This window comes from Protopterus annectens, chromosome 4.part0, assembly GCF_019279795.1.
Source record: "Protopterus annectens isolate FY-2018-M chromosome 4.part0, PAN1.0, whole genome shotgun sequence".
In the NCBI taxonomy this organism is placed as follows: domain Eukaryota; kingdom Metazoa; phylum Chordata; order Ceratodontiformes; family Protopteridae; genus Protopterus; species Protopterus annectens.
The window spans coordinates 454,741,291-454,885,469 of NC_056733.1; positions in this window are offsets into that span (position 1 = coordinate 454,741,291).

The following is a 144,179-nucleotide window of genomic DNA, read 5'->3' on the forward strand; positions in this document are numbered from 1 at the left end:
GACACACCCCTGCATGGGACACCTGCACTCCATGCTGCATTCTTTCGCTATTGCCATACACAGGTGGGGGTCACATTGTACCCATTCCCAACTGCAGGTATAAGACCGGAGAGGTACCTGTGGGTGGTGGTTGGGTGAGCTGGGTGCATGTGTGTTATGGACACTACTTGCATCTGACTCACAGATATGCTTGGTGCATTCCACTTATGCTGGCTTGTGCAGGGACATCAGCTGTTTCTCAATACATCATTCCTATGGCCTTTGTGATCTGCAAGTGTTGGCTAGACAACATCGTTATTCCATATTGCAAGCCCAGATAATGTGATGCAAACCTGTATGTACAATTCCAAGGGTGTGTCCATTTCACGGTTACACATTATACACTGTCTGTCTGGGGTACTTTCCCCTGTGTACTGCTTCTATATCTGGCACAACAGTCATGCCATGTCCATCTTTCAGATGGTGACACATATTACCTCCATACATTTACAATGGCTTACTGCTAGAATGTGTTATACTGGGGAGCATTGTGTTTGGCACTGCAGTTGTGAGGACTTGGCCCTGTCATCGGCAGTACTGGGCAATGGCCACCAGGTCAAACCTCACCATGCATATATACTGACCACTCTCACACAATATGAACACACACAGACCTAACACACGCATAGCTGCATATTGTACAAATGCTCCAATCTATAGGTTCATAGGTTCATACTAGGCTATCTGCCCAAGGGCATTTATAAGCCTAGCCAGAGTTTTGTGGCTTTCACCACCCCTTTAGTTTGGAGGATACTATGCCCATTATTTTGCTGTGCCTCTGTCAAGCAGTGACACTGAGATAATCCCTGGGGTATATCTGCGATCTCCCATCCATTGGTCAAGATTTCTCTTTAACAAAGCCAGTGAGGTGCTCTGCCTCACATGTACCGGGATTTTGTTCCACAGCATAGGGAGTCTCTGGGTGATGAATCTGTCCCTCCAGCATGTCCTATTAATAACAATGTCAAGGTTTAAGTCTCCCGCCCTTGTAGTTCTGAGGGATCTAGATTTTTTGAGGTGAAGCATGTTCATCAATTCTGGGTTGGACATGGCCTTGTATGTCAGGCACAGGTCACCTCTGAGCAGACGGTAAGCAACTGAGTAGAGCTGATGTTCCTTCAGTCGGGCAGCATGGGACATATTTTTGAGACCCTTTATCCTTTTGGTGAGGAACTTTTGGGGCCTTTCCAGTTGCTGCAGGTGTCGTGTCAGATACATTCCGAATGGGACATTGTACTCAATCATTGGCCTGATGAGTGATGAGTACAGGGGGACGATGACTTCCCTTGATCTAGATGCGAATCCCTTCATGATCAGGTGGGCAATGTAGAAGGTCTTCCTAACTACTTTGGCAACGCGAGTATCAAATGAAAGGTTACTGTCAACCTGGGTACCCAGATCCCTGATAACCTCTTCTGTGCTTAGTGGGTTGCTGCCTATATGGTAGCTAGGGGTAACCTTGTTTTTCCCGAAGGGTATGACTATGCATTTTTTGGCGTTTAACTTTAGGCCATGGTTCTGGCACCAGTTTTCCATTTCTATAAGACCCTTCTGAAGGATATCTGTGTCAGATGTGTTCTCAACTATGGTGCCCAGTTTGCTGTCATCTGCAAATTTTGTCAGCCATCATCCTCCTGTGTTTGCTTGTAATTCTGAAAAGTAGATGCCGAACAGGAGAGGGCCCAGGACTGAGCCCTGTGGGACACCACTTGTGACAGGCTTTGAGTCTGACATGGCGCCAGCAACTCTGACCCTGTGGGTTCTGTCACTTAGCCAATTTGCAACCCATCTTGTGACGTATGGGTTTACATTTAAGCTGATGAGTTTTTCAATGATACCTGAGTGGGGTATTGTGTCGAAAGCCTTTGCCAGGTCGAGGTAGGCTGTGTGGACTGCCTTTCCCTCATCAATGGCCTTGGTGACTGTTTCGAAAAAGTCCACCAGGTTTAAAAGGCATGATCTGCCCTTGACAAAGCCAAACTGGGTCGGATCCAAAGTCTGCAAGTCTCCTATGTCTTTATTTATGAGTTCCATTATGATCCTCTCCATAGCTTTGCAGATCAAGCTTGTCAAGCTGATGGGACGGTAATTTCCCGCGTCGGTGGTGGCACCTCCTTTGTGAAGTGGGACCACAGTTACCGTCGCCACTCCTTGCACGTATCCTGAGGTGAGGCTAAGATTAAACAGCTGCCCTAACTGCGGGTTTAATTCCTCATTGAGTTCGTGGAGCACACATCCGGGGACACCATCTGGCCCCATGGATGCTGTGTTTTTTGCCTTGGAGAGAGCAGTTCTCACCTGAGCATTTGAGATGTTTGGGGGGCTATAATTCTCTGGTATAGATATCTCACCATTCGGGGGGGGGGGGAGAAGTTTGCACTGAACCTTTTAGCCAGTATGTTGGCAATGTCTGTAGGTTCAGTAATTTTTACATCATTTTGAACTAATTCTATCCCAGGATAGATTCTATCTATCCTGCTACCTTGGCCACCTCTGGTCATCTGTGGTCCTCTGGTATTATACCTACACATACATGTTACTACATTTCTACATCGGATTGGGGGGGGTACACCTGACTGTTATTACATGTCTACATAGGATTTGGGGGGGGCACACCTGACTGTTACAATGTGTCTACATTGGATTGGGGTGGCACACCAGACTGTTACTACATTTCTACATAGGATTGGGGGGCACACCTGACTGTTTTTACATTTTTACATTGGATGGGGGCACACCTGACTGTTTCTACATTTCTACATAGGATTGGGGGTCACACCAGACTGTTACTACATTTCTACATAGGATTGGGGGGCACACCTGACTGTTACAATGTGTCTACATTGGATTGGGGGGCACACCAGACTGTTACTACATTTCTACATAGGATTGAGGGGTACACCTGACTGTTATAACGATTGGGGGGGCACACCTGACTGTTATTACATTTCGACATAGGACTGAGGGGGGCACACCTGACACTTGCACACATTTGCTATGACTGTACTGGTATGTCAAGTACTCCATTTCATTCTGTATTCTAACCTATCATGCTGACTAGAGGCATATCAGTGTACTACAGGTCTTAGATTTGATTGACCTACATAGCAGTTTCTGACTTCTTACCCTTCAGAATTAACATCCCATTGCCTGACTTGATGTAGTCTGTCTGTGTAGGCCTGGGGGGGGGGTTACCCATAGCCATCATTCAGAGGCCTTAGCAAAGCCTTTGTTTGTGTTTGTCTACACCTGTCCTGCTGGCTGAGACTGTTGTTGAGTATGTGAACCTCCCTGACTGGCATGCATGTGTCATATGGACACACGTGGCTCAGCACATTTCCTGCTGTGGGTTTTGTCACCATGTGTAGTACTGGCTACTATGGTGACACCAGTATTTGTTACAGATCTCACTTTGCCAATATCAGTGTCTGCTACCTGCTGGCCTCCCATTCAGCCACCCGATTCCCTTGCATGCTCACATCAATACCATAGATACAAGTAACAACACACACATACTACTCCATTTGGCAATTGGTAAGAAGAGTGACTCACCTTGTGGGTGTGCCAGTACTGAGGATGGTGCTGGAGGGTTGCCTATGTCGGATGCACATAGTACACTCCCTATATATGGTTGAGCACAGGTAGTGTCATGTTTGGCATCCCTTTTACTGTATGTGCGAGTCAGAGAGAGGTGACATTCCCTAGGCCCCTAATGTGTCAGTGTATGTGCTATGCGTTGCCTCTTTGCCAAGGCCAGGGCATACTGGACAGGCCTCCTTCTACCTACTGGGGCAGGCTCAGGGTGTTTCTTCTCTGAGTCACTCTATGCCTGTGCAGGCCTTGTCAATGATGGGGGGCTGTGTGGCCCTGCCCCGTGCTGTTACTGCTACAGCTGTTTCCACAGGATCATATTGTGTAGCATGGCACATACAATGACAATTTGAGTACATGTAACTGGTGAGTACTGCAAGGCTCCACCAGATGTGTCCAGACACCGGAACTGTGACTTGAGCATCCCAAACACATGCTCTATTATAATGCTTGCCTGTGCGTGTGCCTCATTATGGAGTTCTTGTTTGGGTATGTGTGCATTTCTGATGGGCGTCATCAGCCATGGCTCCAATGCGTAACCAGCACCCCCCACTAGGTGATCGTAAGGGATGTCCCCATTGGCAAATCTCTGGTACAGCTGCGTCAGATGCCAGATGTGGGAATTGTGATAGCTTCCAGGGCAGCCAGCACACATATTCATTATAATGCCCTGGGCATTGCACATGACCTGGCAGTTGATGGAGGGGAACCCCTTGCAGTTGATGTAGACCCTACCCCTCTCACCGGGTGGTGCTTTGATGTGGATGTGCATGCAGTCTATAGCATCCACTACCTAAGGGTATTCTGCTATTTGGGGGAAGAGATGCATATTGCTGGCCAACGCCTCACGGGTGTAGGGGAAATAGATGTGCTCACTGGCATGTGCTGACATGGCATCCAGGAACTGGTGGAGTACACTGGATGCTGACGCCTGTGAGATCCCCATGATATACATAGTTGGCCTTTGGAAGGTACCTGTGGCTAGTATTTTTAGGCCTACACATACCTTGATATCCACTGGGATGGGTTCCCCTCTGTTAGTCCTGTGTGTCAGGTATGGCCTGCACAGCTCAACAATTTGCTGAAGGAAGTCCCTGTCCACACTATAGTGCTCCACTATCTCCAGCTCATGTAGCCCCTGGTAGGTTACCCTGGGTCTGTACACTCTTCTCCATCTCCTCACTGTAGGTTGGTCGACAGCATTCTCATCCTCCCCACCCTCAGCCTCTTTCACATGTTGATGTATGATAGCTACTGCAGCCCCTATCATTTTGTTGTTTTTTTTTTTTTTTTTTTCCCCACTTGTATACACCGGTGGTGTAGAGTATGTGAGAAAAACCAGAGGGAAAGGTGTTTGCATAGTTTATAGTAGTGTTCTGGGCTGGGCTGGGCTGCTGCCTGTGTAATTGGCTGATTCTGATACATTTCACCTGCCAGCTATGCTAGTTCTCCTTGATTACCTTCCTACTACTGTTTTCCCTTCCCATTGCCTTCATGTTTAAGCCTGGAGGTGCACCACACAAACACAGTGCTCAAATGTGCACAGAGCTGCTACTTCCTGGTTTACTTTTTTTTTCCTTTAAAACCCGGTGCACGGCACGCACACCTGCTTAGGCAATGTAAAGAGTGCTAGGCAGCCTCAGACACACCTCCTTGCTTAGCTCTGCTAAGCTAAGGGCAAACCCGAGCCACAAGGCTCCAATCTGCTTACAGTGCCTGACACACCCCCTATGATGTCAGCTAACTCTTAGACTTGCACCAAGCTATTCCTGCACTTACACTGTTGGGTGCTGACTAGCATTGAGGGGAAATCTGTGATTCAGTATCATTCACCTCATTTGCATAGGATTGCCTGCTGATGCAAAGGTACAGGTCCCACACTAAGCCTCCCCCCATAGCAACCACTATTCACTGGCCATGTTGTCTTCTGCCTGCCATTGAGTATAATGGCAAAATAGTGATTTTGGTTAGAATGCTTATTTCAGGTTTTTTTTTTTTTGTCCGCGCCCGTTTGCGTGCCACTGCCTTATGTTTAAACAGCTGGAATCGGCTAAAAGAAATAAAAGTTTTTGTTTTTTTTAAACTGTTTTCCATGCCAATGGCTGTATATTTGGCCATTGGCATACTTTACATGTTATATACACCCTTTATTTGGAGCTGTCATGGCTTCATTTTGTAGTTTGTCGAAATGTACTTGGTTAGTAACCCGAGTACATTTCTACATATTACACTAGTCCTGCATGGCCAGCTGCTAGCTTCCTGGATCGCAAATTCATCTCATTTGCATGGTTTTCACCTGCAATGGGGAAATTTGCATACAGGAGCTGCATCCATGCAGGAATAGTGCAGGAGCACTCGTGCACATCCCTGCAGCTTATTCATGGATCGCACAGAGGACATATTGCCTCCAGGAGCTCCTGCACTGTTCCTGCACACCGTGCAGGGCTTGCTGAATCTGGGGGTTAATCTTTGCCAAAAGGCTATGAAGGGATACTAAAGTCTTCAGCAAGCCTGTAGGTTTAAAAAAAGAAAAATAATTAAACTAAGAATGATGCAAACTTTTCCTCTCTAAATCTCAGGTGAGACCAACTTTAAAGCAGTGTTTTTTTTGGTCAGGGAGGCATATCTTTAGAAAACAAAAAGAGGGTAAATCCTGTTCAGCCAAGCACATCTAAAATTGTACAGATATTGTAACAGGAGATGGTATAATGGAGAAAGATGAATGATATTACAGATACTAATAAATGTACTGTAAAAGAGAGAACGTGCATAGAACAACAAGGGAATGTTTATCAGGGTGTCAGTGGCGAGAAATTAAGAGATGATGTTAAACAATTAACAAGTTTCACAGTTACAAGTGTTTTAACTTTACAGTAGAAAAGATGTAAGCTGATGTGTAGGTAATGACAAATAATAAACTTGAAAGAGATACTTAGAAAGGATCCTTAGCAGATATCACAAAAAAATAAGATTGAACATCTGGAGTGTAAATATGTTACTCATGGACAGGATAAGGAAAGCAGAAAAGACAACCATCTACTAAGAAATTTGAAATATTAATTATCTTGGCTCTGCTTTAATGATGTGTAAGATTGTGCAGTGATATAGTTCACTACTATAATATGCAAAGAAAGTGTTTCTGTCAGAATATAAATAATATGGCCCATTGGAGCTCTCTGCTGTGAAAAGCCTACTGCCATGTATGTAAAAGCATACTAACATCTGCTCACATGCACACAAAGAGCACATGCAGGGTGGGCTGTTGATGCTTCCCAATGCTCATGAGCCCCCTAACACTACAAGAAATAGTACCAAACAGAATGCTTATCACCTGACTGCCTATTAAAGATTCTCAGTCACAATCTCTTAATTCAAGACCTCAGCTGCTTGTAAGGTATACAGAACATCACTCTCCAGAGCCTTGTAATAAAGCAGATTTTATTACTGAAAACATAAAGTTAACAGAATTCCCCTACTAACAAGCAACTTACATTACTGTCAGTCTTTGTAGATGCATAAAGAGGTACAAGCAAGACAACAAATTAAATATTGATCTGGTCAGCAATTACTGCTCTGACATTTAAATTAATGAATTGCTGAACATTTCCCAGAAATATGGTGCACTGTTTTATAAACTGACATAGTGTTAGACTGTATGGCAAAGATTGTGCAAAGAACTGTTTATGCGAACATCATTGATTCAATTTGCTTTTCATTTATGCTTCTATTGCTGTATAATTTGTTAATCCAAACTGCTGGTAGCACATCTTCTTGGACTAAAGCAAAGTCAATAGACCCAAATTAAATTACATCCTTATAATAAGGCAGTGGGGTCATTTTGCACATCTTTCTGCTACTAATCAGATTAATGGGCAACATGTTCCTTTGAACTATACAATTAGAGAAAAGAAAACATTTTATTACCGATCACGCCGTACCTTAATTACATAGGCCACAGATTCTCAGGTCAGAGCAAAGCATATGGTGTGAATCTTCAGTGTATTGTGTGCTATCTGCTACTGCTTCCTAAACTTGCGTGCTAATCAGACCTAGACAGTGTTTGCATAGATTGCACGTAAACAAAATTTTAAATTCCCTGCAGTAATGTTTCCTTCACCACATATTATACATGATGTTAAATATCTTACCTGAATGACACATTTTTGCTTCATTGTGGACACCCTCAGGATTGTGTGCACCAGGTTACTTTCATGTGATTTGAAATTATAGACAGTAGCTGGTTCCCTGATTTTTCTAGTGCATTACACTAGAATTTCTTTACTATACTGTAGTGCCTACAGGTGAGCTTAAACACAGACATGGGAATAATTTGGTTTAATTAGGCCTGCCTTCATAACCTCAAATGCAAATATGGACGGAGACCTTGATGCAGCGTTGCAAAGCAATAAAACAACACATTCTTAATTGCTTCCATGAAAAGTTACCAAAATAGTATAATTAAAGATTAATGCTTTTAGAATGTTTATTTTCATGCCTATTTGCTGTTGTTTGTTGATTCTAGCAGTCACTGTTACCAATAACCAACTAAGACACCATTCAACATTTAAATAACTCTGGTAAACCTTGTTTTTTTTACAGTTTGTTGAAAGTTAATAAGACATTTTCCCTATTTCTTTTTATATTCATTAAATATGCAGAACAGTCTTCTCTCTTCAAATGATAATCCCTAAGTTTCTGATGTACTATTTGCAGTGTGAACAAACCTTTGAACTACTGTTCAAGACCAGAAGTAAGCACTTTTCTGCCAGTCATAAAAGGTCTGTCTATTTCTGAAAATATCTATTTGCATAAACATATTATATATTTTATAATTTTGCCATTGAAAAATACACAGTATGTTTTATCACTTTTTTAGTCTGACAAACTGGTCCCACGACAAGATGAGATCTATGAATATGCTACACCATATACTGCTAAAGTCATTACAAATTTTGTAGAAAACCATGAAGACTGTCCCACCCAGATCAGAAATGTCCAGTACTCATATAAAACTTCTCTGCAGAATATAGACGATAAAAGTCAACTTTGCATTTATATTAACTACCTGAACTAAGTTGAATTTTTAGAACTTCTTAGAAACTGAATTAATATAAGGAAGGCTTACCCATAAGCCTGTTTATTCACAAGCTGAGTGGGGGGGTGTAGCGGTACGTCTGTTGTCCTGTTTATGAGAGCAGTGCTTGCATTTGGGCTCAGCAGCAGCTCACAGGATTACTTTCACAGGATTAGCTATGTTGCAGGATGGAGCCACCTGACAGTGACCAGACAGGTCCGAGTGCTGGCCATTTTTTTCTTTGGCAGTAGTTAAAAAAAAATGAAAATTGTGTTTAAGTACTAAATGGTGGATGGCTTTGCAGGATTTGGTTTAATTGCCTTGTCTGTAGCTAATCTATTTGGAAAGTCGAGAGAGTTAAGTTGGTGTTAGATAAGATTTTAACAGTGTTTTGGGCTAGGTTGTTTTAAGGGTTGCGCTAGTCTATAGAGTGTGCTGACATAATTTAGTATTGCTAAGTGGTTCTCTAGTAAGGAGCACATTTTTTATTGCTGCACAGGAGGGGGAAGGATTAAGTGACACACGTTTGATCTCCGGTTCACATCTTACTGCACATATTGTATAGCCATGCTAGTGTTACCAGTTCATAGACCATTGTTTTGATTTCCCTCCAAGTTGGGAAATACTGGTGTCACTAATACTGTGATGTTAAAATTCTCTGCACAGCAGTTAGAGTTTTATCCTGTACTTAGGTAGTTGCATGGTAAGCCAAATCTATGGTACCAAGTTTTTTTTTTTCAGAGATGCATTGCTTGCCTATTCTCTCTTAATATTTATAAAACTGGTGATTTGTAGAGTAATATAAGTAAAGGGAAATTGTTTGATGACAATAAATAGAATGGCAGCCCTTTTATACATCAGGAAATGCATGTTAATTCATGTCCTGTTGTCTCAGGTGGTGCAATTTTATTATCAATATTTAAAGTGTCTTTGTTGTTTCTAATTCCTTTCCAGGAGATTTGATGGTTTGGCTGACAGTCATACATAGTGGGCATTCCTTCCCTGCTACTTTCAGGCTGAGTGTTTTATGGCCAACTAATGGGAACAGAGCAGGAATATCCCTTAAAACTTGGATTTGTTTAGCTCACGTTCTGGAGCGCTGCAGCAGCAGTACACCCAGAGCTTCCAGGGAGCTTTGGCACCATCTGCTGGCCTGTTTTGCCATGTTTACCAATGTTTTTCTGAGCCTTTTGGTCACCTGGTTGTCCTTCATATTTCAATACTGTTATATTTCCTCCAGCAGACTAAGTTTCTTGCATTATGTCTCCCAGGTAGACATGTGCTATATGTTATTTTTAATTAAAGAAAACAAGAATAATACTAAAAAAATGAAAATACTTGTAAATAATTCTTAATATATACTAGTTGATATCATGGATATTATGTTAGAATTATTACAGCAAATTCCCAGCATTTTGTTTTTAGCTGATGCATAACAAGTCTGATGTAAATAATCAATATATATATATATATATATATATATATATATATATATATATATATATATTGTTGCTTGACAATCATAGGCACTGACACAAGAGCATGGATCAGTTGCCAAGAAAAGAGCCTTGCCAGTTGCAGATGATTAGCCCAAGCATGGGTCCATTCTTCCAAAGGAGACAAGGAGAAGGGCAAAAAGTGACAACCAAGCTACAGTGCAGAATATAACTGTAGAATAGTGTGTGTGTTGTACCTTTAAGAAGTGTTTCAAGGACAGCACATGCATATAAATAGCAAGCACACATTTTGAGAATGCAGCCAGAGTGAGCATGTACGAGTGTGAAAGCTAGTTTGTTTATAAATTTATCTAAGTTAAAGTTACTAAACCTCAATCCTGATCTGTTTGAGCATAATAAAGCTGCTTGAACATAGCCCATGAAGGCTCATCTATTTTATCATGACTGGATGAGCAATACCAACCTTATTGGTGGTTGCCACAGCTGACTCAGAGGGTAATGATTTGAGGAGTGTGTCAGATTTGAGTAGAATAGATGGTGGGTAGACAGATGATAAATACCTTGAGGAGTTTATCAGTTCACTGTTTGATGAGAGTAGGGCTAGAATATTTGACTTAGCCCTGGAGAGGAATTTTGGAATCATGCCTGCATTTTCTTCTAGTCAACAAGGAAGGACTTTCCCAACACCAGCCTGGCCATCTTCATTATTAACTCAACAGGCTGGAGCTGATCCCCCGGTTCCTGCAAAGGAGTCCAATTCTGCTGACCTAGAGTTCGGCATCATTCAGTTTTTGCCCCCCTTCATGACTAATTTAAACTGTTTAGGTACCACTTCCTTGGGTTCTCACATTACCATTCACATCCCAGCTAACATCAAGGAGAAAATTCACAGAAGGGACTTTGGGGACATATTTGATTTAATTGACACTGATGGCATTTGTCATATAACTGATACTGAGAATGCTGGGGTGAAAGATCTAATTGCAGTGCTAGCAGCCATGAGAAAAACCCCTCAGCCAAGTTACTGATTAGGAACTAGGACACATAGTCATTAGGCTTTGTGGTATCTATAGGCATTATCATGGAAAAGGATCCTAGCCAAGCATTGCCATTACTCACCTACTTTTTTGGCCATTAGATAGGCTTACCCTGTCAAAGGGGATCAGCTTTGTCTTTTTATGATCTGAAATTTAGGAAATTAAAGATCTCAGATAAATCTATCAGGTAAGAACAATGGCATCCTGATATAAGTGTTATGTTGGATAAATCTAATACCCCCAAGAATGAAGCGTCAAGTCAAGTGGAGGGTAAATGTTGTTGGGAGTTTAACAATGTCAAATGTTTTTGGCCTTCATTCATGTTTCTCCACTTGTGCTATTCCTGTGGGAACGGTCATCCATCCTTTAGATGCTGGGTAAAATAATCCACTCTGTATATAGCACTGTAGCTCCTTATTATGAGAATAGTGCTGCCTTGTTCCAGAATAACCCAGTCAGAGGAAAACAGATTTTTCATGACCAAAGATCCAATGCATAAGAGGCAGGACTGGCTGTCAATCATTCTCACTTCCCAGTCAAGCTAGATAAATTGGTTCGGTGAATGGCAATTTACCCCACTGTTAAAGCTGCAGTTTTTCTCATCGAAAATTTTGAAAGTAGTTTTAAAATTGGTTCTTTGACCCATTTAGATTCTAGGCCAGTTAAGAATCTTGCTCTGTCAAAGGCCATGAGGACACTGTGTCCAGACTAATTGAGAAGGAAGTGTTAGCAGGTAAAATATCAGACTCCTTCTCGCACACTTCCTGGTCTACCTTTAAAATTTCTCCTGTAGGCATGTTTCCAAAAAGAAGTTAAGGGAGTTTAGATCGATTCCCCACCATTATCATCCTGACGGTGCATTTGTCAATGATCTCACTGACAAAGATCAAGCTAAAGTGCACTCTTCTTCCCTGGAACAAGCAGCTGAAATAAGTTTGAGGTACTCAGATCCCTGGCTCTGTAAGCTAGATATCCAGGTGGCTTTTTGACTGCTGCCCTTCAGACAAGAGGACTGGTCACTGTTAGGCTTTCAGCTTAATGGTAAATTATTTTTTGACATAGCGATGCCCAATGAGTGCTCAGTAGCTTGTGCTACCTTTGAATTATTCAGCATGGCCATACATTGGTGTCGGCAGCAAAGAGTACCCTGTCAGTCAGCAGTTCATAATCTAGATGATTTTATGATAGCTGAAGAAGGTAAAGAGGGGGGGTGCTGAGGTGATGCCAACATTCATTGATTGTTGTGCTGATTTGGGGTTACTTTTGGCTGATGATCAGTTGGAGGGACTGAGTCAGGAAATGATATTTCTAGACTTAGCAAAAGATGTTACTTTAGGGTCCATCAAGCTTCTGGGAAACAAGTTGGATCAACTGATATACATAATTTTGAAATTTCATGGGTTCAGTAAGACTGGCATCAGAGACATCATGCAGCACCATGGATTATTGAACTCTCCTTGCAGGGTCATTGTCCCAGCCAAGACCTTTCTTTGAGCCATTTCTAATTTGCTAAAAGATAATAAATCCAAAGACTTTAAAGTTTGAGTATCCCATAGAATCAAGGAGGATCTATGTCTGTGTCATACATTTTTGAACCAATTTAATGGTGTGGCTATTTGTCAGTGACATTGGGTTTCATCCACTGAGCTGCATCTTTTTACAGATGCTGCAGTGGATGCTGCTATGGGTAGGTATTTTTGAGGTACTTGGTTTGCTGTCAAATGGTTTCAGTCCTGAACTGTGGAAAACAGGAATGACATTATCTTCCTTGATATTTTTTCCAATTTTGGTCTCTGCTTTGATGTGAAGGACTGGTTGCAAAATTGCAGAATTTCTTTTTGTTCTGACAGTCTTGCGGTTGTCCATGCCCTGAATAAACACTCGTCTAAATCCAAATGGGTTCACTCTGTCATTAGGCTACTGGTTTTGTTGTGTGTGAAAATTAGTTTAACTTTTCCAAATATTCATGTACCCAGTTGTACTGATGAAATAGTTGACAGTCTGTCCCATTTTCTGTTCATCTCTGCTGTTGATTTTTATCTTTTACCATTGGAGCAACTTTGCTTACATGTCCTTATGCTGGGGTTTTCCATGCATGCTTGCAAATTGCTGAACTCTTTATGCTGAGAAGATACAGTGTTTCATAATGAATTCCTTTTGATATGGCTGGGAGACTCTAAGATTTATCTGACTGGTAGGGGTCAGCAAGTCTGCTTAGACAAAGAAAGACTTCTGGGGTTTGCCCTGTTTACTGGTTTAACTTACTGCATAAGATAATCCCTGCAGCAGACCAAGTAGGTCTTGCTGTCACCTCATGGAATGGCAGACATTTTTAGTTAGTAGAGGCTAACACAGCATTAGTTAAAGCTCTTTCATGCCAAGTTATAGATTCACATGAGTACTCATCACATTCCTTTGGGACAGAGAGTAGTGAAGGAAGGGCATTCTCAAAAAAAAAAAAGAATGGGAAGGTGGTTGTCTGAGGCCTTTTCATCTTATGTTAGGCATTAATACTATGAATTTGTGTTACAGGAAAAAAGTTTATCTGGATTTTGGGATACTCCATCAAAAGAGCAGTTTTCCAAGTTTTAACTCAGCTGATTGGATATAATGGGTCTTTAGAATGCAGCCACTGGTTAATCCAGAATTTTGTTTTTTTGGGGGTTGACTTGATTTCAGTTTGGGAGGTCAAGTGCCAAGTCTAAGCACATAAAAGGTTATCCCAGGCTTTGGTTATTCATCTTGGAGGTAATGACTTAACTTTGGAACTTAGGAACCTTTTCGCAAGAATGCTGTCTAATCTTCACAGACTTTGTTCATTTTACCCTGAAATAATGCTGTTCTGGTCTTCAATTATTCTGAAACTTTGATGGCATGGAGCCAGGAGGAGTGTAGCTATCAAAATAGCCAGACATTTTATTAGCCCCACAGTAGCCAATGAAGCCACCCAAATCAGTTTCCAAGTAATCAAAGACAGAGATTTGGATAAGCCAGATATAATGTTTAACAGCTAGGATGTAGTGTGCTTGAACAATCTGGGCTTTGACTTATTTAACTTGGACATTATGTTTGCAGATAAAAAATATTTACTGTTGTGAATTTTCATATGAAATAATCTGGGAGGTCAGTTAATCCAGAGTGAGATGCCTTCTGAAGGGAAAGATACGGTGCCCATGCCATTTGGCAACCACCTTGTAGATTCCCACCTTTCTTTTCCCCAATTGTATTTCAGTGACTTCTTTGTTGTGGGCAGTGTGATTTCAGCATTGCCCTTGGACAAGGCAAATGGAGTTTGAACTGAGAGGCAAGCGCTAATGATCTTGATAATCATGTTCAAGGGAGCTTGGATTATACACTTGCACCTTAAACATGAACTGGAATAGGTTTGGTTATGCATACCAGCATAAGGGTTATGTTAAAAATTGTGTTACAATGTGGTTATGAGGTTAGTTTTTGTGACATCAGTAATGTGGTGCATTTTGATCAATAAATGGTCACAATGTCAGATTGTTGATTTCATTGGCTCAGTTTAGAGGACAAGGAAGGCTTATCTGTAAGTCTGTTTATCCACAGGCTGTGAAGGGGTGGAGTGGAAAATTCTTCATCCTATTTATGGGAGTGTCACTCACATTTGGGCACAGCCTCAGCAGTGAATCACAGGATTCTCCCTTCCTTCCCTCCTTTTCTTCATGTTTTTGTTTTTCCCAAGGGAGTGTGGCTGACAGCCACTTTGTGGCTTTCCTGCTCTCTTATCCCCCCGATTTTACTTTTTTTGTGGGTAGTGTGGTTTCAGTATTAGCCTTGGCTAAGTCAAGTGGAGTTTGGGCTAAGATGAAAGCCCTAAGGATCCTGATAATCATATCCAAGGCAGCATGAGTTATGTACCCAAACCTTAAACTTGAGCCAGAATGGGCTTGATTACAACAACCACTGTAAGGTTAAAGTTACAAATGTGTTATGATGTCATTCTGAGGTTAATTTTTGAGGCATCAGTAATTTGGTCTATTTTATTCAATAAATGGTCACAATGTCAGATTGGTGCCTTCACTGACTCAGCTTAAAGAACAAATATATTATACTGATGTTAATTATTTTATTAAAAAGTGTTCTTAGTGGTTTGTAGAACATAATGAGAATCAGCAAAGCAAACAGTAAGGACAGTAAGGATAAATGGTTCAACACGCAAAAAACACAATACACAGTCAAAAATAGCGAAGGACCAAGCCACATCAATACAAGGCACAAACCTTAATAATAGTGAGTGCTTTCCCAGCACCTTTGCTGCTTCATCAGACATTACAGAAAAAAACAAAAGACACCATTTTTAAAATACAAAACACCCAATGAAGTCACTTGGCCAATTCAGCCTTAAAGTTACAGATTATAAAGTAAATCTAGTACATTAATGGTCTATGCAAGCAACAGGAATACACAAAATAATAACATATAAAAAATAGTGACATATATAAGATGCATCATATATAAAAAAGCCAGCATATATAAAAAAACAGTATAAATAAAAATGTATATAAAAGAACGTATATAAAATCTGTCCCCAGGATTCACGAATGCTAAAACTCCATGCAGGAACAGTGTAGAAGCTCCTGCATGGAGTTCGGCTGCCGAGCGATTCAGCAAACGGCTGATCCGACATGCACGAGCCTGTCTGCACTGTTCCTGCATGGAAGACCATATGGCATGCTAATTGCCTCATTTGCTGATGAAAACGATGCTAATGAGGTGAATTAGTGATTCAGGAAGCTGCCAGGTCTCTGTGCAGAAACAGTGTCCGTGCAAAAATGTGTTCAGTTACTAAATGAACATATTTCTGCAAAAAGGAAAACGGAGGCATGACAGCTCAAATAAAAGCATGTATTCACATCTCTAGGCATGCCAATGGCCAAATATATGGCCATTGGCATGAATAAATGTTTAATTTTAATAAAAAATAATATTTTATTTTATGGCTGATCTCGGCCATTTAAGCATAGGGCAGCAGCGAGCAAATACGATCGTGCCAAAAATAAAAACAAAAATGTGAAAACCCAAGTTTAAGGGAAATCTGCATTTTGCCATTATAGTCTATGGCATGCAGAATCAAAACAATACCAGGGGACAGTGGTTGTCAAGGGGAAAGGCTCCATTTCAGTGCAGTATCTGTGGGCTGAAGCAGTGGGGTATGCAAGGGGAATGTTACTGAATCACAAAATATTCTAAGTCCAAAACCTGCACCTAACCATGTAGGTGCTAGAACAGGATCATGTAGGCAGGAGGGGCAACTAACATGAAAAGGGGGTGTGTCATGCTTGCTGTAAGCACATTGGAGTACTGTTCCCCGGGTTTGCCCTTAACTAAGCCCAGCTAAGCAAGGGGTTGTCTCACACTGCCTACATGGGTGTGTGCGGCACACACCATGTCTTAAAACAAAAAAAAAAAAAAGAAAAGAGGGAATGGCAGCATTGTGTATATGTAAGCAAAGGGGTGTGTCTGAGGCTGTATAGCATTGTTTATCTTGCCTAAACAGGTGTAAGTGGTGCGCACCGGGATTTAAACCACAAAATAAAAAATAAAAAAAATTAAAAAAAAAACAGAATGGCAAGTGGAATGAGAAAAAAAGGGAAATAGCAGAATAGAGGGACTCAAATACAAGTAATAGAGCTGGCAGGTAGAATGTATCATACTCAGCCAATCACACAGGCAGCATCTGCAGCACAACACTATAAACTATGCAAACACCATTCAGTCTGTTTTTTCCCACAAACTCTACACCACAGGTGTACCCAGATGAGGAAATTTTATCTGACAAAACTAACAAAATGTTAGGGGCTGCTGTTGCTCTCATACATCAGTCTGTGCAAGAGGCTAAGGGTGGTGAAGAAGACAATGCTGTCAACCACCCCAGACTTACGAGGAGGAGGAGAAGAGTGTTCAGGCCCAGGGTAACCTATCAGGGGCTACATGATCTGGAGATAGAGTGCTACAGGGTGGACAGGGACATACTGCAGCAAATTGTGGAGCTGTGATGGCCTCACCTCACATCCAGAACAAACAGAGGGGAACCCATCTCAGTGGATATCAAGGTATGTGTAGCTCTAAGAATACTAGCTATAGGTACTTTCCAAAGACCAACTGGGGATATCATGGGGGTCTCACAAGCATCTGCGTCCAGGATACTCCAGCAGTTCCTGGATGCCGTGTGACCACATGTTGAGGAGCACATTAAATTCCCCACCACCCATGAGGAGAGGACCCACAATATGCACCTCTTCCACCATGTAGCAGACTACCTGGAGGTACTGGGTGCCATAGACTGCATGCATATCCACATCAAAGCACCACCTGGTGACCGGGGTAGGGTCTACATAAACTGCAAGGGGTTCCACTCCATCAACTGCCAGGTCATGTATGATGCCCAGGGCATTATCATGAATGTATGTGCTGGCTGCCTTATCACGACTCCCACATCTGGCATTTCTCACAGCTCTATCTGTGGTTTGCCAGGGGGGGACATCCCATATGGCCATTTAGTGGGGGATGCTGGCTACGCACTGGAGCCGTGGATAATGACACCCATCAGAAATGTACACGCACCCACACAAGAATGCCATAATGAGGCACACACAAACCAGAATCATTATAGAGCATGTGTTTGGGATGCTCAGGTCACGGTTCCACTGCCTTGACATATCCGGTGGAGCCTTGCAGTACTCTCCAGCCACATGTGCACACATGGTCATAGCATATGCCATGCTACACAATATGATCCTGTGGAAACAGCTGTAGCAGGAACAAAATGGGGAGGAGCCACACAGCCCCCCACCATTGCCAAGGCCTCCACAGGCACAGAAGGACTTGGAGGAGGAACATCCTGAGCCTGCCCCTGTAGGCAGACAAAGGCATGCCCAGTATGCCCTGGCCTTGGCAAGGAGGCAATGCATAGCACATACACTGACACTGTAGGGACCTACAGACTGATATCTCTCTCTGACTCCCACACACAGTAAAATGGATGCCAAACATCACAACACTTATACCTTATCATGTATAAGCAGTGTACTGTGTGCATCTGACATATTCAGTCCTCACACACTGACCTTACAACTGCCATAGGCACAAGGTAAGTCAGTCTTCTTAACAATGAATGAATGGAGTAGAATGTTCTGATAGCATATCCATGGTATAGTTGTAAGCATGCAAGGGACTGGGATGGCTTACTGGGATAGCACCAGACAACTGACAGCTATGTGGGACAACAGGAAGTATATGCCCAGTACTGGCATACCCACATTATGCAGTTTCATTGTAGTTTAGAAATATGACTGCAGTATATCTGTTGAGCCAAATAACTGAGGGGGTCATAGGTCACATGCATGGATGTCAAAGTGGGGGTCCCACACTCAACCCAAGCCTCACCCAGTAGATCAGCTGTAGAAAACTATACAGAAATGTGTGGCAAAGGACACCAAATTGCGACATTCATGAAATCCCCACCTACAGACTTATAACTGTGATATCACAGCAACTCTGGCAGTGGCAGTATGGCTCTGAAAGCTAAGAAGTCCAAACCTAAACACGTGTATAGCATAAAAATCTGACCTGTGATTAATACTGTTATGCCTGTAGTCTCAAAGATAGGGCACATCACTATGCTAAATGTGACCAAAATGTTAAGCAAATATCAGCACAGCATCTGCAAATGTGTAGTGTGTACAGGTGTGCCTCTCCCACAGTCCCATAGAAATGCAATAACATGCTCCTAGCTGTAAGCAGCATACAGCTGTCACCCAGAGCGATGGCTCAATACAAACAGAAAGCAAGTGTCAGTAATGCTTAGTCCACTTACTGGTGCCATCCAAGGGATGTCCCCTGCCCTATTGCCTGAGAACATATCCTCATCAGAATGCACTGCTTTGATACAGATGGGCTGCATCTGCCACACCTGGCCTACAGACCTCTGCCAAAGGCCTATGCTTCACCCACAGTGCCCTGTTAGGGAGTGTCATGGGGTCCATAATACCAACATAACATAGACAACAAAATGCAAGGAAAGGCCATGCTGCTAAATGCTAGGAACATACCTCCCAAACTCAGAGACCCAGATATCTGGACAAAACCACAAATAATGGGGTGATAAAGGTCCAAATAGAAGGACACATGGTAAAACCTGGAATAATGATGTAACAAAGTTGATATATTGAAATAGTGTTTTAATACCATGGAATGTCTGAAAGGTATGAAGTCTGAAACTGCGATTACATGCACAATAATATCAGACTTCAACCTTGAGTGAGTTGCAGAACCAAACCTGTATGGGTAACTGACCAGATAAATGAGCCATGAATCCGCACAGTCAAGTGAAGCCCTCTACAGTCGAGAGGTATGGCTAGGAGTCTAAACATTGCAATGCACCCATTGCAGGGAGTCCCAACCCTGGAAGATGGTGACATGTCTCCACCCACAGAAGCCTCTCCCACAGTCATGGGGAAAAACACAACAAGCCTTCCTTGATCACTCATCCCATGCAACCACATGACTCCAAAATATGAGTGGTCAAGCCAAATCATGTGGGGGTATACATATATGTGAGACAGACACACACCTCCAGTCTGGTCAAACAGTCTGAGGCACACAAGACCCCCAAGTGTGGGCAACCCTTCATGCCACCCCTATGCAAACTGTAGGTAGCTACAGGCCAACATATCCGACTCAGACCCCCCAACAACACATATCTTACCCTCTACATATCTATCTGGAGTCCACCTGTCACCATGATCCTGCCTGAGCTGTATTACTCAACCATGGACTGGTAAGCAAGCCATGTCAAAACAGAAATGCACACAGATGCCCACATCCTAGTATATCAACAAGGTGCTTGACCATTTTCACAGTATCAGCAGTCAATTGTCTGTAACTGCAAATCTCAACAGGCTGGATTGTGCAAGAATGCCTATCACTGGGCCCATAATAATTGCTTGTGCATCATCCAGGCTATATTCCTCTGGTAAAATCACTGTGGTGATCTGAGGAGGTATGTCTGGAGGTACTGAAACAATAAATACATTGTCAAACATCAAATATGGCAGATAAAATGTTTGCAAAAACAAACCCTCTAACACTAGCACCCCATACAGTAATAAGATAAATAGTCACAATCACCCTATGTATGGCCTAAAGTTCCCTCATTGAAATAGGGCTGTCCCCAGATATCATGCACTAAAAGGCCGAGATGTATGGCTGTAGCACAAAAATCCCTGGACTGAAGTACAACAATTTCTGGAATGGAGTCCCACATGTACTATAGAAGGTCACACTGGGCATGCTCCTACACTTACAGAAGTGTCTGTAAGATCTTGGAAATAACAGATGTTTACCACCCAGTACACATGCCATTGCCCTACCTTATCAGTCCTGCAGATGTCAGTCACTTTAAAAGTATCTTGTGGCAGCCCTGAGCTCTATAAACTCTGTGGCATGAGTGATAACTGCATAACACTCAAGTAAAAATATAACTAGTTAGGGAGGGGTTCCATTCTCAGTCCTTGCAAATGTGAAAGAGTGTGTGTATGTGTGTGTGTGTGTGTGTGTGTGTGTGTGTGTGTGTGTGTGTGTGTGTGTGTGTGTGTGTGTGTGTGTGTGTGTATATATATATATATATATATATATATATATATATATATATATATATAGATATATATGTGTGTGTGTGTGTGTGTGTGTGTGTGTGTGTGAGTAGGTTAATGCTTTTTGGCCCATTTACACTCAGTACACTTCCCACTGATCTACTGTAGCAGTCCTGCAAATGTCAGTCACCCCGAAAGATCCCTTTGCCCAGCTCACAGCCCTGTAAGCTCTGTGTAGCACTTTGGTATAAATAACTAGTTAGGTAGGAGTTCTAATCTCAGTCCTTGCAAATGTCAAAGTATGTGTATGTATATATGTGTTTGTAGGTTAATGCTTTTGGGCCCATTCACACTCAGTACACTTCCCATTGATCTACTTTAGTAGTCCTGCAGATGTCAGTCACATTGAAAGATTCCTTTGGCCAGCTCATAGCCCTGCAAGCTCTGTGGCATGTGAGATAACTGTGTATTACTGTAGTGCAGCAAACTAGCTGGGTAGGAGTTCTAATTCCGATCCTGTCAAATGGAAAAATGTGTTTGGGCCCATTCACACTCAGTATACTTCCCATTGTTGTACTTTATCAGTACTGCAGATGTCAGTCACATTGAAAGATCCCTTTGGCCAGCTTACAGACATGTAAGCTCTGTGGCATGTGTAATAACTGCGTATTACTGTAGTGCAACTAGGTAGGAGTTCTAATCCCAGTCCTGGCAATTTGAAAAGTGTATCTGTTTGTGGGAGTGTGTGTGTGTGTATCTGTAGGTAAAAGTAATTTGTGACCATCCACAGGAAGTACATTTCAAAGTGTCATACTTTACAAGGGCTGCTGATGTCACTCACCTTAGAAGTATCCATGTATGCCCCCCTACCTATAAGCTCTATGGCGCTTGCGATAACTACATAATGCTATAGTAGCAAACTACTAAGGAATGAGCTCTAATCTCAGTCCAGCTAAATGTAAAGTTGTTTCTGTTTGTGTGAGATTGTATGTATTTGTACAAACATGATTTTGAGGCCATTCCTACTTACTACATTTCCCTTTCCCCTCCTTTAGCACTGCTGCTGATGTCACTCACCTTTATAGATACCTTTGGACCACTCTCAAACATATAGGTTTTGTGGTGCATCTGATAAATGTATAACACTGTAGTAGCTGTAACTAGATAGGCAGGTGTTTGAATCTCATTCCTGGCAGGTGGTTGTGTCATTAACATTGTGATCCATATCCATTGAGGGATCGGTTTTGCTACACTTTTGTGCAGTCCACTCAGTACACTACCAAATGTCCACTGTACAGGGCCCACTGTTGTGGTAGCTGTGGACACTCTGCAGTCCTATAATCTGTTTGCCATGTGAAATAACTATGTAACAGTATGGAGTCCAAAACAAGATATGTGGCCCTTGTAGTCCTGTGATACCATTCCACATCCAGGAATCATAGGCAAACACACTCATCTATTCACTAATCCTTATGTCACTAAGTGGTCTGCATACTGGCTCATGGGTGGAACCCATGGTGTGAAAGCAGTAGACTGCATGTCAGACTGCCAAACAGTCATCAGGGGTAACACAGGGTCTTGTCCTGGGTCCACTCTTGTTTGTTATGTATGCCTCTGACATCCAGCCCAACACAAACGAACTGTGGCTAACAATGTTTGCAGACAATTGCTAATTGGGGGCTATGTTTACATCCCCAGAATATGTATACACCCTGCATGAAGTCACCACTAACACCTCCAACTGTCATCAGAACACTGGGCTTAGTGTCAATGTCAAGAAATGTGTCCCAATCACCTGTTGAATCAATGTGTTGTCCACAAATGACCACATCATTGGTAGTCCAATGGACACAGATGACCTGATAGGAGGTCTGTGAACACAGCTTGACAGCAACCTCTCTTCTGACCACCACCTTACCATGGTATGGTATCCGTGGATGGAAAGTCCTTCCATGTGGCACATTGCATACCTAAGGGTGTGTCATCCAGGAATGAAGAGGTCAATGTCTCCCTCTACTGCACACTCATTAGGCCAATCAGCAGGTGCAATGACCCACTAGCCATGTAGCACACTAGGCACCTTCAACAACTGGGTAGGCTGCAAGTGTACCTCACATGTAGGTCCCTATGCATATCCGATATGGACAGAGGCCCAAACCCCCAAGTGTTCCAAGTCACATCTAGCTACTTACAGGCAATCCCTGCCTGACTGACAATGCCATGTCTGGCCAGCTGTGTTACAAATGCCACAGCTGGGAAACCCCAATCTGTATGCACCACATAAAAAGTGGGGTATGAGGTATAGCCTGGTAGCAGAGGGCTGTTCTCTGGAGGCCTGAACCAGGTATCCGTTACTGCACATATGTCAATGTTCTCCATTTTAAGGAGTGGTTTGAGAGAGTGCATGTTGAGATTTAAACCTGCAGCACTGAGTAGCATAATCGTCAGATTACGCTTGCTTTTATCAGTCATGGTGGTAATTTTGTCTTCAGGACATTGCATAAAAAATGCACTAAGGTGATATTTCTGTCAATATATGTTAGCAATAGTAGTGTTAACACAACAACCTTCTCAGCTTATCTACTCACGTTATGTTGTTATGTCTTTATTGTCATGCCTTTGTCCCCCCACTTTCTCTGGCTTGTTCCAGACTTATTACACTAATGGGTTGTGAGCATACAACTCCACTGCCAGGCTGTTTGCAGACTGTCCATGTGTTCACCCCATACTTTGTTTCCATTCCACAGTTTCCTTGTATTTGTCTGGGAAATATTGTTATGATCCAAGGATTTATCTCAATGAATAATGACATACATGTGAGTTCCCATCCTCATAACATTCAGGTGGTTCTGCTGATACACACCCTGTTGCTGTATAACTGTTCAGTTATGACAGCAATATTCTGATTATGTCCCTATATGTGGCCCATTTCCCACCCTTTGTACAGCCTTTGTTCACTACTGTTGCACTAACAGGTTGATAGGTATGGTTCTGAGGTATTGAAAAATGAACCAACCACAAAAACATAAGAAAAACAAACCAAGGAGCTGCAAATTGCCAAACTTTAACATGTTCTGGTACCTTGGCTTAAATGCCTTCAGAGGAATAATTCAGACACACAGTGCAGTCAAATTTATACACCTTCACAAATTAATCAATTGAATAATTAATTACATAAATAAATGATTATTTAATTAAATACATGGTTGTCGTAGAAACACAAACTTACATCACACATACAGGTTTACTTCCAAATGTAACCCTCTAGATGCCAATGTACAAAATTTTAAAATAAACCTACTTTCCATAGCTAATAATGTTTGTACAAAATTACCTCCCCCTTTGTTCCCAGGACTGGCTAGCACGCAAAAACATAAGGAATCATCCTTCCCCTTGTGTATTTTATGAAAGTGGTCAACAATGGGACTTTATTTTCTACAATTTTTAATATCTCTTATATGATCCAGAATTTGAATTTTAATCATCCTTTTCGTTTTACCAACATATCATTTCAATGGTATGCACTCACAACCCACTATGTACACCACTCCACAAGACTGACAATCAAATTTACTTTTGGCAACATAGTGTACCCCATTAATGCTAGTAACAGAAAGATTATTCACCCTGCAACACACTTTACATGTTCCACATTTAAACATCTCAGTAGGTCCTTTCACTGCAGGTCCACTTCTCCCATTCAACAGTTCTTTCAAATTAGAGTACCTGCCATATGAAAAAAATACTTTTTGGGAATAAATTGCCAACTTCATCATTAAAGCACACAATAGGCCAAAGATTTTCCACAACATCCTTAAGTGTAGAAGAAAAAGGGGATGATTTAGTGACAAAGAACAATTTGTCCTTTTCTAACTCATTATCCCCACCAAATTCATGATTTAAACAATTAAACTTACTTTTATAATTCCTTTTGCCTTCTAAGACCCTCTGGGAAGCCATCTCAATAGATGTTTCAGAATAACCCCGGGCTCGAAGCCTCTCCTTTACTGACAAAAATTCAAAAGGAACTAACTTCATATCAAAACTATGTTCAAAAATACACTTGAACTCCCCAAAAGGCAAAGCATCAAGTAAATGCAAAGGGTGAGAACTACAAGCATGTAGACAATTATTGGTTGCAATTTCAAAGGGGTGCATGCAGTAACTGTGTAACATTAGAGTTCAATACCTTAGGTAGGTAGAGGTTTAAACCTCAGTTATGCCAAATATGTGTAGAGTAAAGTATTTTGTGATGTCTCCCACCCACTACAACACTCATTGCCATATTTTACAAGGGCTGGTGATGTTCCTCACCTTAGATGTACCTTGGGACAACATCCACTCTGTAAGCTCTGTGGCACATGTGATAAAGGCGTAACACTGTAGTAGCAGTAACTAGATAGGTAGGGTTTTAATCTTAGTGCTGACAAGTGTGTATGTGTGTGTGATGACAGTATCCTGTTGGCGTGTTTGTGAAATAACAGGATATATTGGGGGGGGGGGGTTTGCTAATCCATTTTATTGATGTCTTACAATATATCCCAATGTTTACATTACAAGGCCAACAGCTGTCAAACACTGTAGGGGTAGGTGTAGACACTCTACAGCCCTAAAAGTGTTGTGCCATGTGCAATGACTATGTGACAGTATGGTATAGATAACATGATAGGCATACCTTCTAATCCTCACAGACCATACTCCACTGAGGCATCATACACACACACTTGGCTAGGCATCAATCCCTAGAGCAATAGTTTCTTGCAAACTGCCTCAGAGATAGAACCCACAGTGTGAATGCAGTGGACCCCATGTCAAACTGCTGACCAGACATGAGTTGAGCCCCATAGAGTGTGGACTCTGAGGTGCAGGCCAACACAAAGGCACCCTGGCTGACAATGTTTGCAGAAAACTGTAAGGTGAGTGCTATCATTACTCACCCATGTGATGTTGATATCATGCACAAAGGCCTGTCTGAGACCTACCACTGTTGTCAGAACCCCAGACATTACCTCAATGCCAGGAGATGTGCTGCCATCCCTTTTGAGAACACCATAGGTCACATGAAGTAATACTTTGGTGGTAGTCCACTGAACAGTGAGGTTGTTATAACAGAATGGGGAGCACAGGTTGACAGTGAGTTCTCTGTCGACCACAACAGTGACACTAACATCAGAAAGTCCTTCCATGTGTTTCATCTCCTGACCTAGGGTGTGTAATCTAGCAAGTAACAGACCATGGCCACCCTGTACCCTCCCCTCAGTAGGCCATTCAATGTGTACAGTGGCCTTTTACCACGTAACCCACTGGACACCTGCAACAACTGTAAAAAGGCTGAAATGTATCCCACAAAGATAATCCCCAGTGTTACACACATGCTGTGTATGGACAGACTGTTAATACCTCAAACGGATCCCCATACCATACTAGCTACATGGATGTGATCACTACCTGAAGTACACAGCCATGTCTCACCAACTCCAGTCAGGAATGCGATATCTGAGAGTATACCAATCTGTCCACACAACATGCACCAGAGGCCTCAACCACACTTCCACACTACAAAGAACATGCTTGTGGGACAGGTTCACAACCCATACACTGTCCATGGCATGGAATAAACATCACATACATGTGAATCAGTTCACATTACTGGCTAACTGCAATGCATGTCTGGATGAGTAGATGGGGAATAGAACACCTGCCCCTGGGGATCACTCCAGTGACTATACGCATCAGCCACACTGTGGACTATTGTCAGATGGCTTTATGGCAGGGTATTCCCTCGGCCTGGTCTTGTACAGCCTTCATGGCTATTCACCTAGAACACACCTATGAATCTATGAACCTATGGATCCCAGTACTGACCACTGTGTGTGTGTGTGTGTGTGTGTGTGTGTGTGTGTGTGTGTGTGTGTGTGTGTGTGTGTGTGTGTGTGTGTGTGTGTGTGGTATTCACAAACCTTTGGTGTGTTCCAAACAGTACACTTGCCATTGTCCACTATACAAGAGCTGCAATCAGCCACCAAGCACTTACCTGTATACACGCTTCAGCCCTATCAGCCATGTGGAATATGCAATAACTGTTATACAGACCTGTTAATTGTGTACAGCTGTACCCTGGATATGACACAGTCACTGTGTTACCACACTGCCATACCCCTTGTAGAAAAGGACTGCAGGGCTACATCCTCCTGACAGACAGACACCTAGAACACAAACAGAATACAATATGGAGACAACAGTCAGTCTGTGTTAATAACAGAAATAATGCATCATAGCTGGACAGATACACACTCTGACGTGTAACCATTAAACATGCTGGCTGACAACACTTTACACAGCATTACATTGCTAAACTGTACTAAATTCACCTTGTGCATCAGAACCATGTTAGCATGTCCCTGCGTCAATGGTATGGATGACAGGGATGTGGCACATGTATCATCATATGAACAGGGTGTGGTGTGGGTTTGCCAGAGGCCTAGACTGAGCCAACTGGTTGACATAATGTGTGTGTGGGTTGGGGGTTGTGTATTACATGGGCCATGCAGAAGTGGTGTGTATAAGTATGGATGTGCCCTAGCTGTGATGGTGGTGTGTGTGTGTGTGTGTGTGTGTGTGTGTGTGTGTGTGTGTGTGTGTGTGTGTGTGTGTGTGTGTGTGTGCGTGTGTGTGTGTGTATGGATTCTGCCATGTTACTGCCCTATACAGGGGTATGTTGGACAGCTGCGCATAGCTCAGCACTGGTAACCATTGCTCACATTCCAGTCTGATAAAATAGCAGAGTAATAACATCATTTAATAAGTGTATTTAATTTCCTGTATATAGCATGCTTCTATGTGTTCTCATTACAGTAGCAAGAGGTGTGAATATACTGTATAGAACACTTGGGTATACATGATTAGTATCACATTTTCTTTTTTTTTTTTTTTACTTTTAATACATGGTTAGTATCACATGTTATATGCACTCACACTTGCATGTTATACCAGCTACAGTGCACTGGCTGACAAAAATAATTTAAAACATATTGTATTATTAAATTAGTACTTTTAACACTGCTTTTCCATGCAAAATTAGATTGCCTGTTGTAGTACTGGAACCATGCACCCCTGCATGCAAAGTTGAGGCTCTGAATACTGCACTATCTTGTTCTTGGCGTTTGAGCTGTATGTTTTTATGTATCTCCTATTAGATATTAATATGATATTATATTAACTGTATACTACTATGTTTTTTTGGCCATGTCATTGGGACTGCTGTCATGTAGTAATGGCATACATTTCAGTTTCAGACTTCTATCCTTCAAAAAATTCATCCTAATGCATAACCTGTTGCCTATCTACTTTCCATCTTTCCTCTGTGCAGATGTGCAGATGTCAGGTGCCCACATAGTATTGTGCTGTAGGCCTGGACACTGCTGCTAGTTTCAACATATGGGACATTCCTTCATGTGGGCCTTGCCCCTTTTCCTTGCCTGTGTGAAGGACATTACAGAGGTGGTGGGCTACACATTCACAAACAGAAGGCGGGAATACTTCACAGGACAGGACATTTAGAGACAGCCCAACAACATCGGTGATATATCCGCAGAATAGTGAACAGATGCTATATCATCAGTGCTGTTATGCACATGGTGGGTTGATAGATTGACAGGGTTTGTGTGGACATGCATTTAGTGAGTGACTTCACGTCTGACAGTGATATGTCTCTGACATACCTCTCCACTGGCATCTTGTCCACAGACTGGCCACATGCTTGCCTGTTATGTTTTGTCTGTTCCCCAGACAGTTGGTGTCCTTGGAAAAGCAGTCGGGGACTCTAGGGAATGCATTCAGTAAATATTCACATCTATTTGTATTACTGACTTCATATTCCTCATAAAGGATGGCTACAACAAATCCAGTGACATCTGCAAATGTCTCAATTTATGACAGCAATATGTCCAATCTACCCCTGTGTTTGTGCCTCTGTCCCCAAATGATGTCAGGCTTTATCCAGATGTCATGCACTGTGAGGCTCAAATGTATTTAGTATCATTATTTCTTGCCTTCACTCCTTCTACCATCCCAGTGATGTAGTAGACCCACAGACATGCCAGGGAAGAGGCCATAGATATGAGTCCTGAGCCCATACATTCTGAGGTGAACTGCACATTTGAGAGGTCTGTGTATGTCTGGCCATTGTTAACAGATTGTCAGGATTGTATATACATGTCATGTGTATATGTTATTTGGGCTGTATATGGAGGGGGGTAAATGTAAGAGTAATATCTCCTTTTATATCTGACTGCATGCTGCTCCAGTTTCTGCTGGTCTGTTGGCTGTATGTGTTTGTAGGGGCAGAATTAGACATGTCCTGTACCAAGGTCAGAATTCAGACTACACTGAAAATTGGGCCAGCATATGTAGGGCTAGTGTGTGAGTGGTAAACAATGATGTATTTGTTCACAAAGTCCGTATACTCTACTGTTCACTTGACTTACCGGTATGTGGCTGTGACTGTGGTGATATTGGTTGTGGGTATGTACTCTCACACTGGTGTCTGTTTTTCAGTGCTCTTACATCCCTGTAGTGCCTGATATATTTTCAAATACATGTTTAATTACCCACAGCAGATTTGCTATTTCAATTACTTGGTGCTATTTTATTAAAAATATATGTTAGAGCACACAGGAAGGTGTTACTGCAGCAACTGTGTTAGCTTATCTATGCCAGTACTTCAGATACATCCTCATTTTCATGGCTTCCACCCACCAATTTGTCAGCCTTGGTCAGGATTCATTGCAGTAAGGGGTTCTGAGCATACCTCTCAACTAGCTGGATTGTTTCAGGATGTTCAAGTTAATTGCTTATATTTCTGGTCTATTTTACAGATTATTCTTATTTTTCTGGTAAATCACTGTGATGATATGGTAATTGTCAGTAAATGATGATGTACATTTCATTTTCATACCTCACATCCATCAGACTATGTATGCTGAAACAAACTGTGTCACTCTGTGAAGAAGAGTACAGGAGGACAATGATCTCTTCCTTGCTGGATACAAAAGCGTAATGGGATGTGCCACATAGAAGGATTTTCTGACCACAGTGGCAATGTGCTGGTCAAAAGAGACATTGCTGTCAACCTGTGTCCTCAGATCTCTTATAACACCTTCTGTGCTCAGGGGACTACCATTGATGTGGTAATTCATGGGAACAGGGTTTATCCCAAATGGGATAACAACACATTTTCTGACATTGAGCTTAAGGCCATGGCTCTGACACCAGTCATTGGTCTCAGTGAGGCCTTTCTGTAGAGTGCCAACATCACTTGGGTAGTTAATAATAGCTCCCAACTTGCAATTATCTACAAACGTTGTTAGCCAGAGTTCCTTTATGTTGGCATGTACTTCAGAGTAGTAGATACCAAACAGGAGAGTACTCAGGACAGAACCCTGTGGGACCTCACTTATGACTGCTTGGCAGTCTGACTTGCTGCCAGCTATTTTCACACTGTGAGTTCTATCTGTGAGACACTTTGCAACCCACCTAGTGATATAGGGATTGATGCCTACCATACTGGGGTTTTGCATGATTCCTGAGTGGGGAATGTTATCAAAGACTTTGACCAGATCAAGATAGGCTGTATGAGCCAGCTTGCCTTCATCCACAGCTAGGGTGACTGACTCAAAGAAGTTGACCAGGTTGATTGAGCAGGCATGTTTGTTAGGTGCATGATTATGCATTCCATAGCTTTGCATAACAGACTTGTTAGGCTGATGAGGCAATAGTTCCCAGGGTCTGTAGTCACTCCTCCTTTGTAGAGTGGGGTGACTGTAGCAGTGCACAATTTGGTAGGGAAAAAGCCTGAGGTGAGGCTGTGATTGAACAGGGCAGACAGGTGAGGTGCCTGGTCACTCTGTAATTCATGTAGAACACAGCCAGGGATATTGTCAGGTCCCATATAAGCTGTATTCTTGGCCCTGGACAGTGGTGTTTTACCCTGTGCAGCAGTAATACTGGGTGCCTGGCAGTGTACTGGTATTGTGATTGGTCCTTTGGGGAGGGGTACAGTTGGCACTGAATCTGTTGGCTAGTATACTGGCAATATATGTTGGCTCGGTCTAGGAGGTACCATTGTTCAGTAGCTCAGAGCAAATCTTAGTACTGCCATGGAGAGTCTTTACATAACTCTAGGAGCCCTTGTGGTTGTCTTTACTGTGTGCTGCAAGTCTGTTTTCACAGCTAGCTTTATAGTATTTGATGAGGGATCTCAACTTTTAATTGAGACCAATAAGGGTTTTTTTTTCCAATCTTGGGACTTCACCTTATTCCATATCAGTTTCCTCCTTCTGTTGTAGATTGTCTTTATGGCTGGAGACCACCAGATTGACTACCTTTTTTTGGAGGTGAGGGTCTTGGTTTTATTGGGTATGGCAGAATCCGTCCATTTGTGTTCATGTACATAGTGCATTGGTGTTTGATTCAGCAGTCATGCAACTAGTCTATGTTTGCATGGCTGCTGTGAGGTTAGCCATCTCTGTTTTTAGGAGGACAAAGTTAGCTTTGGAAAGGCTTTTCATGGTTGTTACCTTTGCAAGGGGATGGGAGGGATGTGGAGTTCCAAAGGTGATTAATTTGTGGTCAGATCTAACAAGGGAGGAGTTGATTCTGGTGTACAGCAACAGTTGCCCATGTTAGTAATGACCAGGTCAATGATGTTGCTACCTGTAGTGGGTGTAGAAACAAGCTGTTCTAGGCCATTGAAATTAATGAATTCCAGTGAGGTGCTATGTTTGACATGTATGGGAAGTCTATTCCATAGCATGGCCAGTCTCTGAGTTATGAACATGTTCCTCCAGCATGTTCTCTTGACTGTGGTAATGAGCCTGAGATCTCTGGAGTATGTGGTGCAGAGGGACTGGGATTTCTTTAGATTAAGCATTTCTAACAGAGCTGGGTCAGACATGGCTTTGTAAGTCAAGCAGGGTGATTTGGAACATAGAGTGTGTGTGAGTCTTGGGACATGGTTGGGGACCTATAGCAGGCTGTGACCTGAATCACTGTCTTACCCAATGTTAGCTACACCTGCAGTATCTGTGATGCATTATGTTGGGCTAACACTCTAGAGGTGTGTGCATCCTTTATGAATATGGAAATACCAACACCTTTGGAGCTTCAGTCCAAGTTCTGCAGCCTAAAGGTGTGAAATGAGTTATAGGTTGGTAGTGCAGGGGTGATATCTGCTGCTTTTAACCAGGTCTCTATTTTAACACAAATGTCAATGTTCTCAGTTTAAGGAGTGCTTCCAGTAAGCGCATTTTCAAATTTAGATTTAGACTTCTACTGTCCAGCAGCATGACGCTCAGATTGCATGTGTTTGTACCTGTTATATATTTATGTATATTCTATATATATCTATATATATCTATATCTATATATATCTATCTTTTTCTCTGTATATATATATATATATATATATATATATATATATATATATCTGTGTGTGTGTGTGTGTGTGTATTTATTTACCTTTCTATATATATGTGTATGCATATATGTAGATATATTTTAGATGTATATCTCTCTATATATATTATGTATAGATTTGCTCACATATATGCATCTCCATACATATATACATGTATATATAGAAAACCTGACTGATTCTAAAGAATTCTTTCCCTACTGTTGAATGACTTTACTAAGTGATATGTTTGAAAAAGCATCACTATTTTGTAGAGCTTACATGGTGTAATAGTGCATTCCTTTGACCCTAGTTTACAGGGCCTTGGGTTCAAGCCTTGGCAGGGCTTATTATTTTGTTGCAAGGCAGAACAGTTGCTGTTGAAGAGAGAGAGATAAGGGCAATATTTTTTTTTAAGTATATACAGTATATATATATATATATATATATATATATGTGTGTGTGTGTGTGTGTGTGTGTGTGTGTGTGTGTGTGTGTGTGTGTGTGTGTGTGTGTACATTTATTTACTTTTCTATATATTTATATGTATATGTATATATGTATATATATTTTGTATATCTATCTCTACATATAATATGTATTTATTTCTCAATATATATATGCATCTCCATACATATATATGTATATATATATATATATATATATATATATATATATATATATGTGTGTGTATATAAAACTTGATTAATTCTACAGAATCTTTTCCCTACTGTTGAATGACTCTACTGAATGATATGTTTGAAGAAGCATCAGACAACTCTACTGCTCACATGGCTTAGTGATAAATTGCTGTGGCAATGGTGTGCAGGTCCTGGGTTTAAGACTTGTAAGGGCTGATTATTTTGTTGCAGGGCAGAGCAAGGGCTGTTAGATACAGAGCAAATAAGGCACTTTTAAGTGGGTTAGCCTGGAGCTAAGCAATGCTAACTTACAGTGAACTATACTTGCACAGAATTAGCCCTAGAAGTGCTTAATCTGAGTTAGTTTCACTTAGCACTGAGCAAACACACTTACCCCCGCTTACTAATGCTTACCCCAGTGCTAATTTCATTAAAAGAAAAGAAGAAAAGGGTGATAGGGAAGTGGTAAAAAAGGGGGCACACAGAGGGAATAACATTATGAAAGATATGTTTGGGATATAGGAAGGAAGATAAATGTATGGAGATGCATATGGAGCTTTTCTCGCCAGGCCTCTACTGAAAATGGACATATATCCAGTTAGACTAGCCCAGTCAACAAATGTAAAATAAAAATAGATAAATAAAAATAAGATAGCTAGGGATGTGCAGGACGGGTGTAGGGAAGGTCCATAGCTGTCCAATTCTTCTACAGCAACAGCTGTGCATATATACAGAATTTGGAGGTAAGTTTGCACACTCAAATACCTGAGAGTGGGGTGAGGACAACAATAATGTGTTTTGAAGCCAATTAGACCAGATTGCATGTGTCCAGTGGACACGTCTGCAAAATGGATAGCTATGTATGGGACAACTTTTTTTGTGGGAACAGATTGACCTTTTTTTTAAGGTGATAGTTGGATGTTGGGGAAGGACAGCAAGTATATTTGGGGAGGTAGGTTGGGTGGGAAGACAGACTAGACAGACAAGACAGCAGACAGGGGCAGTATATGCCACATGTGGGGGGTAAATACCTTGGACGGGGAGGGGTGGTTAGGAATCAGATGCCCACAAGCCCCCAAATGGATACAGTGGGATTGAGGTCCCTACCCATGGCCAGTCACCATTGCACCTTCATGGCCTCAAAGGTGACTGTGCTGGGAGCTGTGCAGGAGGGGCAGGTTGACCCTTTAGATGCACCATGCAGCCGTTAAGCTGGTATAGCAGATCTCAGAACTCCTTTCAAAACTCGCTAAGCACCAACCCCTGGACCTGGTTTCAGGTGACAGGATCCTGTTTGGTCCCATTCCCAGGGGGAGCAAGCCTCATCCCCTGATGTGGTTCCACCCAAAAGTGGTGCAGGACCAGCAGATGAGGAGGCCCCAGGGTGGGTCTCAGACATACTGGGGCCCAGTGCCACAGCCAGTTGAGGCTGGACAGGTAGATCTACTGGGATCAGCCTTCCCAGATGTGCTACGGTGTTACAGTTTTACAGCATATGTTGGTCAATCATGAAAAAACACATTCCAGGATTAGTTATAACAGTATGCATAGGTATTTCCATTAACCCAAAAACAACAGATTTGGAACAGTTGCATAGCAAACAGAACACATGCATACATGGCAGCACAGTGGTCATTATAATGGCATGCATGTTACATTGTTAGCAACAGGCCACCAATGATAATATTTGAACAGGGAACATTAATAGAAAAACATTTCAATATTTGTAGAACAATAGGACACATACCAACAGTAGGTTTGGTGAGAAACATACCCATTGATTTATGTGTTTAGATTATTGGTGCAGATAATGTGGGGGAGAGAGACATTATTGATATATGTCCTGTATTTCAGTATTACTCTAGAATTGAAGAGATGTATGTCAGAATATATACATACACCCCAGGATTCATGAACACTCCTTGCAAGAATAAACTACTCTTGCATGGAGTGTTCTGTGTCCATCTGGAGCAGTGGCGTGTCTTGCATATTCATGAAGGCCTGCTGCTGTACTCTCTACATGGACACGATCCATGTACGAATACAGGGGGCATGTCTGAGCAGTGCATGGACACTAAACACGCCCCTTTATGATCAGAAAGTGCCGTACGGCACTTTTTAAGCCATACTGGCGTAATATTAGAGCTTTTCTCTATATTATGCCAGTATTCAGTATCCACAGACACTGACGTAAAAAATAACATTGTCAGTGTCTGCAGACACTGAAAATGAAAACGGCAAGAGGAAACAATACAAGGAGTATGTCACAGCTTCTGAGACATACCCCCTGTATTGCTAAAGTCATTCGGCACTTCTGCATGCTGCAAAAGCAGGAAATTTGTGCAAATGCACACACATACCCCTCAAATGTACAGATATTCGCAGAATGCCAGATGTCAGACTCATAAGTGTGGTCCACTCCACATATGAGATAGTTGACTGGCAGAATAGTGGAAAATCATTAAAGAGTAAAATCGAAAAATAATGACAGACAATGCTGTTTCAGACGTTGTACCCTTCAGAAAAGTCATGGCAATCCAAACCATGTTATCCTATCAACTGTCTAAGTTGGCCAGAGCAATATTTAAAATCTGTCCCTATTTCTCCCCTCATCATGTCAGGCTTTGTCCAGATGTCTTGCCCTAACAGCCAGAAAGCAATGTGCATACCGCTAAAGTAAAATAAAAATAGAACACAAAGTTAAATATTTTTTTCCTGTTCCCAATAAAGTTTAAGTATAGCTGATCAGGTGTGTGCATCATGCATCTATGCATAGCAGAATTAAATGCAACATCTGCCATCTGATTGATAACAGTAGCAGGTTTTTACACCCTGACACAGGTAGGATGATGGAATTTGATAATATACATGCTAGTTGTGATTCCATGGATGTGGTCTACCTGGCCTACTGCCAGGTATGTATGTCCTTCTCTGTTGGCAAAATGGACAGAATGTTCAGGGACCATATCAGAGAGCATGTGTACAACATTAGCAGACAGACAGAAACAAGTGCACTAGCTAAACATGTTATGCAGCATAGCACCACACAATCCTTTAGATTTATGGTGATTGAGAACACTGTGCCCAGAGAACATGGAGATAATGTTAGAAAAAGAACAGAAACATCAGAACTTAAATGGATTATTAGGATGCAGGCTACTGCAGGTAGGGGTTTGAATAAGATGATATGTATGAAACCCATTTAGCAGGCTAGAGAATTGAAGGGATAGGATGTATGTCAGAATATATACATACAAATTTTATATATGTTCTTTTATATACATTTTTATTTATGCTGTTTTTTATTTATGCTGCTTTTTTATATATGCTGCTTCTTTGATGTTACTATTTTTATATGTTATGATTTTGCGTATTACTGTTGCTTGCATAACTCATTGATGTATTAGATTAATTTTATAATCTGTAACTTTAAGGCTGAATTGGCCAAGTGACTTCATTGGCTGATTTGTATTTTAAAAATGGTGTCTTTTGTTTTTTTCTGTAAAGTCTGATGAAGCAGCAAAGGTGCTTTGAAACCACTCACTATTATTAAAGTTTATACCTTGTATTGCCGTGGCTTGGTCCTTCGCTATATTTTACTGTATAATGAGAATCAGTTCTTACAACTCCAAATTGCTTTTAATTTGAAGATTCTTTCAAGAATAAACAAGTTTTTCAGTTAAATATTCTGAGTTCCATTACAGCTGTCCTTAATCCAATGTGTTTATTTTCATTTACTGTGATACAAAAAGGCATACTAATATAAAGATAAAACTGCTATTATTCTGCATCTTCTGCTGCACCACAAAAAGTATTTACTGACAATGCAAGGATCGAGGGAAACCTGATTATCAGGCTCCTCACCACAGCATACTGCATTCATGTAAGTATTCACCTTGTCATACAGCAGTCCACCTTACTATGTATGTATTAGTAATGTAGTGCTGGTGGGTCTTATCAAAACTATCCCCGGGATTCATGAAGCTTGCGCCAGGCGCATGCATAGCGTAGGCGTTATAATGCCAAATATGGCCGCCGAGTGATTCAGGTACGATCCAATTTCACGTGCACTACCAGCGTATGCCAGATCTGCGCAGCCCCCGGTGTAGGTATGCTAATCACCCCATGTGCAGTGTCGCACCATGCAAATGAAGGCATATAGCAATTCATGAAGTGGTGCAGGCATAGCGTAAGCCCACGGAAATGTAAACCAAAAAACACGGTTTACATTTTCCCAAACAGAATATCGAAGCTATGGAAGAGGGCCAGACCCAGGTATCACAACGTTAACATATGCCAATGGTGAAATACACAGCCAATGGCATAAGAAAAGATGCACAACACGTAAATAAAAACATTTAATGTCATGTCCACAGTAACGCACAGCACAACCGCAGGGCATGTGTGCAGAAGCTGTAACATAAAGAAATAATATAAAAATGTCATAAAATTGCAAAGTAATAGAAATCAGGTTTACAGCATAATACACAATGGTAGGCATGGAACACCACAACCAAGGTGCAAGGGTTGCTAAGGGCTTGCGATAGTGTTCGGCGCGGTAACTATGAATTAGTAGTCAATCCCATGCAAATGAGGCAGATAATACTGAATCGCAAATGTCCCGCCAGATGAAGGTTGTACCATACGGCGCAGCGGTATAACACCGATGAGTGGCTCAGAGGAGATACATGACATCAGCAGAGGGGTGTGCCACCGTAGCACTAAGCACATTGGAGCATTGCAAATCTGGCCTGTCCATTGCTAAGCAAAGCTGCAGGATAGGGGTGGGGAGGAATCGTTTAGCTGAGAGCATACATGGTGGCCAAAAGCGCATGTGTACGAGGATGAAAACGTGCCCGAAACCCAGTAATCGGACGCACGTGCTGCAAACAATAGCAGAAACAGGAAGGTCAGGGGAAGAAAAGAAGGAAATGCGGAAGTAGGGTAATTGGAGTACTAATGAGCAATCAACACCAATCAACCCACGAAGGCCAATCGACGGCAGCTGACAAGTCCGCTTGCAGAAACCTGCAAAACAGGATAGGGGAGGCATTTGAATGCAAAGAAAGGAGGGGAGGTATCGGATTGCAAAGACAGGAGACCTGATACAGCAGAGCAAAGCAAACCGACAGCAGACCGGCAGTAGCACACATAACGCAAGATATGCCAGGTCCAGGAAAGTACAAATTAAAGTAGGCTGCAGGATGCACGCCAGAAAAGGGTAGGTGCAATGCGCAGAAATGTAAAGGGAAGGTCAAGAGGTAATCCACGGCAGGCAAATATAATTCAACACCAAAGGCACCACAATAGTAGTTCCGGCAGTAAAACACATAAGATAACCTGTAGCTACGATCGTACATACACACTCTATGACATCATCAGTGTTCACAGCACAATAGTATAAAGTGTGAAAGCACCCAACACACACCTGTGTATTCCCAAACACCGCACCATAGGTGTAAACACATGGGGAACTTTTAAAATGTACATGTTGGGAGCTGCCATAGCTGTGATTCATCAGCATGTGTTAGAGACTGACGGTGTTGTGGAGGATGATGCTGACAACCACTGCAGGCATCGGAGGAGAAGGAGAGTGTTCAGACCAAGGGTAACCTACCAGGGGCTACATGACCTGGAGATAGTAGGGCATTACAGGGTGGACAGGGACATCTTACAGCAAATAGTGGAGCTGTGCCGGCCACGCCTGAGAACCAGAAAAAACAGAGGGGAACCCATACCAGTGGACATGAAGGTATGTGTAAGCATGCGAATACTAGCCACAGGTACCTTTCAAAGGCCAACTGGAGATGTAATGGGTATCTCACAGGCATCAGCATCTAGGGTACTATACCAGTTCCTGGATGCCATGTTACCACATGCCAATGAGCAGATATACTTCCCCAGAACTCAGGAGGAGTTGGCCAGCAATATGCGCCACTTCCACCATTTGGCACAATATCCGGAGGTACTGGGTGCAATAGACTGCACGCACAAACAAATCAAGTCACCACCCGGTGAGCAGGGTAGGCGCTACATAAACCGCAAGGGATTCCACTCCATCAACTGCCAGGTCGTGTGCAATGCCCAAGGCATTATCATGGATGTATGTGCTGGCAGCCCTGGAAGCTACCATGACTCCCATATCTGGCATGCCTCACAGCTGTATCAGGTATTTGTCAGGGGAGACATCCCACATGGCCATCTCATGGGGCATGCTGGCTATGCACTGGAGCCATGGATGATGACTCCCATCAGAAATGCACACACACCCATGCAAGAACGCCATAATGAGGCACACGCACAAACTAGAATCATCATAGAGCGTGTGTTCGGGATGCTGAAATCACGGTTCCGGTGCTTGGATACATCTGGTGGACCCTTGCAGTACTCTCTAGGCACGTGTGCCCACATCGTCATAGTATGTGCCATGCTACATAATATGATCCTGCAGAAGCAGCTGCAGCAGGGACAAAATGGTGAAGGCCCTCATAGCCCACCGCAATTTCCAAGGCCATTACAGGCACAGAGGGATTCAGACCATGAACACACTGTGCCAGCCCCAGTAGGCAGACAGAGGCATGCCCAATATGCCTACGCCTTGGCAAAGAGGGAACGTATAGCACATACTCTGACAGTGTAGGCCCCTATGGACTGACACCTCTCCACCTGCACACACAGTAGAATGGATGGCACACAAACATGACCACCTGTAAATTGTAATGTATAGGTGGCCCAATGTGTGACTCCTACATAGGCAGCCCTCAAACACTGTAAACACAACAACCAGTGGAACACGGAATGCCAACACCTGAACAGTAAATGAGTCTTACAGCATATGGTGGTGCTGTGTGCCTGTCACGTTCCCTGCCAGATATATATATATATATATATATATATATATATATATATATATATATATGTGTGTGTACACATATGCATATATATAATACAGATAGAAAGGGCAATAGAGGGATATATGGTGATATAGATGGATTCAGCGATATCTGCAAATATAATAGATAGTTCAACGACATTCATAACATCTTGGAGGTACAAATAAATAGGATACTGCCAACCATGGAATGTGTAACATACCGCCATGCATAACCACGAGGCTGAAAGACCTATAGAACACAGTACCAGAACAGTACATCCGCGAGTAATAGTATGATGATATGAAGGGACAGTTAGTCACCACTGCCGGTGTCGCGGTCCACGTAGGTACTGTGTTCAACTGTGTCTGTGAGTGCCGTAGTCTGTGTAAGTGTGCGTCGAGGGTGCCGTGTGCATCTCTGTGTGACTGTAATGTGTGTGTGTGTCTGCAACATGTGTATGTTGGTGCCAAGTCAGAGGCAGATCACTACGGTAGGTGTGGGTATAGCTAGCCGTAGGCATACGGTTACTACCTGTCCCACAGTAAGAGGGACAGCCCCACCATGGGCAGGTGTGTCCTGACATAAAACAGTACAAAGGCCAAATGTCCGAGATGGTAGGACATAAATATGTCCCATATATAATGTAACAGTCGTATTTAATAGTTATGCCTGTATGTAAGAAACTTAAATGTTGCATGCAATATGATAAGTAGCCAAAGTCACACAACAATACGTATGTAGTGAGGATAAAAGTATGTGCTACCTGTGTACTGACCGTGGCTACGTGTTGGCCTGTAAACACCGCTTTGTGTCCCGCAAGTGTCCAACAATGACCATATGAAAAGGTGGCAACCCATGGGAAACAGGCTCTTTTAACAACACAACCACAATGATTGCAAATATCTGGGACAGAAATACAAGGGATAGCTGTTACTTACACATATCCCCTGATATATCGCTGCAATTACGGAAGTATACAAGTAGCAAGCTCACCTGCAGATGATATAGAAACCAATTAACAATGGCCCAATGTACAATCCCGTAACATAAGTCTTCTAACTCTTAGCTCTCTAATTAGGGACAGAGCCCACACACATATATACGGATTATGTAGAAATGCAAGGCCCACAAACCGTATATGTTACGTACAACCACCGACATCCCCCACACTAGAAACTAAAGCAATACAGACTGTAATAGCAGCACAAACATCCAGTCAGTCAATTACATCTGCAGAACCCTCAACATATCGTGTGAGAGACACAATTAAAGGCGTCATGCAAAATTGCAGGCATTGTATAATGGAACAAACAGCCATGTTACAGGTTTTGATTGCAATACTCCGTTATCAGACGTCGGGATGACAGGTACACCCACATGATGAAACAAATACTCTATCTGTCACACACAATCCACGGGGGACATGAATCCAAACTATACTTGTCTCCATGCATAGCAGTTGCAGTTACACATAACAAAACACAATACAGACTGTCTCCCCGAAGGTAGGGCAAATAGGCAACGCCCAAGTGGAGAATCCAATTATACCCCACTGTCGCCACGTAATTGGTGAATGGAGTAGCTGCACAGCTGATATGCAAGTAATTAGTCACTCAGGAACACCAATTGGTGGGATGAATCCACATGTTTCAGGTATCGACGTATATAAGGATGACTTGCCAGACATTCAAACCATATGCTCATACCGAATAACAGTTGAAACACTGTGAGAGAGATAGAAACGAAATGCCGTAACGACAAGGTATGTAGAACGCCCGATATGTAAGGTTATGTATAGCATGATCTGTATTAATTAGTTTTACTGTATGTATAGCCTGGTTTGCATTAATTAAACGTGTCCGCAATGCATAAAGTGGGGAAAGGTATTTCTGTAGTGATGTCTTGCTGAGCCTACTAATGCTTGTAGAAACTGTGCTTCCAGCAGTGGGACACAAGGTACACAGCACAGACACCACAAGGGATGCTACATGAGGGCATTAAACAGAACAATGCCATACAACCCACCGTCAGTGGTATGGTATGTCCAACAAGGACGTGCCATAGCAGGGGATAGTATATGTTGATATACTGTCACAGCACGCATGTGTATGGGCATATAACATTAATGACATATGTAAGGTGGTTCCGCTGTGCAAGTATGCTTTGCATTATGGGATACTATGTGAAATATGTGTAATGTATAGTATTATAGGTAGATATGACAGATATTCTACACAGCATAACAGGCATATCATGCATACATACCACAGGTATTGTCTATTGGTATGTACAATAACAGGATACATATGGCCTGTAGGTATGGGACATAGTAATAGCATGATAGCTAATCTAAATGGAAGGGCTACGAAATAACCATGCACAAAGGACATGTAATACCTGCACAGGTGCATAGTGGGGGACTATGCAGTCTGGCAAGTCCATGTGTAAGCACAACTACAGTGTTCACACTAGTGGTACCTCTCCAGTGTAGTGTCCTGTGAACAGCAGAGCCAGGTGTCACCTGCACCTCTGCACAGTACAGCCACTGCAGTGATCCCAGGCCTACATGTGTCTCCCAACCACCAAGGGAGGTATCACATGAACAGTGCTACTGAGTGTCCCTGCGTGATGTACATAGGACTTATGTTCCACAGCATGGTGAGTGTCCGGTTTGGGAATGTAACCCAGAAGCACATCCCACTCATTGTGGTGTGCGTGCACACATCCATGAGCATGTTGCTCATAGTGGCCTCTGCTTATGTCGTGTATGAGGAGTATATCCATCAATAATGTTGTGGACATGGGCCCTGTCTGATCAGCAGAGGTCACCCCTGAGTATATAGTATGCAAATGTGTACAGATGTGGTGTCCGTAGTGCAGCCGCATATTTAAACTGTCGGAGCTCAGTAAACGTCATGGCGTGTTAATGTTGTGGCATGTAAAGCTGTAGCTGTTGTGTAAGGTGCACCCTAAATGGGGTGGTGTACCCTTGAATGTGTGTAGATGTCTTGAGTTCAGAGGTACAATGGGTGCCTATGTACCAGCTACACACCCAGTACAGATAGGTGTGGCCACGTAGAAGGATATCCACGCCACAGTGGCAATACGGTAACCACAGGAGTGGGTGCGACATATGTGTGTACTGCAAACATGTACAATGTGATATGTATGTAGGGGACTACCATCCATGTGATAGTCAGTGGGTGAATGGTGTAATGCAAAGGTGATGTGCATGCACCTTGTGTCATGCAGCTTGATGCCATGATAGTCATATTATGTATCTGTCACAGCGACACCCATATGGTTGGAGTCAGTATCAGCTGGTGGAGCAATCATGGCGCTTGGTATGTAGGGGTTTGAAAGTTAGGCAGGGAAAGTCCCCTGTGCCAGCCTGTTCCACAGGGAAGCATATACTGAACATGAGGGGCCCTATGACTGAGGACCGTGGTATGCCAAATGTACCTGACATGTAGTAGGTACTATGGTATGCTGGCCTCACTGTGTTTCCTGTCCATGAACCACATAGCATAATATCCTGAGACACAGGGTATGATGTGCAGGTGGATGTTTATGTTGTCAATACCAGAATGGGGAATGGTGCTGAAAGGCAATGAGAGGACAATGTAGGATGTGTGGACTCCTGTACCATCAGCAACTGCCCTGGTAACTGTATGAAAGGAGTCCACCATGTGTAGGGGCCATGCTCTGGCCTTAACAAGCCCAACCCGGGTGGCAGCAAAGGACGGGAGCCCAACAATGTCTCTGTGAATGACGTCCTTGATGATGTGCCCCATAGCCATGCAGAACAGTCCAGTCAGGTGTGTAGGACTATAGTCCCACTCGTGCAATGTGATGCCACCTGTGTGTAGTGTGATAAATACTGCTGTGTGCCATTCAGGGGCTACAATGTCTGAAACAAGGCTATTACTGAATATGGTGGCCTAGTAGGGAGACATGTAATTTAGAAGTTGGTGGACATAACAGCCTGGGATGTTGGAAGGTGACATGGGGCCAGTGTCCCAGGACATATAGAGTGTAGGTCAGTACTGTGTAGGTGTGACCACAGGGACACCACAATGTTCATGTATGGATTGAGGCCCTGTAGTGAGTGAGAGGGTGTACTGTCAGCATTGAATCCATCCTCCAGCATGTTGCCAACAATACCTGGGTCTGCAATGTTCCTGAGTGACTGTTGTATGTGACAGCAGATGTGGGTGTTGCCATCGAATACTGACATACCACCATAATGCCTGGTGGTACACCCCGGAATGTGTGGCAGTCACATTTACGTAGCTAGTCTTGGAGTATGTGATGAGGGACCCTGTGGCCCCACCACGGCTGACCAGTGAGAACCCCACACATGGGAATGTACACCACTGTGCAACAGCCTACACCTGTTGTTGTACATCATATGTCCATGGAACATGACCACCAGAGTGGCGTCTGTTATCTGGTGTGTACCATCATGGCTCTGTGTGGAATAGCATGATCCATGCAGTTGTATACATGCTAATTAAGTGCACTGGGGTATGTGTCAGTATTTGTATGTGCATTGTCCATCTGCACGGTTGTCATGATGTTAACAACCGCTGTCAGCAGACGTCTGTAGTAGGTGTTGTAGTACACATGTACTGTGTATGCTGTGATGGGTGTGTTGCCGGGATGTGGCTAACAAGGTTGATTAGCATATGTTCGGAATCCACCAATGAGGGACTTAACCCCAGGTGTGTAACACCAGTCACATGGTGGTAGTGTTCATGCCAAGGGTAATGTAGGTCTTGGAGGTGGTGTGTATGGGTTGATCCAGCAGAGCGGAGGGTATGACTCATGGATGTGTCGGCACATGAGTGGCTATCCCAGTGAAGTGTGGGGTAGTGTCAGTCACACATCAGTAGTAGCTGTCTGAGGCCCACTGTCCACTATAACAACATAGAAGTTATGTTACCCGTGGGGTATGATGTTGACTCTGTCGCTTGTTACAATGTGTATAGCGGTCCCGGACACAGTTAGTTGCACGTGGAGCACCTCTGATGCATTGTGCTAAGCAACTTGCCAGGATGTGTGCAAAACATAGTGGGATATGGGAACCCCTCAGCTGTGCGTGTGCCGGTCCAGGTATGTGCCTGAAAGGTATGGTCTGTCTATAACCTGTCATTGCAGGTGTGCTCTGCAGAGCCTAGAGGCAGGTCCCAGTCAGTGCAGAGATGTTTGAGTGGTGCATTATAAGGTGTGCCTTGCCTGCGTGCGTCACAGAGGAAGATGCAAGCACTGTGTCACATGACCCCATGTTGTGCCTGCCAGTTACCGCCCTGCCGGTGACAGTTATTGGAAACTGTGCAAGACAGGCAGTATAGAAGCAGCAAGAGCCTTACATGTGAACTCTACTCCCAGGGCTGACAGGTGCATTTCATCTGTGCCACAGCATTGTGTCTGACCAGGACAGTCATAGCGGACAGATACCACATGCCTATGGAATGACAATAGAAGCATAGGCAACTGTTGAAGTGACACAGTCGGTCATTGTACAGTGGTATCGTTTCTGGACGAATGCAAAATGCTCCCCAGGGCTAGGCCCACACCCTCAGGGCTATAAGACTGGTGAGCTATTGCATGTCCCTGCACACGTAGTCTGTGAAGTGGCATCACAGGGCAGTCACACTAACATGGCAAATGACAGACATATCGTACCTGGTGAGGTGTGGCATAGGTGCATAGGTTATGTTGCAGAAGCAGTTACCCGACAGCAAGATGTAAGCGACTAACGCCTTGTGTAGCCTGCTGTGTGGAACTGCAGTGTGACTCCCTACAGAGTCAGCTATGACTGGTGTGTTGTGAATGTTATAACTCACTATTGGCTGTATGTGATGGGCACACATGAGTCTGTGGGCTATAAGCTGCTGATGTTGTCTTCCATGATGGGGGCTACCTCTGGTGCCTACAGTGAGTATGGAGATGTACTGCACAAGTTGTCCTCGTAGGTGTGGCCAGTGGTGTAGATCATGTAAGACTATGTGATGGGTGGGGTGTGTTGCGAATGTTACACATCCCCAAATGACTGTCAGGTGCAGTCAGGGTCGGCGACAGCATTACCCCCAGCCATAGCTGCCAGCCTCCTGTCCCCAAACTGAGGAACATTAGCCCTCATACCGTGTGACAAATGGGCGAAACGTGGAACACTTACAACTGGCTTACTAACAGCATCAACTAGGAAGGGCATATGATGGCTAAAATAGGCTGGTCTTACGTATAAAAAAGATATTCCAATGAATTAATATGATTCCCATTTATTTAGCCATGGCTAGCAGGTAAACTATTTACAACAATGAATGTGTGACAGACCCTTCCAATGTGGATCCTTGAGGAACATGCACCTTTAAGAACCCCAAATGAGGTACATTCTCCGTAATGAGGTACACCTGAGAGCTATGGGCCCAGCACAGCTGCAGAAGTGCATCCCCCACAGGCTGTAGTGCCGTATTTTGGGAGGTGAGAATTGAATGTGTACATGAGACAATTGCTCTATTGCCACATGTACGAAATATCCCTCATATAGACAGGCAGTAGCACTGGTACGTGACAGTTGGACATGCCTGTATATACAACCATGTCCCACAGGATATGTGCGTTACGTGTGTACAACAGCTGTCATACCTTAAGCAAGTTGGGAAGTGTAGGACAGCCAGTGTACCTGTGGGAAATGGTGTGGAATGGGCGCTATAGTAATCAGTAGCTCATGACATGCTCACATGTTCTGAACAAGTGCCTGGCATGACCATACAATACAGATAGGGTTTTGGATAATATCAATCCACAAGTGGTGATGACAGTCATTTAGGGTGGCACCGCACTATAACCCTGCTGAGTATGGTGTGCATGTCCATGAACCATTAGCACTGTAGATGTTAGCAGTACAGATGTACAAGACAGCACGGATATTTTATTACAAATACCTTTGCATGTCACAGGAGTGTTCCACCAGTGGCCTGTTGACAGACTCACAACTACAAAAGGTGCAAGAGTGACATGTGCACAGCACATCAGTGCCAGATACAGTAGAACAGGGTTAATGTGTTGTACCCCACCCTCATTGTAGCCCATACCACACAGACAAATGTTAGGCATCTGTGTATGTAAGGCTGTGAATGGCCATGACCTATCAGTATAGCTGTGTCAGTGTTGTGAACAACATACAGAATGGGCTGTGTGGGTGAGGTGTGTGACATATGTGCACAATCTGATGGATGATACCAGCAGTGTCACTGCTAGGTGAACATCCCTGTACCCATAAACTACTACCTAGGCTGTGGTCAACATTATGGACACTGTGTAAGGGATGGGTCTGTGCAGCGCACCCCCCAACACAGTGACGTCTCCAGGCCCCATAGGTAGTCATATGAGGTACCCATGTCATGTCCGGGTGACATCCATGAGCACAGAGATCACTGGACAGGCATATACAGCACTGTGGTGACCAATATTGGATCACATACCACCTGTAAGGGGTAATGGCTATGCATGGATGTGCGACACCAGCCTTCACAATCCACACCTCCACTATGCAGCATGCTGTCTACCTTGCAGAAGGACATTTGCTACACCATGATGATGGACATGCTACATGTCCATATCCTGATCTATATGACATATGTCATGGACAGCCACCGTCCTAATACTAGGATCTCCACAGGCTGGACAGATCCCTGTGCCATATATGTGACATACTCCCACCATACCATGCAACCCTGTCCATCAAAGCTGCACATGTCATCCCAGTCATACATGGTGTGATGGCCGCATGGTAGATGTACTATCAACTGACTGAATCAGTAATGTGGCACTGATGCACCTTGCGGTGGCACAATAGCTGTCTGTTACAGCGTGGAAACCGTGCCCGCACATGCTATGGTTGATGACCATCCCTGCAAATGTCGTCTGACTAGCCATTGTCCCATGTCTATCACATGTGCAATACAGGCGATCCGTTGCAGGATGTTGAACAGTTGTACAGTGCTGTGTAGATGTATATGGCAAAACACATGCATGTACAGGTTTCAATGCGTATGTGTGCATTGTCACTGCTCAAGTCCATTACGGCTGTGTCTGTGTTGATATGTGACATATACACAGCATCCAGGTCAACAGTAGTACCGTGGACACATCGAGACATGTGCAGATAGGTAAGAACACAAGTGCAGGCAAATAGACATGCCCACAGCAAGACAGCATTTACATGGAGTATGAACACTGTAATGAGGTGACACACATATATGGTGATGATATCCAATGCATAATGGATGTGACATGTGTGACATAAACACGTCAGTCGTGTCAGTGTCATGATGCTTTGCAAAGATAACTGTGCAGATGTAGTAGATGTCATAGAAATGTATGTGCAGCAGTATCTCTGTACATCTCTGAAACTGTGACCTGTCACCATCATTATGTCTTACAGATAATGCCCCGTACACGCCTCCCAGCATACACCCGCCAGGAGGATGATGTCCTCATCCCACAGCTCCATGACAACTATGACTTGTTGTTCAGCCATGTGCCACAGCATGCCCAGCAGCGGGATGACCTGTGGCAGGATCTATGCAGGAGGGTGAATGATGTGGGTGGCCATAACCGCACCTACCAGCAGGTGCGCAGACACTGCACGGACCTGATACGACATGCAAAACAGTGTGCCACTGCAATTGCCAGGGAACAAGGTGGAACAGGTGGTGGGCCACCAACCCAGCCCCCACTCACACACACCGAGGAGCTACTGACCAGTCTGGGGACACCCGGGGAACAGCATCCAGAAACACTAGCTGCCATCGTGAAGGTGGGTGTCTCCCAACCAATGAACCTGGAGTTGCCTGGTAAGTCAGTACTGCACATATGGCTATTATATCCCATGTAGTCGCATGTGTCACTGTACATTATGTAAAGTAACAACATATGCCAGGTATGTGGACACACATGCTGCATACTACAGTATGCTACGTTGTGTATGCACACATGTGCATACTATATGCTATTACACAGGTGAATGTGTTCACATGCCCAGTGCAACCTGTGGCTGTCATATGGATAATGTTCATACTGGTGTGTCACCCCTATAGAGGTACCTCTGGCGTGCCGCACAGACATGGGTCCATTGCAGGTGAGACTGTCATCAGTATCAGGCATGTTACAGTGTAGATCTATTTGCCATGTGGCCAGTTAACACCTGCACACCTGATGTTTGTTCCAGTCATGATATGCAGGTCGCACCACCCTTCATTCACACACGCCACCCATGTGCAATATATACAAACGTAATGATACACCGACTTGAAACCACAGTACTTGTCATTGCGACATGTGTGGTCAGCTGTGCATACAATGGTGAAGGTGTTCTACAATGGAGGCATATGTAGTATGCATTGGAACAACATGTGTGGTACACACACAGTACCACACAGTGAGCTGTGATATGGGCAGCCCACAAGTGTCACCATTGTGTCATATGCCCCTGCATTGGGTGCACACATTGTGATGTGCCACCTGACATGTCCCAGACATGTAGTGTTCTGTCTGCAATACTGTCACACTATCGCATGACCTATACCCCACATACCAAGCATACAACCCGTTGTCTGCATAGCCCTGTGGATTGTGACATATCTGACATCTATGGGTGTATGTCATATGGGACAACACAGACATGTAGAAAAGATGCCCATCACACACAATTGGCCAACACATGTGCACACATGGCCATGGGGGGTGGCCAGATACATGTAGCCACACAGTACATGGGATGTGTATACACCCTGTTGCACATTGTCCACACATGGTCCAATTATAGCCTTAGTTGACCGATTATACAGTTGATGTAGTACACTGGACAACCTAAAAGCCTGTGCACAGCTACTGGAGGTGTCACTGAAGTCTACCATATACGATCTGTTGAACATCACGACTGTGTTGCAGTTATGGCTATGCAATGTGTACATATTATGCATTCTACAGCAACATACATGCCTCATGTTGCCATGCAATGGCACAGTGTCTGTACTTCACACTGTATAGCAATGTAGATGGCTCACACTACCCTCCCATGCTCATGCACATTTGTTAAACATGCATTCTATCTGTAGGGCATACACACAACACTGCAATGTGAAGCCCATTATGATGCTGTACATGTGTCAGGACACCATTGTGTCAAACATGTATGCATGTTAATGCACGTCAGCAGATTACATGTCAAGGTCACGTCAGCCATGTGTACTGTTATCCTGTTCTGGGCCACATGGTGTATCACGGGGATGCATGCATACTACCATGATTGCGTGAACTGCATGGCTACTGATATGACACCTGCTTGCTGTAGTGTGCACCCCAGGGAGGTATGCTTACTAACACTATTAATGTATGAGCTGCATGCCCTCTGCTGTATCGCAGGCATGCTGCATGCCATCTGACAAATCACATGAATGGTGTGTCTGTGTGTGTCTGTGTTTGTGTGTCTGTGTCTGTGTGTTGGTGTGTGTCTGTGTCTGTGTGTGTGTCTGTGTGTGTGTGTGTGTCTGTGTCTGTGTGTGTCTGTGTGTGTGTGTGTGTGTGTGTGTGTGTGTGTGTGTGTGTGTGTGTGTGTGTGTGTGTGTGTCTGTGTGTGTCTGTGTGTGTGTGTGTGTCTGTGTGTGTGTGTCTGTGTGTGTGTGTCTGTGTGTGTGTGTCTGTGTGTGTGTGTGTCTGTGTGTGTGTGTCTGTGTGTGTGTGTGTGTGTGTGTGTGTGTGTGTGTGTGTGTGTGTGTGTGTGTCTGTGTGTGTCTGTGTGTCTGTGTGTGTGTGTGTGTGTGTGTGTGTGTCTGTGTGTGTGTGTGTGTGTGTGTGTGTGTGTGTGTGTGTGTGTCTGTGTGTGTGTGTGTGTCTGTGTCTATTGTACTTTACAGTATTTCTTTGCATTCACAGGTGATGTAGGTGCATTACCCTCCTGCGGTCCATCTGATGTTAGTGTCCCCACAGATACTAGCGGTGATGAACATATGCATGAGGTACAGGCAGGGTTGTCAGGGGCTGAATCTGTGCCAGTGGTTACCATCCCAGCTATGTCCCCCTCTTTCCCACACACAGTTCTGCTGCCAACACATACCGCATCATAGGTTCATAGGTTCATAGGTTCATACTAGGCTATCTGCCTGAGGGCATTTATAAGCCTAGCCCATAGTTTTGTGGCTTACGCCACCCCTTTTGTATGGGGAACTATACCCATTATTTTGCTGTGCCTCTGTCTAGCAGTGACACTGAGGTAATCCCTGGAGTATATCTGTGATCTCCCATCCATTGGTCAAGATTTCTCTTGAACAAGGCCAGCGAGGTGCTCTGCCTCACATATACCGGGATTTTGTTCCACAGCATAGGGAGTCTTTGGGTGATGAATCTATCCCTCCAGCATGTCCTATTTATAGCCGTGTCGAGGTTTAAGTCTCCTGCCCTTGTGGCTCTGATGGATCTAGATTTTTTGAGGTGAAGCATATTCATCAAATCTGGGTTTGACATGGCCTTGTATGTCAGGCAAAGGTCACCTCTGAGCAAGCGTGGCGACTGAATAGAGCTGGAGTTCTTTCAGTCGGGCAGCATAGGACAGATTTTTGAGACCCTTTATCCTTTTGGTGAGGAACTTTTGTGGCCTCTCCAGCTGCTGCAAGTGTCGGGTCAGATACATTCCGAATGGGGCACTGTACTCAATCATTGGTCTGATGAGTGATGAGTATAGGAGACTATGACCTCCCTTGATCTAGATGTGAATCCCTTCATGATAAGGTGGGTAATGTAGAAGGTCTTCCTAACTACTTTAGCTACATGGGTGTCGAATGACAGGCTACTGTCAACCTGGGTCCCCAGGTCCCTGATAACTTCTTCTGTGCTCAGAGGATTACCACCTATATGGTAGCTAGGGTAACCTTGTTTTTCCGAAGGGTATGACTATGCATTTTTGGCATTTAACTTTAGGCCATGGCTCTGGCACCAGTCATCCATTTCTGTGAGACCCTTCTGAAGGATATCTGTGTCAGATGTGTGTTCGACTCTGGCGCCCAGTTTGCAGTCATCTGCAAACTTTGTCAGCCATAACCCTCCTGTGTTTGCTTGTACTGAAAAGTAGATGCCAAACAAGAGTGGGCCCAGGACTGAGCCCTGTGGGACACCACTTGTGACAGGCTTTGAGTCTGACATGGCGCCAGCAACTCTGACCCTGTGGGTTCTGTCACTCAGCCAGTTTGCAACCCATCTTGTGATGTATGGGTTAACATTTAAGCTGATGAGTTTTTCAATGATACCTGAGTGGGGTATTGTATCGAAGGCCTTCGCCAGATCGAGGTAGGCTGTATGGACTGCCTTTCCCTCATCAATGGCTTTGGTGACTGTTTCAAAAAAGTCGACCAAGTTTAAAAGGCATGATCTGCCTTTGACAAAGCCAAACTGGGTTGGATCCAAAGTCTGCAAATTCCCTATGTCTTTATTTATGAGGTCCATTATGATCCTCTCCATAGCTTTGCAGATAAGGCTTGTCAAGCTAATGGGCTGGTAATTTCCAGGGTCTGGGGAGGCACCGCCTTTGTGAAGTGGGACCACAGTCGCAGTGCGCCACTCCCTGGGTATGTATCCAGAGGTGAGACTATGATTAAACAGCTGTCCTAGCTGTGGGTTTAATTCCTCATTGAGTTCGTGGAGCACACAGCCTGGGACACCATCAGGTCCCATGGATGCTGTGTTTTTGCTTTGGAGAGCAGTTCTCACTTGGGCGTTTGAGATGTTTGGGGGCTGCAACCATTTGGTATAGATATCTCTCCTTTTGGGGGAGGGGAGAAGTTTGCACTGAACCTGTCAGCCAGTATGTTGGCAATGTCTGTAGGATCAGTAATCTTCACATCATTTTGAACTAGTTCTGAGCATATCTGGGAGTTTCCTCCCAGGTTTCTAACATAGCTAAAGAAGGCCTTATGGTTGTCTTTTGAGTCTTTAGCTATTTTTCTCTCAAAATTTGCTTTGGATGATTTTATGAGAGCTCTTAGTTTTTACTTATAGTGATCAAAGGTGTCTTACCTTTTAAGGATTTTGCTCTATCTTGTAGTAGCTTCCTCCTTTTGTTGTAGAGTTTGTTTATGGCTGGGGTCCACCAGACTGGATGCTTGCACCTGGTACAAAGAGTCTTTGTTTTGCTTGGGATTGCCTTATCCATGCAGTCCTGCAGGTGCTGGTAGAAGGCATTTGTAAGTGATTCAGTGGCTTGAGTACTGTTGTCCGCGCCTCGGGGCCTTAAAGGAGACCACACTAGTCTTTAGAAGTGTGAAGTCGGCTTTCGAAGTTTTTACTGTGGTCTTTTTATTTCAGGTGGGGGGATGAGGACCTCCAGCAAGATTAGTTTGTGATCTGATCTCACCAGTGAGGGGTATACTTCCGGTGTTGAACATTGTGCTCCCATGTTCGTGATGATGAGATCAAGTATGTTTTCTCCTCTTGTGGGGATGGTGACTAGTTGTTCCATGGCATTTGAGTTTATGAATTCCAGGAACTTTTGGGATAGGGTGTTTGGGCTTGAGTAGTGTTCCCAGTCTATATTAGGGTAATTGAAGTCACCTAGTATGATGGTGTCTGGAGATACATTTATCCCCTCCAGTGTTTTCAGGAAAGCCATGTGAGGTTCCTGAGTTTGTGAGGGTGGCCTGTAACATGCTACAATTTGCAGGGCAGTCTTGCCTATGGTTAATTGCACCTAGATGGTCTCCGATGCATAGTGCGTATCACCGGTGGCCATAGAGGAAGGACAGTCAGCGTCTGTTCGTGTGGAACAGGAACGTGTTGTGGCTACAGAAGGTGTGTCTACACACCATGGTGTCAGTGTAATGACTGCAGATGTGCCACACAGGCATGTGGCCGGTGCTGCTCGTAGGAGGACCTCTGGCAGACATGCACCTGCAGGACAGAGCGCAGCAGCTGGTATCACCAGACGCATGTTCCAGACTGTAATGGCGGCACAGGCATGTGTTGAACGGCAGAACAGAGAAGGGCAGAGGCTGCAGAGGGCTGCTATCCATACCCTAAATGACAACATCCAGGCATTGGCAAATGCTCAACAGCAGATTGCTAATGTTCTGGATAGGCGATTAGGTGAAATGGTCGGAATCCTTGACCAAGGCATGGCAATCCGCGAGCGGGAGCTGTCTGTGCTGGAACACCTGGTAGGAGTGAGGCGTAGGCCACGTGGACGTAGGCCAGCAACACCACCTAGTGTAGGTTGATGTGAGTGTGCCACCTCACATGCCCGCTCCCATAGTGCCGGTAGCAGAAGCAGTGCAGCTGGTGCTGCGCTGTCAACACCAGGACACAGCAAGCCATGTGGACATGGCCCTGGATGGTCTCAGTGGGGACACGGTTCCAGTGGACATGTGTCGTCGGACAGTAGCCACTCTGTACCTCCACCTGGTAGTGCCCGTGCAACCCCAGGCAGGCACAGGTCACATGGCCCTAGATGGACACAGTGAGCTGTACAATCTGCACTGTACAATCTGGGGCTGTCAATTATACCCAACTGTGTACACACATACACACACACAGCAAACACAACTGTAGGGCTCCACAACATCCACATGCATTCTGCACAGACATGTCCAGTCAACTCACCGGCCCTTACACACACACATGATGTTATCCATTGGTGCACCCTCTGCCCCTGGCAAACATATCACCCTGTGCATATGATGAAGCCTGTGCCACATCCCTGTCATCCACACCATCGGTGCAGGGTTATGCACAAATATTCTGATGCACAGGGTGAACAGCATAGTGAGAGGTGTATGTAATACCTGTGTATGCATAGTGAGGGATGTGTATGTTGCAGTAGTTGTGTGTGAATACAGAGAGATGTGTATGTGACATAGGTTGTGTACTGTCGACATGCACCAGTCATACCATGTAGTGCAGGTGCAGCATGCATTGTGATGTGTTCACGGTATGTGTCTCGGTTACATCTGTAGCACCATGTTAGTTGTGATACCCTGCTTCCCTCCTATGGGGTACTTGCATGTGCCTACAGGTAGCAGTGTTTGCAGTCCCCCACGTGTAACTGTTGATTACTCACAGGCACATCTGGCAATATCAGCATGCTACATGTACCCTCAACCTGACTGTTGGACACACCAACATGACACAGATGTCCGCACATATACTGCACCTGACGCATGTGGTCGGTGCCACAGGCTACACTGGACAGAGACGTGACATACATAGCAGGACACATTACAGGTATGGTGACATGGTGCAGGGGTTGTACACAGCGGCCTGGCCAATGATGATGTGAGGTGTCACTTGGTAGCTGGAGGCCACACTGTGCAGCAGGAGGACCCTGTAACAGTACGGGAACATGGCCGCATTCACGGGGTGTACACCACTATAACGTACACCCCATAGTGTGCAGGTGGGGACCCTTGCCTGTGTGGTCATCACCCTCACAGTACTATGCACCCAGACGACGTGTCACAGAGAAGGGACATGCACAGGTAGCCAGTATGGCTGGGACCTATGGCATCAACAGGGTTGTGCAATGCATCACCATTATGGGTTAGTCACAACGTGGGGCTAGTGATCATTTCCCACCATATATTAGCATACACACTCACACCAAGCACCAGGCATACATACAGACACACACACACTGTGGTGACCACACATGTGTATACGAACAGCCGATATGTGTGATGCACCACACCGGCCGACGTCATGCTTCCCACACTGACGTATGTACAGATCTCTACAATAGTGTACAGGGATGTGTAGCAACTGGGACATATTCCCTGTGATATGTGGCATCCCTGGTCACACATTCGGATACACATGGCAGTTCTGGGAATGATACACCTGCCATATGATGACACGTTTGATAGACATGCAGCGGTATTGATTGCATTATGTTTACCAACGCTATATCTGGCAGATGTGCTGCTATATGCACACGGGAGGTTGTAGGTGTTACAGGTGCCATGTGACATACAGTTGTTAACACCTGACCGCTGTGTATGCATTATGTCAGCACCGTCACGTAACAGCGACATAACGTACTGTTTGCACATGGCATGATAGGATGGTGCGTGACACAACTGTGAGCCACCCCTGCACACATACATCTAGACAGGTGGTTCACCATGTTATGTACACAAATCCCTCCATACGTGCTGTTTGTATGTCACCGTATACAGGTGTCAATTATGGGTCTGCATTGCGTCTGCATGTCATAGGTAGGTGCAACTATGTTACGGACATCGGCCAATGCACATGCATGGTTGCTGCATGCACAGTACAGATGTTACATGTGTCTCCTGTTGCCATGTTTGTATGCATTGCTATTGTTGGACATGTGTGTTGACATACATAACACATGGACTGCGGTATGATATCACGGGTGTCACAGGTGACTAGTACAAGGGTATGTGTCCCGATCAACACTGCTACCCCCTGTAGTGTGAGCATTCAACAGACATGGGCCCACCTTCCATTCGTGTGTGTAGCATTGATTAGGCCAGTGTTTTGCATGTGGTACATCAAAGGCTATGTATGTATGTGTTGTGTGTGCAGTCCATGCACACATCCACACAATCACATGTATGACATATCCAGATGTGTGTTCATTGGTGTACAGCAGCAGTCAGCTGTCACAGCTGTGTAAGGGCCGTGGTATGTGTTGAGCCGACCTGTTCATGTATACTGGTATCATTGCAATGCATAACACCTGTCGGATCCCTGTTGGTACATGTGTACTCTGCACAGCTGGTGTACACCGCTGTACAGCCCAGTGGTCATGTGTCACATGGTGTTGTGGGACCGTAAGGATGTGTAGTGCTGCACCGACGACATGGTGCTGACTTGACAGCTACAGTGTACACTGCAGTGTGTATGTGTGTGATCTGCACCTGTGACAGCTGTGATGGCAGCTGTGTGTGTGCAGGTCACTGCATGTGTGACCGCCCTGTGCATGAGGACAGTTTTACCTTACTGTGCCCTTCTGTACTGTGCCCTTCTGTGTGTACACTCCATCTGCATGCAAGACGGCCCTTTGCAACTGCTAAGTGTGTGAGCATGCCCAGTATGCTGTTGTGTAGATGGACACATAGTACATTCCACACTGCGCCCTTCCGTGATTAGACTCCGTGTGCATGCAAGTTGGCCCTTTGCAACTGCTAAGTGTGTGAGCATGCCCAGTACGCCGTTGTGTAGATGGGCACACAGTACATTCCACACTGCGCCCTTCTGTGATTAGACTCCGTGTGCATGCAAGATGGCCCTTTGCAGCTGCTAAGTGTGTGAGCATGCCCAGTATGCCGTTGTGTAGATGGACACGCAGTACATTCTACACTGCGCCCTTCCGTGATTAGACCTCGTGTGCATGCAAGTTGGCCCTTTGCAACTGCTAAGTGTGTGAGCATGCCCAGTACGCCATTGTGTAGATGGACACACAGTACATTCCACACTGTGCCCTTCTGTGATTAGACTCCGTGTGCATGCAAGATTGCCCATTGCAACTGCTAAGTGTGTGAGCATGCCCAGTACGCCGTTGTGTAGATGGACACACAGTACATTCCAAACAGACATGTGATACTAAGCGTGTGGGCATGGCCATTGACTTCCTGTATAGCCATGGTGGTCATCCGGGCAACCGATGTCCATTTTCAATGTCACGATGGATGCTTAGATTGAACACACTGGTTGCTCTCTCGAAGGGTGTACTGTCTGTGGCGCATCCTGTATCTATTTAGTGTTGTAGTGCTCTGTAGATATTTAGTTGGCCCGATGACAGCACTGCCGTGTTTGTGTACGTCTACCTTGGGACAGTAATATGCTTTCAGACTGCTGACTCTCTAAACATTCCCTATCGGCATCTTTGCCTTTGCGGATGATGTCACCCACCTAGAAGTATGCCTCTGGGAGTGCTGTGTTCAGTAATCTCAGTAGCGCGTTCTGTAAATGCGTAATGCTGTAGTGTGATAAGGTAGTTAGATATGTTCAACTCCCGGCCCTTCCAAGTGTGTGTGTGTGTGTGTGTGTGTGTGTGTGTGTGTGTGTGTGTGTGTGTTTCCAGCTGCCTGGGGACACAGTAATGCTTTTAGATGCCTCACAACACATACATTCCCTATCGGCATCTTTGCCTTTGTGGATGATGTCACCCACCTAGAAGTATGCCTCTGGGAGTGCTGTGTTCAGTAATCTCGGTAGCACATTCTGTAAATGCGTAATGCTGTAGTGTGTTAAAGTAGTTAGGTGTATGTTCAACTCTCGGCCCTTCCAAGTGTGTGTGTGTGTTTCCAGCTGCCTGGGGGTACAGTAATGCTTTTAGTTGCCTCACAACACATACATTCCCTATCGGCGTCTTTGCCTTTGCGGATGATGTCACCCACCTAGAAGTATGCCTCTGGGTGTGCTGTGTTCAGTAATCTCGGTAGCGCGTTCTGTAAATGCATCATGCTGTAGTGTGATAGGGTAGTTAGGCGTAAGTTCGATTCCCAGGCCTGCCAGCCTGCCAGGTGTGTGTGTGTGTGTGTGTGTGTGTGTGTGTGTGTGTGTGTGTGTGTGTGTGTGTGTGTGTGTGTGTGTGTGTGCATACTCCCGTCCACCTGGCGACTCAGGTTATGCTTTTAGATGCTTCGCAACACAGATATATCTTGCTGACGTCTTTGTCTTGGCGGATGTTGACACGCACCTAGTAGAATGCCTGTGTGTCTGCTGTGTTTAGTAATCTCGGTAGCGTGTTCTGTAAATGCGTCATGCTGTAGTGTGATAGAGTAATAATGTGTAGGTTCAATTACCAGCCCTGCCACATGTGTGTGTGTGTGTGCATGTCTGTATCTCTCTCTCTCTCTATATATACATATGTATATATAATCTATTTTCTGCCCATAACTCTGCTCTTGCATGGACAGCTGATTGTTTCATTTATCGCATATTTGCATAGCTTTCACATACCAATGGGGTATGTTGCAAATCCCAACATTGTCCATGCAACGTCCGTGTTACGGGCGGTGTTACACGCCCTTACAGGCGTTTGCTGTATATCTTGGCAGACATCTATCCTTGCTGTGCTCTCACTGTACTCGTACACGCTGGAGGCTTCATGTATCATGGCCTAGTTTTGATGTGTGTATGTCTATTTGTGCTGTGTGCATGGCTGTGGGTATGTCCCACTATCATCATTTGTAAAGGTGACAGCCCTATAGGTACGTCATGTAGACTGCTGTGTCATTTGACATGTCAGCACATACCTGCGGACAGTACTGAACGTCCTACTGCAGCGCATTTCATACCTTCTGCATTATCTTGCAGTCAATATTGCTGTTTCCTCAAACATGTATCTGTTTCTGTTCATACCACTCCACCTCCTAGAGCAAATTTCTGGACAATGCCTTATCTGATAGTGGGACACATAGGGGCAGTATTGATATGTTGCCCTTACAAACGTAGATAGTTGACACAATAATAGGTTTTGCATTAGTATGGCTTTTCTGTCAGATTTGGTGTCTTAATCACATGTTTGTCATTATTTCATGACTTCAGTTATCAGAAAAGTGCCAGAATGTTACTGATGTTACATGGAACACACCAAACATATGAGGCAGAACTCTGCACATTCTGCGTAAATCTGTACAGTTGCGGAGTATGTGTCTGATACAAAATATCAACTTTCTGACACCAATACACACACTGTATGGCGGCATCACAGGCCACATGCCATTACATTCATATTGCAGGACACACACACACCCAGACAGTTGTATTCCTCACACAGGCCAACAGCTGCTTATCCACTCTAATTGGTCTATCATGTACCATATGTGTGCACCGGTATTTCCGCTTTCTGTCAGTGGCAGAGCTCACGTACGAGTATGGGGGACTGGACATTGTTACAGTGACACTGCATGACACCCTGAGGGACACATTACTTTTGTGTCTATTAACCTTCCACATTGACATTCACATGGCATACGTTGTCATTCACATTTGTCGGAGTACATGCATATGACTTGTACATGTTTTCTCATTTGTCCTGATGTCTTTCTTCTCACCTGTCCACCTAGTATCACTAGTTTTGTATATGTATTTTGGATAGGTTACCTTCATACCCCTAACCTGTACACATTATGGGTAAACGCCCTGACGTTTGACCTTTGCCCTTGTTACATTTGTCATAGTAATGTGCCTTTCTGGTAAATTGCTGGCAAGGCATTACGAACTGTGCGGTTAGAAAATAGTGACTGACATTTCCATTACATGATTAGTAACACTCATAACATACGTATTCCTGGCTACGCCAGTATTCTCACAACGTTCTGACTTTGTCTGGGGTATATCTAATATAGTCCCTATTTGTATTTCATGTACTATGCCTTAGTGCAGCTGTGTTATTCTGACAGTTTGCCAGTTATGGGTACCATCTTGGTCGTACGCATGTCCATCCATGATAATCGCCTACATGACATTGATATAGGGCCCAACATATTGCCAAAATGGTTTACGCAATATCCAGTGGATGGTTTGTCCCATTATTGAGAATATAGGCATGTGCTATACCCACATCACTCCCACGGGGCGGGCCTACGAAATCTCTGCCAAACAACACCTAGGCCCATTTCTGTATACCCATGATTCCCATACCTGACAACCCTCTACAGTACCCATTACACATGTTTAATGTGTGCGGTACTGAAGTGTGGAGACACTTATATGCACTCCCCACTCTCCGGATATCAGTTCGTACGTCATACATTCTATCGACACATGTGTCATCACTCTTGCACCTGATACTGTTGCATGTACAGCTATATCGTATTTGCTGAGGTCACTTATTTTGCGTCAATGTCGGTTGACACTACATATGGATCAATTTTTGGAGTCCTGCAATGGACACCTATCTGCATGTTTAAAGTGTAGAACTTGCTGGACTGTCACTTTCTGGCCAATGGTTTGGAATGAAGAGGTTTATTCACCTTTCGTGCATGTCTATTTGTCTACCCATATTAGCTATAACGTGGCCTATTTATGTACATATGTCATATCTACGGGACATAAGTCTGTTGTGTATGCATATATACATGTACAATCCTCATTTCATAACTTGCTTTGGTTTACGTCTGTGGATTATGTGTATACACATATATCTATATCCATACCATACCTTTCCACTGTACAGATTGTCGCAGAGTGTACAGCTGGTTGCCTCTTTATCTTCGGTGTGTTTTACATAAACCTGTGTCTATCTGGCAATGTAGTGGCATTTCATTTGAGACTTACGGTGGGGAATTCTGGCAAGCAGTTCAGGTTATGACTGCATACCCTTCAGAGAATCCATGCTACTGACACACCCGTTATTCTATCCACTTTCTATGTTTGTTCTGGCACATATCTGGGGTTTGTCCCTATTTGTACCGGTAGTTTGCATGCCTTTGTCCGGTTTCATACTTTACGGGTTAACAGGTTTGAGCCATGTATAACTAACGGGGAAAACAGCATTCATTTACTATGCTGTGAGCGGATCACACACGCATTGCGCACTTGCATTTCCTTATTGTGGGTTACGCAGGCGCGCATGCATATCCTTATTGTGGGTTACATATGTTTACTAAGTCTTTGTGCTTACGTGGGCTTTATTACTTGTGACAGTACCAGTATATTATCTGTAATCCAGTTAACGGACGTATGCGAAACACACGTTCACCTTTACATATTTAACCGTCTGTACAGCACAGATGCATTCATTACACTTTCACATTATATGTGCTGTAGTCCTAGTTGAACCAGGACTGCATTCACGTTGGCCGGATGCTGTAACCACTATACGTTTGGTGTTCTGACTCATTTATATGCATACCCATAGTACATAGCTACATTAACATATGCCTCACCGCTTCACTTACGACACAGGCATCCATTCTCCTGCTGGGAAAAATGTGGTACTACATGTTACACATTCCCTATTCCCTACTGCTCTGGACCCAAGCTGCATATTTAATCACTGCAGGGATAATCAGAACCCAAAGGCTTATAGTCCTGACACATACAGCTCTTTAATTATCAGGGTGTTCATGTGGTGATCTAGGTTTAGGCTTGTCCGCCTAGTGAACGGAACTGCCCTGACCATGTTCAAATGTCAGACAAAGCACATGTACAGGGTTTGTCCATTTTAAACATGTTATCTGTGTTTACAGACACAGGTGTTTGGGCACCTGTCAGCAGCTTATGATGTTGGCAATACATAATATGGGTGGGGGTGGTTACAATACATAATCCATGGTGAGTGGTGTTCCCATTCACATTTGACTATTTCCTGTGTTCATTCTTACGAGGGTTATTATTTTGCACATGACTTAACTATGAATTAACTACAGGTATGCAGTAGTACAGTCAACATATGTGACGGTTTGTTACAGTATAAATGTACGGACCTCTGTAATACTGGGGACTACCCCACATCCTTCACAACATTTCATGCTTATGTACATACTATTATTCTGTGAACTTTCGAAGTTTGTGAGAGCAGTAATTACATCTGTCCCTATTTGTCCACCCATCCTTTTAGGCTTTGTCCAGATTTTGTTGCTGTAATAGGTTGAGAGGTGGTGTCAGTATGTGATTGAGTTGAATATATACTGTCGATAATTCAGTGGGGAGTAGGGTTACCACTTGTTCCTCTTTGCGAGGGGAGGTTGTGTCCTGCAACGACACCTAAGACATGGCAAATGTCCTGTGATTTTAAGACAATAATGTATTTCTTATTTTCTTTGCTAGTTGCATGATACAGGTATTTTGTATGTGGTACACATAACTGTTATTTGGGATAGCATAAGCTATTCAAATGCTATGGAATAAGCTTTTATCTTGGCATACAAGTGTAATTCTGTCCTTTACACTGGCCGGGGGTATGTTTTATCCTGCAAATTCTCACATTTCTACAAGGGATGTCCCACCTTGGCCATCTGAACATGTGGCAACCCTAGTGGGGAGACCTGCATGGTGGACAGCTGTTCCATCCTGCGTAGTATGTTTTGCATGTCTGTGTAGAAACTGAACAGTACCGTGACTACACATACATGTTTTGTCCAGATGTGTACAGTACTGGACACAGTGGCGTGTAAACAACTCTGAGGTTTCAACAGGTTACTTATCCCACGTGGGATGTACACACATTTTGCCGAAACATGAATGTGCGGGCATTTGGCTTTACGTAACTGTGATGGGATGTTTACAAATGTGGGATACATATTTGCAATCCTGACACTGCCTAGGACGATACTTCCTACCACATATGGGGAATACTCGCTATGTGTAGGTGTACGGCTGCGCAAGGCTGGTAGCTGGATTTGGTGGACATTCGGACATGGGTGCGGGTTATGTGCTATACAGCGGTTGTTGCGTATTGCATTTGCATGCATGGGTTCTGCTTTTGGATATCCCAGTTCCGCATATAGCATCCTATGTGTATGTGACGGTTACGTTCCTGTTCATGTGTATAGCACATTTTAATATACATATGTTTGTGTGTGTTTGGTATACAATTTGGACTGTCAGGTTTCTTTACGGTTGTTATATAGCCACAACTGCCCAGCTGTGTACTATCACTACCACTGTGGGACTGCTGGTGACCATGCCCATGGGGCTAGACGTATGTATTGGCAGCGCGCTGACATGATGCGCTTCACTTCCACTGGATATAACTACTGACAGTGCAGTACATTACGGACACACAATTTTAAATATCATTTGTTCCATGGACGTAAACTCATGTTGTGTTGCGTGCATTTCTGTTTGGTTCTCCGTTTTGTGTGGCCGGGAACTGTCTTGCATGCTTTGCATACGTTTCATTATCCATGGACACTGATAGGTGCGATTACTATTGCAGGCAGGCTATAACATTCAGCAGTTTAGGTTGCTCATCACCAGCCGACATTGACACGCCTCCAGGCGCAGCTTAGTAACGCCCCATGCACTCGCGCAAGTGTCCTATGCACGTGGATGTGGTGGCAGCGCACCTTCATTATTATGCATATGGCACTACTACACCATTTATACACCGCACGGCCGGCGCAGGCCTTACACCGGCCTTGCGCCGAGCTTCATGAATCCGGGGGTGTGTCTAAATGATAGCTGCTGCTTTATGAAAACAGTGTAGTTAGAATAGCTGAATGACTGTATTAAACAGAAAGCTCAAGGAAAACTCCACTTTGTCCTAAACTCAACCATAACGTTACTTTTTTCCCTACAATATGATTCCAGTATTGTGTGGTTCCTGGAGTCCTGCTTGTATTTTATTTTCTTTGCCTTAGAATCAAAGGAAGGGAAAGCCCATCCACATTTTGTTAAGCTTAACTTCTCACATACTTTGCAGAGGAATTTGTCTCCACCTTTATGACATACCACAGGCACAGATAAATCTGTAGTTTACCCTGTAAGGTACTACTGACAGTCTTAAGACAGGCAATTTTCCCTGCTGACGATGCCAAGTGAGCAGTGAAAATGATTTTTCAATGTCTTTATTGCAGAAAGGAGAACTTACACTGATTCACTGCTGCTTCCAAGGTATCCATGCGTTTAGCAAAACAATGGCAAAGCAATTAAAAAAGTCAAGGGTTCAAAGGTAGTTGTCACCTCTTCTGGCAAATTTACATAAGCAGCATCACAGTATTGAAATGCCATGCTTTAAGTATTGATTGTTTATACTGCTTTACATGTTAACATGACATAAGTGATGTAATAAAGATTTCTATGACATTTAAAGAAAAGTCAGAAAATATTTTTTCTTGTAAAGTATCAGCACATTTTGCTATTTTAGCAGCCGTATCAACTAAGTGCACTGATACAAAAAGCGTTTTTTATACTTTCTTTTGACATCCTTCCATAGGGGTTGCATATCTGCAGTAGCATAGCTAGGCTGGAGTGAGGGGGTAACTGCCCTGGGTGCAAAGTGTTGGGGAGGCTGCAGTCACCAATCCTAATATCTCTTTAATGCAATATCAGCTTTTAAAAGCCAGTATTGTACTTGCAGTCAAACATCAGCACATAGCATTCAGCGTGTAGTCTAAACTGCAGCAACTACTTGTAATATTCTAGCAAGCAGTTCACTGTAGTTTAAAATAAAAAAAAGACATATATATATATATATATATATATATATATATATATATATATATATATATATTCTTTTTAAACAAAAGCCTGAGCACTGTAGATCTTCATGCAGGCAGGGTATAAACCATAGCAGCTGTTTGCTGCATTTGTAGCAAGCAGTTTACTACAGTTTAAAGAAGAGTGGACTTCAACAACATGAAAAAAATGTTATACTGAGCTGTTGAGCTGTGTAACCCCTAAAACATAAACACTGAGATTTCATATCTGGTCATTTTCTTCTAATATAATGATAAGCCATCAGCTGTGTGAATGAAACTTATAATTAATTTGTTTTCTGATCCCGAGGATCAACATTCTAAATGTCTATTGACAGAAATGATAGCTACTGAAATTTTAACAGACCTTTACCTGCTACTTTGAGTGTGTATGTTTCAAAATGACCTCAAGGCTGCTGAAAATTGTATGATTATTAACTCATTAGCTCCTATGTGGTGTGGAATGTCACACATCCTGCATTATAGAGCATTTTCTGAAAAAATGAACTTAAAAATCAGAAGATAAATAAATGTAAATATTTTGTAAACAATAAAAACTATTAAAACTGTACAAGTAACAATGTTATCAACAAGAAGTATTCTTTTCAGCAATAACAGTGCATTCGTAGTCCTTTCCATAAATACTGTAATATATTATAATGTATACATACCCCAAATTATATTTTTTGTAAATGTTCACAATCAAATTTTTATATCTGGAAAACTATACAGCCTAGACTTATATTGTTAGAACATTTTTGTTAACCAGGTATAAGCTTTCACATTACAAGAAATTCTTCAGTGCATATGTAATGAGAATTTACAGAAATAGGAAAACACATGTTTAATTGTATAATTAGCAATATAAATAATACTAGATATTTTTCAAGATGTGCAACTTATAGTGCAAAAATGTAAGGTTTCACCTAATGCCATGTAACAGTTTGTAAGTCACTTGTTTTTTGAAGTATTACATATATATGGAAACATCTCTAGCTGTTTGTTAGAAAATAAGTGATAGTTCCACATATACAAATATTTTCAGTGAATTTTCCTGTCTCCCACATTGTTTTTTCACACTATATACCTCAATAAAATTTAGGTCTCTCGGTTATGAAAAATATGAACATAAATATAAAAATATGAATAATAAGTGGCAAATAAAGATACATTTCTCTACTGCAGGGCATCCTAGATTAACAATCTTAGTGGCAGTTTGTTAATAACTCCTTGTCCTATCTAATACTGCCTATTATTAGCTGGTAGGTCACTTAGTTAAAGAAGTTAGATCCAAAGAAATTCTGGGCACCATAAGGAGGTATGAGTGGGAAATGGAAGTCTACAAAAAGGCATTATAGTCTTGAGTGAGTTAAGTAATGAAAATGTCCTATGCTGAGCAGCCTAGACCAGTTGTAAAGAATGTATTAAATTCCTGTAACAAGCAGAATAAATCAAATGTAGACATACTCTGTTTCAATGTGGTCCTGTAAAAAGCAGAATAAATCAAATGTAGACATACTCTGTTTCAAATGTGGGAAAGAGGGCCACAACTAAGTTTTTCTCTAGTAATGCCAACACTGTTACACCTGTGCAAACCACAATTAGAGAAAACCTATTACTGAGGATATTATACCAATGGAGTGTAACAAATTGTATGTAAGGGTAACACCATCAGACACTTAAGGTGCCAAAGTTAACTAAATACAAAGATGGAAGGTATTTGCAGAGAGTATTAGATGTGGGTAGAATGGTCATGCTTATAAGGCCACAGTATGTTTATAAAACAAAAATCCTCAGTACGAAAGCAGCAGAGATGCTCTGCATCCATTTAAATAGGAAACAGTATCCCATTACTCAAGTGGAATAACAAACTATGTAGAAAATTAATTTTGTTTCGCTAGATCCCAATTTAACACACTATGATCTTAGAAAACAAATTTCCCAACTTTAAGGACATATGAATGAAACAGGAATAAATAATTTCTTTGGATATGCCAATGTCTTGGCATGGGGAAGGTAATTATCAAATGAATAATCCTATAGGTCCACCTCTGTCTAATTTGGATAAGGGATTGCAACCTTTGGATATATTCATTGGAGTATACAAATCCGATAAAGATCAAAGAACAGTATTAAAAAGTCCCAAAGGTAATAACATTTTTCTAAGGTTACAACATAAGGAATCTACAGCTGAGAGTAGTGAGCCCAGCTAGAGAGTTGTGGAACCTAGATTAGTAAGGAATATAGGCCAGGAAAGACAATTAAGAAGAAAACGTAGAAGGAAATTATATGGCAGAGCAGCCTGCCAATGTGGAGTTAGCTACAAGAAGATGTCCATGTTATTGCGTCCTTCACTGAAAGTATTGGAAAGCAGAGACTAGAGCCAATTGAAGGCATTGAAGAGAGGACTCAGTCAATGGAATGGTGCATTCCAAAGAAACAAAGTTAAAGGAGTTTAAAAAATGTACAACCTAAACAGAATTCTAAACTTTCTGTAGAGCTGAAATGGAAAGTCTCCAAAATGGAGAATTCTAAGTAGCAGAGTGCTGACAATAAAAAAGACTTAACTTATTTAACAAAAGAAGTAGAGACATATATTGGTCAGAGTACTAAATCCATTTATGTCAGTGTAAAACAGAAAACTCAGATAAACAAAGACTCTTGGCAATCAGTAAATCTATGAATCTAAGAATAAAAAATGAAAACAAATTTTGTTGCAAGGTACAATTGGCTGGGGGACAGCACATTAAAAAGGAGTATATAATGAAACAGCAGTGCCCACTCATAATGGGACAGACAGAGAGAGAGAGAGAGAGAGAGAGAAATCCTCAAGAAAAGAAAAATGGAGAGGACAATGCATACTGACTGGCTGAATAATCTTGGACAGAACCCTAATAATATTCATGTAAAGTCAAAATACTGGAATCTTATACAGAATAATGAGGTTTCTCTGTATCAGGTTTATAAAGAAAAAGAAAGAAAAAGAAACAGACAGGGTTACCATCTGAAATTAAAGAATATTGGTATAAGCTACCTTTCATAGGAAAAGAATTAGACAGCGGGACACTAAAGCTTGTGCTGCCATGAGAATAGGCAGTGGCAGGTTGAAACTGAGGAAACTTGAAAGTGGCAGAACATCAAATAAGATGGATGAACTTCAAAAGTTCACAGCAGGAAAATGACACATTGACCAGAGTAAGAGGGAAAACATAACTAAATGTGTAGGGGAAGGTGAACAGAATCCTCCTACTTCCTATCTAAACTTTGAATTTCAAAAGGATATAGTGTACAAAGTAAATATAAGAAACAGTATGTCGCCAGTAATGTCCAAACCTTTTAGACCCCTTGTAATGAAACTAGCACATAGCTATGTAATAAAGTGGCTCCGAGACATGGACAAGTCTAAAACAAGGGTTCTACTCAGGTTTTACAAGTGAGAAATAATGGAAGAAAGTAAGAATTCCTGTAATGGGTACCCAGAATGCTAGAAGGCAGCTCCTCTCCCAGGCTCCAAAAACCCATTTATTCCCATGGCTGTTAGTGATACTCCATTCAAAAGAATAGCCATGAATAGTGCTGGTCATTTTAATAAATCCAGAAATTGATTTCAGTTATAAATCCAGAACTGGTTTCAGTGCAGTTTATTTTGGACTATGCCAGCAAGTATCCCGAGATTATTCCCATACTAAAAGTTAATGCTAAAGCTGTAGCTGGGTATGTAGTGTTATTACTTTTCAGAGGAAGAATACCTAAGAAAATACTACCAGAGGACTCCACTTACACCAAAACTGATACAACAACTATGGCAATACTTTAAGGTCAAGCAGTCAAAACTTCGTTTACCCACCCCAAACAGACATGCTACTGGAACATTTTATATGAAAGTTAAAATCCAAGCAAGAAAAGTAATTAAGAGACAGATGATTAAACACTAGTACCAGTTAATATCATGCCTCTTGTTTACAATTAGATGGAGCAAAGTTGGCAGAGGGAGGGTTGGTATAATGGTTAAGGTCCTCACCTCAGATACAGGGTACAAAGTTTGATTCTGATTTCAGGTTGTTGGTTATACCTATAATAGTCTGCAAATTGATTGCCTAGTATACACTCATAAATCTCGGAACCTATGAGAGGTAACACACGCTTCAATAGGGTTTAGTACTTTTGCATTAATGCATGACAGACATCCTCATGGACTATTAGATATTGCTGTTAAAATTTGAGAAGAGGATAAAAACCCCATTTAGAAGTGTCATAGAACACTATCCCAACCTACAAGACTGACATAGAGTAGTATTCCCACTTGTAAGGGAACACATGAAAAGAGCCAAGGCCATACAAAGAGTGTACAGTAGGAATGTAAGGACCAAGGAATACAAAGCTGTAGACCAGCTGTTAGTTTCAGGCCATTCCTGATAAAAACACTTTTTTAGGCTAAGTGTCAAAGTTTATTTGAAACAGCAGAAAAATTAAGGAACATAAACTACTGGACTAAACAGACTGGTGAGGGAAAAACAACAAATATACCATGTTAGTGTCCTGAAGCTATGGAAATAAATACTGTCCACTATAATTACACAACCTGTAGGCCACACAGTTTCCATTGTCCTGTGCTGAAATGGGAATGCCAGTCTGCTTAGGCAGCCCAGTCTCAATGATGAAAATCCAGAAGGTGAAAACTTAGCTAAACAATTTTACGATGAGGACTCTTGCTAAGAATGTTTAGGTTTTTCAAGCATCTTCAGATGACACAGATGCAATAGCAAGTCTGATCAGGACAGTGAGTTACTGAAAGACCTGTAATTTATTTTGAGACAAAAATGGAATTGTTACATGACAAGCAAAGTGATATACATGAGAAGACAAGAAGAACAAATGTTCTGCTGTTAGGAATCCCTGAAAGGTTGAAGGATAAGAAATATGTTCTCTTTGTGCAGCAACATCTGGCAGGGTGATCTGGGATGATAAAACTCAGTATAATAATATGACCAACTTACAAAATTTATGGACCAACTGCAGCCATTATGCTAAGGTGCCAGAGATGCCAAGTGACAAGTTTAGAAATATATGTATTGAATTAAGAAATTTTAAGATCTGTATAGAAGACTGGCAGTGGGAGGCCATTAGGAATTTGTAGAAAATGGTTACTTGACATACCTCTCAACTGTACAGATTTTCGCAGAATGTCCAGATTTGTGCCTCATATTTTTTTCTGTTTCTCATAAAATTGAGGTTTTCTGGCAAATCCTTGGTAAATCATGGAGGGTTGAAGTCAGAAAATAAAGACAGACAATTGAGTTTCAGACTTCATACCCTTCAGAAAATTCATGCTAATGTAAAACCTGATATTCTATCAACTTTTTAAGTCTGTAAGAGCAATATTTAAAAAAGTGCCCCCCTATTTTTGGATCTTTGTCCCCCCATTTTTTATGGCTTTGCACAGATTTCTTGCTCTAAGAGGTTGACAGGTATGTTACTTGATGTAAATATGATGAAAGAGGACATCATTTACTGCAGTGATTAGTGAACTCAAAAATTAGAAAGATTAATTTTAAATTGTAAAGTCCTGCATATTTTAAACTTCTAAATATGTCTTACCTTCAGGAGCCAAAATCTTTACTAATGCAGCAAATGTCTTGCAGTTACTCTGGGATAGTTACACATAAATGCCTCAGCATCAAAATGCAGCCAAAGTATGGAAGCATCAGAGAGTGAAGAGGTGTTAGCAGATAAAGCACTTCATCTGATGAAAAATATTAAAGAGGTAGCCGGGAAATTTAAAAGACAGAAAAAAAAATAAGAGCCATAGCAAAATGAAATTAATGTTTCAACGTTTACATAGAGGTTCAAGAACCTATAAGTGTCATAAAAGGATATAAAGAGTTATCTCTTAGAATTCCATGTCTCAAATGTTCTTTTCTATATACTAATTATCCAAATTGCTTTTAAATGCCTGATTACTCTCTAGCTAATTATACTCAGAAATGTTTCCATGCTCCTGACACTAACCTGAAAGAAGTTCCTTTTTATATTATTATCGTACCTATGTATTTAAAATTTAACTCGCAGTTCAAGGAAAAACACACAAGTTTTTGCAACTAAGTTTTAATGTATTTTCTACTATTACACCTTGACCTTTGTACTCATTTGCCTTTAATATTATGCAATAATCCCTTGCATATGGGTACTGTTCACTGTTGTATCCCATATATAATAATATTCATTTGATTGTATTAAAATATATCCTGTTTTTCTACAGCCAAACCTTGAGGTTATCTAAATAAACTTGTAAAGACTTATAGTCTTGTATGGGGTGGAAGTTCCAGCCATTTATGCATTTTCTGCATATTTTTGGATCCAACAGCTATGTATTACTGGCATAATTGTCATAAATTATATTAAATACTACTGGGCCCTGTACCGTGTGGCACTCCTATATATGTATAACATGATTTTGACTCATACTCTTTAATTTTAATCCTAGAATGCCTACCAACTCACCACCTTTTGATCTAAATTTCCTAGAAGCATCTAAATAAAGATTGTGATTTAAATACAAGATGTTTACAGATGTTGACAGACTGGTCCAAGTCTCTCAAATCATACTTAAATAACTTTTTAGTATCCTTACAAATGTATGGTTTATTCATTATACAAAAAGTTTAGAATATTTTTGGATGCAGATTTCTATATATTAAGGCATTCCAATGGCAGGTTCATTTGAGATTAGACCAAGCTCTCACTGGACTGCCTGAAGAAGTTATGTGTGAAATGCCAGACAATGAAAATAAAGGGCATATAGCCTGTTTAGGATATTGGATTACAACCCCTCCCCATTCATGTTTAGTTACTGGAATACAATACCATTTTGGAATGGTATGAATAGACGTGTGGAATCTAGAGAGGAAAAAGTAAGCTTTTAAGCAACAGTAAGATAATGTGTTGGCTGAACAGTGTGTTGCAAATAAGCTGCAATTGTTTTTAGTTTGCACAGTGACAGTTTTTGGCTCAAGAGTCATTGGGGGTTTTGAAAAAAGTAGTTGTAATAACAGTACAACAGTTTCAAGGCTAGAGTATACCCTGAAGTTTGGCAGAGTGGACTAAAAGTATCGGATTTAATATACAAAGAAATGACCATAAACTGGGTAGCTGTGCATTTTACAGTGGAGGCAGTTGAGTTGTAGTCTAAAGAGTAGATAGTCACTTAGATATGGCTTATTATACTTAGCAGTGAATCCTGCGTGTGTTTTCAAATTATAGTTCATTTTTCTACTGTGGGAATGCTCATTGCTGAGTAGAGCATACTAGTTAACAGTAATGAAAAAAGGTAGAAAATGTAGCAAAATCTTAGCTTTTTTCCACTCACACACACATACATAAACATATACAAACATACTGTTCATTATACAATTGAACAATAATTACTGCCACTGTGTATATAAGGCGATAAAAGGAAAAAGCACAAGGGAAAAAGTCAGGACAACCAGGATATATAAAGTGGACTGTTAGTTATGTTACAATGGCAGAGATGCTGGCAGCTGTATGGCTGCTTATTGAAATCTGATGTCGAGGCTAAATTGTAGGATATCTTCCATTTAGAAACTAAGTAGTAGCTGGTGGGCTTTGATTTATGTTAACAATTTTATATAGTTGAATTTCTGAAAGTTATTTTTTATGAAAATGTTAACCAATGATACTGCATACCTGTACTGATTAAATTAGTTAGCATATGAATTTCATATTTACTCTTTCTCCAGAAAGACACTGAATCCCCAGCTCAATGATAAAAGATTAGTAATAATTGATTTCAAGTGTGGGGGTTGTTTTATTATTTTTATGATTATTATTATTTGTGCTAAGATGTGAACCTGTGTGAATGGAAAGGTAAGATTTCTTGAAAGAATATGAATGTATTAACCATTCCATTAAAGAAAAAAAGATAAGGTCATGCAGTACTTAAAGCAAACTAGAGTACAAATAGTGGTAAAAACAATTCAACAAGACAACATTTAAACTTAATTAAAGGAAAATGAGACTAAGAAGTTGCACCTCATAAGGGAGGGAGAAAAAAAAGATCATATTATTATAAAGAACTTCTCCTCTTGAAACTGAAAATTCCCTAGTAGACAAGCAATGAGATATGTGGGGACAAAAGGCAGGTATATGAGGACTACATGCACAAATTTAGTGTGGATATGCCTCCAGGATTTACACAAGGATATTTCAAGGAGATGGTAGCATCTGTGTTAACATTCTCAACGTATTGATTTATTTACCCACCTTTGTTGGCTGAGTTAGTCCCAATAGGCCAGTAGCCTCTTTTCAGGGGACACCCAAGGTTGTATTCATACTGATTAGAGGAAATTTGGCCAGAGCACCAGAGGACTCCTCTACTGTTTGTCAGAAGGTGGAGCCACTGGGCTATTATCGGAAGCGAGAGCAATGACAGAGGAGAGAGGGAGAGATGCAAGGGAGATACAGCTAAATGGTGTAATACAGCAGAGTTTATACAAATGAAAAATGAAACCAAAATATTTTATCAAGACAATTTGGCTGCAAATTGTGAAGATGGTGGATTACCACATGTGTTGATCACTCAGTTACAGGAAGGAGGTTTGGATGATAAAACATTTGATGGCATGACAAAAAAAAAAAAAAAATAACAAGTGATCCCATTCTTTATCTTGGTCCAACATGGAGAACAATTATTTTCTCAATGATGTTACTATACAGAATCTGTGAGTGAGTGAGTGAGTGAGTGAGTGAGTGAGTGAGTGAGTGAGTGAGTGAGTGAGTGAGTGTAGAAAAAATATAGAGAAGGATATTATTTAGGAAGAATCACTAGAGAGATTCTAGTCACAAGAATGGACTTTGACTTAAAAATCTAAATTAAATCACTTAATGCAAAATAAACCATATGCTAGTGCTGTGATTAGTGTAAATAAATCAGCAGACACCACACAAACTGTTAATGAAAGGCAGCATCCTGTTATTAGATTACAGAATAAAGATGTTGCAACAATTAAAAAATACTTTGGTGGGATAAGTTTATTTTACCACTAGGCTTCAAAGAAGAGTATAATAGAGTATATATATATGGAACTGAAACTTTGTGTGAGATAACACTGGAATAGTTTATGCTACCAGACAGGTTTATTTCAGGCTTTGATGCAAAGTCATTTTATGTACCATGGAATGAATGCATAATCCAAGGGGCAAATAATATGATGTTACAAAGAAAGTTGAAACTACAAATTAGAACTTCTGACATGACTTAAAATGAGAAGAGTGTTTTCCCCTAAAAAAAGTAAACAGATATATCAAACTGCAAAACAAATATATATCTATATATCTATGACAGAAAATTATGGAATAGGATGGAGAGTTTTTGTAAGTTTGGAATATAAGGATAGAAAAATATATTTGTCAAGTAATCTAAATTTTAATGTAAAATGGAAAGTTCATATAGTAGGCAAAACCAAAAATCAGTATTCTTTCTGGGTCTGATGATCCTTTAATAAATACATGTCCAAAAAGAAGATGTTTTCACTGCGGAGATAAACAAAAGGTAGTAAAGACTGTATATCAATAGCTAATAAATATGGTTCATATGTGGATGGCTGGGTACACTACATATGACCGAAAGTTCATTTGACCGAAGCCCATATGACGGAGACCATATTACCGAAAATTCATTTTACCGAAAGCCCATATGACCGAAAACTCATTTGACAGAAAAACAGCACTGGCAGGCATATGCCCATTTCTCCACTGTAGCGTGACCCTGGAGTGAGAATATTAAGTTGGGGGTGTGGGGGGCATAGCCCCCCACATTTTGCAACAACTTTGTACTGATGTTATATGTTTTAATGTATTTTTAATGGATACGCATGTATATAATAGTGCATAAACTGCAATTATGTGGGGGCTACGCTCCCACCACCCCCAACTTAATATTCTCACTCCAGGGTCACGCTACAGTGGGTAAATGGGCATATACCTGCCAGTGCTGTTTTTCAGTCAAATGAGTTTTTGGTAAAATGAACTTTCGGTAATATGGTCTCAGTGAAATGGGCTTCGATCAAATGAACTTTCGGTCATCTGTAGTGAACCTGGCTGGCTGCCCTTATGGGCCATTTTAAGCCTAGCCAATTCCCCTCTAATGTGAGAATAAATGCCTATACCTTTTGAATGTAAACAGCTTAACCCTTATGCCAACCTTTGATCCTTATGCCGACTACCCCATCCAAATGTGATAGCAATGAACATTTTTGGTTTGATTATGACAAATTAAGGGGTATGGGAGTAGAAGAAATGTAAGAAGAGTTTGAAGAGAAAGAATGCAGATTGACTGACATTGCCTATGAGAATGAAGAAAATATAAAGCAAATAAAGATAATGGAGAAATGGATGCTAATAATTGCATGCAGATACACAATCTTTATGTGCAACATTTATATGAAAATATATCTAAAAATTCAGATAAAGAAAGTGAAGAAGAGAAATGCATGTTAAATGTTCCACTGAAAGTGAGGAAATGAAAGATAAAATTACTATAGCAAAAAATTGCAAAAAAAGGAAAATATTAATTTAAGTTTAATTGTCTTAAATGCTAACAGGATGAGTAGCAGTAAAAAGATGTTGACAATGCTGCACTGATATCAAAAATAAAGAGGAGATGTTATAAGCTTACATGATAATAGATATATAAATATATTTCAGAAGAAACAAACAGAAGTGTTATGGAATAATAAAATAATATGGACTTTTGGAGAAAATGTATGCTTGGAAATCGCTATATTGTATAAGAAAATAGAATTGAAAGTTTTAAATATGGCAATAGCAAAACATTATAGATATTTCAGATGTGATATTAGAGCTGACATGGCAGTGTGGAGAGTGAGTGTTGTATAAAAGAGAATAATTATTTGAAGAAATGAACTGTATGCTAGTAAAGGTGGAAATAATAGCTGGAGGTAATAACTGCAATTTAAGAAAACATAAAAGAAAACTTGAGTAAAGATGATTGTACAATTAATAAAATATCGGCAATTATCATTAAGACAGCCAAGATCATATACATATAAAAGAGGTAATATAAAGGCAGAAATTGAGTATGCAATATTTTCTGAGGGTTTGAATGAAGAATTAAAGAAAAGAATAGAAGATTTTTTTCAGATGGTTGTACAGTTGTAACAGTGATAAGTAATTTTGGTGCATATTTTAACGATGGTAAATGTATTTCAAATGCTTATTGAAGTAATGGCAGCTGAATTATTTAAAAAGATAAATGAATCATCTGTTGAAGGAATATTGCACTATGAAACCTTTATATAACACTTTTGAGCATTGTTGGATTGCACATAAAGAAAAGCATAAAAAGGAATACTTAAGATTATAGTAGCAATTCTGGAATTAAGATAAAAGAAAATACAGGAAATTTTTAGAATAATATGAATGATATGTTAAAAAAGTGAAATGGTAATAATCAGTAAAGAAAGACAAATGTGTCAGGAAAACAAAAAGTAAAAGATGCTTTATATAAACAAGATACATTTTACAAGGTAAGATCAATGAATTTTTTGGAAAGAAAGTGGGAAAGGATGTTGGTAAAATGTCAAGCCTAAAGAAATACAGGACTATAGCATATGAAAAAATAAAGCAATTGATATTCAAGAACAATATATTTATGATATCTATAACGAAAGTCATAGGGCCGAATTCACGAAGGCTTATACGGAGTCTAAGACTAGAGTAAGACTGCATCCAGCCAACATGTCTGCCGAGCGATCCAGGAACAGCCGGCATGGGGCGTGCAAGAGAGCTCCTAAAACGACTCTTGCATAGACAGGGTTAGTCTATGCAAATTACCTCATTTGCTGCTAAAAGCTATGCAGATGAGGTAAATTTGTGATCCAGGAAACACTAACCTGTCCGAGCAAGAGTAGTGTTATTTGCAGAAATGTACTCGGTTGGCAATTGAGTACCGTTCTGCAAATAGCAAAACGGAGCCATGACAGCTCCAAATAAAGGATGTATCCAGTTGAGGAAGCATGCCAATGGCCAAATATATGGCCATTGGCATTTTTATGTGTTTCAAAATAATAAAAAATATTTTTTTCCCTCAATCTCCGATGTTTAAGTGTAGCGCAGTGCCGCGCAAACGTGCTGTGCTCTAAAAACCATAAAAACAAAAAATAAAAGCCACAAATAGGGAATTTATTCAAAATATTCAACTGCCAAGCAAGTGAATGGCAGGCCGAAGACAACATGGCTACTGAGTAGAGGTTGCTAATGGGGGAAGCTCAGTCTAAGAGATGTAACCAAGCATTAGTAGGCAATCCTATGCAAATGAGGATAAGGATAGTGAATCCCAATTTTCCCTGCTATGTGAACCATGTCACTAGTGTGTAAGAGTAGAATAAGGGGAGTAACAGAGTAGAAGATGGGTGACATCATGAGGGGGTATGTATAAAAAAGACTGTAAGCTGATTGGTGCAGGGTGGCATGTGTTTGCTGTGAGTTACTCAGGACTAAAAGAGGTGTGTCTCCAGTTGTCTAAACTGAAACCCAGAAATTGAAGGTGTACACCGTGGCTATTACTATAGTTTCTTGCAAAGCTGCTTACACTGTGTGCGTGTGCGTGTGTGTAAATCTGTCTAAGCCTATGTGCGCCCGTGTAAGCCTGTGTACGGCTGTCTAAGCTTGCATACATGAATGTGCACCCGCCTAAGCCTGTGTAAGCTTGTGTAAGCCTGTGTGTGCACGTGTGCGCTTGTTTGCGCGGCGCTGCTCCCTGTGGAAACAGAAAGGGAAAAGGAAGGAAAAGAAGTAGTAGGAAGTTAACCAAGGATAACTAGCAGAGCTGCCAGGTGAAATCAATCAGAATCAGTCAATTACACAGGCATTACACTAGCCCAGCCCAGCACTTAAAACTCTGCAAACAACATTCCCCATGTTTTTCTCAGAAACACTGCAACACTGCAGTCAACAAAGAGAAGTGAAAACTTAAAAAGCTTTAACTGAGACATAAAAATGTTAGGGGCTACCATTGCTGTTATAAGGCAACATGTGCACAATGCTGAGTGTGGTGCCATTGCGAATGCTGCTGAGCAACCCACAGTGAGGAGACAAAGAAGAGTGTACAGACCCAGGGTAACCTACCAGGGGCTACATGAGCTGGAGATAGTGGAGCGCTATAGAGTGGACAGAGAGCTCCTGCAGCAAATTGTAGAGCTGTGCAGGCCACTCCTCACACACAGAACCAACAGAGGGGAACCCATCCCAGTGGAAACCAAGGTATGTGTTGGCCTAAGAATACTAGCAACAAGTACCTTCCAGAGACCAACTGGTGATATGATGGGGATTTCACAGGCATCAGCATCAAGGGTACTACACCAGTTCCTGAATGCCATGTCAACACATGTCGGTGATCATGTATATTTCCCCAATTCCAGTGAGGTATTGGCCAGCAATATGTGTCTCTTCCAGCAAATTGTGGAATACCCTGAGGTAGTGGGTGCAATTGACTGCATGCACATACACATCAAAGCACCAGCTGGTGAGCGGGGTAGGGCCTACATCAACCACAAGGGCTTCCACTCCATCAACTGCCAGGTCAAGTGTGATGCCCAGGGCATAATACTGGATGTGTGTGCTGGCTGCCCTGGAAGCTACCACGATTCCCATATCTGACATCTGTTGCAGCTGTACCAGACATTTGCCAATGGGGATATCCCTGATGGTCACCTAGTGAGGGATGCTGGATATGCACTGGAGCCGTGGCTGATGACACCCATCAGAAATGCACACACACCTGAACAAGAATTCCATAATGAGGCACACGCACAAACACGAAATGTAATCGAGCGTGTGTTTGGGATGCTCAAGTCATGGTTCCAGTGCCTGGACACATCTGGTAGAGCCTTGCAGTACTCACCAACTACATGTACCCAACTTGTCATGGTATGTGCCATGCTACATAATATGATCCTGCAAAAACAGCTGCAGCAGGAACAGCATCGGGCAGAGCCAAACAGCCCCCCACCATTGCCAAGGCCTGCACAGGCACAGCGTGACTTGGAGGAGGATCAACCTGAGCCTGCCCCAGTAGGCAGAAAGAGGCGTGCCCAGTATGCCTTGTCCTTGGCAAAGAGGCAACGCATAGCACATACACTGGCTCAGTAGGAACCCTGGAAATTATACCTCTCTCTGACTCGCACATAAAATAAAAGGGATGCCTAACTTGCTACTACCTGTTTCCAAACATGTATAGGCAGTGTAGTAGGTGCATCTGACATAGGCAGCCCTGCAGCACCACCTGAGTCATGATTGGCATGTTTTAAGCAATATAAAGCAGTGCTAAGCAGCTTTCACCAATATCTAGTATATGTAAACAAAATCACTTGTGCACTGTTAGGCAAGGTCAGGGACAGTTGAGCAAAGACAGTTAAATATGCTCATATCTGCTTTACTGTTCCTTAAGCAGTCTGGTCTGGCCGGCATGAAAATAAAAAGCAGTGACAGGGCTTGAACCCAGAATACTGTGCACTATAGTCACAGTACTGAACCACTAAGCCATGATAGCATTTTGGGGGCATAGACACAGCAGGACAATTGTACACTAATGCAAACACAAAGCAATGCTATATCATGTCCATAAAGAGGCAAATGGGTAACCTCCCCCACACACCTATGCAGACAGAGAACATCAGGCCAGGTGTTGTGATGTGGGTTGTGTAGGCTATGAAGTTGCAAGCTAATATACGTGACATTGGACGCTAAGATCTGTAGTACAGTAGTATACCTCAACTCAGTACAATAGGCAACAGTACAGACTGTAATGGTGTCCTGTACATAGCAGTGCAGGCACAGCAAATGTGTATAAGTGTCAGGTGAAACCCACATCCTATGTACACCCACAGTAACAATCTGGTATGCCCACGGGTAGAAATGTACAAAGAATAGCTGTCTCCCCTGTATGTTGAAATGTTGATAAGTCTATGCAAAGTGTCTCATGGAAGCCCTGCAGGCACAGCATGATCCCTGTTGATCTATGACATAAAGGTGAGCCCTGCTGTAAAAATACAACTTGATTTACCATATACATATAGTATAAATGTGTATACTGTGCGTGCTCACACACTCCAATAAATGTAGTGGATTTCATTCAGCATCACACTGAAAGGTTGTACTGGGCATGCTCACACACTTAGGCTAAATACGGGTGTGATAATAAGGGATCTATGGACAAATGTGTATAGTCATCTCTACTTCCAGAAACACATTCACAAAGTGGTCTGAAAATCTTGCTATGTGTTCACACAAACTGCCAAGGTCTGTGCATGTAGGTCAAAGGAGGTTGCCACTACTCAGCAGTCATCAGACCTGTCATAGAGTACCACCATACACTTGCGATGAATCTGACTATGTACATTTAGCATCTCGAAAGACCAATGAAGTACCTTAACAAGAGGATTACTGGCCTCAAATAGTTGCCCCATGCAACAAGACTGAATGTAACCCAATATGTACTCTGTTGCATACTGTCTACTCAGGAGATCTCTGCCCAACAGACAGGTCCATGTCATGGTTACACTCAGATCTGTTCTGAGTTACAGCTCAATGGCACTACATGTACAGAGCCAACTGATATTGCCAACATCCTGGTAGATAGGATTAGTGTTAACTTTACCCCCCTCTCACCCATGAAAGAGCACATCTCTATAATAGAAGACTGCAAAGTTGCTGTCATCACGGCTGTACAGGTAAAATACACTCTCCAAAGCCAGTATAACAGCAGCCATGGGACTAGATAACTTCCCAGGCTGTGTAGTATTGACTTCCCTGAAGTAAACATTAACATGGAAGGCCTGTGGCTACTGAAGTTTCCAGAGGACTGCAAGCTAGGAGCCATCATTGTAAACAATAAAGATGTGTACATCCTACAAAAGGGCCTCACTGAGACAGATGTCTGTTGTCCAAGCCATGGGCTGTAGCTCAATGCCAGAAGGTGCATTATCATCACCTTGGTTAAAAACTCTGTAGCCAAGAACTACAGCATAGGTGGTAGTATACTTCACACTGCAAGTGTGACAAGAGACACAAAAACAACGAAAAGGAAAAGGCAACAGCCTGAAAAACAACGCCAGTTCATGAATGAAATTTATTACAACTTAGCGCCTCGGCATAATAGCCTTCAATGAGTACAAGTTACAAGCACACACCCACTCCAATATATAACACAATTAATCAAGCAATTACATAAATTAATCAATAAAAAAATAAATTAACATTTAAAGAGAAAATATCCAATATGGAAGAAAAATAACAATACTATTCATACAAAACTTATAATAAACATTTCAAATTAACTTCTAAATTTAAACCATTAGGAGACATAGTATTATATTTCAAAATATAAATAGTTTCTTTAAATAACAAAATATTTTTAATTAATTTATCATCACCTTTTCTAATAAAAATATTTTCTAAGACACAACATTCAAACATTTCTATATTACTATTATGACATTCCATAAAATGTACAGCAATAGGACTAGTTAATACTCTTTTTTTAATATCTCTAACATGTTCTTGCATTCTAGTTTTGAATTTTCTTTTTGTCTCACCAATATAGTATAATTTACATGGACATCTAACACAATAAATAACCCCTACAGAATTACATGAAAAACTATTATTAGGAGTAAATGGAATTCCATTAATATTGTCAAAATATGGCTTGATAAATTTACATATATTACACTGGCATAAGGATTAGTACCTACTATAACCAAATTTTTATATATATTATCTACTGGAAAAATGTAATAAGTATTAATTAATTTATCAGATAAATTTTGACCTCTTTTGAAAGATATTTTAGGAACAATAGGGAAAATTTTATAAAGGTTTTTATCTGAAATTAAAAATTTCCAAAAATATTTAATAATATTCCAAATTTTGTCACTATACAAATTATAGATAGTGACAAAGTAGATATCTAATACTTTATGTATAGAACTCCTTAAACATTTATTGTTCCTGCTAACAGAACTAGCCTCATTCATAAAAGGCAAAAAATTACTTATTTCTATGTTATTACTAATAATCAATTTATTACCTTTAATAGGATTAGTTTTATCCATTAATTTATTAATGCAGAAATCTAATATATCCATGCTATATCCTCTTTTCAAGAACATAATAATACTATCATAGATATTCTGTTCTAAATCAAATTCATTATTGCATAGTCTAGATAGTCTTATAATTTCTCCATAAGGAATAGCAGATAGAGTATGGGGGGGTGGCAACTAGTTCCATAAAGAAACTGATGACCATCCATAAACTTACGATATACTGTAGTATGAACCTGATCACCCAATATACCAGTTAACATAATATCTAAATAATGGACTTTACTGCCAAACTGTAGACCATCAAAACATAAATTATATTTATTATTATTAAGGTCTGAGAAAAACTCATAAACATATTCAATACCACCGCTACAAAGAAAAATTAAATCATCTATGTAGCGGTAGTAACACAAAACATAATTTTTATAGAATTTGTTAGTATGTACATATTCCAACTCAAATTTACCCATAAAAAGATTGGCATACATAGGGGCAAAAGATGCCCCCATAGCAGTACCTTTTAGTTGATGGTAAATAGATTGATTGAAACTAAAGTAGTTATTAGAAAGGCAGAAAGAAGTTAAGTCCATTATATAGTGGGTGGTAGGATTATCCCCCAGAAAATAAAATAATGCCTGCAAACCATCAAAATGTTTAATGTTAGTGTAGAGACTGACAACATCTACACTAACCCAAAACATATTATCTGTCCAAGTAATATGACTTAGTTTATCAATAAAGTCAAAAGAGTCTCTAATATAGGATTCTAATTTAAATACATAGGATGACAGATAATTATGGACAACTATACCTATATTTTGGCAAAAATAATTACTAGCAGAGACAATAGGACGTCCAGGTGGATTATTCATATTTTTATGAAGCTTGGGAAGACAATAAAAAGTGGCTAGATTACAATTTTCCAAACAAAATTTTTTGTCAAAGTCATCCTTGGAAATATATCCCAATCTTACCCCCTTATCTAATAAAGTAGTACATTCTTTTAAGGCTGTCACATACTTATCATAATCACTAATTTCATAGGTTGATGAATCATTTAAATGTTCCATACACATGTCTAAATATTGCTTATTATTCAGTATAACAATTTTATTGCCCTTATCAGATTTTTTAATGACAATATCATGTCTACTTGAAAGATTTTTCATAGCCATCCATTCATTTTTAGTCATATTGCATAATTTTTGATCATTCCTACATACATTTAACATTTCTTGTAATGAAAAATGAATCATTTCAGAGAAATGAACAATGTTGCAGTTATTATATGGAGGAATAAACTTGCCATGAAAATTAATACCTTCAGTATTAAGCGTAGAGTAAGCTGAAGAATATTGAGAAGGCAAAGATTCATCAGAAAAACAAGAATAATAGCTATCTATACTAGAATCACCATCAGTATCACCAGATAACATATTAGAAACAGGCTCATCATAAGCAGAAATTTTTTTATCATTTGAAAAAAAATATCTCAAATGAAGTTTTCTAACAAATTTAAAAAACTCTTGTTTCAATATATGGTGTCTAGGAAAGACAGTGGGAACAAATTTAAGACCATATTGCAATACAGTTTGTTCTTCGTTAGAAATATTACAGCCAGAAATATTAACAACATTATTATCACTCAGTAAGACAGGGCTAGAAAAATCAAGTCCATCTACCCCTCTTAAATGTTTGTCTAGATTGCCCTTCACCCGGAGAAGAACCCGTAGCAAAGTCTTTCTTTTTGTATCCTCGTCTGGAATTGTTGCCATCACTCCGAAAACGCTGTTGATGCCCTAACGAATCATTAGCGGCTGGAAGAGGTGGAAAGTCAGTATCTGAATCTGTGGTTAAACCATAACCATCAGAGGAAGCAAAAGATACAGAAAGCTGTTTTTTGTTATTATTTTTAATATTTACTTGTTTTTTTGAGGGGTGAAAAACTTTTTTTCGTTTCCAAAGGAATGCTCGCCCATTGTCATAGTCTTTAATGTCTCTCTTAATTTTCACAGATTTATACTGTATCTGTTCAGTCTCATACTTGTGTAAATTATCATTCAAATTAGCAAAAACATCATTAACCTTAGACATACCAATATCAGCCAATAATTTGGAATGCATAACATGTAATTGTTCTTGTAATTTCAATAAAAGAAGCTGTTCCCTTTCTACAAGAATCTTAACCCACTCCATAGCACAGTTGTGGGCTTGAGAAGCCAGCGGTCTTTGAATATCAAATCATCACTGTCTGCATTATCAAACGGTGTCGCTGGGCTTTTAAAAGCCCGTAAGCCTCGTGGAGAAATGTCAAGATCCACATATCTTTGAAGCCCTAATAAATTAAAATGACACCGTGTTTCCCTAAAAAGCAGCTTTTCAAATTCTTTTATATTATCTTGAATGTCCTGCGGAAACGTAGGATTAACAGTACGGCCACCTAAAGAACCGAAGGGGTTCATAAATTTCTGCTGCCTATCTTGCAAAAATTTAGTAATATATTCAGAGGAAACGTTACCATGAGGTGCTGCATTTACTGCAGGGTCTGCTCGATAGGAATTAGTAGCGGAGCCGGCACCATGTAACCTGCTGTTTAGTTGAATATCCATGGTTACTGAAGAGCCCAGCACATCCATAGGAGCATTCGCTCTCACCATACCTTCAGTAGTCGGCAGAATTGCAGGAAGCCCACCTGTAACATCCTTCATGGCCTTCGGTCTAACAATCTGGTCAGGAGCCGCTGTAGTAACGGGCCTCACTGAGACAGATGTCTGTTGTCCAAGCCATGGGCTGTAGCTCAATGCCAGAAGGTGCATTATCATCACCTTGGTAAAAAACTCTGTAGCCAAGAACTACAGCATAGGTGGTAGTATACTTCACACTGCAAGTGTGACAAGAGACCCTGGGTCACAGGTGGCCAGTGGATACAACTGTGATAAGCACATTCCCACAGTAGTCAGGAAACCCTCTTATGTGGCATGCCTCATCAGAAAATGTGTCTCATGCAGAATAGAAGAGGACATTGTTCCTCTCTACTCACCAATCACTAGAACTATAAAAGAGTACAACGCCACTGTTGTTATGTACCTCACAAGACAACCACAACAAATGGAAAGCCAGCAGCAATACCTCATAAAGAGCATCAGGGCCTGAAATACATACCATACACAGACCATCGTAAAATCATTCATATGTACCCCCTTGCATATCGCCTGCTCAGAGGTGTTCACTGCCAACATACAAAGCTATGTCAAACATAGAGCTGTTGGATATGATCCACGTAAAACACTCACAATCACTTTGACCTTTGGATCCAAAATCACGAGTGAAATACAAAAGGAAGGTGTGTAGCCATATACCTTATGGATATCCACACCTTCAGGTTACTGGCACAGCATGAGGTCTTGGAGATCATGCAAGTGCAATAAAGATTGGGCAAAGCTGCCCATCAGATTGTAGCATGCTACAGATCATGTACCTTGTCTCAGGGACCTCACTCAGTATTCCGGAGAATAATGGCAAATATAAAGGTCCTATCAAGCACCATTATAGGAGGAGATTACAACTACCCAAACATTGAGTGGGTGAATTACTTGTATACAACGTCCCTTGCCTAATGTGTCCTAGAGTTAAGAAACTCTAACACCCTGGAACAGCTGGTAGCACACCCACTAGATGTGACAACATACTGGACATGATCATCACCAACATGGGGTACCAGTGTTCCACAACAGAGATAAACCCCTCGCTGGTAATATCAGATCATTAAGTAATCACACTGGACATCCACATCCCGCCCCCACCCCCAGACAATGAAACCACTGTGAAGACATTTGCAAAAGCAAACTGCACACCTCCCAAGACCAAAGTGGAACGTTCCGAAGACCTCTTGCTATAGGATAATGGTATGCAATCTGCATAATCATTTACAAGTGCATCCTATGAGCATCTACAGGGATGCATGGAATGAGACATCACAAATAAAACCAAGATGCACTCATCCAAAAATAGGACAACAAGCAGGTGTTTGTTGTCCATAAATAAGCTAGACAAGAGAAGGAGGAAATGAACACATGATAGATCCAACTTCACTAAAGGGAAGGCATTACTGATCATTATCGGGAAGAAGCAATGATCGCTCATAAAATAATCCAAGGACAGTTTCTAAAGACAAATAGCCAAGGAATATAAGAATAACAACCACAAAGCCTTCGGTAGCTATACCAGACATGTAGGTGTCAACTTCCAAATATGCTGTCAGCTACTGAAAAAAGGAATGAAATACACCAAACCAACTTTCATTGCCTACATCCAGGGGGACAAGTTCAGTGTAAATTCCCCCCATCACCCCCAAAAGGGTCTGTGTCCATCACAGAAGGATGCAGAGACCCAGACGTCATGGACATGCAGGTAAAGACAGCCCTCACCAAAGCTAAGAACATAGCATCAGTGTGACTGTATGTTGTCCCAGGCTGCATCTAACACTAGGCCCATAAGGAACTACACCCTCACCTACATTCCCTGTCCAGACTCAAGCGTACCACAGGCTATGTACCCAAAGAATGGCATACACTAACAGTCATCCAGCTCCACAAAGTGTGTGCCAAAACAGAACCTGTAAACCATTGCCCAATATGTCTACTCAGCCGGGTCTACAGAGCTATTGAGCAAATTGTCATGGAACCCATACACAGAGATATTGGAGATCTCCAGACACTGGACTCTACACAACTTTGCCTTGTTAAAGGCAGAGCCTGGCTCCCAAACCTAGTTGACTTATTTAAAACAGTTACCATGAACATAGATGGAGGTGAAAGCAGTCCATACAGCCCACCTGGACCTCAGTAAGGGCTTACTACACCATTCCCCACTCTGTTATCATGGACCAGTGTACCAGCTTGAACATTAACAGCTATGTCACAGGATGGGTGGCCAAGTGGCTCATAGATCAAACACACATGTTCATAGTTGCGGGTGCCATGTCCAACTCTAATCAAGTCACAAATGGCATCACACAGGTCTTGGTCCTTGGACCCCACCTGTTCAGTAGATACTGCTCAGAGGTACAGGCTAGCATGGCAGCTGTATGGCTGAACAGGTTTGCAGATGAATGGTAACTGTGGTCCATAATTGACTGTACAGCTGACACAGACATCCTCCAGAAGTGTCTTACAGAGACAGATACCTGGTGTCAAAACAATGCCCTCAAGCTCAATGGCAAAGAATGCATAGTCATCCCCTTTGGGTAAAACAAAGTGCACACAAATTACCACATAGGTGGTAATTCAGCATGTACAGAGATAGTCATTATGGCACTGGGGACACAGGTAGATAGTAAACTGACCTTTGATGATCACATGGCCAAAGTGTTTAGACATTCCTTCAATGTACCCCATCTAATGTCACCTAATGTAACTCACTTCGTATAGTCTGATGATGTCACCATCCTACAAATATATCTGTGGAAAGGATAACTCCCACTAATGTGTATAGTGTGTCATGTTAATGTGTACTCCTGTAGTATCATGAAGTAGTTAGGTAGGGGTTTAAATCCTGCATTGGGAAACTGTGTGTTTATGTGTGTTCTCCTTGGGAAGGAGCATCCGTTCAGGAGAGTAGTAAGAGACCTCAAAAGTGGTAAACTATCATTTGTCAAGTCTGATGATATCACCATCCTACAAATATACCTGTGGAAAAAAGAGCTCCCAGTAATGTACATAGCGCGTTGTGTTAATGCGTACTTTTCTAGTATCATGAAGTAGTTAGGTAGGGGTGTGAATCTTGCACTGGACCACACTGTGTGTGTTCTCTTTGAGAAAAAGCAGCCTTTTAGGAGAATAGTAAGAGACCTCAAAAGTGATAAACTAACCTTTGTCAAGTCTGATGATGTCACCATCCTACAAATATACCTGTGGAAATAAGGACTCCCAGTAATGTGCATAGTGCGTCGTGTTAATGTGTACTCCTGTAGTGTCATAAAGTAATTAAGTAGGGATTTAAATCCTGCACTGGACAACTGTGTATGTTCTCCCTGGGAAAGAGCAACATTTTAGGAGAGTAGTAAGAGACCTCAAAAGCGGTAAACAAACCTTTGTCAAGTCTGATGATGTCACCATCCTACAAATATACCTGTGGAAAAACGAACTCCCAGTAATGTGCATAGTGTGTTGTGTTAATGCATACTCCTCTAGTATCATAAAGTAGTTGGGTAAGAGTTTGAATCTTGCACTAGACAACTGTGTGTGTTCACCTTGGAAAGAAGCAACCTTTTAGGAGAGTAGTAAGAGACCTCAAAAGCAGTAAACTAACCTTTGTCAAGTCTGATGATGTCACCATCCTGCAAATATACCTGTGGAAAGAAAAGCTTCCAGTTATGTGCATAGCACGTCATGTTAATGCTTATTCTTCTAGTGTCATGACATAGTTAGGTAGGGGTTTGAATCCTGCACTGCACAACTTTGTGTGTGTTCTCCTTGGGAAAGAGCAGCCTTTAAGGAGAGTAGTAAGAGACCTCAAAAGCAGTAAACTAACCTTTGTCAAGTCTGATGATGTCACCATCCTACAAATATACCTGTGGAAATCAGAACTCCCAGTAATGTGCAGAGTGCGTCATGTTAATGTGTACTCCTGTAATGTCATGAAGTAGTTGGGTAGGGGTTTGAATCCTGCACTGGATGTTTGTGTGTGTTCTTCTTGGGAAAGAGCAACCTTTTAGGAGAGTAGTAAGAGACCTCAAAAGCGGTAAACTAACCTGTGGCAAGTCTGATGATGTCACCATCCTACAAATATACCTGTGGAAAAGAGAACGCCCAGGAATGTGCATAGCCTGTTGTGTTAATGCGTACTCCTCTAGTATCATGAAGTAGTTAAGTAGGGGGTTGAATCTTGCACTGCACAACTGTGTGTGTTCTCCTTGGGAAAAAGCAACCGTTTAGGAAAGTAGTAAGAGACCTCAAAAGCGGTAAACTAACCTTTGTCAAGTCTGATGATGTCACCATCCTACGAATATACATGTGGAAACAAGAACTTCCTCCTAATGTGCATAGTGCATCGTGTTAATGCGTACTCCTGTAGTTTTATGAAGTAGTTAGGTAGGGGTTTGAATCCTACACTGGACAACGGTGTGTGTTCTCCTTGGGAAGGAGCAACCTTTTAGGAGAGTAGTAAGAGACCTCAAAAGCTGTAAACTAACCTTTGTCAATTATGATGATGTCACCATCCTACAAATATACCTGTGGAAAAGAGAACTCCCAGTAATGTGCATAGCGCGTTGTGTTAATACGTACTCTTCTAGTATCATGAAGTAGTGAGGTAGGGATTTGAATCCTCCACATTGTGAGTGTGTGTGCTGTATGTGTGTGACACTGTTGGTCAATGTGTTGTGGGTTTTGCTTTTACCACTGTATCACATATCAGTATGCATTGCACATGTCAGCTAGCTGTGCGGCAAATACATATACATACATGTTACCTCAATGATTGCATGTGTGGAAACCCTGCTTTCCCCAAGAACACAGCTGTGATCCTTGCCAGATTGTGCTGCTGCTTCCCAGACCTTAGGTCACATCTGTATGCTTGTGACAAGCCCAGCCACTGCAGTGATCCCTGGCCTAGGTCATCTGTGTCACACAAAGTCATTACGGTTCCTATTGGAATGTGTAAGTGAGGGTCTATGGCCAAGGAATATGTCAGATCTGTTCAAACGCAACAATGTCTGTCAATGATGACTATTCATAACAGGTGTAGAACAACCTATGTGGATATGCATGCAGAGCCCTTATTGCTTATGTGATCCACCAAGGGATTCCAAAATACCTTTGGAAATGTGATAAACAAAGGAAAGATGACATAACACTTGGTTGCATGTACACATCGGTACCTGTTCATCCTGTTGGTGGCTACTACCTATGTGGTACTGTGGGGATAATATGTTCCATAAAGGTGGATGGCTATGCTTAGTTTGGCTTATAGCTTTACAGCATGTGTTTGACAACAGGCATCTGTCTGTATGATACCCTTGTGGAGGATGTGCATATCATCTGGAGAATGCATTATAGGCCACAGTATGCATTACCAGACATGGACGGACATATCCCTACTGTGATTGCTTGTACCTAAGAGAGCTATATGCCAAACAGGAGTGGTGTCATTAATGGGTGCAGGTGAATACCAGTGGTTACTGCCATTGTATAGTACCTGAAGAATCCAAATGTTGCAGTGTGTCCTACATCTGTGTGTCGGTTGTTTAGACATCATCTAACGATTGGTTATGGTCAGGCTGTTGAAGTGATGTATAGTACCACAATGCAAAACAATGACAGATAGTAACAGTATCAACCACAGCACAGTGTTAAACCATGTCATACACACATGTGTAGTCAGATTCTGGAATGTGTGTAGTACAATGCATACTGGCCACCAATAGAAACTATGGAGTGTTACTGTGTAACACAGAGCATGTCACCCTGGCCATGTGTCCACTATGCACGTACATGCAGACAGTACACCTCCACCATGTTCACAACTGTACACCTGCAAATTTGTGCTACACACATCCCACACATACTGTCCACTCTCTAACACATGACATCAGCCAAGTGGCACATGGTCAGACAATAAACAATTGGATACAACAATGGTGTAAACAACACTACAATGACAATCATAGCTTTAATGCATCATGCCTGCTCAGCTACACCTTCAAGCATATCATTACACTGTACTACTGACAACATGCTAATATTGCTATACTGCTATATAGACACCCTGTGCATCAGCACCATGGTAGCCTGTTCCTGCATCGGTGTTACAGATGACAGGAGGTGGCACAGGTTTCATCATATGCACAGGGTGTATTGTTGGTTTGCCAGAGGCCTATAGTGAGCCATCCAATCAACATGTATGTGTGTGTGTGTGTGTGTGTGTGTGTGTGTGTGTGTGTGTGTGTGTGTGTGTGTGTGTGTGTAAGGGGCAAGAATACTGTAATGGGCCAATGTTGTTGTAATGTGTGTGGGTATGTGTTAGCCCTATGTGTACGGAGTATGTGTGTGTGTTTGCATGCACACCGTTCCACCATGTGGCTGCCATATACGGGTATATGTGGAACAGCCACAGACTGTACCTGCGAGGCTTTACAGATCACCGTCTCTGGCCATGGATACAATACCTGTGCCTGGCAGGGGTGCTACTGACAGTACCAGGTACTAAGCCAGACTGGGTACTATCCCCAGAGGTGGATGGTTGTACACTGTACACAGGTCCCTGCTGGGATTGTCCAGAGCCACCTGCACATGGTCTTCTAGGACGTTCTATGTACAGCCCACCCCCAACATTGATGGGGCTGGTACTGGCTCTATGGGAGCAGCTGTGGCTTGAGGGACATCTGCGGCAACTGCCAGCTGCTGATGTTGCTGGCATACATCCACGTCGACATCCCCACATGGACATGACATTGCATAGGATATCTAATGTCTCTTCCCAATGTCTATCAGTGACCTCAGTGTAATTGTGGATGGCACCTGCTAGGTCATGGATACTCTCAAGTACAGTGGTGTTATGTTGCCTCTGTGCCCTTAGTCCCTGTCTGGTGTACTGTTCCATACATGGCTGCACCTCCATGACAGCCTGGAACATGCATGAGGTAGTAAGTCCTGTGGCATGTCTGCCAGGGGCATGAGGAGCAGCAGTACTCCTACAAGAACCCCTGGACATCTGCCTATGTGGTACCCTTCCAGACATCTGGGTATGGCTGCTGTAAGGGGATGCATGTGCTATAGATACCACACTGTCCTGGCCAATGCCGACTGTATGCTGTCCCTCACCTAAGGCCATTGGTGATTGATATATTGGCAGTATGACTGTGTGCATGGATGGGGTGGACAGTTGTGTACTGTCGATTTGTGGCCCAACAACAGACCCTGGCAAATACACCTGTGCCTCAATGCACCTATCTTCATTATTAATATGTGGCGCAGTGACATCAGTTTCCCTGCTGCAGTGAATCAGCCCTAACACAGCACCTGTGGGAGGAACACAGGAAACACACTTTATGACCTGTACATGATGTCTGCACACATGCACACATGCACACATGCACACAAATACACTCTTCACTACTGCAGATACCCACACAGACCACCAGCAATCCAAAACATACTCAATAGTGTTTGAAGGTGGGTTACAGTATCACAAGGCAAACAGTCATATCACACGTGTCAGCATGCAGAAAATCTGTTGCTCAAGACCATGCAGTGCGAGTGTAGACAGCCCTTGTTCATAACAGTATACATGGCTTTGATGCATGTGTGTTGTTGTTTAGTGATTGGCCTCACCCTGGAACACAATGTGTACATGGGCACAACATTGCTGTGCAAGTATTAAAAGCTCTGTAATGTCTTGTGCACCATCATTCACAGGTATACATACCATGGCTGGATGTGTATCTGTGTGTCACATAGATATCCATTTCTGATTACAGTGTCTGTGTCTGTAGCAGATAATTGTGGACACAGGTTTAGCACATGCATTCTATGTATACACACAGGATGAGTAGTGCATGTATATGTGATGCAATACCATTGCTCAACATGGCCATTGTATAGTGGTTGTGGTGAGTGTAGGACATATTGTGGACATGCCAGTGCCAGCCATGACATGGCATGCTACAACATGACTGCAACATTAAACATCACACATACCCAATGTGTGTCATGTGACCTATACACTCAATAGCATTACAAAACATACACAAATGGTGATTGCTATGCATATTGTGTATAGGTGCATATGTTTGCACACACACAACATTGAGGTGCATAGCAATGACTGCTATGTGTAGTACTGTGGTCACTGTAACTGGATGGGGTGTAGTACCATGAGCCATCACCATCATGTATCATGTGGTCACTCAAGGCTATTAATGTGTGCCAGACTGCCACCTAGCATGCTGTACCTGAACTGCAGTACCGTGGCTACATTCACAATTACACAGCCACTTGTTACATGGGTTTGTAAGGTGCCCAGTAGGGAGCATTGCCTAACATGAATGTGTTATTTGTTGAAGGGTGTCGCACAGCCCCATGATAGGCATCTACCCCTCAGGTATATTATGTGTGCTGTGTGGATGACATGTGGGATACTGAAGTGTGACCTTACAGCGGGTGTCTGTATACGCCATGTGTAGCATGTTAAGGTGTACTGCGTATGACAAAGTTGTGTATGTTGTTTACATGTGTATCAACTATGCCTATCCAATGTCCAGTACGGTGTTGCCACAATTGTGTGTGATGCTCTGTGTATTGCATGTGATTGAGGCAGCTACTGACATTACTGAGATGTGCATAGTCTCACAGCAAACATGCACAGCATGCATTATGCGTAGGTGTGTTACGTGTACATGGCCTACACCTCATCTATGACATGCACATTTCATTAGCAACATTAAATTTATAACACACTCACCAGCATGGATTGGCTGCCTTGCTGTCACACCAGAGGGACCTACAAGAATATGAGACAGTTTGTCAGTGGCCACTACTGTGGCATTGCTATTGTGAGTTTGCTAAACTACAGTAGAACAACAGTCAACTTTCACAGGCATATACATTATATTCAAAATATCAGTATTGCACAACACTAGGCAGCACAACTGCTAAACACATAGTACACATCTCACATATGCATAATATACCAATACAGGTAACAGTAGTCTACAGATATGGCATGTTACCTGCACGCTCCATGTCAACATGCTGGGCGGCTCCGGCCTCCATGATGACACATGTATGTTGCTGTTCCTGTTGTTGGCCAGGAGCCACCACGCTTAGGACCAGTTCCTCCACTCTGGTGAGGGGGGGATGAATGGCTACCCCACCACCTGTGGCAAGCTGCTGTCTATGGATATCAGATGCACGCTGCCGGACATGTCTAATTAAATCACTGCAGTGATGGCGTACCTGCTCATATGTCTGGTTATGCATGCCTATGCCATTTACTGGATGAACAAGATCTTGCCATAGTGCAGTCCACTCATGCTGGTTGTGGCTGGTTCTAAAGAACAGCAGGCTGTAGTGCTGCACCAGGCTGCTGTGTATTTCCTGTTCCTCTGCAGCTGTATAACACGGGCTTCGACTGTTGGCCATGACCCTGGAAGACAATTAAACAATATGTGTGAGCAAGTCATGTGGCACACTTAACATTCTAAAGTACAGATATCAATTAACTGCCATATATAGCATCCGATTGGCTGTCAGAGGATACACACGTTCAATACCACATATCAGTGTTCAGGCCACAACTGGCTGACAATGCCTGGCATGCTCTATATATCAAACCATGTTCTGCACAGCAGCAAAGAGAAGCCAGTATGTAAGACTATACATCAGTACATGGCACACTGTATGTGACACAATGCACCACCTAGCCAGAGGAGGCATATATCAAGCTAATGCAGAAAGACAGATGTCATCCATTGCAATGAATGTACAGTACAGTTACAGTATTTCCAGTATACCACCCTAGTCATTGATGCCAAACCCCTGCCTAACATATGTTCACAGTTGTTAATAATATAGGTGGCATACTGCTGTACTAGACTATACATGTTGCTAGATACACACGTATACCCTGTAACACACATATGATTGAGGGCATGGTACAGGCATAATTACACACACATCAGACATACATACAACACAGAAATGTATGCCAACACAGATGAGCTTTACCTGTGTACCATACAGTACTGTGTGTCACTACTTATAAAACCTTATGCCTGAGGTTTGCAATCTGTGAGGACTACAGGGAACACACAAAACAGTGTTTCCAAGCAATGTGAACATACACCATACTGTGCTGTTTAGGCCTACAGCTTCAGGTAGTACTACAGTTCATACGGGAGTTTGATTCGCCAGCAGTACCACAGACACAATTTCACACTAAGCTATCACACCTTTACAGACCTTGCACACATTCACCAACACATTCAACATCACACTCAGTCAACCTCACATAGCAATTATTGCACTAAGTACATGTGTGTGTGCATCGTGTCATAGGTAGGTAATACTCTATTGGCCCTAGGGCCTACTGCAGCCTAGCCATATGCTACCCTGGCCTTTGACACACATGTAATTTAATTTCACTTGCCCCTGTCAACCAGAGCCACCGAGGTGATTCCCAGGGTGTATTTCCTATCTCCCAAACAATCATCAGGAGTATTTATGACAACTGCTAATGAGGAGCTTTGTTTGCTATTGATAGGTGGTTTGCTCCAGAGTATGGCATGTCTCTGAGATAGGAATCTATCCCTCTAGCATGTGCTGTTTAGTGAGCTGTCAAGATTTAGGACCCTAGAGTGTGTAGCTTGGAGAGATTGTAATATGTTTATGTGGAGGATGTCCAACAGCTATGGGTGTGACATAACTCTGTATGTTAAGCAGAGATCACCTCTGGGTAGGCGGTATGCAACACAGTCTAGCTGTGGTTTTGTGAGTCGGTCTGCATAGTGCATCTGTTTGAGGCCGGTATTACTCTTTGTGAGGTATGTCTGTGGCCTTTCCAGTTGCTGTAGTTGTCATGTGAGGTACATACCACATGGGGCATTGTACTCTATAATGGGTTTTAAGTGTGATGAGTAGAGGAGAACACTGACATATATTTCCCTGGATGACACACCTTTTGTGATGACGTATATACGTAGACAGATTACATGACTAGTGTGGCACTGTGATTATCAAAGGGAGGCTACTGTCCACCTGTGTCCCATGTTCCCTTATCACACCTTCAGTGTTAGGTAGACTACCACCTATGTGGTAGTTAATGGGTACAGTGTTTTGGCAAGGAGGGATGGCACTGCAGTGTCAACACTGAGCTTCAATCCATGCCTTGGTCACCAGGCACCTGTCGCAGGAAGTATGACCCCGTCTCTCTCTCTCTCTCTCTCTCTATATATATATATATATATATATATATATATATACATACATACACACATACATATAAACACCCATTGCTGTACATATAGGCACATATACAGTCCACTTTTCATGGTGGGAATATCAATTGTGCGACAGTTGTGAGATATACATTTATGTAATAATATTGCACAGTGTTGTGCAGAATGCATTGAAGGTGTCCTCAGCCCATGTAGCTTTAGCAGGCCTCACTGGCTGCAACACTGCAAAACTGACAAATCATACCCACAGCGTTTAACCACCACATGTCATATACCAGCACTGCATGCTGTTTTCTTTGCCACAGACTACAACTTACATAGAAATATGCACATAACAACCTTCAGCAACATATATATATATCCACCCTTCACAAACAGTTGAAGTATGTCCCTTGCCCTATGCACATGTACAGATACATATAGATATGTACTGCTGCCACATATGGATGATTCACAGTATGCAGAGTACTCTTCAAAAACATCTACTATATGCCAGCAAATACATATGTGTTACATACCTTTCCTTTGTATTTCTCTGTTCCATCTGTTTTTAAAGGTTTTTTTTGTAATTATTTTTTTTTTTTGTGTTTTTTTTTGGGGGGGGTTCTCTGTCTGTTGATGTTGCTCTTTCTTTTTCTGTGTCTGTCTGTTTCTGTCTCTTTGTCTTTGTCTTTGTCTGTGTCTCTCTCTCGCTCTCGCTCTCTCTCTGTTGCTGCAATGATATTATTGCATGTGTGGACAGCAAGTACAGCCTGCTTTTCTAGGTATCTGCACATGTGCATGTGATGGCCTCTGCACCAATTCATGCCCACCATTTAATAATTGCATGCAGCCTGCTGTGTGGTAATTGCAGCCCACTGCTATAAAATGCTAAGTTAGGTAGGCATAGCCCTTTCAGCTTTCCAAAGTGGGGCCCATGCTTGTTTGCTGTGGACACCGTTGTGTCAGTCAGAAGGTTGGTATACTTCTTATATCTGAAGCTAGGGTTGTAGCCAGTGATTTGCATGTTGTACTCAAACCTGAATGTTGCTGCTTCCAGTAGACACTTGTCAGTGTAGAATTTTACTCACCACTCCAAATGCTAACACAAGATACATGGGAGTATGTACTTTCTTTTCTAATTAGACAATTAACTGCCATACAAAAATAGTTATTGCAATGTATTCTTCTGGCACATGAACAGTTTGTGAACTACTATACTGTAAATATTAATTTATTCACTTCTGAACAATTTGTGGGTTTTTTTGTGTTGACATTAGCACAGGCTGCTCAAGACAACTGGACAGATTTCAGTACTGAGTATGCCTACCTACATCCTTGGTAGAGCCTGAATACACAGGTATATTGTACTCTTGGGTAGGGGTGCAGAAGTACAGAGAGCATTATTTATTATTTTGTGATGTTTATCTTGCTGAACATACAGGGTTGCTGTGTACCTGTTAGACTATCAAGGCAAGTAGTCTGTCTGCGTAGCTCCCACTTGTGGACATATCCAGATGGTAGCCAGAGGTTAGCCTATTATTCTTTGTCTGTGCACCACACTGGTCTTTTCAACAGTGGAACAATGGCATTGTCACAGTTGGTTGCTACCAGTACATGGCTACATCCTTTGATATTTCTGCGTTGTACTCCTACATAAGGGTATGCTTGTGGATCTCCTTCGAAAGCTATTTGCAGAGTGTGTAACAGCAGAAAAGCTGATATGCCTGTGTTTTTCTGCCTCTGCCAGGCCTCTAATACACTCAGATATATATATTTGAACTGCCTCAGGGAAAGGTACATATAAGTGAGGTACACCTGTGATATATTACAGACATTAAGCTGAGACTGTGAGAGAATCAGAGCATATGTATTAATACACCTTTTCTGATGTGCAAGCAGTGTCTACTCTTACTTATTGACGTTGTTCATTAAGTGTAATTCACCACTCTTCTGCCTAACGTCTGTACTTTTCAAAGAGATTCAGAGGGACACAGCTAACATTTGTTTACGAATCAGGGACATCCCTGAAAAGGAGTCACAGTTGGGAAGTATGGCCTCTGTCCTATTCAAAGATGCCAGTGTTTATCCTGCTCTGATATTGTGTGGGGTTTGTAAAGTGCTACTGTAACATTATTTCCTGCTAGAATGGCTGGTTCTCTTTTCATAGTCATGTCATGCAATTCCACAACAACTGCTGGTAAAGATACACAGAACAAGATTTGTGTTTTGGCATTACTCTTTTCCCTTTACATTCACTCGTTGTAATGCATGATATATTTATTACAGCACTAACTTGTTGTATGTCTACTGTGGCTTAGTGGCACTTCATGCAGTATAGTGTGTCCAAGGTCTGGGGTTCGAGACTGACAGAGTTTTTTTATTTTGCTGCTCAGCAGAACAAGGGCCCTGCCATGCAGAGTGACTAAGGCACTTTTAAGCAGTTGTAAGCAGGTTTGCATGAGTTTGCATGATGCTTAGCGATGCTTAGCTAAGCGCACACAAGCACACACTCGCGCACCCCTGCTAACTACTGCTTAAAAGTGCTTACTCCCGCTAACCCCCGCGCTAATTTCTTTGAAAGAAAAGAAAATGGGCAGATAGGAAAGTGGTGAAAAAGGGGGCACAAAGAGGGAAAGACAGTAGGGAAACCAGCTCGAGATGTGCAGGATGGGTGTAGGGAAGGTCCATAGCTGCCCATTTCTTTACCAGCAACAGCTGTGCATATGTTAGAAATTTGGAGTGAAATTTGAAACCTTCCACCCCTGAGAGAGGGGTGAGGACAATGAAGTATGTTGTACTGCTAATTATAATTATCAGTGTACATGTCCAGCGGACATGTGCGCAAAATGGGCATCTATGTATGGGGCGTGATTTTTTTGCGGGACCAGATTGCCCATTTTTTTTTTCAGGTGAGAGTGGAATGTGAGGTAGGGGAAGTAGGTATGTTGTGGGAGGTGGGTTGGAGAGGTAAACAGACAAGACAAACAAGGCACATACAGGGGCAGAATATGACACATGGGGTGGTGAACACAATTGACGGGGAAGGATGCTTGGAAATCACAAGCCTATGAGCCCACAGATGGTAACAGTGGGACTGAGATCCCCACCCATGGGCAGTCACCACTGCACCTTCACAGCCCGGAGGGTGGCTGTGCTTGGGGGCTGTGTAGGAGGGGCAGGCTCACCCGTGAGTCACGCCACTCTTGCCTCGAGCTGGCATAGGGGATCAGCGGCTGAATGCTGGATCTCCCTACACACCACAGCCCGGACCCTTCGGAGGGTGACAAGTGGCCCTTCTCCACCACACTTGCATGGGGGGGAAGAGCCCCATCCCCTGCAGCGCTTCCACCCGAAGGTGGCACAGGACCAACAGAGGAGGGGGGCCTGGGCTGGGCACCAGACCTGCTTGTGCCAGGTGCAATCGCCAGCTGAGGAGGGACAGGTGGGTCCGCTGGGACTGGCCTTCCCATATGTTCTGTGTTTAGCTGTATTTAATGACAACATAGACAACAGCATTCCAAATTAGTTGCAACAGCATGCAGTAATATTCCCATTAACCGAACACACCAGGGTTACAACAGTTGAACAGCAAGCATAACACATGCATATATTGAACGACAGTGCACATTCCAACAGCATTCAGGAATGATTGGTGGCAACAGACCACCAAGATTGTGGTGTTTGAACAGGGCACATGCATCAAAGTAAATGCAAATATTTATAGAACAATAGGACATATGTCCCAACAAATGTTTTGAGATTACACATACCCATTGAGGTGTGGAATTGCATTGTTTATGCACATACAGTAGGGTGTAAAAAGATACCTCCATTAACATCTTATATGTACTTATAGTTTACACTACATTCCTATTGACTGCAGGTGTATATCCCCTAGATGTATTATTACACTAGGCAACATGCATTAGGTTGTGTAATGGGTTTGGCTAGTTCATTATATACCTGACCTATATCTGACATACTAACTGTCCAGGATGCAGATGTTACTGCTATGTATTTATTTATTTTATTTATATTTATATATCTACATATCTGGATGTGTTCACGTGACATTTTCAGTTATATTTCTACAGCCCCTTACATTTCTAGCAGCACACTCACATTTCTGAGGAACACATTAACAAGCTACTCATGTGCCAGATTTACCTATGCATGCCAGCCATTAACCAGCTGTTGAGGACTGTATATATGCTTCACAGCTACTGGCATTACCTTCATCCACTTTATATGGGACTGCCCAACTGTGGGTTTACAGCGCTTACTACAACAGTACCATTTAGATACTGCAAGAGTACAACAACATTTCAAAGTAAGTGACACGGACACACTCCAGGTATTATACCTTTATTAATTACATTACACACTTTTCTAGAGGCTCTCTCATTTATTTAATATTACAGTGCATGCAGAAGATTTATTCAAGATGTATTATACCTTTATTAATAGGTTACAACGCTCTTTTTCAGACTCGCTCACTTATTTTATATAACAGTACATGCAGAGATATTATTCAGGACTTATTTTATCTTTATTAATGGGTTACAACACTCTTGTTCTGGCTCTCACACTTATTTTATATAACAGTACATGCAGAGGAATTATTCAGGGCATTTTATGGCTTTATTATTGTGCTACAACACTTCTTTTCAGGCTCTCTCACTTATTTTATATAACAGTACATGCAGAATAATTACTAACCTGCCTGGTGGCGCAGCCTTAGCAGCCTATCTGCATAGGCTTGCTGATTCGCAGCACGGACACCTGCAGCTGTGAAGTAAATGAAGGGATATTGAGACATACCTATCCATTATATAGACTACAATAATATTTCTTACAAACTTCATTCCATGGCTACCTACTCAGTAGTGTAGCATCTTGACTGTCACTGACCTCCTGTATCCATCGGTTCAGTAGGTCCTGCTTCCATCTCTTCAGGTCTGCATGGTGGTGATGGACCTGTTCACCAGTCCGAGGGATGCCTGTGGCACTGGTGAGATCATGAGCTAACTGGCTCCAAGCATCTGCTTTGTACTCCATCCCTTGGAACTGACCCTGCAGGAGTCTTGGCTCATGATGGTGGACTAGGAGCCAAACCATGTATTTTGACTCCTCGATCCCCCAAAAGCAAGTACCCTCTCCAGTACCTGCCATTCTGACTGCAAATGGGAGCTACAATCAGTTATGGTGAGTATTCCTGACTATGGAGCTTAAATATGCCTCATTTCCTGCATTTATTTGTGATTGGCCATTTTTGAAAATTCTCAGCTAACAGCAAACCTGCTTAGCAATGGTTAAACTTACATTTATAAGTATATGTATGTTAACAGTGCATGTTTATGCTCAGCTGTCATGGCTTAGTGGTTCTGTACTTTGGTTATGATGCACAGTATCCCGGGTTCGAAGCCTGTCATTGCTTTTTATTTTACTACTGGCCTGACCGGCTAGGAGGTGTGGCTATGTTTAGCCGACATTGCTCTACTTTGCCCAACATTGCTCTACCTTGCTCTATGTTGCCCGACGTTGCCCAACATTGCTCTAGTTGGCGCGTTGCGCAGCTCCGAGCAAACATATTTTGTATGCGCAAGTTGGCGCGATGTGCAGCTACGCACAAAGCCATTGCGCTAGTTAAAGCAATGCTAAGCTATGGTCAATTATTCTTAAATTTGCTTAATACTGGTAAATATTGCTTAGCAGTGTTTCACATTGCTTAAGATAGGTTACTTATGCATTCATTAGTATGCATGACCGTTTCACCTTCTTATATATATTTAAAATATCGTTCACTACTACATAGGCCATTTCAGTGCATTTTAATAAAATTTAAAAGGTAAATGTCAGGAATTATTTATATGCACAGATTTCCTACTGAAAATGGAAAGGGGAGTGGCGGGACTCAAACCGGGAATGCCTCCTCTTTGTGTGAAGGCTCTACCACTACGCTATTGCTATTTGGCTTAATTTGCATATTAATAGTTTATTATCCTCTTCGATGTCTAAACTGCTTACTGTAACTAAACAATGGGCACACCCACGTACACACATGCAAATACGGGCAGCTATTTTGGGAATAATAAAAAAATTGTTTTACATTTTATTTCATTTTTACAGGGGGTTTGGATGTGGGGGAGTGTAGTGTTGGGGGTATACACATTTGAGCGGACTCGCTCATATCTGCTGATATTTGCATATTTAGGCAATTGCAGGGGCATAGATATTGGGACTGCTCGGCAGTCTGACATGCCCCCTTCACTCCTTCACGGTCCGTGTTAGCCTTAGAGTTGAGTCAGCATGCCCTCATGAAGATGCATGGCATGCTGACATCATGCTCTTAGGCGGCCGTTTCCAAGTTAGACATAGTTAGTCTTACATGGAGAATTACTGAATCCCCCCACATATACTTATACTAATGACTTTAGTTATGCAAAAAATTCAGAACAAACTAAAATCTGTCACAGAAACAAAATAAAGTCACTAGGATAACCAGGTACCTCAGAGTACAGAAGATAAAACTAATGATGTAAATGAATAGAGGCAGGCTGCAGGTCTCTTCCAAAAAGCTTTATTCACAGGTCACACACAAGCGCTTTCACCAATTGGCTTCTTCAAGTGTATACAAGAACTAACAACACACCCATATTTATACTATGCATCTCTCAATTAACTAATAAAGAACTTAAAGGTATACAATACTTTAAAATAAAAATAAAATTAAAATGTCAACTTTATAAAAACTCCTATCCATATTTTCATGATATATATGAAGCCATAAATAATATATATAAATATTTCCCATATATATATATATATATATATATATATATATATATATATATATATCATATCATATTAAAAAGGGAAGTTCCTTTAATGCTCTAGCTAAATGCACAAAAGAAACTAGTATAGAGCATCAATTTACTTTTAGAGTGATAAACAGGTATTTTGAAAACATAAGGGGTGGTGACACTAAGATACAAACAGAGAATCTGCAACTAAAATGGATAGTTAAACTGAGAGCTGACTATGGACATGGCCTGAATGACCATGTGCCATTGAAACTTTTCTTAAAAAACAGAGCCCTACGTAGATATTTAGTTGTTGAATTATTGACTGCATATTTATGTATGTGTTTTATAGACTATGGTATTTACTGAAATTGCATTTATAAATGTGCTCTCTGATTCTATCTTTTAATAATCTATCCGTTTTAGCTATGTAAAACTTATTACATATTTTACATGTAGCTAGATAAACTAAATGTGAAGAATCACATCTAGCACTAACATTAAAATTAAAACATCTGCCTGTATCTGGATGCACAAATACACTGTCTGCATTTATATATTTACAAAATTGGCATTTAAAACATGGTCTGGTTCCTTTGTCTTTGTTTCGTAAGTCAGTGTCTCTGGGGCCACATAATTGTCTTTTTAAAGATTTTTTTATTTCTAAAAATGAATTCTGGAGAAGCACCTATCAATTTATTTATTTGCTTATCCGAAGTTAAAATATTCCAATGCTTATTAATAATATCAGTATAACACCTTATGTCTCTTGAATAACTGAAACATGGTTTGAGTGTTTGTATTTTTCTGACCTGATCATTAATACTACTTTCTATTTGTTTAGAAACTTAGGGTTTGGCTCTAGTGTGTCTCACATTCTTTACTGCATTGATACTAGAATCAATTAATTTCCTATCATAACATCTCTCTAATAGATCAGTTTCTACTGAGGTTAGCTGTGTTACAAATGCTTCATCCATAGCATTATGCCTGGAAGCTCTGTAAACTTGATTTTGAGCTACATTTTTAAAAATGAACTGAGGGTGCATGCTATCCCTCCTAAGGAGATTATTAACATGGCATTCTTTCTTATACATTTTAATATTCAGGTCACCATTTGTGGCCCGCATAATAGAAACATCTAAAAAGCTTACTTCCTTATCTGAATAATTCAGAGTAAACTTAAGAAAGCTTGTAGAGTTATTAATATAATCATTAAACAATTGCAACTTTTCAATAGAGCCATTCCATATCATAAAAAGGTCATCTACAAATCTACGGTAAAATAATACATCATTTACAAATTAATCTTTCATCAGAAATTCCTTCTCCCATTTCAACATTACAGCATTGGCATAACTATCCGCACAATACATTCCCATAGCAACACCCTGGATTTGCCAAAAGACCTTATCTTTATATATGAAAACATAATTCTCCAGAACAAGGTTTAATAACTTGCATGTCAAGTCTATCTTGTTACAGTCATAGTTACCATTACTATACATTAAATCATCTATATTCTTTATTCCATATTCATTAGATATCACTGTAAATAATGAGACAACATCAAATGTGACCAATAATGTCTGTTTACTCATATCAAATTCCTGAAATTTAACTAGATCTCTAACAAATTGTTCAGTATCCCTAAGGATATGTTCTGAAGTATTAATAAGGCTTCTCAAAGTTTTTTCTAAATAAATGGAAATTGCCTCTGTGCACCAATTCCTACCAGACACTATTGGTCTCATTGGAGGATTGTCTAAGCTTTTATGTAGTTTGGGTAGCCCTTGTATTATTGGGATTGTAGGTTTAGCAATAAAAAGATATTGAAAAAGTTTCTCATCTATAATATTATTGTCTACCAAGAGCTTTAACTGTTCATGAATGTATTTAATCATTTTATTAACTTTTAGAAAAGTGATAGGTATATAAAAAGTTCTATCACTTAGGAGAAGGAACATTCTTTTATCATAATCATCCTTATCAAGAATCACTATGGGTCCCCCTTTATCCACAGGACGTATCATGATGGAATTATTGGTTCTTAATTTTTTCAGGGCAACATATTCATCCCTAGATAAATTATGCCATTTGTTTTTATTATCTAACATTTCTTGTTCATTAAATTTCTTATGAGCTTCATCAATGCATATTTTTTTCAAATGCAGAAATCAGTGGATTCATATTAGGTATAAAACAACTAGGTTTGCTAAACACAAATTCATTACTCATACTATTGTTAGAAAACATCAATTTCAACATAAGGTTTCTGGTGAACATTTTAATATCTAAGACTACTTCAGTGATGTCAGAGTCCATTGTAGGAATAAATGACAGTCCTTTTCTAAAACCTTGAGTTTATTATGTGTTAAAGAATACTGTGACAAATTTACAACTAACTTTGGTTGCTTAAAAACACTTTCTTTTGGTGTAAGGACTCGCCATATTGTCCGTTTGCTTCCTTTTGTGCCTGGTTGTACTTCTTCCCCTTATTTGGGACTGGCTCTGCCGACCTCTTCCTTTGCTGTTCCACTGGCTCCTGGTTGGAAGTGGAACTAAAATCTGTGCACTCTTTATTACATCAACAATTAGTGCCTTGACTAATGATGTTTTAAGCATAACCCCTCAAAATATTTCCCTTCCCTTAAACATAAAATATTACACAACAGGCAGTGGCACAACATATTCTTTTACAAAATAAAGTAATAAATCAATGATAATAGCATTTTTAAAACTTTCAAAACAACATGAAGAGTTCTACAGGTTATTGGAAAATGAATTAGTTGGGGTAGATGGAAGGCATGTAAAAAGTGAAATTGGGCAGAGAGGAGATTGTGAATGGAAGCACGATAGCTTTATTGCAATGGTCGCAAGAACATTAAATATTTTTAAGCAGCAGTAAGATACTGGGCCAGAAATAGTTACCTTTTTGTTTCAGGTTAGGGGAACATTTTATGGTTAGAGGTTTATTAAGCAGGTGCTATAAAGGGCTGGCTTAGTTATGATTAGATATCACTTTAAAATGGAAAGATGCATGGGCTGCTAATATGGCTAGTGAAATATTCGGAGACATGGAAGGCTGTATGTTACCACGCATGTCACAAGGGAAAGGAATCTTTTTTTTTTCTTCATGGAATTGTCTACTTTGGTATTTGTACGCTGTCAAAATGCAGCATATATACTCACAGGCAACAGATCACTGTTGTAGAAATGATGACAATCAGAAAGTCCAAGACACATATTTTGGGATTGCTAGGTTCTAATTTGTTTCAAAGAAATAGACTTAATGAGTGCGTTAATTGAGCAGGCAGTAGCTCTAATACATTGTTATTGTAAGGCATGAATGAGAGACACATCTTAAAAATGAAAGAGAATAAAATCTTATATCTGGTTATGAAAGTGGCTAAAAGTTAATTACAATAAAGTGGAAGAGTATGACATCCTCCGATGCATATCTGTTAGTCACAACCATGAATGAAATTATAAGTATAGAGAGCAAATGTACAACAGGGACAACTTATTTAAACAAGTGGCTTCCTTGTTTTGGGTACACTGACATGTTATCATGATGGCATGGTTCTTACCCTTTTATTGGTTCCTTTTGAGAAGTTGGTTCTTACATAAATCCTGTCATAAATTCGGTAAAAGAAATGGGATTTATTTTGGCAGATATTTTTAAAGATTAAATATGAACAAAATGAGATTTTTGCACTGTCTGGAATAAAGTAAATGGACTGTTTAATATGTTAAATATTTACTTGCTTGATGTACCTATTCATGTTTGTGTTATTAACTGGTATGATAATAAAGTTTGTGTGTGAAATAATGAAGGTGTAGTTACAGGAATGAGGCCAAAACTTATTCAACAAGCACTAAATTATAGAGACATCATTTTTAAATCCTTTCTTAAAAATGTGCACACTAAAAGAAAAGAAAATGTTTTGTAAGCAATTGTTGCAAGCAGAATAGATATAACTTGGACTATTGCTATGAAAAAGAGCTATTTCTGACAGCTGCAATTGTGTGGACTGGATATTGTAAACTACAGAGAGGGGAGATGTAAATGATTGTTGCAAAACATCAATCACTGTATTGAAAACTGCATCAATTTCAAATAAATGTTCAGAGTAGCCCAACCATAATAGATGAATATCCAGCACCGTTGGTGTTTTTAACTGGGGCTCATCCACACCCACAGCATTGCCACAATGGACTGTTTAAATGCCACAGTAACTTAATCAGGAAGTTAGCACAGTACAAAAGCTCTGAGCTTTTAATTAGTTTCCTGTATGTAGGTTACAATTGTTGATTCTTTGCACCTTCACTCACCTACAGTATGAGTCTAAGCATGTCTCCCATGAAAATGGTAACAGTTTCCAAACTGATATCCAAAGAGGTCAATCCATTTTTTCAGTTAGTTATATCCCAAATAACAATTATAAAAATAAACATTTTTCCAGACTTATTTTATTTTACTTCAACAATTCACAATACCCCCTTAAAACTTTCTAAAAGAATAACCTCAACTCTTTCAAAAGTTATGTGGAATCCTGGATGTTTCAGAATTTCATACAATAGGCTAACTTATCTAAATAAAATGGGGGGGGGGGGACATGACCTACCGGATTCCTATCATTTAAGTGAATGCTTAAAGTTTCAAACACTGTTTCGTCTAACATGTTTATGTGAAATGGCAAAATGGCAAAAGCACGGAACAACAATTTTTTTTCCTAGGGGAAAATAAATCACTGGGCCATTTTCAGGACTTTGCCATTTCCTCCACTGTGGTGCAATCTTGGAGTTGGTATATTTAAGTAGGGGGCTGTGGGAGGCAGAGGCACCCACTTTATTTTGTGTTTTTTTTTTTACGGAATGACATTTTTTTTCCCTGGGAAAAAAATCGCTGATCCGTGTGTTTGACATTTTGCATCTTTGGAGTGTTTGGGTCAATTGTATCGCATTTGCTAATATAATATAGACCCTGACCTACCTGATTTCCTGCTTATTATTTAACTATAAGATCCTATAGACTGCTTAAAGTGGTAAATGTGGATCTTGTTCAAATAATCGGTCTCCAGCATGGGTACACATATGGGACCAACATATAAAAACTCACATCTGCAATATCAAAGCTTTACCTTTTGGTCAAAAACAGAGAATGTAAAACATTTTGAATTGATAAGACAATAAAACAAAATATTGATCACTGTAATAAACTATGACAATTCTTGATTTAGAACTAATATCAGATTTATTCTAAAGGATTCACAAAAATCTAAATATTCAACTGAATAACACAATGATTGAGCTCACTCCTTTTCCTTTGCAAAAAAAAAAAAAGAGTTGTTTAGCCTGGGGAGTTATTCAAAATTTGAACAAAAATCCATCCCAAACCTACAAAGTTCTTGGACTAGAACATTATAAAGTTGAACATTTTCAAAAATTTAGTTTAGCACATTAACCTTCAAAATCAACATCACTTGCATATACACTATTCTTTAAAACATTAAATTTCAAGACTAATATTTGGCAAAAACAGTATCCCTTATTATCATCTGTTGAAGTAATAAAATGAGAAATATTAATTAGTGTAAAATATATTCCCTTTAAAAACTGTACCACACTCGATGATGGTAAATGATGCATACTTTTACTTCCTCAATAAATGTGTTATTACATGCTAAACAAGTATTAGAAAATAATGCTTGTTTAGCATGTAATTCACATAATGCTATTATTCATGTCTTGTGGTCCTTTCAATACTTTAAGAACCTAAGGAATAGTATGCCCTATAAATCATTACACTTATTGACTGGCAATTTGCCCTGGTATACCTACCAAATTATGCCATTTTATCATCATTTTTCCATGTTAAAATTAATTAAGCCATGGTGATGCAGTGGTAGCATTGTTGCCTCACAGCAAGAGGGCCTCCCGTTTGATTCTTGGCTGGAGTGCCTTCTGTGTGGAGTCTGCATGTCCTCCCCATGGTTGAGTGGTGTTCAAAAGACATGCATAGAATGGGTGTGCCTTTGTTGAAGGTTGGGTGCCAAGTTGGCACCTTGGCACCCATAAAAAATTTACTGCCAATCATTAGCAGACCGGAGTTCCACTAAGGTGACCCCTAACTAGGAAAAGCTGAAAGAAAAACAATAAAACTTATCATAGTCAGAATTTAATAAAGTAATTAATAAACATTATAAAGCAATCAAATTAATTTACAAACACAACTTTGAATTCCAAAATGCTCTTGAATCTAGTAACATCATATTAGATATTTTATACTAACTTGTTGACTGGTGGGACACAAAAAAGTAAATTATGTTGCTGTTGTAGTGCTGAGATACTTTGTCTAATTAGTGTGTGTATTGTGCATATAAAATATCTTCACTGTTCTTTTGTTATAGGCATTCTTGGTTTATTTTATTTGTAACCTTTACTGTTTCTAGTGTTCAATAGAGTCTTCATAAGCAAAAATCTGCAATAAAAATATTTAAAAGAGGGGTGGAGTGGCATTTTATCCAGTTGGCTTACACAGTCAACAAATACATTACAAAAAATGGTCCCAACATGCAATATCGTCAGTTACACTGCCCATTTGCATAGTCCAATGAATTAAGTCATTATTTTCTACAATTTTACTGGAGAAACATCCAAATACACACTGAGTCTTTCTCCCACTCCTTCCTAATCATTTTTCAAAATGTAAGTGAAAAAATACTGAGGGTAATTCAATAAACCCTACATGAAGCAATTCTCTGTGTAGGAATAGTGTAGCAGCCTGAACCTGGAATATTGCCACTGAGCAATCCAGGAAACAAGGCTGGGGGCGTGCATGAGTGTGTGGACACTGTGCAAACACGGAGGTGTCCATGGAATGCAAATCACCTCATCTGCTGGTGAAAACCAGGCAAATGAGGTGCTTTTCCAATTCAGCAAGCAGAAAGGCATCTGTGTAGGTGCCCTGACTGCAAGAAAAATGTACACAATTACAAACCATGTACTGGACTATAAAATTTAAACATGGGCTGTAACAGCCCAAATAAAAGGTTGTATTTGTGACAGTAGCCATGCAAATGGCCAAATCTATGGCCATTAACACAAAAAAGTAATGCAATATATGAAAAATTAATCTTTTTTTAATACATATCCCACATTTAAGCAGCGAGCAAACATGCTATTTTTTTTAAAAAATAAATAAATAAATAAAATGTGTAAAATATGAAATATAAAGGTATGCAAAGTTACTACATTATAGTGGTCAGCATGCAGAGTCATACAGTGGCAGGTTATAGTGGTAGCTAAGGAGATGCCCTGGTGTACTGCTGTATCCAGAGTATACACAATTAGGTGTATGTAAATGAGCCAGGGTTACTGATTTGCAGAAAGGACCACTGTGTCTATAGGTACTAACTGTGGTAGGGCTAGAACTGCGCTGGTGTAGACAGAACACATGGGTACCATCAAAAGGGTGGTATTACGGCATATGTAAGCAGATTGGAGCTTAGCAGCACCTGTTTGCACTCAGCTAAGCACAGCTAAGCAGGGGTGTGTGTCTAAGGCTGCTAAAGTATGCTTAGCCCCATGGCACGTTTCAGCTGGTTAAAGAAAAGCTAAGCATGCCCATATACAGGAAAGGTTCCAAACTGCTGACCAATGTTTACACTAGTTCCACAGGTTTGCATGGAGCACCGTATGGCTTAGCAGTGGATGAAACTGGAAAAAAAAATAAAAAGAAATAGCCTTGGAAACCCAATCAAGTATAAATGACTGATAAGCCCTGTTCCACTGACACTGGCCCATTCAAACCCCTCAATAATATAGCTGGCAGGTGGAATGCATTATAGTCAGCCAATCACACAGGTTGCATCTGCAGCACACCAGTATAAAGTATGCATACACCCTTCAATCTGATTTTTCCCACATACTCTGCACCATTGGAGTACACACTTGGGAATTTTAACTGACAAAATGATAGGGGCTGCTGCTGCTTTGCTGCATCTGTATGCGCTACAGGCTGAGGTCAGTGATGATGATGATGCTGACAATAGGCCCAGACTGAGGAGGAGAAGAGTGTTCAGGCCCAGGGTAACCTTTCAGGGGCTACATGAGCTGGAGATAGTACAGTGCTACATGGTGTACAGGGATATACTACAGGAACTCACTGAGCTCTGACACTCTCACTTCAGACCCAGAGCCAACAGAGAGGAACCCATCCCAATGGAAACAAAGGTATATGTAGCCTTAAGAATACTAGCTACAGGTACTTTCCAAAGACCTACTGGGGACATAATGGGGGTCTCACAGGCACCCGCATCCAGGGTACTCCACCAGTTCCTGGATGTCATGCTAACAAATGCCAGTGAGCACATTTATTTCCCCAACACCCCTGAGGAGAGGACCAGCAATATGCATCTCTTCCACCATATAGCACACTACCCAGAGGCACTGGGCGCCATAGACTGGACTCATGTGCACATCAAAGCACCACCCAGTGAGGAGGGTAGAGTCTACATCAGCCGCAAGGGGTATCACTCAATCAACTTCCAGGTCCTGTGCAATGTCCAGGGTATTATCATCAATGTGTGTGCTGGCAGCACTGGCAGTTATTACAACTCCCACATCTGGCACACATCACAGCTGTACCAGGCAGTTGCCAGGAGGGACATCACCATCTAGTGGAGGATGCTGGTTACACACTGGAACCGTGGATGATGACTCCCATCAGAAATGCATACACCAACAGAAGAATGCCATAATAAGGCACATGCACAAACTAGGAAATTCATTAAGCATGAATTTGGGCTGCTCAAGTCACAGTTCCACTGTCTTGACTTATCTGCTGGAGCCCTGCAGTACTCTCCAGCCACATGTGCACACATGTTCATAGTATCAGCCATGCTACACAATATGATCCTGCAGAAACAGCTGCAGAAGGAACATTACAGGAAAGGGAGAAATAGCTCCCCACCATTGCCAAGGTCTCCACAGGCACACGGAGACTCAGAGGAGGAACCCCCTGAGCCTTTCTCTGTAGGCAGATGTAGGGATGCCCAGTACACCCTGGCTTTGGCAAAGAGGCAACACATAGCACATACACTGACAACTTAGGGACCCAGGGATTGACAACTCACTCTGACTCACATACACACAGTAAAAAGGATGCCAGCCACATCATACTACCTGTACCTTACCATGTATAGGCTGTGTACTGCATGCGTCCAACAGAGTCAGCCCTGAAGCACTGTCCACTCAACTGCTACAGGCACAAGGTAAGTCACTCTTCTTAACAACAAATGAATGGTGTAGTAGACTGCGGTAGCATATGTATGGTATTGCTGCATGTATGCAATTGAATGGAGTGGGCTACCAGGATAGCAGCAAAGAATGGACAACTATGTGGGACAACAGGAACTCTCTGCCAAATACTGGCTGCCCCAGAGTATGCAGTAGGCCCCAAGCCACCAAAATCCACTGCACTATGTGAGGGACTTACAAACCTCGGCGTCATAGGACAGATGCATGGATGTCAATATTGGAGTCCCATACATACCTCTCAACCTCGTAGAGCAAGAAATCTGTACAAAGCCATAAAGAAATGTGGGCCAAAGGCCCAAAAACAGGCAGAATTGTTAAATATTGCTCTTACAAACATAGAAAGTTGATAGATTAACAGGTTTTGCAGTAGCATGAATTCTCTAAAGGGTAAGAAGTTTGAAACACAAATGTCTATCATTACTTTCTAACTTCAGTCTTTAATGATTTGCCAGTAATTTCCCAGACAACCACAATGTTATGAGAAATGGACCTAAAATGTGAGGCAAACATCTGGACATTCTGCAAAAATCTGTACAGTTGAAAGGTATGGTCCCCGACCGTCCCCTAACCCAGCACACCCGTGTCCCCATAGAACTGCAGTAACAGTTATGTTTGTAAGGTAAAAACAGCAGACTACACATTCCCAGGGCTTTCCCAATTAACTTGCTAACATGTTCCATTTCCACAATATGCAGGGGTCAATGTTCTATGTATGTGTGTGGTTAATAGTGTCAGGAAGTAGATAGCACTGTCTGGTGGCTGTTGTGGCTGACTGGGCTAAGTACATTACTGTGGATGACAGGGTCCATGGTTCAAGACTGGCTGTGCCTACTATTTTGCATGTCAGCTAAACCTATGGTAGGAGATCTACAGGCTGTCCAGAAGTCAATATTTGTTACTGCAGGAAAGCTGGACAATGGAGGGACAGGAGGCCACAGATATGGACAGTACACAGCTCTAAGTATCCTAGATGGTGCCTCCTAGAACAGCAGGTTGTGGCAAGTCAGTCTAGTGCCAGGATACAAAGGCTGCCACATAACTGTGTCAGTACTCACAACAAGTTAGTGGGCACCATCCATACCCAACGAATGTCAGGGTTTCTCAGAATGTCCACACGTATGCCTCATATATCTGTTCTGTTTGTCATAACATTGCATTTGTCTGGCAAACTATTGGAAAAACAATACAGGTTGATGTGAAAACATCAATGACAGACAGTTGAGATGCAGACTTCATAACCTTAACAAAATCCAAGCTAATACAAAACCAATCTACCAACTGTCTACATTTGGAAGTGCAGTATTAAGATTCTGTCCCCATGTCTGGGCCTGTGTCTGACTGTGATATATGGCCCTGTCAAGATGTCTGGCTGTAAGAGTTTGAGAGGTATGGCCAAAAAGTAGCCTTAGAAGAAGAGTGCAACACAAACCATCTGAAGACCAGAGCAAAAGTATGGGGCACAATGCTGGCCAACCTGCTAAACAGGTACAGTCAGAGTTGTGCAGTCCATAACCCTGTGTATGATGTTACAACTTCTACCCCAATCACACCATAACTACAAATACATAAGAGCAGCAACTGTAGACAAAGCCTGTGACTGGAGCAGAGCAGGACAAAGGGCACGCACAAGGGGGAGGAGGAACCACTGGCCAGACAAATGTAGAATGTGCAGACTAGAACACTTTGTGCATTAGCATGGGTTCTCTGTAGTGTATGCAGTCAGTAGACAAATGTCTGTCAGCAGTTCCTCACATTAATCCATACTGATCTGCCACTGACTTACCAGGACATCACAGTGCTGTGCAAAATGTAACTCACATATTATGCAAAACTCTGCTCAGTCCAATACAGTCTGCACCCAGCCTAGATATGACTCAGTTAATAAGGATAGCTCACAACCAGAAGATCCCTCAGCCACTATATCAGTCAGGTGCTGGACTGTTTACAGAGGTTCATCAGCTAATAGACTGTAGCACACAAAATCCTGGACTGGAGTACAGGTAGGTCTGGCCTGAAGTCACACTCTTACTATTGATGGTCATACTGGGCATGCTCCTACACTTAGCTACTTTCATCCCATGTCTGAACCCACATCTGACTATAGAAATGGGATGTGCATATATCCCTTCTGCATACAGACAGCTATGTAGACCTTAACTGTCTATTCCCACCCCCATCACACGTTTATCTCATCTATCCATATGTAGTACATATAAGATTTATCTGCATCTGTTGAGTGTGATATACATATAGATATATAGGTAACATATTTATTTATTTATTTATTATTTATTTTACATTTGTTGACCAGGATTGTCCAACTGAGCTGAAGAGCCCTTTTTCAGTGGAGGCCCAGGGAGAAAAACTCCAACATATTATACAATTTTCATTATAAATTAGCATTAAAAAGCAATGTTACAGGATTATTACAAGGCATTAAGTAGCAATACAATGTTATACAGTGTCAATAATCAGGAGTATAGTAAAACTATTTCAAGATGTATGAAAAGAAATATGTCATTAAGATGTATATAGTTTTTGGGTAAGTTGTTACAAAAACACAGTTTTATCATAATGTAGTTGCATGAAGGCAAGACAATTACAATATAATGTTTCTCTGAGGTGATTTGCTTAATAGATTTTAGAAGACAGTAGAAAGAGTAGTCAAGGAAAATTAGAGAGAGCTATTGAGAAGAGTGAGTTAAGCACAGAAAGTAGATTAAGGTATGAGAAGTAGGGGTTGTTTAAGGATGGAGAGTACAGTGGCAGGACCAGTGACTTTTAAAGTGCTCTTTGGTGGCTGTCTTAAACTGTTTAGGATGTGTAAGGGTCCTGATTTCTAGTGGGACCTTATTCCAGGCAATAGTGGGGTGATAGTTGTACATGTTGCGTCCAAATTTAGACTTGGGATTGTAGATTTGTAGTAGGTCTTGGTTAGAGCTTTGGAGAGGTCTGGAGGGAGAATAATGGGAGAAGAGAGGGGATAGTGCTGGGCAGTAGGAGGGCTGGTATAGGATAGAGGCAGAGACAGAGAGAGAGACAGAGAGAGACAGAGAGAGACAAAGAGATACCCTGAAAGGCATAGAGTGATATACTGCAGCAGCCACACGTACACCAATTTTAACCAGTGGCGTGTGCAAATACTATGTGTGTAATAGTAGGTAGGGAAGGGTTGTAATCTCAAATCAGTCGCTGTGTGTGTGTGTGTGTGTGTGTGTGTGTGTGTGTGTGTGTGTGTGTGTGTGTGTGTGTGTGTGTGTGTGTGTGTGTGTGTGTGTGTGTGTGTGTGTGTGTGTGCATGTGCATGTGCATCTGTGTGTGTGTGTGTGTATGTGTGTGTGTGTGTGTGAGTGTGTGTGTGTGTGTGTGTGTGTGTGTGTGTGTGTGTGTGTGTGTGTGTGTGTGTGTGTGTGTATAATACGTACAGCAGAATACACACACCCAACAGGCCTATGTCTGTATAATGGCCACCCATATTTTGGCTCTGTGACTATTGTCTTCCACAACAGTGGTCTCCCTGTCCCCAGCTACTGATGTCATCTACCCCAACAGCACTGACAAACACTTTCTACATGTGCAAGTCCCATGGCGCATGCGATAGGTACATAGTGTTATAGTGTAAACAGTTATATAGGTAATGATTGAATTACCAGCACTGGCAACTGTGTGTGTGTGTGTGTGTGTGTGTGTGTGTGTGTGTGTGTGTGTGTGTGTGTGTGTGTGTGTGTGTGTGTGTGTGTGTGTGTGTGTGTGTGTGTGTGCATACATATGTATATCCCCTTGAAGCAGTGTGACTGTGCTAGGGCCCCAAACATACCTCTTGACTCAGAGAAAGACATTTGGATAAAGCCATACAGAAACATGGGACAAAACCCAAATATTAGGGTCATTCTTGCAATATTGCTCTGACAAACATACAAAATAGATAGCATAACAGGTTGTGCATTCACATGCATTTTCTGAAGGGTATGAAGTCTGACAGGAAAATGTCTGTCATTATTGCATAATGTCATTCTTTAATGGTTTCACACTACTTTGCCAAAAAACACAATGTTATAAAAAACGGAACAAAAATATGCGGCAAACATCAGGGCACTCTTCAGAAATATATAGCGGTGAGAAGTATGGCCACCACCTGTCTCACCCTGCAGGTTGCAGTCCATGTTTAGCCAAGTGTGACCTGTGACAATGACACAAGCAATACAGAGGTTCCCGGAGTGTAGGACAACTAACATTTCCTAAAGTTGTGTACTACTTGCATAAAGCAGTTATTTCACATCAGAAGCACCTCAATGTTATGAGAAATAGCATAACCTATGGTAATGTCACACAACAAAGCTGTCATATTGGCAAACCAAGGGAAGGCCTGTCTGTTGCACTTGCCATGGGTATGGTATGTCCTGCCAACTGTCACAGTACTCCAAGACTTGCCCTACATTTCACATTTGACAAGGTTGCAATCCTACTTTGTGTTGCCTATGTATGTGCAGTATATAGACATTTGTAGGCCCTGTAAAAATCTGCCACCCTCAAAGACCCACATCTATCTAGGGTATGAATGCTAACTGCTACTACCCACATATGTAGGTACCATCTCAGCTATGGCAACTGTAAGTAGTGTTCTGTCTGTCATTGACCCACAAACTGATGTTAACACACTGCAACAGGGTCATACAGCAGGTATGGAATGGTGCCAGGGTCCTGGCCTCAAGCTGAATGCAGCAAACAGTACCATCATACCATATGGTGAGGACATGGACCCACTATTTCCCACAGCAATGGCAACCCCATAAACAAACAAACTGCATTGACAGACCTGGCTACTCAGGTTAATAACACTGTTGCATTCAGCCATTAAGTATTGGCAGTAGTCACAAAGGGCTTGGACATGGTTCATCACATAGGTAAAGAGACTGCATCCAGACAAAAGGTGGACATTACCTCTGTATAGTCCTCAGTCACTACATTATCATCATGGCTGGTCTGGTATATACCTATGCAGACATCTGCACCAACTGGAAAGGCTATGTTAAGACCCACAAAGGTTATCCATGGCCTTCAACACCTGTTCCATGCAGACAGCTTTGAATTAGTAGTGGCCCACTTGGTATCGGGCATGTTGTCCACAGCTGGGCTGTGACATGCCTAGATGGCAACGTTGTGTTCAGCCGTTCAACAGCTGCCCCATACATGTGAGTCTAACTCTGTGCACATTACCAGCACAACAAGCATGAATCACATATGCGACAGCAAATAAACCTGCTGGAGAGACAGGTTGTCTCCCAGACCTTGCCCTGTCTTAGGATTGCACTTCTCATACATGTCAAACAGAGTATGATGCAGACCCTCATCAAGTGCATCAGTAATGAGTGGATAGGAAAACAAAACTCTGTCCCAGGGGTCCAACCTGTATCCTTCAATGCCAAGGGCAAAAGGTGCTGCTCAATGATTCTGTTGGTGATAAAGTAATGGCTAGGCATGTAAGGAACCCTATACACTGTTCCACGCATACACAACTAGGTTAATATGCACATATACAACCATACATTCGTAAGGAAAAGGACTGTGCATTGCCTCTACACCATCATGAGCTTCTGTAATGGCAGCAGGTCCCCATGACTTAGACACACAGACATCTGGAACAGAAACAGAATAAGGTCTGTCAAACAACAGTCAGTCAGCAGTACTAACAGCAATAAACCATCATGGCACAAAGGTACATACACTTTGATGTGTACACATGACAATTGCCAACAAACAGCACCTTACAGAACATAAAAGTACTACACTACAAACTGTCATTAACTGTACTATATTCACCCTGTGTATCAGACACATACTAGCATGTCTTTGCAACAATAGTATGGATAACAGGGATGTAGCACAGGTGTCATCACATGCACAGGGTGTGGTGTTGGGGTGCCAAAGGCTTAGACTGTGCCATAGAGTTGACATTCTGTGTGTGTGTGTGTGTGTGTGTGTGTGTGTGTGTGTGTGTGTGTGTGTGTGTGTGTGTGTGTGTGTGCATGTGTGTGTGTGTGTGTGTGTGTGTGTGTGTGTGTGTGTGTGTGTGTGTGTGTGTGTGTGTGTGTGTGTGTGTAGGGGTGCTGGTCAGCTGGACCATGGAGAGGAGGTGTGTATGTCTGTTAGGGACCTGCATGTGACAGTGATGTGTGAGTGTGTGCATGCACACAGTCAAGCCATGTGCTAGCCCTACATGAGGGTATGTTGGATAGCCATGGACCGTACATGGCAGGATGTACAGTTCACCATTTCTGGCCATAAACATGGGAACTGGTTCTGCCAGGAGTGGCACTGGCACCACCATGCCCAGGGCCAGATGTGGTATTACTTGCTGATGGTTACCAGTGTCTGCTGAGTCCATGTCCCTCACGGGGCCACCCTGGATCATGTGCCCATGGCTTGCCACATTGTGGTGTGGACAGCACCCTCCCTTCAGTAGTGCTGGTGGTACTACCACTACAGGACTGTGACTGTACATGGCCACATGGACTGTCAGCTGATGTTGTTACTGACCTATGTTCACATATCCAATGCCCTACTCCCACATGTTCTAGCACAGACATTGCATGGTTAAGGACTGACAATGTCTCACCCCTCTGTCTATCCACTACATCAACAAAATTATATAAGGCATCACCAATTCCGTGGAGGGAGTCATACATGCCAGGCAGTGTGGAATCCATGACCCTGATCTGGTGTACTGTTCACAACATGCCTGTGCCTCCATGATGGACTGAAACATGCATTGGGTGACACATGCTGTGACACCTCTGACAGGTACTGGATGGGCAGCAATCCTCCTTCGAGCACCCCTGTCAATCTGCCTGTGTAGGACCTTGCCAGCTCTCTGGCTATGGCTAGTGTCTGCAGGCATAGATGCCATAGTTGCCACACTCGCCTGTTCAATACCACCACCCTCTGACTGCCCCAATATCTGTGGCTGCTGGGGACTGGGTATGTATGGGCATACAGACTGTGTGCAGGGACATTGGGGGTGGAAGTGGAATGTCAACCAATGGGACATATTCAGCACTCAACAACCCCACCTTTGCCTCACTATGGCCCCCATCATCATCAAAGTCTGATAAGACACTGACATCAGGTTGTGAGGGGGACACACTCCAATCCCCATGGTCACCTGTGAGGGGAAGACAACATAACTACATTAATTCCTGCACTATAATGTCTGCTGTTCCACACACACACACACACACACACACACACACACACACACACACACACACACACACACACACACACACACACACACGAGGTGCCACAAAGGCATGATACAGACCACACCTTCTGACTGATGCCATGCACAATACACAATCAGACCACAACAGACACACTCCGGACAGGCCCTCAACAACATGCAGTGCAGCTACATCCATTACATGTTGCTAGTACTATACACCTGTAAGATATGTGACAAGTTAGAGTATGTGATGGACCTTCACCTAAAATATAGTGCACTCATTTACAAAATAGTAATGCACCCCTTTATAGCAGACTGGCTACACCTTTTCAAAAATAAGTGCTAATATTTTACAGCTCCTGCAAATATGCTACTGTGTTTACTGATGTGATGCACTGTAGAGAATCACACTAAAACTGAACATGCACATATTGCAATATGGCTAAGCTTAACAGTAGTGTCCATGGCAAACTAGCAGCCCTTAACATGCCTAAGGAATAGAAGATCCATAACAAGACAGCTACACACTCACTGGCTACAGGATGATGGTCCCCAGAAACACCAGAGGTACCTATGAATTTGTAGGGGAGAGGTATTGTCAGCAGGCACACATATGTCATTGGTACAGGATAATATGTGCATTTATCAACATGTACAGTACATACTGTGATACTACCCAAATTGCTGATATTCACAATATGTCTGCACATGTGTGCATTACAAAACTCCACCCACAAATGCAGATTGACCTGACATATGTGTATAGGTATGCAGAGGCTGCCACTATGAATGCTACAGTATTTGCGTGATGACCAGCTGGAAACTTATCTGGACACTACCCGGCTGTGCAATCTGTGCCACCCACCTCCATGACATATGTTGTGATAGTTTCTTGTGAGCTGGTGGCTGCACTCAGGTTTGCCAGGAATTCCTCTGTGACTGAGAGTGGGAGTTGTGTAGTAGGCCCTGCCCCGGTGCCAGCATGGTCCCTGGCCACAGTTGCAGCCCTTTGCCATGCATGATGTATTATATCTGTAGCATGGTGTCGGACCTGTTCATAGCTCTTGTCCTGTAGGCCCACATTACTCACCATTGCTATGAGGTCTGCCCACAGTGCAGCACAGTGTTGCTGGTTATGGTGGGCCCTTGTCAACAGCACCTGGTGATGGAGTCTCAGGGCATCAATAATGGCAGCAGTCTTAGCTTCTGAGAAAGGTGGATTGCGACATCTGCACATCCCACCTGAAAGACAGGAAGAGGGAAACACATCACAGGACCATATACAGTGCTCACCATTATGTACACACCCTGCACATCCACATTTGCCACCACTACCCATCACTAACTCCCACATCATACCCCACAAGCTATCACCACAGTATATACAGTATGTGGCTATCTGCAATATAGTGGCAATACATCATGAATTGCTATCCTGATCATGATGTTTCATGCTACTTGCTGCATGTGCTATGAGGTGTTCAAATGCATTTACCTGTTACACCTCTTACTGCTTGTTCATCGCCTGTCTACATGGTATGCTGTGGTGTCAGCCTCCTACTGCTGTAATATGCACCTGAGCTATAGGCCATCCCTGAGGTCTCCCTGACCTTCCCCCATCACCTTCTGAACTATATGGCTCGACAATGTCCTACAATTCCCCCTGCCAGTGTGGTTGATATGGGTATCCTGGCACAGTGTAGCACCTGCCTCATGTACACAGATGGACAACCATCTACAAACACCACCATGGAACACACTGTGTGAGAGATGCAATCTCAATAGAAACCTGCAGTCCATGCTCTCTCCCTGTCAAGGCCACATATCTGTCCACAAACAGGTTGTCAACACAATCAGCACACCTCACACACCACCCACACCTACATGACACACACATATGCAGTGGACCTCAACACGCACATTTACAAACAAAGGAGACCTCTGAGGCAAACCCACAAATGAACCCCACAGCCGTACACAGCACATACTACACATGGCCACACACCTGTGCCCCACAGTCATGGAGGCATCAGCAATGTCAAACATGTTACACATAGGAGACTCCATTGTGAGACACACTGATGTGCCTCTCACCTGGCTGTATATGTGGATAGTTACAGTTACTTGTGTGTCAGGTAACAGATGCTGCCATATCACTGTATCTCACCAACAAGTAATGTCAGGGTTCTGTCACAGTCCATATTGCTGTGCCTGACCTGAGATGTACGTCCCAGGACTATATGTAGTGAGACATGAGTGAGCACACTGATTATGTGTCACATGCAGGTATGTTCCTAACCTCATGCAGCATTGCGCTGTCACTCAGATGCTTGATAGGCCTAAATTTAATATGCAGCATCAACAAAACCTGCTGGAGAGACAGGTTTCTCTCCCAGAGGCTGCCCCGACTCTGGAATGCACTTCCCATACATGTCAGAGTACCTCACTGTCCTTCTTCAAGTGCAACCTTGATGAGTGGATGGGAAACCATAAATTTGTCTTAGGGGTTCCACTTATGTCCCTCATTGACAGGGGTGACAGCTGCTGACTGAGGTTTTATTTTGGGATAATCTCTTGGCTAGGCTTGTAACGGCCCTAGGACCATTAGCCTAGTAACCTCTTATGATCCTATGATCCTATGATTGCCCTTAACATGTGGCCTTCTATCCTGTGATATTCCAGGGGGTTCCAGTACCTGTGAGTCAGGGGTGATATAGTCAACAGATCATGATGATCTGCAACAGATGGCCTCCATCTGTCTTAACTGGCCTTCAGGCATCTGGCAATGGTTCTAACCACCCCCATAATGCCTTCATGAGGAAAAGTGGGTGAGGTTGTCAGTACCAACATACAGCTGTCAGTGCAGCACACATTGAAGGCCATGCTGCTACACCCTAGGTGTCTACACATGACTGTGCCCTCAGTGCAAGCATTCTTAATTCAGGGAAATGCTGACATCTGTGCAGTCACACACACACATGGTTCAAAGGTGCAGAGAGCACCCCAGCCTTACGTGGTCAACAATCCCATCATACCCCAAAGTGTGGGTGGAAATGGCATGGGACATGTGATTTCAGTATATATGAGACATATACACAACTCCACACTGTACAGGCAGTGGGATGCCCAGGGGATACCACAGGGGCATTTCACCATTGCCAACACACCTATTCAAATCATATATAGCTACCGGCCACCACATGTGACCAGAAGCACATCCTGCCTATATGGATCATCCACAACGGCTTTCTGATGTGGGTCTGTACCCTGATCTTGGGTCACTTAAATGACCCAAACATACATTGGATGATGTACCCATGCCAGCACACAAATGCCCAGAGAGCCATCAACAGTGAAAGTACATACACCTCGGTGCAGCTAGGGGCTACCCCCACATGAGGTGAAGGTGTGTTGCAGTGGATATTATACAACACAGGTTACTCCTGCAGCATCCCTACAGTTTCATCTTCCATGGCAAAGCAACCATTATGCAGTCATGTTTGCAGTCACCATCTCCCACAATACCCATCTAGCTAGGGTCACACATACATACATACACTTCCAACATGGAATACAGCTTCCTGGGGGGTGGTATACACAGCTTCACAGCCCCATACCCCTCTGTAGGGACTGGCACCAATATCCACATATACACACATGTGCTAGATGTGCATTTGTATAGATGCATGGAGTCAAGTATACCCAACAGGACTACATCATCTTCTGCAAGGATTTGTGCACCTGTAAGGTGGACATCTGTATCTGTAATACATAAATGTCTATAACAGGGATGACATACCGCTGTCTGGGACAAACTAGCGGCAGTTGGCCATTTACAAGCAATGTCTCATTAGTGTGAACAAGTGAATGGGATCACTCCTGGAAACCTGCACAGCAACCACCGAGCCAACATTGTTGACATCCACTACAGACAATCATCTTCCATTCTGCACATATGTCTGCAACGTTACAGGTAGCACCTACATCTGCTCACTTTTGGTGTTCAAGGACACCAGCTATAACAGTGCTGTAGGTATAGCATACTTGATGCCTGACAGAGTCAGTGTAGGCTTCACTTCCTACCCCCCCATCAGTACATCAGGATGTCCACAATACCTGCCCTCATCTCCTATATGTAGGGAACAGGTCACCACTGCCATGTGAAAGTCATGGTATACATCCACCATGGGAGCCTATTACATGAGAGGACGCATCCTACATGACTCCAAGCATAACCTTGCAACAACATAAGGCACTGTATTCAAAGTAGGCCTGACTAACCCCTTTGTCCCAGCTGTGTGAAGGACAACCACTGTCACCCCTTTACACTAAGATGGTGCATCCACCAATCTGTCAAATTATACACCCATCAGCCTAACTTGGCTGTTCTGCAAGGCCATAGCACAGTTTATAGTGAACCTCATTAACAAAGACATCAGCAACCTCCATATACTCCATCATGCATAGTTAGGCTTTCTCAAAGACGGGATCATGACTGTTACACTCGGTGGCATCTTTAACACAGTCACCAAAGCCCTGGACAGGGGGTCACAGTGCACACTACCTACCTTGACCTGGATGAAGTCAGTTATATGATTTTTTTTGTTTTATATATATATATATATATATATATATATATATATATATATATATATATATATATATATATATATATATATATATATATATATATATATATATATATATATATATATATATATCTTTTGTTCTATAGTTTATTTATTGCAGATGTCCACCACATAGGTTTACTCTTCCTTGCGGAGGATGATTTTGTCCTGTCAGGTATTCCTGATTCCATGCATCTATATAAATGCTTGTATAGTATTTTGGTGTAGATTTGGACATCAGTGCCAGCTCCTTCAGATTTGGAGGGGGCTGTGAAGCTGTTTATACCATCCCTCAGGAGGTTGTAATCAGCTTTGAGAAGTTTTTTTTGTTTGACCCTAACTAGAGGGGGTCAGTGGAGATGGTGACTTCAAAAATTATCACTTTATGGTCGGATCTTACCAGAAATTGATACTGTAGTGGTACAGCAGTGGTTACTCATGTTCATGAATATCATGTCCAAGATATTATCACCTCTTGTGGGGGTATTGACTAATTGTTCCAAGGCATTTGCATTGATAAAATTGAAGAATATCTGGGCATTTGTGTACTGGCATGAGCGGTTTTTCCATCTATGGTTAGGTAGTTAAAGTCACCCAGGATCAGGATAAAGGGTTGAATCTTGATAGATTCGAAGAGCTCCATATAGGTGGAATGGGCATCTTAAGTCACATTTGGGGGCCTGTCGGTAGCTATGATTTGAATATAGGCCTTGTCAACAAGAATCAGGATCCTCCTTGACTGTCTTGCTCAGGTGCAGCAAATTAGTCTGTATCATCTCATTCTTTGTGATTGTCCCTTGTTCTCCTTCCAAAGTAAGTTGAGTGACTTTTGACAGTTTTAGCTCAGCTTCAGTCTTACTACTACTAATTTACTCTTTCCTTGTAGTAGCCCTTTCCAAAAGTAGCCCAGTACCTTTTGACAGCTGTGGCTTAGATTAAAATGTGCTGCTAGTGCCTAACTATTCCCCTTGAAGAAGACACTTCCAACGAAATCCCAGTACCTTTTGAGATCTGTGGCTCAGATTCAGGCCTGTTTCTACTACCCAACCCCTCCCCTGAAGTAATCGCATCAACAGCTTCTGTTTGAAGTGTGGACAGTGGCTAGGTCACCCATTGCTGTGATTCTCCTGGGCCACTTTCATGCCCTGTTATGTGTAATTGCATGTAAGCAAAGTAATGAATAATTAAAATCATTTCCTAATAAAGAAACTGCTGAGATATCACCAAACACTGAAATTTAATTGTTATTTGCCCCTATCCAGTCCAACCAAACTTTTTCCAGTAATACCAACGTTGTCCTCTCTAAGTCTTAACAGAAGTGAACTACACTGATAAGTATAGCTTCATTTATTCACTTATATTTTTATATACAGGCTACATAATTCTAATTATTTTATCTACACAAAGTACAAATCAATACATATGCCATAATTCATCAAATTTCACCAATACATCAGGGATTACAGTCCACTGAAGAAAATGACTATTATTAATCAGTAAGGAAAACAAAAACAAAACAAAAAATAAAAATATTAAGAAATGAATAAGTAACCAAAGGTAGTGTGGCCTTAAGAGTGTGTAGAAAATGGAGAACACTGATATCTGTGCAGTGACTGAGACCTGGTTCAAGGCTCCAGAGAGTACCCCTGCATTTCCAGGCTATAACTCATACCAAACATTTCAGCCACCTAACCTGGACCGGAACATCAAAGGTGGAGGTGTGTCCATATTCATTAAGGATATCTACACCTCCAGGCTAGTTGCTCAGCATAATGCATCTGAGGTTATCGAAGTGCAACTAACTCTGGGCAAAACTGCAATCCAAATTGTAGCTTGTTACAGATCCGCCACCATGCCCCAAGACTCCCACTCCTCTTTTCTTGATATACTGGACATTATTAGGGTTCAACAAAACACCCTAATAATGGGCGATTTCAACTACCCTACCATTAACTGGGAAAACACCTCATGTACAAATTCCTTCACTCAACGCTTTCTGGAATTCATAAATTCCAATGTCCTGGATCAACTTATCCACACCCCCACCAGGGGCAACAATATCCTAGACCTAGTCATTACCAACATGAGTGACCGGTGTTCCACACCTGAAGTCAACTCCTCATTGATCAGATCCAACCATAAGCTAATCACCCTAGATATCCAGATCCCGCCCCCACCCCCCATTAAGGTAACCATGGTAAAACTTTTCTCCAAAGCCAACTTCATGCTACTTAAGACAAAAGTGGTTAACTTCATGACACCCATGCAGATGGACAATACAGTTAAGACTGATGAATCCTACATAAATGCACTCTATAAGCACTTACATGAGTACATGAATCGTGCTATCCCAAACAGAACCAAGTCGCTATCCTCCAAAAAAAAAAGCCAATCAGGTAGTCCCCTGTCATAAACAAACTCTACAACAGAAGGAAGAAACTGTTGCAAAAGAGAGTAAAATCCCGTGAGTGCAGGAGCTCCCTGTTCAGCCTCTGTAAGAAGCTGAGATCCCTTATAAGATCCTCCAAAGCTAGCTATGAAAACAAAATCACCACTGATTCTAGGGACAACCACAAAGCATTCTATAGCTATGTCAAGAATCTCAATGGCAACACTCAGATCTGCTCTAAGTTACAGCACAACGGCCTGAAAATTACAGAACCAACTGATATTGCCAACATCCTGGCAGATAGGTTCAGTGCTAACTTTACCCCCCTCACCCCTAAAGGGCCCATATCTATACAGGAAGAATGCAGAGTCCCTGTAATCACAACTATGCAGGTAAAAGCTGCACTCTCTAAAGCCAAAAACACAGCATCCATGGGACTGGACAACATCCCAGGCTGCGTTTTACATGAACTTCAGAATGAACTGGCTCCCCACATAAGCACCATGTTCAATCATAGTCTCACATCAGGCTTTGTGTCCACTGAATGGAGCACAGCAACAGTTATCCTACTCCACATACGGGGAGCCACCACTGATCCCAGGAACTATCGCCCTATTAGCCTGATGAGCCTGATCTGTAAGGCCATGGAACGTATCTTCATGGAACTCATAAACAAAGACATTGGTAACCTCCAAACTCTGGATCCCACCCAGTTCAGGATTGTGAAAGGCAGATCATGCCTCCTGAACCTGATCGACTTCTTTGAAGCAGTGACCAAAGCTGTAGACGAAGGTAAGGTGGTTCACACAGCCTATCTTGACCTCACCAAGGCTTTCGACACCATCCCCGATTCTGGAATTGTAGCTAAACTCACTAAACTAGGTATAAATCCCTATGTCACAAGATGGGTTGCCAACTGGCTCACTGACAGAACCCACACTGTAAAAGTTGCAGACTCCAAATCTGACTTCAAACCAGTGACAAGTGGAGTACCACAGGGTTCAGTCCTGAGACCTCTCCTGTTTGGTATCTACTTCTCTGAAGTACAGGCTAACACAGAAGGCCTTTGGCTAATGAAGTTCGCAGATGACTGCAAACTAGGAGACATAGTCATGTCCCCAAATGATGTGGATATCCTACAGAAGGGCCTCACTGAGACAGATGCCAGGTGTCAGAGCCATGGCCTCAAGCTTAATGCCAAAAAGTGAATTGTCATCCCCTTTGGTAAAAACTCAATACCCATGAACTACCACATAGGCGGTAGTCTACTTAATGCCGAATGTGTGATAAGAGACCTTGGGACCCAGGTGGACACTAGTGTCTCCTTTGATAATCATATCACCACAGTAGTCAGGAAATCCTTCTACATGGCACACCTCATCACAAAAGGGTTCTCATCCAGGAAAAAAGAGGTCATTGTTCCCCTCTACTCGACACTCATTAGACCCATTATAGAGTACAATGCCACTTTTGGAATGTACCTCACAAGACATCTGAAGCAGCTGGAAAGGCCACAGAAGTACCTCACAAAGAGGATTACTGGCCTCAAACAGATGCCCTACACTGACCGTCTCAAAAAACTCCAGCTTTACTCCATAGCATATCGCCTACTCTGAGGTGATCTCTGCCTAACATATAAAGCTATGTCAAACCCAGAGCTGTTGGACATGCTACAGCTAAGGAAATCCCAATCCCTCTGAGCTAAATGCTCTAGGGACCTAAACCTTGTCACCACAATAAACAGGACATGCTGGAGGGATAGATTCCTGTCCTAGAGACTTCCCATACTCTGGAACAAGCTACCCATCTATGTCAAGCAAAATTCCTCATTAGCACTCTTCAAGAAAAATCTTGATGAGTGGATGGGAAATAGGAAATACACCCTGGGGATCACTTCTGTGACTCTGCTTGACAGGGGCACAGGAAAATAACTTTCTTGGGTGGCATAAGCCAGGAAACCTTGTTGGCTAGGCTTACTTAGGCTCTTGGGCCGATAGCCTAGTACCTACCTATGAACCTATGAACTATGAACCTATGAAAAAAAAACACTGCTTTCCACACCAGCCACACCCAAATAAGGTTTACATTAATAGCTGCAAAGTAATGTTATGAACACTGGCTTCCCAATAGTTATGTCTGATGTTGTATCCTTCTTAGTAATGGTCTCTAATTTGGAGCAGTGGTTATCTCTAGACAACCCACGACTACTCTAGTGCAACCTTTGCCTGCTGCCTCACATAATACCTCTCAACCTCTGAGAGCAAGAAATCTGGAGAAAGCCATAAATAAAAATGGGACAAAGGCCCAAAAGTGCAGACATTTTTAAATATTGTTCTTATAAACTTGGACAGTTGATAGAATAATACGTTTTGCATTGCCATACATTTTCTGAACTTATGAAGTCTGAAACTCAAATATCTGTCATGATTTTCTAACTTCAATCTTTAATGATTTGCCACTAATTTGCCAGAAAAAACACAATTTTATAAAAAAATGGACCAAAAATATGAGGCAAAAAATCTGGACATTCTGTGAAAATTTCTACAGTAGAGAGGTATGCCTCATATGCATTTTGTTCCCCACTTTGTCATTGTCGACATCTGTACTGTATGTACCCCATTTGGTTACACACTGACAGCATTTATCACCAAGACCTAGGCATGTTTTAGCATTTTATGTGATGGCTTAGACTAGCAATGGGTTTTCTTATACCTATTTGTGATGCTAGCTACCACTTTCTTTTGCAGCTGCACCTTCATGCTTATACAGTGATAACCCTTTCTACTCATCTTCTCAGATTTGTATATTCTTGGTCAGTCAAACAGATTTTTCATATTGTTAGATAATGTACTAAGTGCTATCTCTCTTAGCATAAGGTCTTAAAAATTCTAAAGTGGAAATGTCATATCTGTTCATCTACTTATTAATGTAAACCATTTGTAAAGAATTAAATCACACTTTCTGCTTTTCTGCTATGTTCTATAAGCCTTTTTTGTAAGATTCAAGAAAGAGTTAATTTTAAATACTCACACAGCACAGTTTTAACTTTAAATATTCCAGATATGTAGTGTAATTTAACTTGGCAATAGCATAAATTGGCTTATCTATGATCGGAAGTTAAAAAAATTACCTCGGGTCTTTATGACACTGACTGCACACATGTATTTGAATGCCCCCCCCCAAAAAAAAAAAAAACATATCTGTTCATCTCAACTTTATACTGAGGAAGTAATTTAGTACTGACTGTGACTGCTAGGGTTGGGTTTACATGCCTGGCACTCATAGATATTTCCTGCATGTGCAGCATCTGCTTTTCCATGTGGCTTTACTCTCTCTCCCTCTCTTTCTGTTGCTGTCTATTCTCAGTCCCAGTTTTCGCCTCAAGTTATATTTTTTCTGTTTTTCCCAGTTTTCACCTCCAGTTTCAGATTATAGCTGCCTTAGTTCAAGCTGTGTTTTGAAGTAATATGGGGATCAGTAAAAACAAAATGAAAACTCCAGCAAAGCTAAAACCTCCACTGAGTAACCTCCCAAACCTTTTGTACCAGAGGCACATGGGATATATACAAATGATCCTTATGAGAATCAGGTGTTGCAGCTCATTTGTGATTCTCAATACTCATGATTTGTTTCATTGTTTTACTAGACAATCTCAAACCAAGAAAGCCAAACCCCACTAGGTGTGAATATATCAGCACAGCACAAACAGAATGTTTGATTAAGTATTAGAAACACAGGGCTGTTATACCCAGCTGATATCCATTATCATTAGGGTCACTGCAAAAATATCCCAAACAACAAACTAAAACAATGAGTGAGAAGGTCACTGAAAAACCAATCAGAAAAAACAAAATGAAAACTCCAGCAAAGCTAGAACTTCCACTGAGTGACCTTCCAAACCTCTTGTATCAGAGACACATGGGCTATATGCAAATGATCCTTATGAACATCAGGTGTTTCAGCTCATTGGTGATTCTGAATGCCCATGACTTGTTTTGTTGTTTTACTGGACAATTGCAGGCCAATAAAGCCAAACCCCACTAGCTGTGGATATGGTTTTTCAGTGACCTTCTCACTCATTGTTTTAGGTTGTTGTTTGGGATATTTTTGCAGTGACCCTAATGATAATGGACATTAGCTGGGTATAACAGCCCTGTGTTTCTAATGCTTAGTCAAACACTTTGCTTGTGCTGTGCAGATGAGGTCATAACAAGGCTGAAATATACATATCCATAGCTAGTGGGGTTTGGCTTTATTAGCCTGAAATTATCCAGTAAAACGATGGAACAAGTCATGGGCATTCATAATTAACAATGAGCTGAAACACCTGATGTTCATCAGGATCATTTGCATATATCCCATGTGCCTCTGATACAAGAGGTGTAGGGAGGTAATTCAGTGGAAGTTCTAGCTTTGCTGTAGTTTTCATTTTGTTTTTACTGATTGGGTTTTCAGTGACCTTCTCACTCATTGTTTTAGTTTGTTGCTTGGGATATTTTTGCAGTGACCCTAATGATAATGGACATCAGCTGGATATAACAGCTCCGTGTTTCTAATGTGTAGTTAAACACTCTGCTTGTGCTGTGATGATGAGGTTATAATCAAGCTGAAATATGCATATCTGCAGCTAGTGGGGTTTGGCTTTATTAGCTTAAAATTGTCCTTGTAAAACGATGAAATAAGTCATGGGTATTCAGAATTGTCAATGAGCTGAAGCAATTCACGTTCATAAGGATCATTTACATACATCCCACATGTTTCTGATATAAGAGGTTTGGGTGGTCACTCAGTGAAAGTTCTAGTTTTGCTGGAGTTTTCCTTTTGATTTCACTGATTGGTTTTCCAGTGACCTTCTCACTCATTGTTTTAATTTGTTGTTTGTGATATTTTTGCATTGAGCCTAATGATAATGGACATCAGCTCGGTATAACAGCCCTGTGTTTCTAATGTTTAGTCAAACACTCTGCTTGTGCTGTGCTAACAAGGGCATAATAAGGCTGAAATATGCATATCCACAGCTAGTGGGGGTTGGCTTTATTGGTCTGAAATTGTCCAGTAAAATGATGAAACAAGTCATGGGCATTCAGAATTGCCAATGAGCTGAAACACTTGATGTGCATAAGGGTCATTTGCATATATCCCATGTGTCTCTGATACAAGAGGTTTGGAAGGTCCTTCAGTGGAAATTCTAGCTTTGCTGGAGTTTTCATTTTGTTTTACTGATTGGTTTTTCAGTGACCTTCTCACTCATTGTTTTAGTTTGTTGTTTAGGTAATCTGGGGATGGATTAAGTGGGCCCTTTTCTATGTGCTGTAAAGCTACAACCCCTCCTAGGTTTCTTCCAGGTTCAATGTACTGAACTCTGACTGTATAAAATTGGTGATCAACTAATATTTGTTCAGACCAGCATGAGGAAGTGCCTTTACTTTGTTGTCTTTGACAGGCTGTGCCACTGGTATTCTGGCATTCTCTTCACACACAAATATGCACCTTTCATAATTACTCTGTCAGACAATAAAATAACTGCTGAGCAATGTATGATTCCCTATGTTTAGGTTGTAACTGCAAAGGCATGCACACCTTCATTGGCAAACTTTTGCAGGCTTAATAAGTCTAATTACACTAACCACACAAATGGCAAACCAATAAATATGCCATAATCCATCAGATGTCCCCAATCTATCAAGGATTACAGTCCTCTGAACAAAATGACTACTGCCAATAAGTACAGAAAACAAAAAAAATCAACAAAGTAATAAATAAATAAATACATAAATAAATAAACAAACAACTAAATAAATAAATAAATGGCAATATTAAGATATGAATTAACAAGCAAAGGTACCTTGGTCTTAAGAATGTCCAAAAAAATAAACACTGCTGTGTACACAGGCCACACTCAAATAAGGTTCACATTAACAGATGCAGGCTAATGTTATGACTGATTTCACAATTGGCTAAGTTTCTGGTGTAATTCTAAGGCGATCCAGTATCTGTCTGCCAGGGATTACATGACTGATTGACCTCGATGCTTTGCCAGAGATGGCCTGCATCTGTCACCCCTGGGCTTCTGGACACTGGCCAAGGCTCTTGCCAACCCTAAAGTGCCTTTTGTAGGCGGTGTTCCAAAGACCCAATTACCACCGTAACAGATACAAACAAATGCAATCTGAGGGTCATGTTGCTCAATACTAGAAGCCAAATCTCAAAATTCACTCACTCAAGGCACTCCTTAAAATGGAGAACATTGTCATTTGTGTTGTAACAAAGACTGGGTTCAAGGCGGCAGAAAGCAACCCTGCACTACCAGGCTATAACTCATTCCACACCTTTTGGCCCCAGAACTTGGACCAAAGCTCCAAAGGTGGTGCTGTTTCCATATTCATAAAGGATGAGCACACCTCCAGACTGGTAGCCCAACATAACACATCAGAGATACTTCAGGTGCAGCTAACATTGGGTAAGACAGCAATTCAGGTTGCAGCCAACTATAGGTCCCCAACCATGTCCCAAGACTTACACTCCATGTTCCTATGCACCCTGAAGAATATTAGGGTCCAACCTAACACTCTCTTACTAGGCAACTCCAACTACCCCTCCATTAACTGGGTAAACTACTCATGACCCAATACACTTGCCCAACGTTTCCTGGAGTTCATTAATTCTAATGCCCTGGCCCAGCTTGTTCTTACCCCTAGAAGAGGTAGCAACATCCTTGACCTGGTCATTACTAACATGGGTGACCGTTGCTCTACACCAATAGTCAGCTCCTCCCTGGTTAGATCCGACCACAAACTAATCACCTTGGAAATCCACATCCCTCCCACCCCCCACCCCCCGCAAAGGTAACCACCATGAAAAACTTCTCCAAAGCTAATTTTTGGATCCTAAAAACAGAGGTGGCTAACTTCGTGGCACTAGTGCAAATGGAGAATAGTTGCGTGACTGCAGAATCATACACCAATGCACTGTATGAACATGTACACAAATGCATGGCTCTCACCATACCCAATAGAACCAAGACACTCTCCTCCAAAAAAAGGAAGCCAATCTGGTGGTCCCCTGTCATAAATAAACTTTACAACAGAAGGCAGAAACTGTTGGGTAGAAGGTGAAGTCCCAAGACTGGAATAACTCCCTTATCTGCCTCAACAAAAAGTTGAGATCCCTCATCAAATCCTCTAAAGCTAGGTATGAAAACAGAATTGCAGCAGATAATAAAGACAACCACAAGGCCTTCTATAGTTATGTAAAGAATCTCCATGACAATACCCAGATTTGCTCTGAGCTACTGCACAATGGTGTCTGCTATACCAAGCCAACAGATATTGCCAGTATAATGGCTGACAGATTCAGTGCTAACTTTACCCCTCTCTCCCCTTACAAAGGACCAATCACAATATCAGCAGATTGCCAGGCACCCAGTATTAGTGCTGCACAGGTTAAAACAGCACTGTCCAAGGCCAAGAATGCAGCTTCTGTGGGACCTGGCAATATCCCTGGTTGTGTTCTACATGAACTACAGAGTGAACTGGCACCTCACCTGTGTGCCCTGTTCAATCACAGCCTCACCTCAGGCTTTGTCCCTGCTGAATGGCGCACTGCTTCAGTCACCCTTCTCCACAAAGGAGGAGTGACTACAGACCCAGGGAACTACCGCCCCATTAGCCTAATGAGTCTGATATACAAAGGTATGGAGCACATCATCATGGAACTAATAAACAAAGATATAGGGAATCTCCAAACTCTGGATCCCACACAGTTTGGTTTTGTGAAGGGTAGATCATGCCTGCAAACTTGGTTGAATTCTTTGAGTCAGTCACTAGAGCTGTGGATGAAGACAAGGTGGTTCATAGAGCCTACCTTGATCTGGCCAAGGTTTTGATACCATTTCCCACTCAGGAAACATAGAAAAACTCACTAAGCTTGGCATCAACCCCTATATCACTAGGTGGGTTGCTAACTGGCTTACAGATAGAACCCACAGTGTGAAAGTAGCTGATTCCAAGTCAGACTGCTGATTAGTAATGAGTGGAGTCCCACAGGGTTCAGTACTGGGTCCTCTCATGTTTGGTATCTATTTTTCTGATGTCCAGGCCAACACGAAGGGACTCTGGCTGACAAAATTTGCAGACAATTGCAAGTTGGGAGCTATTATTAACTCCCTAAGTGATGTTGACATCCTACAGAATGGCCTCACTGTGACCAACGACTGGTGTCAGAACCATGGTCTTAAGCTCAATGTCAAAAAATGTGTCATCATCCCCTTTGGGAAAAACCCAGTTCCCATGAATTACCACATTGATGGTAGTCCACTGAACATAGTAGGTGTTATTAGAGATCTGGGAACACAGGTTGACAGCAACCTCTCTTTTGATCACCACATTGCCACTGTGGTCAGAAAGTCCTTCTATGTGGCACATCTCATTACTAAGGGTTTTACATCCAGGAAGAAAGAGGTCATTATCTCCCCCTACTCTTTCCTCATTAGGCCAGTCATCGAGTACAATGCCCCATTTGGCATTTACCTCACTAGGCAACTGCAACAACTGGAGAGGCTGCAAAAGTACCTCACAAAGAGGATCCTAGGCCTTAAACACTTATCCTATATGGACAGACTCAAAAGACTCCAACTATTCTCTGTCTCATATCACCTACTTAGAGGCGATCTCTGCTTGACTTGGCCATGTCTGACCCAGCTATGTTAGAAATGCTACATCTAAAGAAATCCCAATCTCCCCACACCACACGCACCAGAGACCTCAACCTCATTACCAGAATTAACAGAACATGCTGGAGGGACAGGTTCATAACCCGAGAATGCCCATGCTATGGAACAGACTTCCCATACATGTCAAGCAGAGCACCTCGCTGACCCTCTTCAAGAGAAATCTTGATGAGTGGATGGGTAACACAAAATTCACCCTGGGGTAACTCCAGTGGCTCTACTCGACAGAGGCACTGGGAACTAAGGTCGGGAGGCACTATGCCAGGGTAATCCTATGGCTAGGCTTCTAAAGGCCCCAGGGCCATTAGCCTAGTGCACACCTATGAACCTATGAACACTGGTTTCCCAAATACTCTCACACCTTATTCTGAGCTCAGTACCTTACAGTGCCTGCTTATCCACAGTAAATATTAATGGATCTATTACACACACACACACACACACACACACACACACACACACACACACACACACACACACACACACACACACAAGCACGTACTCAAACTGTTTTTTCAGGAGAAACTTGCAATGCTTTTTAGTGCTACTAATCCTTCCTGCTTTATGGTAGTGCCACCTGCCAGATGCTCTACTGAACCATTCCTAAAAATGAAATAACTATAATATAAAGTTTCATTGTAGTTTTAGCTGAACAACTTTTCTTTTTCTCAGTGGCAGATGAGAGTAATTACATATTGCACAGTGAAATTGCTATTTACATCAATTAGTAAATAATTGACCACAAGCTATTAAGATCAAATAAAAAAAGTTTACTAAAAAAATTAAGCAACACAGCTTGAAAAATAAATATGCAGAGGTATGTGAATGGGCAGGGAAACACAAAATAAATAGGTTTCAGACAAGCAGGTGACATTTAGAAAAATGCCAGCTATGCAGCTGGATATCTAATCCTAGCCACTAGCTACAAATTTATATAAATCTACCCACACTATAATCAGCCTTGAGACATCAACATCCAATCTGAAATGAACAAATAGTGATTGAAACTAGTTGTCACTAAGAATTCCTTGGTGGGATGCTCAAGGATGAGTTCACACTGGTAGTTATTTCAATCTAATCTCCTCTTTTAAGACTTCTATAGCATCTTCTTTGTCAATTAAAGTTTAAACTACAACCAGTAGACTTTCTAGAAGGCTTAGGCATTAGGAAATGGCTGGTTCAGCATGGATAAGTTTGTGTGCTTATGTCCAAGTCTATGTGTGGGTGTTTCTGGTTGTCACAATTTCCTTTGCATGTTTCTGCAGGTCGTCACCATAAAACAGCTGCATGCCCTATACAATCTTTGTCACAAAATGTTTCACAATATTTGTATTTGACATTTTTGCTGCATCTTTAAAAAAAGATTTAAAAGTTTGTATACAGTTTTTTTCATAATCGTCTATTTTGCTGCACTTTAACTCAGCTGCAGGTTTTTATGTAGCCCTTAACATTTGAGATTATGGATAAAATGACATGTGAAACTAAATTACTCTAGAAAGATGTTGTTTGAAATATGGAGGGACAACAGACATGACCAGAGTACTTAAAAGCTTCTTTACCTTAGTATTCTGCTGACATGATAAGTAATGGTTACCATGTAGATGAAAGACAGGAAGGCAAGTTTGTAAGAGGAACATAAAAGATCAGGGTACTGGGACAATGTAAACTGCATCCACAACTCTTGGGCCAAGTAAGACTAAACAAAAATGGCCGAGAGGACAACTGAAAAAAATCAGAGAGTTTCCCGCTGTTGCATGATACCTACAGACTAGATAAAGGCAACTGTAATGCTGCTTATGGCAAAATGGAAGATGGCGCTAGGCAGCAATAGAGACAATCAGCTTTATCTCCATCACATGAAAGAAGCCTGTGGAACAAACTCTGCTATGCAGCTTAGTAGAGATTATGACTGCACCAGCAACAAGGTCAACATCTATAACCAAGAAGAAATACTGGGCCGGATTCACAAAACCTCCGTGTAAGACTTAATATGTCTTACTCGGAGGCTGCAGTTGAACGGTATGACGTCAGCATGCCATGCAAATTCATGAGGGCATGCTGAATCATACGCAAGTCTAACACGGTCCATGTAGGAAAGTAGGGGCGTGTCCGATTGCCGAGTACAGCAAAGGGACACGCCCCCAGAAGAGTCAGAGTCCTGAAAGTAAACACCCACAAGCGAGTCCGCTGAAATATCTAGGAACACAACACCACACATCCTCGCAGACTAAATAAACCCTACTGAAAATATGTAAAATGTAAAAATAGCAGTTTCCTTTTTTTTTTTAATAATTTCCAAAATGTTTGCCCGCATTTGCGCTCGTTTCCGCGGGTATGCCCTTCACTCAACCACAGTTAGCAGATATGACATTGAAAAGCATATAATATCTACATATGCAAATTAAGCAAAGTAGCAATAGCGTAGCGGTAGAGACGTCGCCCAAAGAATAGGTAGTCATGGTTCGAGCCCTACAACATCCCCCACCATTTTTCTTTAAATAAGTATGAAACAATTCCCCGATATATATAAATTTAATTTAAGTAAAATGTAATGAAATGGCCCATGTATTTATGAACAAAACCTATAAGATGTATATATAAAAAGGATCATAACTGCCCGTAGCTCAGCAGCGCTTTAACAAGCTTAATATGAGTGCCCGTAGCTGAGCAGCGCTTTAACAAGCTTAATATGAGTGCCCGTAGCTGAGCAGCACTTTAGCAAGCTTAATATGAATGCCCGTAGCTGAGTGGCGCTTTAACAAGCTTAATATGAGTGCTTATGGCTAAATAACGCGTTACCCAGCGTAAGCCATTTGCGCGGAGCTGCGCAACGCGCCAACCAGCGTACCGTCGGGCAATGTTGGGCAAGCTGTAGCAAAGTCGCCTTTACACAGACACACCTACTAGCCTGTCTAGACAGTAGTAAAATAAAAAAGCAATGACAAGGATCGAACCAGGGATACTGTGCACCACAGTCAAAATACGGAACCACTAAGCCATGACAGTTGCATTGAGATCAACAGTATTACCATACATATAGGAATGAATGGAAATATAACCATGACAAAGCAGGTTTGCTGTAAGCAGACAAATATCCAAAATGGCCAATCACAGATAAGTGCGGGAAAACTGGCATATATAAGCCCCATAGGCGGGAATACACACCATAACTGATTGTGGTACCCATTTGCAGTCAGGATGGCAGGTGCAGGAGAGGGAAATCGCTTTAGAGCACAAAGGTGGGGTGTTGAGGAGTCAAAATATATGGTTTGGCTCCTAGTCCATGATCATGAAGCACAACTCATGCAGGGCCAGGTTCAATGTGGAGCGTATAAGGCAGAGGCGTGGAACCGGTTGGCACATGATCTCACCAGTGCCACAGGCATTCCAATGACTGGTGAACAGGTCCGTCACCACCATGCGGACCTGAAGCGATGAAAGGAGGACCCACTGAACTGATGGATCCAGGAGGCCCGCCAAATGCCCAATGCCCCACTACTGAGTAAGTATCCATGTAATTAAGTATGTAAGAAATGCTATCCTAGCCTATAGTATGGATAGGTATGTTACAATATTCCTTCATTTATATTAAAGCTGCAGGTGTTCGTTCCACGAATCGGCAAGCCTATGCTGATAGGCTGACGAGGTTGCGCCACCAGGCAGGTTAGTAATTATTCTGTTGGTATTGTTATAGAATATAAGTGGGACAGCTTGTAAAAGAGTTCAGTGTTGTAACCCAGTAATAAAGGTGAAATAAGCCTAGAAGAAAGATTCTGCTAGTATTGTAAGATTAGATAAGTGATGCAGCCTGGAAAAGAGTATTGCAATCCAGTAATAAAGATTAAACAAGTCTCAAATAGAGTTTCCATCTGTATTGTAATATCAGATAACTGCTTCATCCTGAAAATGAGTGTTGTAATCAATCAACAAAGGATAGACAACTGTCGAATACATCCTTGTAAATTCTGCCATATGAAATATGTGAGTCAACTGGAAAGGATTGTTGTAACCCAGTAATAAATGTTAATAAAGCCTAGAATTAAGTACTATCCTGAAATGTAAATATAAAATAAGTGAGAGAGTGTGAGAAAGAGTTTGAAACTACCAAGAAAGCTGTAATAAGTCTGGAATAAAGGTATACTGCATTCACTACATAATGAAATGAATGAGACAGCCACAACCAAAGAGTGAAATGTCTTTAATAAAGTACAGAACCTGGACTGTGTCCATCCCACAATTTGGATATGTTGCTGTACCCTTGCATTATGGAGATAGTATGGTTGTATGAAATGCTGAACATCCACAGTTGTCTAGACCCATATAAATCAAATGTAGCAGGATGCTTTACCTGAACACAGCCAGATATGAACATATATGAATAAAAATGGAATGTATATTAATGTAGCAGTAACATCCCCATCACAACCATTCCTAAGGTTACATACTGGAAACTGTAATAATACATGTAGGGGGTATATATCTGCATCTACTAGGAATGTACAGTATATGTATAGGTAGTTTAAGTTGTTAATGTAATATTTCTCCACCCTACCCTATTTTCACAAATTATGCCATTTCACACCAAACTGGGTATGTGTATTCACAATTAATTCCCATGGACATTTGTCCTGTTGGTTTATACATATCCGCATGTATGTTGATACATGTGCCCTGTTCACATATCCAAACCTGATGGCCTGTTGCCACCAATCAACTCTGCATGCTGTTGGAATGTCCACTGTTGTTCTAAATATGCATGTGTTATGCTTGCTGCTCAATGTTAGGAATTCATGTGTGTTTGGTTAATGGGAATACTGATGCATGCTGTTACAACTAATTTTGAATGGTGTTGTTTGTTACTAACCCAAAATACCATACAATACTGCTAAACATAGGACAACAGGGAAGGTGGGTTCCAGTGGACCCACCTCTCCCACCTCAGCTGGCGAGTGCACCTGGCACCAGTTCCCAGGCTGGGACCTCCTCCTCCGCTGGCCCTGTGCCACCTTCAGGTGGAAGCGCTGCAGGGGATGGGGCTTGTCCCCCCTCTGCAAGCGTGGCCGGAGGAGAGCCTCCACTCTCCCTCCATAGGGTCCAGTCTGTGGTGCATAGTGAGATCAGGTGTTCCATGACTGATCCCCTATGCCAGCTTGAGGCAAGAGTGGCACAACACACGGGTGTGCCTGCCCATCCTATCCAGCCCCCAGCACAGCCCCGGCCTGGGCTGTGAAGACACAGTGGTAACTGCCCATGGGTGGGGATCTCAGTTGCACTGTTTCCATCTGTGGGCTCATGGGCTTGCGATATCCAAACATACATCCCCGTCAATTGTGTTTACCTCCCACATGTGTCATACTCCGCCCCTGTATGCGTCTTGTTTGTCTTGTCTGTTAACCTCCCCAACCTACCTTCCCAAATATACCTACTTCCTGTACCTCACATTCCACTCTCACCTGAAAAAAAAAAAGGGCACTCTATTCCCACAAAAAAATTACGCCCCATACATAGCTGCCCATTTCGCATACATGTCTGCTGGACATGTAAACTGATAATTACAATTGGCTGTACAACATATTTTGTTGTCCTCACCCCTCTCTCAGGGGTGGAAGGTGTCAAATCTCACTCTAAATTTCTAACATATGCACAGCTGTTGCTGGTAAAGAATTGGGCAGCTATGGGCCTTCCCTACATCTGTCCTGCACATCCCGAGCTTGTTTTCCTACTGTCCTACCCTCTTTGTGCCCCCTTTTTCACCACTTTCCTATTTCCCCATTTTCTTTTCTTTAAAAGAAAATAGCGCGGGTGTTAGCTGGAGTAAGCACTTTTAAGCAGTAGTCAGTGGGTGTGCACTTGTGTGCGCTTAGCTAAGCGTAGATAAGCGTAGCTAAGCATCGCGCAAACTCACCCAAACTCACTTACAACTGCTTAAAAGTGCCTTAGTCACTCTGTATGACAAAACCTGTAGTCTGCTCATCAGCAAAATAAAATAACTCCGTCAGTCTCGAACCCAGGACATTGGAAACACTAGACTGCATGAATTACCACTCAGCCACAGCAGATATACAAGAACTTGGTGCTGAAAGAAATATATCATGAAATATAAGGAGTGAATGTAAAATAGGAAGGCCATTACACAAAGCTTGTTCTGTGTATCTTTACTGACAATTCTTGTGGAATTTCATTACATTAGTGTGATAAGGGAAACAGTCATGCTGGTAGGTAATAATGTTACAGTAGCACCTTACAAACCCCACACAGTATCAGAGCAGGATAAACATCACCATATTTGAATAGGTAAGAAGCCAGACCTCCCAACTGTGACTGATTTACAGAGATGTCCCTGATTTGCAAACAAATGTTACCTGTGCCCCACTGACTCCCTGTGAAATGTACTCACAGTAGGCAGAAAGGTGGGGAATCCCACATTATGGTAACTGTCAGTAAGTTACAGTAGACACTACTTGCATGTCAGAAATGGTGTAGTAATACATATGCTCAAAATACCCCACAGTCACAACTGCAGAATATATGAAATATATCACAGGTGTATCCCACTGTTATGTACCTTTCCCTGAGGCTGGTCAAATATATACCTGAGAGTATCTGAGGCCCGGAAGTGTCAGAAACACACAGGCATATCAGCATGTCTGCTGTTATACACTCTGCGAATAGCTGTAGAATTACTTCCACAAGTATGCCCTTATGAAAAAAACAAAAAAACAAAAAAATCTTGCTTTTTTCCCACTTTTCTGAGATTTAAAAAAGTTCAGTTACAGGCTTGCTGTTCTGAACTGTTTGTAATTTTCTTGGAGGCCATTTTTTGCTTGGGCTAAAGGGAAGTCTTTCTGTTCATCAGTGGCAGTGATAAACATTGAGCAGTCTGCCTGCCCATGTGGGAGTGGTTACTGACTTGATACTGTAGTTCTATTGGCCATTTTGGGTCAATTCCTAACTCCTTGATCTTCCTCTCTTAAATCCTGATTGCCTCGTCGTTTTGGCGCCTTTTCAGACTTGTTGGCTGTTGGTGAAGCACCCAACAAGAGGAGAAAACGCTGAGAGAAGAAAGGAGCCACTTTTGAGATTTTAAGTATTTTTCTTCAGATTATTTGCTAAGTTTTTCTGCATAGCTGCCTACTTTGAGCTTTTTCTGGCTTGTTAAACTTGATTTCTGCATTAGTAACTGTATTTAGAGCACAACCTAGAGCTGTTTACTGAATTTCCTGTTTGCACTTATTTTTAAAATTGTTTTTTTCTCTAAACTTGCATTTTATCTGTCTCTGGCCTAGCACTCAAGTGTGGGGTCATTTACTGCACTGTTATAACTTGTTGATACTTGTGAACCTCTGCTATCTCTGAAAAAACAAAAAAACAAAAAAATCTTGCTTTTTTCCCACTTTTCAGAGATTTAAAAAAGTTCAGTTACAGGCTTCCTGTTCTGAACTGTTTGTAAGTTTCTTGGAGGCCATTGTTTTCTTGGGCTAAAGGGAAGACTCTCTGTTCATCAGTGGCAGTGATAAACATTGAGCAGCCTGCCTGCCCCTGTGGGAGTGGTTGCTGACTTGAAACTGTAGTTCTATTGGCCATTTTTGGTCAATTCCTAACTCCTTGATCTTCCTCTCTTAAATCCCTCTTTTGCGCAGTTTTGTGCGTTTTTGTGCATAGAGCAACAACGGGCAGCGCCGCCTAATTGGATTTAAACAATTCCTGGCTCCACAAAGTCTGCTCTTTACTTTTTCCCTTAGAACTGCTCTATCTCTCAATTTAAACACCATATTCTCATTCTAAGGCCCTTCACTGGTCCAAATAAGTAATCTTACAAGTTAGCACTATTAAACCATAAGCACTACTTACTCTTATACTCTCTACGATTACCTTGTCCCCTATTGGTCCATCTTAATTCAGTTTCCCTATATTACTCTAGCATGTCCAAAGGTCAGTCAATGGTTTCCTCTCCAGTCCAGCTGGTGAATCTGGGAATTTTGAGGCAATGTTACAACTGTCTCATGTACACGGACAACCCTCTCCTCCTCCAGACAGGTTCAAATATATGTGAGAGATGCAACCATATAGCCAAACTGGAGGCTGAGCTCTCTCATCTCAAAACTGGTGAAACCAGTCAGGAGAAGGTAACCTCACACAACACAATTCCAGTATCACATAGTCCCACCACATTAGCGAACCAAACACATAAATACACAAAAACATACTCGGAGGCTCTAAATAAAAATCTACCTAAGCAACAGAGACCTCCAAAGCAGACATCCAAGCAAACGCTACCCCAAAACAAAACACGCACAACACATAGCCCACAAAGTCAGTGTGCCAAGCAGCCACAGCCCTTAAGGCTGAATAACACAACTGATACTCTTGTAATAGGTGACTCTATTGTTAGACACACTGACGTCCCACTCACCAGGCTGAATAAAGAGAAGGTCACAGTGAGCTGCCTGTCAGGCGCTAGGATCCGCCACATAACGCAAGCACTCAGGTCACTCCAAAGCAAATACAAATATGACTCAGTCATTGTACATGCTGGTGTGAATGACCTGAGATGTACCTCCCTGGACTACATGAAAAGAGACATAGAGGAGCTCTCTGATCATGTAGCCCAGGCCGGTATGACCCTGACCTTGAGCAGCATCTTACCCTCACCCAGAATGATGCCACAGTACAAAGACAAAATGATCGATTTTAACAATTGGCTAAAATTTTGGTGTCATTCAAAGGGGATCCAGTGTCTGTCAGCCTGGGATGACATGCTCGACAAGCCACGTTGCTTCGCTAGGGGCAGCTTGCACCTGTCACCACTGGGCTTTCGGATATTGGCAAAGGCTCTTGCCATCCCCATAGTGCCTTTTTTAGGCAAGGCTCTAAAGTCAAACCCACTTCCATAGACAGCACAAGAAACAAGAAACTAAGGGTAATGCTGCTAAACACCAGAAGTTTTAACCTCAAGATGCACGCACTCGAAGCTCTCCTCAGTATGGAGAACATCAATATCTGTGCAGTGACAGAAACCTGGTTCAAGGCTCCAGAGAGCACCCCAG